Source organism: Zosterops lateralis (genome assembly GCF_965231275.1).
Source record: "Zosterops lateralis genome assembly, chromosome: 11".
In the NCBI taxonomy this organism is placed as follows: Eukaryota; Metazoa; Chordata; class Aves; order Passeriformes; family Zosteropidae; genus Zosterops; species Zosterops lateralis.
In genome coordinates, this window is record NC_139771.1 from 31,184 (window position 1) to 175,362 (window position 144,179).

The 144,179-nt window shown below is 38.0% G+C and overlaps 5 protein-coding genes across 8 annotated transcripts; 3 read left to right on the forward strand and 2 right to left on the reverse strand.

Moving 5' to 3' along the window:
• Positions 1-13,072: 13,072 nt before the first annotated feature.
• PDE12 (phosphodiesterase 12) lies at positions 13,073-17,344 on the reverse strand (the record flags this gene model as incomplete). The annotated part of the gene is made up of 3 exons (XM_083869671.1): positions 13,073-14,275; positions 14,979-15,057; positions 16,097-17,344. 3 exons carry the CDS (start codon positions 17,342-17,344, stop codon positions 13,833-13,835), a joined length of 1,770 nt encoding a protein of 589 aa, XP_083725797.1. The 3' UTR covers positions 13,073-13,832.
• Positions 17,345-18,251: 907 nt separating this feature from the next.
• DNAH12 (dynein axonemal heavy chain 12) lies at positions 18,252-77,788 on the forward strand. 2 transcript variants are annotated; one of them, XM_083869358.1, is made up of 74 exons: positions 18,344-18,587; positions 18,978-19,141; positions 19,361-19,448; positions 19,723-19,749; positions 20,664-20,853; positions 22,129-22,207; positions 23,062-23,220; positions 23,892-24,087; positions 24,496-24,684; positions 25,498-25,648; positions 25,758-25,849; positions 26,107-26,285; positions 27,584-27,719; positions 28,485-28,610; positions 30,277-30,411; positions 31,276-31,469; positions 32,465-32,678; positions 33,212-33,397; positions 33,758-33,958; positions 35,032-35,226; positions 35,422-35,543; positions 35,675-35,957; positions 36,582-36,701; positions 37,092-37,248; positions 37,489-37,661; positions 38,953-39,105; positions 39,516-39,755; positions 40,196-40,441; positions 40,754-40,873; positions 41,580-41,689; positions 42,364-42,547; positions 43,293-43,433; positions 44,343-44,426; positions 44,510-44,698; positions 45,293-45,412; positions 46,167-46,355; positions 47,014-47,165; positions 47,874-48,012; positions 48,113-48,279; positions 49,528-49,783; positions 49,972-50,271; positions 50,973-51,151; positions 52,724-52,916; positions 53,005-53,166; positions 54,491-54,685; positions 55,474-55,607; positions 55,833-55,995; positions 56,541-56,621; positions 57,690-57,866; positions 58,243-58,374; positions 58,797-58,886; positions 59,834-59,974; positions 60,110-60,351; positions 60,691-60,838; positions 61,694-61,839; positions 62,241-62,455; positions 63,394-63,586; positions 64,426-64,618; positions 65,048-65,220; positions 65,724-65,864; positions 67,009-67,167; positions 68,152-68,296; positions 69,097-69,247; positions 69,507-69,760; positions 70,306-70,446; positions 71,241-71,378; positions 72,239-72,472; positions 72,881-73,066; positions 73,573-73,676; positions 74,796-75,000; positions 75,182-75,319; positions 75,782-75,873; positions 76,105-76,172; positions 77,019-77,788. In XM_083869358.1, exons 2-74 carry the CDS (start codon positions 18,978-18,980, stop codon positions 77,207-77,209), a joined length of 11,850 nt encoding a protein of 3,949 aa, XP_083725484.1. In that variant the 5' UTR covers positions 18,344-18,587; the 3' UTR covers positions 77,210-77,788. The 2 variants fall into 2 exon arrangements, 1 of the variants encoding a protein (XP_083725484.1); XR_014590876.1 differs by lacking the exons at positions 69,507-69,760; positions 72,239-72,472; positions 72,881-73,066; ... (4 more) ...; positions 76,105-76,172; positions 77,019-77,788 and having other exon boundaries at positions 18,252-18,587; positions 71,241-71,353.
• A 164-nt stretch (positions 77,789-77,952) lies between these two features.
• ASB14 (ankyrin repeat and SOCS box containing 14) lies at positions 77,953-86,090 on the forward strand. The gene is made up of 12 exons (XM_083869361.1): positions 77,953-78,339; positions 78,527-78,561; positions 78,773-78,812; positions 79,028-79,182; positions 79,708-79,763; positions 80,131-80,262; positions 80,359-80,517; positions 82,245-82,490; positions 83,188-83,359; positions 84,263-84,806; positions 85,628-85,781; positions 85,876-86,090. The coding sequence occupies exons 4-12, from the start codon at positions 79,055-79,057 to the stop codon at positions 86,067-86,069; spliced, it is 1,785 nt and encodes a 594-aa protein (XP_083725487.1). The 5' UTR covers positions 77,953-78,339; positions 78,527-78,561; positions 78,773-78,812; positions 79,028-79,054; the 3' UTR covers positions 86,070-86,090.
• APPL1 (adaptor protein, phosphotyrosine interacting with PH domain and leucine zipper 1) lies at positions 84,769-112,708 on the reverse strand. 2 transcript variants are annotated; one of them, XM_083869360.1, is made up of 22 exons: positions 112,598-112,708; positions 108,315-108,413; positions 107,743-107,802; positions 106,936-107,007; positions 106,101-106,188; positions 104,488-104,529; positions 103,635-103,693; positions 103,020-103,166; positions 101,544-101,626; positions 101,303-101,461; positions 100,355-100,543; positions 99,823-99,865; positions 99,137-99,193; positions 98,516-98,607; positions 97,766-97,948; positions 95,311-95,360; positions 94,761-94,935; positions 94,621-94,657; positions 93,141-93,287; positions 92,886-92,936; positions 92,445-92,534; positions 84,769-84,882 (listed from the first exon to the last, which is right to left on the reverse strand). In XM_083869360.1, the coding sequence occupies exons 1-22, from the start codon at positions 112,649-112,651 to the stop codon at positions 84,865-84,867; spliced, it is 1,995 nt and encodes a 664-aa protein (XP_083725486.1). In that variant the 5' UTR covers positions 112,652-112,708; the 3' UTR covers positions 84,769-84,864. The 2 variants fall into 2 exon arrangements, with proteins under 2 accessions (XP_083725486.1, XP_083725485.1); XM_083869359.1 differs by lacking the exon at positions 84,769-84,882 and adding an exon at positions 92,095-92,252.
• A 177-nt stretch (positions 112,709-112,885) lies between these two features.
• HESX1 (HESX homeobox 1) lies at positions 112,886-117,761 on the forward strand. 2 transcript variants are annotated; one of them, XM_083869101.1, is made up of 5 exons: positions 112,886-113,103; positions 115,393-115,643; positions 115,752-115,957; positions 116,266-116,367; positions 117,312-117,761. In XM_083869101.1, coding segments are annotated over exons 1-5 (660 nt in total). In that variant the 5' UTR covers positions 112,886-113,101; the 3' UTR covers positions 117,411-117,761. The 2 variants fall into 2 exon arrangements, with proteins under 2 accessions (XP_083725227.1, XP_083725226.1); XM_083869100.1 differs by having other exon boundaries at positions 112,886-115,643.
• The last annotated feature ends 26,418 nt before the right edge of the window (positions 117,762-144,179 follow it).

The window sequence follows — 144,179 nt, forward strand, 5'->3', positions numbered from 1 at the left end:
AACCCAAATCCAAACCGTAACCCTAACCCTAAGCCTAACCCAAACCCCAACCCTAACCCTACCTCTAACCCTAACCCTAGTCCTGAACCTTGCCTTGAGATCTAATCCTAACCCTAATCCTAAACCTAACCCTAACCCACACACTAACCCCGAACCCTAACCCTAACCTTAACACTAATACTGAACCTAAACCTGACTCTAACCCCTAACACTAACCCCTAACCCTAACTCAAACCCTAACCCTAACACTAACCCAAACCCTAACCCTAACCCTAACTGTAAGCCTAAGCCTAACCCAAACCGTAGCCCTAACCCTACCCCTAACCTAAACCTAACGCTAACCCTACACCTAAGCTTAAGCCTAAACCTAAGCCTAAATCTAACCCTAAACCGAAGCCTAAACCTAATCCTAAGCCTAACAAAAAAACCTAACCCTAAGCCTAAGCCTAATACTGAACCTAACCCTGACCCTAATACTAACTCTTACCATAGCCCTAAACCTAACACAAAACCTAACCCTAAACCTAAGCCTAAGCCTAAATCTAACCCTAAACCTAAGCCTAAACCTAAGCCTAAGTCTTATCCTAACCCTAACCCAAACCCTAAACCTAAGCCAAAGCCTAAGCCTAAACCTAAGCCTAAAACTAACCCGAAACATAAACCTAGGCCTAAACCCAAGCTGAGGCTAAGCCTAAGCCTAAGCCTAAGACTAAGGCAAAGCCTAAGACTAAGCCTAACCCGAACCCTAACCCTAAACCTAAACCTAAGCCTAAGCCGAAGCCTAACCCTGAACCTTACCCTGACCCTAACCCTAAGCCTAACCCTAATTTTGAACTTAACCCTCAGCCTAACCCTAACCCTAATACTGCACATAACCCTGAGTCTAACCTAAACCCTAATCCTAACCCTAACCCAAACCCTAATCCTAACCCGATCCCTAACCCTAACCCTAACCCTTGCAGCAGCACCTTGGTGTGTTTTCTGTGTTCTCCAAGTGAAAATAAGCCTGTCCGGAGCCCGTGGTAGCTCCAGCTGCTTTGGAACACATTCTGCCACACTTGCTGTTTTTCCATTTCTCTAGCAGCCATGGGGTTCTGAAGCTACAGAACCCCCCCTGAGAGGCCCCAAGCTCTGTGTGCAGAGTTGCTTTTCTCGGCAAAAGAGAGCTTGCAGCTGCTGACAGCTCTGCCATGGAATATCTCCACTTACCCTGACCAGACTCCTGTGTGGCAAAAGGACGATTGCACTGGAAATCTACACCAAATAGGAGCTTGTGCGTGTGACAAAGCTACGCTCTTCTTCCCCTGGGAGTGCACCCAAAAGGTTGCTTCTACCAGGGGCATGAGACACACGAAAGTCTACAAATTCCATAGGAGGAAGGACTTCTTCGCAGAGCTTCTTGGAGGGGCTCTACATCGAGTGCCTTGCTGTAGCAACTTATGTCTGCTTCAGGCTGCCCCAGGCTGGCCATCACCCTACAGTGGTTTTCTCCCCGGTGTTGCTGGCTTGGGCAGCCCTGGCACCACCGCAACACAGGGGTCTTTGAGCCAGTGAAGTAGAGTCACTACTAAGGCGCAGATGAATTGAGAGACGGGACCCTCCTTTAAGACAGCAACTGAGGTTTATTCCACCTCAGGGCCGAGGCTCCAAGTAACAGAAAGATAGACGGAGAGACCTCGAACACCTGAACGTTACAGTTTTTTAAGGGGGGAAGGAACATGTGGGACGGCAGAGCATGGTGACCAATGATAGGGACTCAGGGTGCATAATATAACTTGTAGGAGGGGGAAACCCTGACTCTAATCAGTCACCCAGGATTCTTCCCAGAAGTTTCCAGACACTGGGAGAGGTCTCTGGTTGAATGGCAGGGCCAGGTGCCATGTAAACAACAAGACTGACAGGTAACTGCTTTATGGTCCTAAGAATAGGAAGAATAAGGGGTAACAGGGCATGAACTATGCAACATTAACACATAACATATCAGCAAAGGATAACCATTAGCAACTCATCAACCCACTGCCACAGTGTGCAAGTAGAGAGTACACAGCTTTTATCAACTCAGGCAGACTTGTTTTGCCAATGAAAAGACACCAGTAACTAGGGAAAAAAAACAAGCTGACAACAGTGACAGACAATTGATAAAGGGATTTTTATTAGGTGAAATAGGAAGATCTAGTGAATGGTTTCCAAATGCTTTCTGTTTCCTATGGACTAATGATGCAGGGCAAGAAGCTTTTTAAATGATTCAACCCACACCAACACATTCAGTGAAGGTGTGGATAAAATACACTTCTCCTCATCCTACAAAATAGGGCAAACTAGACAATTTCTAGAAAGAAAATTTCATGTAAATACACTTAAAAATTCAGGCTGTCTTTGTATGCAAGAGAGGAACAAAATAAAAGAATGTTATAAAGGTTTGCAAGCAGCTTGTGTTTCTTTGTGAAGACTTAGGCACAGATAACCAATGCACCACACTCTTCTGTATTGATTTATTAAAAAACTATGGACATTGATCTAATACCAATATCCAACTATGACGGACAAAGACTCTCTAACAGTTTAAAGTTAGAAAGTGTATGTTTATTACGACGCCGGGCAGCGTGCGGGATAGCTCCCAGAAACACACGCGCAATTTACAGATCATCACAGGGTCTTTTATGTACAGAAGTATTGAATACACAAACTACAAATGCATATTCATAGCTCTGATACCTCCCATTCCCCGCTTCGTATGGTAATTAGCCCAAAAAGCCACCAAGCATGCGTAGTTTGTTCTTTGAAATGGGTCGGTGGTCTTTTTAATGGGGTGGGGTCCCAAAATGATGAAGTAAGATTGTCTTCCTCAGCTCTGACTTTTTAACCTTTAGTGTTCGTGACAGCTAAATCCTGTTTTTCCCAGGACTGTTTGATTTATGATTGTATTGTATTCATGGGGTCTATTGATTATTCAGGATGCAGAAGCCCTAGTTTGACAGTTCCTCTGATTGATCGGTTCCTTCCAAGGATTACCAGTTCTTTCAGTCTGGCTTCTGTTAGCAAAAGGGAAGTTCTAGCTACATTATCTCAGCACTATCTATTTTGACTACAATCTTTAATTCTTCTAAATCTATGCCTCATTTTCCCCACTTCTCCTTTTAAAGTGAGTAAATTCTTTTACTCAAAAGTGTTTTCCTCATCAATCCAATCTGTACAGCTAGTGTCTCTTAAGACCAAGCCATACGCTTTTGATAATGAGGTTAAGGCTGCTATTCGTCGTAGCATCCTCCAATTCCAAACAAGCATAGCAACAGATAAAACTAGACTTATACTAACTAGAATAAGCAACACAACTATAGGGTGGAGTAAGGCATTTAGTATACCAGTTGCTGTTGGAGACCACCCAAAAAGCACATCCCACCAGTGATGAGACAAATGTTCCTCAAGCCTCTTAAATACTCCTTTGATGGTTTCTGTGTCATGGTGAATTGTAATTAATGTCTTTCTTCCCTCTTCCTTAATTTCTTTTAAGATTTCTTTCAATCTGGGATGTTTCATCAATTGAGCTACTAAAGTCAAATTCATTCCTATGGGTACAGGCAGTATATTCTGCATGGTAGTTAGGTTAGCTTTTATATATTGATGTGATATTACAGGTGCTTGATAGGAAAAATCACATCCCTTAATTCTGACAAAATTGCAAATACACAAATTGAATTTGGTCTCATTTATAATTTGGTTGTCTATTTTTATGATGCGGCATGCTGTCCTTAGACAGACACAACCTTGCCCTGTATACACCAGTGAAGTTTTCTGTTTGACTGGATGCATTTCAAAGTGACAGATATTCTGGTCTGTATCCAAGCAAGTGTCTTTGTCACCTTCTAATGTCCCTTCACATATGTATCCTAGCTGTCTTCTCGCAGTACAGGACTCTAGATTAACAGTTTGCCATTTTCCTTCAATTTCTCGTGCCCACACCCGGTGTTCAGAAGGGTATAATACAGTTCCCTCATGATTTAATCCTAAGGGGACTATTGGATGTATTAGGTCCACTGAGGCATCATGTATAGTTAAAACAAAGGCTGTCGCTACACTAGTCACAGGATTATAAGTGAAATTGACCATCACCCACCAAGACTGGAGTTCCCTCTCCATATCAGAGGCATTATCCCAAACAATTTTGCGAATCTCAGCCGGAAATGTTCCCTCTCCGCCTTCCCTGATAACTGTGGCAGCTACTGATTGCATCCACAATTGTGCCTGAGTACATCCTAGAGCCAGAGAAATGTTTTCACTAGCTGTACCTAGTGCATTAATTATTACCTCATGATCTTGCTCTTCTGTGTTTTCCCATTCTGGTAGTATTTGGGTCAATTTCCAATGATTGTTACCCAATGCAAGTAGAGAGGATTGCAAAGGTTGTTGTAGTTGGACTAGATCATTCCCTACTGAGGCTAATTTATTCATCAGTACCTCTGAATCTATTGTATTTAGTACTCCCAACCCTGTTCCTAACACCCCAGTGAGATCTCTCTTACTTCTAAAATTAGGAGGCATACTTTTTGGAGCCAAGTGGTCCAGTCCATAAAGGGGTTTTTGAGAAATGGAGCACATTCTGGACGAATGTGAGAAGCATTTACCTGTACTCCCATTTCTACTCGTTTTAAAGACCACTTTGGGTTAATTATCAGCCTCTGAACTCCTGTCTTTTTAATAGCATATGGCCCAATTTTGGTAATTACAGGAGTTATGTGTTCCTCTACTTTTCGGATAGATGGTACCTGGGGGATCACGACCTTTCTTGGCACTGGTGGAATCATCTTGGTCTGGTCCTTATGGAGCTCAGTACATACTTGAGTAATGTTAAAGTTGATGTCATACCCTCTTATTGCACACCCCTCTATTTTGAGTCTAAATTGAGGACATTTACTCAAGCATTTGTCACAGCATTCAGGACTAATCCGGATGGGTCTCATGGGCGGGTGGTAAGCCTCATGGAACCCATCCTGTACGAATGCATACTTACACCCCCAAACATTTCTTCCTTCCCATAAGCTTGCATTCGTAACTCTTAGCATCTTATTCAAAGCCTTACGAGAGTAAGCATCATAAGCTTTTCCTTGACATCTGTTTATCTCAGTTACATTGTACCTACGTGGTATTGCACTGACCCTTGCTATAGTTATTGCTGCAATAATTACAACTTTCCACATAATGTCCATAATAATTATTAGTCCTTCTATTTGTGGTTCCGAGTGAGCTTCAGTTTCAGTTCGTCATCACCTGGTGTGATCTTCCAGATTCCTTCTGGGGCTTTCTTCACTCGGGAGTGATGGATCCAGGCCTTTTGTTCTTTAATCTTGATTGCAGTGAAGGTGGTGAGAAGCACTTGGAATGGTCCTTCCCACTGTGGTTCCAAGGTCTTTTCTGCAAAAGACTTAACATATACATAATCCCCAGGTTGTATATCATGTACTGGCCCATCTAATTCCCTGTTTTGAGCTCCAGCCACATATTTCTCAATTTCTCTAAGTTGTCTATTTAGGGCCACCATATACTTGTGTAGGATTTCCTCCCCTACTTGCATGGGTGCTGTTCCATCTTGAACTGCATACGGCCTTCCATACAATATTTCAAAAGGACTTAGTTTTTCTTTTGCCCTTGGTTTTGTCCGAATTCGTAATAATGCCAATGGGAGAGCCTGGGGCCAGGGCAAATTAACTTCTTGTCCCAACCTCACAATTTGTAATTTAATCAAGTGGTTCATTTTTTCCACTTGGCCACTAGATTGTGGGTGGTATGGAGTATGCAATTCCCAATCTATTCCCAGGTGGGTACTTATTTGTTGTACAATTTTTGAAACAAAGTGTGGCCCTCTATCTGAGGATATGGTGGCTGGAACTCCAAACCTCGGTATTATTTCTTGCAACAGTGCTTTGGTCACTTCTCGGGCCTTAGCTGTCCTGGCAGGAAATGCTTCTGGCCATCCTGAAAAGGTATCAGTTAACACCAATAGGTAACGATATCCTCCCTTCCTGGGCAGCTCTGTAAAATCAATTTGCCATTGTTGCCCAGGCCCACAGCCTTTTCCAATTTGTCCCATTTTTGGCTTTGGGGTATTTTTGGGATTAGTTCGGAGGCAAAGACTACACTGACGGGTTACCTGTATTACTGTACCTCGTAATTTTCTAGCCATAATTCTTTCTTTCAAATAACTATACAAGGCATCTATTCCCCAGTGTGTTTTCTCATGTTCCCTTTGCACTAATGGCCATAACAAATAGGAGGGTACTACAAGTTTCCCTTCCTCTGTCACAGCCCACCCTTCCTGATTATAATTTGCTTTCTCTGCTTTAATAAGTTTCTTATCCTTCTTATTGTATACTGGTTTACCTTCAATTGAAATTTTTCCATCTGGGATAAGTGCTGCCTCAATTGTCTCATTGGGCACCTCACCTTTAGCTGCGTCTTTTGCCTCTCTGTCCGCCAGCATGTTCCCTTCCTCTAATTCAGAACTCACTTTTTGGTGCGATCTGATGTGCATGATTGCTACTCTCTCAGGTAGCTGCACAGCATCTAGCAGCTTTAGGATTTCTTGTGAGTGTTTAATGCTTTTCCCATGTGAATTTAATAGTCCTCTCTCCTTCCAAATGGCTCCGTGTGCATGGACTACTCCAAACGCATATCTTGAATCCGTATAGATGTTAATTTCTTTGCCTTTTGCTAGCTCCAAGGCTCGGATCAAGGCGATGATTTCAGCCTTCTGTGCAGAGGTGTTGGTGGGCAATGGTCCGGACTCTATTACCTCTCTGCTGGTAGTAACTGCATACCCCGCATGCCTCTTTCCACTGACAACGTAGCTACTTCCATCGGTAAACCAGGTCTCAGCATCCTCAATAGGAGTGTCCTTCAGGTCCGGTCGACTGGAGTAGGTGGCTTCAATGGTCTCCAGGCAATCGTGGATCACTGATTCTCCCATACTCCCGCTGAGGAAGGAAGCTGGGTTCACAATGTTAGTTACCACAATCTCAACATCATCTTGTTCTACCAGTATAGCTTGGTACTTTAGGAATCTTTGTGGGGAGAGCCAATGCCCCCCTTTTGCTTCAAGGACTGCAGACACCGTATGGGACACCAGCACAGTCATCTTCTGGCCTAGGGTGAACTTGCGTGCTTCCTGGATATTCACAGCCACTGCTGCAACAGCTCTGAGGCACCCTGGCCATCCTTTAGCAGCTGTGTCTAGTTGTTTGGAAAGATAGGCCACTGCCCTCCGATATGGGCCAAGGTTCTGTGCCAATATTCCCAAGGCGATTCCTTGCTTTTCGTGAGAGAACAAGAAGAATGGTTTGCTCACATCTGGAAGTCCTAAAGCTGGAGCTGACATGAGGGCTTGCTTTAGCTGGTCAAAGGCTCGAGTAGCTTCCTTTGTCCACTGAAGTTCTCTAATTCCATCCATGATCAAGGCATATAGAGGTTTAACAAGCAATCCATAATTATAAATCCACAGTCTACACCAACCCGTCATGCCCAAAAAGGTTCTAAGTTCTTTCACTGTTTGAGGCTTTGGAGTCTGGCATATCGCCTCTTTGCGGTCCTGCCCCAGAGTCCTTTGTCCAGCACTCACTTCATAACCCAGGTAAATGACTGTTTGCCTCACCAGCTGGGCTTTCTTTTGGGATACTCGATACCCCTGTAGGCCCAAGAAGTTTAGGAGGCTTACCGTCCAGTCCACACATGTTGCTTGGGTCTGTGTGGCTATCAGCAGGTCATCTACGTACTGGAGTAGCTGTCCTTCTCCTGGTGGGGGTTCCCAAGATTCCAAATCCTTTGCAAGCTGTTCCCCAAATATGGTGGGGGAGTTCTTGTAACCTTGGGGAAGAACGCACCATGTGAGCTGAGTCCTTCGTCCAGTTTTGGGGTTTTCCCACTCAAATGCGAAAATTTTCTGGCTGGCTTCTTGGAGAGGGAGGCAAAAGAAGGCATCCTTCAAATCTAAAACGGTAAACCAGGTTAACTCAGGTGTTAAGCGAGTCAGCAGTGTATAAGGATTGGCAACTACTGGGTACAGATCTTCAGTTATTTTGTTGACAGCTCTTAAGTCCTGTACTAGCCTGTATGACCCGTCAGGCTTCTTCACTGGCAAGATAGGAGTGTTGAAATCAGACTGACACTCCCTCAATAGTCCTATCTCCAAAAAATGTTCAATAATTGGACTAATCCCTTTCCTATCTTCTTTTTTTAGGGGATATTGTTTAACCCTTACTGGCTGTCCTCCTTCCTTAAGTTTGATCTGTACTGGTAGTGCATTCTTTGCCCGGCCTGGTATGTCAGAGGCCCACACTCCCGGAAACACCTGATCTATTATTTTACTGAAAGTTTCTTTATTTGCAACTTCGATTTCCTTGGTTATCATCATTAAACTTAATAGTTCTACATATTGTTGATCTTTTACCTCCAAAATAATTTCCCCATTCTTAAATATTATTTTTGCTTCCAGCTGCTCTAGCAGATCTCTGCCCAAAAGTGCAGATGGAGCATTAGGCATATATAAAAATCGATGGATTCCCCATTGTTTCCCCAATTTAAACTTCAATGGTTTGCAAAAGTAAGCCCTCTCAGGTTGGCCAGTCGCTCCTCTTACCATAACATAGTCATTGGTTACAGGTATTAGGGCCTTATTCAGCACTGAAAATGTTGCCCCTGTATCTATTAAGAATTTCACCTCCTTTTCTCTGTCCCCTAGTTTGACTATAACCAGAGGGTCCCCTAGGGTGGGGCCCTCCGGTCCTCCTCAGTCTTCTTTGACATGAGCAATCATCTTTTCCCCTTTTTGACCGCCTTTTCTGTGTTCATCACCCTTTCTTAATTCTGGGCACTGGTTCTTCCAGTGCCCAGTTTTCCTGCAGAAGGCACACTGGTTCTTTCCCAGTCGGGATGGTCCCTGTTTCGGTGGACCATGTCCATGTTTTCCTTTTTCCCTCTCTTTTGCTTCTGCTACTAATTTCTTCATCCCTTGTTTATATCCTTCTTCCCGATTACTAAAAACTCTCCAGGCCTCAGCCAGTAAAGCTTCTAGATTCCGGCTGTCTGGACCCCGGATCTTCTGGAGTTTCCGCCTGATGTCTCCTGTAGACTGTCCTAAAAATAAATTTATTAATTGCTGTGTTCCTTCGTTAGATTCAGGATCCAGGGTGGTGTGTCGGCGCATTGCGTCTCGCAGGTGATCTAGAAATTCAGAAGGTGTTTGGGAGGGGCCTTGTTTGACAGCATATAGGGCTGACCAATTTATGGTTTTGGGGATGGCTCTTTCTAGCCCTTTTACTATCAATTCCTGGTATCTCCTTAACCGTCCCAGCTCCTCATCCTCATTAGGATCCCAGCCTGGGTCCTGCAGGGGAAATACATCTTTGACATCTTCCTGTGTTGTTCTACAATCATCCTCGGCTAGATCCTTAGCTACTTTCAGAACTAATTGTTTTTCAGTTTCTGTTAAGGCATCAAGCAGCAATTGGAGATCTGCCCAATCTGGTAAATGCTGCTTGATTATAAACTTCATTTTCTTAGCAACCCCTATTGGATCACTTCGATAGCCCTTAGCACTCTTTTCCCAAATCTCTAAGTCAATTGAGGAAAAGGGGACCTTAATCAATTTTGTCTCTCCCTCAGAGGTCATTACTTGTCTTAGAGGTGCTTGTATGACTCCTCTGATTTGTTTTCGGGTTCTTGATGCTATAGGCCCTTGTGGGGAAAGTTTGGGAGCTGACGGGGAAGGTTCAGGTTCATCCCACTCACTGTCACTACTAGGTAATGGTGGATATAGTTTAGTTGCTGTGGAAGATGAAGTGGGGGAGGTTGGAGTCAATAGTGGTCCTGAATCTGCATTTTCCACCACCCTCCTCCTTTCCTGTGTTTTTGGGGGTGGTTTAAGTATGTCTGCTGTCTCTCGTTCCAAAGCCTCTACTTGGTATACCTTGTCGGGATGTGTGCACCTCTGATTTATCGAGCAGGTGCTGCAACAACGTTTTGGTTTCCCTTTAGTAGCTTTATTGTCCTTTTCAAGGGCCAATACTAAAGGATCAGATGGTGGTCTCATTCCACAATCCCTTTGCCACTCAGGGTGATTTCGGAGGCTGAAAAACATATCTGCATAAGTCACCTCTGACCACTTTTGTTCCCGCCGCAGGAAAAGCATTAACTGTAATAGTGTCTCATAGTCAAGTGTACCATTTGCTGGCCACTTCACTCCCTCATCAAGTTTATATAATGGCCACCACTGTGTACATAACTTAACCAGCTCTCTCTTGGTTTCTGCACCATCATAGCCTGCCAGCTCTTTCCAGTGTGTTAAAATGCACCCCAAAGGGCTCCCTTTAGGGACCTCTTTACTCTCATTTGCCCCCATGCTTAGAGATTTTTTTTTTTTTTTTTTTTTTTAACCAGAAAAAAGGAAAAAAAAAACAAACAAACAACAACAACAACAACAACAAAAAAATCTTAGCTTGTTCCTTAAAACAAGGCCCGAAGCACCAGCTGTTGAAGAAGAATTTATGTTTACCTAAAAAGGAAAAATTCTTTTTATTTAAAAGCAAAACCCCATACAATTGCTTAGACACTTAATCCAAGTTACTGGTTATTAATTTTTAGGGTTTCCGAAATTCCGTTTCTCGGCGGGGAACTCTTTGAACCAGCTCTTCAATTTTTGTTCCTTCTATTTTTAAAACAAAAAGTTAGCAATATGTATTCTTTAAAACAAGGCTCGAAGCACCAGCTGTTGAAGAAAGAATTTGTGTTTACATAAAAAAGGAAAAATTCTTTTTATTTAAAAGAAAAACCCACGCGATTACTCAGACATATAATTCAAATTACTGGTTATTAATTTTTAGGGTTTCTGAAATTCCATCCCTGGGCAGGGGAACTCTTTGAACCAGCTTTCCAATTCTTGTGCTTGAAACAAAAAGTTAACAATTGAAGAAAATTTGCAATCAACTTCTTATACACTGTCCCCCTTCACCAAAACCTGTTTATGGGATAGTAATTTTTTAGGCTCACAAAACAATGGGTTCAAAAACACTCCACAAATTTTTGCACTGAGGAAAAAGCGGGGGGTTTCTCGGTCAGGCAGTTTTGGCTCTTTTTACAATTAAAACTGTATTCCACAAACAAACAATAGTTAAAACAAACACATCAGGCTTTTCAGAATTTCAAAGATACAGCCGGAGGCGACAAATCCCGGCTCCCTGCCGGTTACCGGGACAACCCAGATTCCTGCCTGATCACTGTGATATGTCACAAAAAACCACCCAAAACTTTTTTTTTTTTTTTTTTTTTTTTCTTCTTATAAACAACAAACAGCCTATTCACCCACAGATGTTTTTCTATTGAACAGCACACTGATTAAAATCACACTATCAGTTATGCGGTCAGAAATTACAGCGCTCTCCGTGACACCCTCCAGTCACGGCCCAAGCACATCCCCCCTGAATTCCTCTGCTTTTCAGCAGAGATATCCTTCCGCAGATCGGCGGGGGTTTTAAAATCTCTTAAAAACAAAAACACTTACAACACAAACTTAAAAACAAAAACACTTACAACACAAACTTTCACAATTCACACACATACGGTCACTCAATCACAAAGAAAACCCAAACAGACACGAATACACACACATCCAGCGTTCGCGACCGCAACTCAAAACGGGACCCTGTTCACCTTAAAAATTCAGGCTAGCCTCTCAGATTATGAATCACCAAAGTGCACCTTTAAACTACAAGCCAAATTGGAACCAATACAATAGCTCTGTGCTGCCGCTGCTTTCCCCCTTGAATGCAGCCTACAGTGACCAGCGTTACCTGGACAAACCAAAGATGGAGCTACTACGCTCCCGACATCAATAGCTCTGTGCTGCCGCTGCTTTCCTCCTTGAATGCAGCCCACAGGTGACCAGCTTTACCTGGACAAACCAAAGATGGAGCCACTACGCTCCCAATACCAGCAGCTCTGTGCTGCCGCTGCTTTCCCTCCCTGGAATGCAGCCAACAGTGACCAGCTTTACCTGGACAAACCAAACATGGAGCCACTACGCCCCCAATACAGCATCTCTATGCTGCTGCTGCTTTCCTCCCCTGGAATGCAGCCAACAAGTGACCAGCTCTACCTGGAACACAACAACACAACAACAATACTCCTCGGAGATTCCAAAACCCAGGCCTCTGCTTTGCATAAGACGTCTCTTATGACTTATAAGCCGCCTCTATTCAAAGGTACCTTCATTCAATACATTTTTCTTTAAACATACCTTTTGTCCGAAGCTCCAGGAGGTTCAGGTCTTTCCCCGGGTGGACGGTAAGGTCTGAGGAGCCCTCACCCTGAAAACTCCGGGCAGGCGCCTTGAGGGGTCCTAGACCCCACCGGCCCCACGGCCAGAAAGAGCAGTTCTCCTGCCTGGCTCACCAAAATGATTTATTAAAAAACTATGGACATTGATCTAATACCAATATCCAACTATGACGGACAAAGACTCTCTAACAGTTTAAAGTTAGAAAGTGTATGTTTATTACGACGCCGGGCAGCGTGCGGGATAGCTCCCAGAAACACACGCGCAATTTACAGATCATCACAGGGTCTTTTATGTACAGAAGTATTGAATACACAAACTACAAATGCATATTCATAGCTCTGATACCTCCCATTCCCCGCTTCGTATGGTAATTAGCCCAAAAAGCCACCAAGCTGCGTAGTTTGTTCTTTGAAATGGGTCGGTGGTCTTTTTAATGGGGTGGGGTCCCAAAATGATGAAGTAAGATTGTCTTCCTCAGCTCTGACTTTTTAACCTTTAGTGTTCGTGACAGCTAAATCCTGTTTTTCCCAGGACTGTTTGATTTATGATTGTATTGTATTCATGGGGTCTATTGATTATTCAGGATGCAGAAGCCCTAGTTTGACAGTTCCTCTGATTGATCGGTTCCTTCCAAGGATTATCAGTTCCTTCAGTCTGGCTTCTGTTAGCAAAAGGGAAGTTCTAGCTACATTATCTCAGCACTATCTATTTTGACTACAATCTTTAATTCTTCTAAATCTATGCCTCAGTATATCTCTCCCCACCTGAAAACAGATGATATTGATAAATATCAAAATCAAGGAGCATATGTTCAAAGTAGATGCTGTTTCTTCATGTAGTCCAATTTCACAAGGTGTTGACATTATCCTCATTAAACATGTTTTGTGGGCAGACAGATTGTTTCCAAACCAATTAGCCTTGAATTTAACATGGTTGATTATTGACAGAAAGTCTATTCACAGGTAATTACAAACATCTTTTCAGAAGTTGGTAGGTACAAATACAAATACAAATACAAATTATTCATGCAACTTACCAGAAGTTGTGCCATAGTAATGGTAAGTGAACAAGACAATTTATGGACTTAAAATATCATTACATTAATAAAGTGGAGTCAACTAAATCCGTTTGGGTTCTGTGTTTATTTCTGAATTAAGCAGGGTTCATTTTGTACACTGTCTTACAAATCAGAATAAATTCCTTTTTTTTAACAAAATAATTCTTAATCCTTTAAAAACATCACTAGAAAGGTATATGATAATCTAATTTTCAAAACCCTGTCTTCAATATATTTTTTCAATTAGTATATAAAAGGGGGGAAATTGTCATGCAAATATTCTGAACAGTGTGACAATATTCAGTACAGCCATTAAACACATGAACTCTTCATTAATCATTTTGGCTTTCCTTTTAGTAGCATACAAGTCAGGGTCTAACCTCAGTTCCCCAGCAGTACATTAAATTAAATTCCTTGTTTGAAAACCTCCAAAAGCACCATTCCAGAGCCACTCTATTTCCACTTCAAGTCACATATTAGTGCTATATGATCAGAAGGATGTGAAACACTTGGCAAAGCCTGATGGGTTGTTATTTCCTCATGACTTGGCAATGGAATAACTTGTTCAACCTCTAGAGCATTTCTGTCAATGAAAATGTAGTCCAGACATCCATGAAACCCACCAACATAGTTTGTATAAGCAGGTTCTCCACAAGCACTTAGCAGTTTGAAAGGATGGCTTAGAGACATACTGCACCTTTCTTCCTCCCCATTTGAGATCCAGTCTTCATGATCTTCAGCAATACCACCACTGCTGATAAAATTGTAAGCTCCTGATGAGGGTGTGCTATTAAAATCCCCACAGAATATGACTGGGATACTGGGATACAAGTCACATGCTACGTGCTTGATGTGAGACATGGCCACGGCAATTTGGATCAGACGGATGTTCCCACCTGAGGACATAAAAAGGAGTTATTTCAAAAAATGCACAACAGCACTGGAGGTGCTCACTGGGTTGCTCATTTAACCATATATAGCTCTGAAACAGCAATTCTGCATTGTAGAATAGTTGTCGCAAATTAAGAAACTTTTAAAGTTTGTGACTATGACAGTTTTTCAGTGACAGACAATTTCAACCTAAACTTGCCCATGAAAGAACTCTAAAGCTTTAACACCCATATACAGCTGTTTTCCATTTCATGGCAACCACCCTAATAATATTCCCAAAAAGGCACAGAACCAAAAGACAACTAATTGAGAAGAGAAGAATATCTCCTAACAGCTTCTGGAACCCAATCTGGTTGCCCTCCTGGCAGAACCCTGGGGGAGCTCCATGTTCAACAGGCCTGGGAAACCATAAGCAAACACAAAGCTCTATTTTATGGTCTGCTTTTTGGGTGAATTGTGTGTAATGTGACTTGCCTTGGTCTCAGCTAGATTCTATTGACTCCCAGGAATGCTAGAAAAATAAATATATAAACAGACCTAGGAGTCTCACTTGATTTAATCTAGATAAGAAGTAAGGCAGGAAACCCTCAGTTCCAGAAGAAAAGGCTATAGATGCAAAAGAATGGTGGGAAATCTGTTCTCTCAAAGAAGAGAAAAAAAACTTTTCTAAACCCAGTTATCCTACATGCAGGAATGTACCAAAATTACCTTTGGGGTGCCAGTATAGGTGGGTATTTGCTACACAAAGCTTCCTGGAAGGATCAATTGTAGACTGGAGAACCGAAACCTTTAATAGAAAAAGCAGTCTTTGTTAAGTCTTTTATAGAGAAGTTATATATTTTAAAATGCACTAGTCAGCTTATGGCTTTGTGACAATCCAGTTCAAAGAATCTGATGCTTATAAGCAAAAACTCAATTTAGGAGCTGTACTTTTCATTAATCTTCTATATAAGGTCTGGGTATCAGCCAAGTTATTACCACTACATAATTTAACAAACATTCTTTTGACTGTTTGGTTTGGCCATATTTTTTCCTAAGATATAGTTCAGGCTGTACCATTCTCAAATACTTTAATTTTGCATTCACTCTCTGCAACAGAACTGGAGCTGAATATCTGTTTTTAGCAAGCAAATGTAGCATTCCATAATTGTTAAATTGAACAAAAATTTGGTGGCGATTTCAGTTATCAAGGAAATTCTGTTAGTCTTACTCAGTTCATGAGCAGGAAACTTCTACCAGTGTTTCTGCAGCTCCTGACACAGCCTTCTATCTTACACACTTGTACTTGCACAGCAGCTCCGTGGGCAGAGCCTCTGGCATCAGGAAGCTCAGACACCTGCCCAGCCTTATTTGTGTCCCTCCCATCACTTGCTAAAGAGGCATTATAAAGCATACTCAACTAACTTTCTTAAAATTGATTTATAAGATCTAAGTTTTATAAAATATATGCTGACATATAAAAAGTATGTAGTGAAAAACTGGCTGCCAATGCCACCAGCCAGGAATCACTACCTGGCCCAGAATCTTAACAGCTGTCTTCATTTTAAAACAAAATACCATTGCCTTTTTTTACCAAACTTTGGTAAATCCATACAATGCAGCACAGCAAGATCTCAATGTTTTGTTTTTGTTCCTAAGCTGATCTCCTGCTCTATCCATCACCACAGAGCCAGAAACAGTCCCATGTTTCAAACTCTCAACCCCTTCACCTCCCTTCTGCTGCTTAAGGTCCAACACCACCGGCCCGGCTGCGCCTGGAGACAGCGGGAGGGGAAAAAAGGGGAAAAAAAAGAGAGGAAAGAGAAGAAGGCATTCAGAGCCGGTACCTGCAGCACAGACGACCTCTGCAGCACCTTCTCCTGCACCAGGGGGTACCTGGCCAGCTGCTGGCACAGCTCCCCGTGCAGCGGCTCCGAGAGCAGCGCCTGGCTGAAGGCGATGTCGTGCTGGCTCAGGAGCCTGAACTTGTTCCTGCGATAGAAAGTGGCCAAGCCCTCGTGCTGCTTCTCCTTAATCCTGAACAGCCCCTCCAGCCCAAAAGCGTCCAGCGCCGGGGTCAGGCTGTCTGCGAAGACAGATTTGTCCACTTCCTGCAGGCAGATGAGGTCGGCGCTGTATCCCGCCAGCTCCTTCTTGAGCAGGTTCTGGCGGTAGTCGATCTCCAGGGCGTAGGGAGCGCAGTAGGGGTAGAGCACGGTGCGGGAGAACTCCGTCTGCGCGTAGGCGTCGGCCAGGATGTTGTAGGACACGGCACGGACCGAGCCGGGCCCGCAGACCCTCTGGGTGTAGAGGTGCCGGCCGTCGAAGGTGCAGGAGCCGGGTCCGGCCTCCACGGGGCCGCTGCTCTCCACCTCTCGGGCTGGGCCGTAGCGCCGCTCCCCGTCCCCGGGCGTGCAGCGCAGCTTCAGCCGCAGCCCCACCAGCGCGTTCGGCGGCGTGAACACCCGCCCGGCCGCCGCCGTCTCCACCCAGCCCTCCCCGGCCTCCTCCCCGGCCGCCTCCGAGGGGCGCTGCTGGCGGAACCAGCGGAACAGGCAGTGCTGCGGCGCGGCGAACTCGGCGCTCACCTTGGGGCACACGGGGAAGCCGGCGAGCAGCGAGCGCGGCAGGCTGAGCTCGGTGAGCGCGGGCGGGTTGCGCTCCACGCGGTACCGCGCGTCCCCGATGTACAGCACGGCGCCGTCCTGCCAGGCGGCCGCGTTCGGCACCTCGGCCGCCACCACCGCGCCGTCCCGGGACAGCAGCTGCACGGCCGGCAGCGCCTCCGCCTCCTCGCTCTCCGCGCCGCCCTCCGCCCGCGCCTTCTTGCTCTTCTTTCCCGCCTTGCCGCGGCCCTTAGCGGCGTTGGTGGCGATGCGCGCCAGCGCCCGCCCCAGCGGCTCCGCCTGGTCGCGCTGCATGTGCCGAGCGCTGCCGTCCGGCAGCACCAACCGCAGGCTCAGCTTGGGCTCGGACGGGACGCAGCGCACCACCGCGCGCTCCATGGCGGCGGGCGGGGGCCCGCCACCGCCGTGCGGGGCTGCGGCGGGAAAGCCGCGGAGGCTCCGGAGGGCGGAGCGGAGCCGACGCCACATGGACCCGGCGGCGCTGCGGCTTCCGCGGGGCGCGGCCGGAACCGCCGGGCGGGGCTGTGCCGTCATCGCCCGCCACGGGGGCGGGGCAACGGGCGGCGGGGGCGGGGCAACGGGCGAGGTGGGGCTGCCGTGCCGTCGGCGCGAGCGCTAAGGGGCGGGGCCGGGCGGGAGGCGGGAAGGGGGCGGGCGCGCGCCGCCGGTCGTGAGGCAGCGCCCCCTGCCGGTGCCCGCTGCCGTCCTCTTGCTCCGGGGCCCGCTCCCCCCTCACCGCCGTTAACCCGCCGCCTCTCGGCCTGAGTCCGGCCCACCGGAGAACCAGCGGGTTCTGTCCCCTCAGCAGCGGAACCCCCTCTCCTCAGCGCAGCTTCCTGGCCAACAGGTGCTCGAGGCGTGAATGGGTCTCCCTCGTAAAGCCCCGATGCTAGAAGGCTGTGGATAAATCCTTTAACTTCAAGAGTTCGGGTTTGTGTTCTGTTCGTGAGAAAATATTTCATGTCTGGGTTCAGACTTCATGCTGAATAGTGCCGGGCAACGAGAGCCACGCTGGGAAGTTGCCCAGGCTTTTGGAAAACACACATAAAATTCCCTTCTGCTGCCCCCGCAGCCTTTGTGCGTGGGGCTCTGCCCACGCAGACACAAAATTAGGGGCTTAAAGCCTCTTTCGTCAAGTGTCGGCAGGTGGGCAGCAGATCTATGGAGTTCCTTAAAACTTCCATTTATAGTTGTAAAAAAAAAAGCAGAAGCTCACTCCGCAACAGCCTCTTGAGAGTATTACAATTTCTCAAGCATTTTCCCTGTGATCGCCTGGGTGCAGGCAGGGGCTGGAGCAGAGCGAGTTTCTGACTCGCCCGGGTTGTGCCAACCCTGTGGCACACCGGGGCGGTCAAGGTAAGGTTATTCCAAGTCTCTGCTGCTTTTTTCCTCTTCTTCATCCTCTTCCTTTCCCTTCTCCTCACGAGAGGCAGTGATCTCGGCCAGGGAGAGTCCCGGGCACCCCGCACGGGCCGGGCCCGCCCTCGGCTCCGGGGTAACCGCGCTGTTTTCCCGCGCGGGGGTTGGGGGAGCAGTGAGAGCGGCGGGGTCGAGGAGCGCCGGGAAAAGGCTGTGCTGTCCGGGCCGTCCGCAGCTGAGCTTTGCATCCTTGGGGCCTCCACCACCGCCCGGTTTGGTGCATTTGTAGGACATAACACTGATTGAGGAGGTAGCTTTCTGCTCCCCCGTGGGAAGCTGTTGAAATGCAGTGGTGAGTTTGTGCATCGTGTTTCCAGGGGAACCCGACCGTCAGTCTTTGGAATAGCCCTACTCAGGCGATTGAGCCGCCATAGAAGGGTGTTCTTTTATTCTTTTAGTTGAACCTTAGCCCAGTCGAGGAACTTTTTTTTTTCTTTCTTTCTTTTTTTTTTTTTTTTTTTTTTAGTGACAGGCTCTGTATGTACACGCTTTCCCTTGAACTTCGCCATTTTATCATCTAAACTATTATCTTTTTTGAAAGCTCAACTGTCATACCTAAACTGGCGATCCCTGAAGGTGACCTCGTTTTATGCCTTATGTACATTCAACTTACTAGATGCATGTGCTAAACTCCTTTCTGGGAAGACTGTATTCTAGAATTTTGGTTTTGTTATGGTTTTAGATGGAGCACTCAGATGAAGCAACTTCCAGTAAACGGACTTTGAGAACTTTGTTTCGTCCTGCTGGTTTAGCTCCACCAGTCATACCTGAAACATCACCATCACAGAGGAAACTATTGGCATACCACAGAGACAAGGAGCAGCAGGAGATGATTAATCAATTGCTGTGAGTTTAATAATTTAAGACATGTTGAAATTCAAGTGAGACATTACACATAAGACATTTGACAAATAACAGTGTTTGTTTAATATAATTATAGTGAGATTTAGTGATCAAGGAGTTGGTAATGATGAAAAAATAGGTTGTGTCAGTTTAAGTGTTAGCATTATGTTTAATATATTATTTGTAGTTTTTCTGCATTTTTGATCCTCTGGTTTACTTTAGAATTGATCGAGCTCTTGAAGCCTGTTACGTAATAGATGAAACAGACATGGATGAAACTCCACCTCCTGTCACAAAACTGCCTTCCACTGTGAGAAAGTATTTTTTTATTAAATCTTGCCTATTTAGTTCTTTGTTATTGGGACATTTATTTTCCTTCTTAGAATTTACTTCAAGATACTTGTTTTGCTCCTCAGTAATTCATAAATGTATTTATATACTCAGGTAATCAAATTGAAATGTATACCTGTATATCTACAGAATAAAGTCTTTGTTTAGGAATAATATTTGCTACATTTTTTATTTCCAGTATTTTTGGTTTTATGTTCTTTATATATAACAATTTTCCATTTCTTTTTATATAGATGGATGATAAAGAAAGGCAACAAAAAGTGAGTTAAATTCTTTAATTTGCTTTTTTTGGAGTAGAAGAGTGAATGCTCCCTGTTCAGAGAAGTTGAGTATGTTACAGAGAATTATAGTTCTTAAACAAAAAAAAGTAGTCTTGGTGGGGGAAAGTGGAATAGGAGCAAAATGGGAATCTTCTCTTGTGGTCCTGTAGAGGGAAAGTATTCTTCTGTTTTAGAAAGTACATTTATCAATAATTAATTTAGCCTTAGTTAAAGATCATTACTTAGGAAAAAACCTAACGGACTTCAGGATTTTTTCAGTTAAGGTCATAGATTGTACCTGAGGCTGTACAAAAAGTAGTTTTTTACATCGTTCCCTTAATTTGAAGAACATGCACTAAACTTCAAATTTATGTATAGGTTTTAAATTAAGACACTATCTCTGAGAGCCCGTTGAAACTCAAAGTAGTATTGAAATATTTATATTAAGTAGCCTAATGTAATACCAATTTTGCCTAGCTGTTATTAGGTAAACTCATTCTGTAGACTGTAGAGATTTTATAACAAAACTGCCAATCACAAGCAGGAATACCTAAATCTTTGATCGAGACCCACTCCCCTTATGGAGGATGTTTGTCCATACTTCTTGCCAGATAAATGTTTGTCCAAAGATTAATAACCTTAACCTTGAACTATTTTATTGTTAGCCATACACTTCAGCAGAGAACCAAGGAAAATGCCATACTGGCAAATACAATATTTTATATTAAAACAGAGACCATGTCACCAACCACAGAGAAGCTTTTAGGGTATTAGTGAATACTGAAAAGATTAGATTAAATACCCTGCCCTGAAGGAAATTAAGAAATTTTGAATAAAAAGATAATTTTGCCAAACCTAAAACAAAAATGCATACACAGGTAGTTATTAGACCTCTGAAAATCTTGTCCTTTCAGGAAGAATACTTCTTTTTGAAGAAATGTTTGCAGAATAATCCAATGGTTCCCCTCCAGCAGCAGTGGCTGAGGTCCGTGCTCACCATGGTGCCACAGTCGCTTATGAAGGGCAGAGACAGACAGCTGCTCACTGAAGACCTTCTAAAAGAGATAGTTAGGGACTATGAAAAGAGCATGCAAAGATGTGTTTGTAAGTACTACAAATTACTCAGCACTTGTATTAATGTTAGTGAAAATAAGCTCTGTATTCTTTTGCTGAAAATAATTTTTCTAGTTGTTTCAGCCAGGCGTAATTAACTTTGTAATTAACTCCTGATTTAACTTTTCCTGCCTCATCACATGTGTGTTGGCCATAATGTTTAAGGCAAAACTCGCTTATTTTATTTGAACCAGTAAAAAGTTAACCAACTGAAAGTACAGTTCAAACAAAGACAAAGACAACTGCAGATCTCATGTAAAAAACGGTTGATTGCTGATGGTGTAATTTCCTTACGTCTCTAACTTATTTAGTTAATTTGAAGCAAGAATGTGTTACTGTTTACTTTTAAAGAAAGGAGAAACTTTTTATGTGCTAGTCATTCTTTCTCCCTCTTCAGGAACAGCAGCTTTTTTAAGCTGTTTATTCATAAACACTCTTATGAGTTTTCTGATGGTGTTTTTGTTGCATGAGGAAGCTCACAATAAAAATTTGAAAAAATAATTACTGTTTTCAGATACCATTATACAACTCACTTTAATTTTAAAACCTTTTAAAAACAGTCATGAACTGGAATTTTGAAAGTGTTTTCCCTTGAAATCACGTATTAATTTATTTATTTTTACAGTAACTGGAATCTGAAATTGAGCCCAGTTTTGTTAATATTTTAATGAATGACTGATCTTTTTGAAAGTCTAGATTAAAAAAGAAACAATTTAACATTAACTGCTTTGTAATGTCATCAATGGCATATTATAGTATCTCACTGCAATTACATAATTATGTAACAAAGTTGCCATAAATTCTTGCAATAGTTGAATATATCAAGTTGGAAGGGGTCCATAAGGATTAGAGTCCAACTCCTTGCTCCTTGCAGCACTATCTAAAACTCAACCATACAACTGAAAGCACTGTCCAGATGCTCCTTGCACTCTTGGCAGGATCAGTGCTATGACCACTTCCCTGGGGAACCTGTTCCTGTGACTGATCATGTCCTCGGCAAAGAGACTGCATAAGTATTTAATTATTTAAACACAAACCCATCTGAAAACCTTCAGGAACATGAGCCAAAATTGGCATTAAGGCACCTGAATCTGTATAAAAATTTAGCAGAACCTGTTGATTTTGAACTACCTTTGGGAGGATATGTTTTGTAGACTAGGGTGACACAATTACTTTTTCATCCTACTATGTGCTTGGTTGAAAGAAGTACAGTGACTATTGAATATGGTATAATTTTCTTCTAATGTTCATGTGTTTTTTTCTTAGTGAGAAGCGCTCTTATTAGACCAGACATAGAAGAGCTTAATATGATGGAGGAGGAGGCACCTTTGCCTTTATTACCTCTGTGAGTGGATTAAGTTAGCAAATAACCCACTGGAAAACACACTGAGTTACATGAGGGACATTCTTATTGAGCTGCGTGGACCAAATTACGGCACAAGATTAATTCTGGAGTCCCTTACTGTGACATTTTTAAATCTCTGTAGAGGATCTTGCATTTGAACATCTCTTATTTGAATGCTCTACAAAGTTTTAGCACTGGCAGTGTTTTATTACTGTTGTTACAGTTACGTAGAGCAGTACTCCTGACTGCAAATTAAACCTGGCTCTGAGTGCCCAGACACTAAAGTCATAGTGCAGCTGCCTCTGGAATGAAGTGTGTGTGTATGGGGCAGTTTTCTGGCAGATAGCAGCACTGCACAGTACTTTGACATCCTAAAACTGCATATAATGCCAAGGTTTTAGGTGATTTTGGTTTTAGGAGATGAAGCCTTGAGACTGAAGTGAAATCTAATATGCCCTCCCATCGTGGAAAAGGAGTTCAGGTAGACACAATATAAATACCCAAATTGCACAATTTGCTGATGCATCAGAGTGTGTGCTATCAAATTCTGTTGATAAATGATTCCTGATAGTAATTGGTGAGGTTAGGAATTACATTGAATGGGCTTCTGTAAGAGGAGGTGATCTGAAAATATCATGGAAGATGAAACATGTTTTATTAGACAGAGTATCTTTATGACTTCACTGCATGGTGGTGAGGACACGTGTGTGGCGTTTAATTGACGATTCACGCCAGAGAATGATCTTTTGATCACTACATTTTATATATGAGTACTTTATTCAAATAGTGCTTGAGCTCTTAATTTTTGTTTGTTTATTTGTTTTGGTTGGCTTTTTATGTTTTTTCTTTTTTAGAGGCCTGGATTTTTCTAGTACATGGCGTAAGAGTTATATCAGAGCAAAAAGCCAAATAGTTTCTACCTTACACATTCTTCACCCTACAATGAAAGCTCTACTGGATTTTGGCTATACAGCATTCTTTAACTTTCTTGTAGTGGATTTCTCTGGCTCCAGGTAAAGTCTGTTCTGCTGAATTATTGACCCATACAGGTTTTCTGTCAAAGATGAGCTTATTCAGTTCAATTATTTGTCACAGAAAGTGTCTTTGATGCATAATTTTAATGTCCTGTGATTAAGTTATTCTGTGTTATGATATGTTACTTTTCTTCTCTTTGTTACGTATTTTATTGTTGCTCAAGTTGCTGGTAATATCAGACCTTTTGATTTGTTTTTTGCCTTTAATTCTGTAAAGTTCTCCCCATTATTCACTTATTCTTAATGCTTCATTCCCATAGAAATCTGCTTAAAATAGTATTTGAAAGATCAACTTTTAGTAGTATTATTATCTGTAGAGAATTCTATGCCAACCCTGAAGATCAGACTTGCTGGTTTTCATCAGTTGAATTTTCTGTTTAATCCTGGAACTTTAGATTTTCATGGTTTTCAAAAAGATATTTAAAAAAAAGATTTCCTCATTATTTTTTCTGGTAATTTTTCTGTAAATCCTGGAGTTTGAGGCAAACCTTTTCTTTCCTTTTGCCTACTGAGGCAATGCATAAGTTCCCACTGTGCTTTCTGCTAGAGAAAGGCTGGGTTTGTAATACATAAGTTTGTATTGTTGCCTTACTCCATGTTTGGTTTGTTTAAATGTTGTTTATAAAGTTGCCTGTAACTTTCTTTTCTAGATTGAAAGGACCAGTTGACTGTAAAGCTTTTAAAACTGATGCATCTCTAAGCTGTTCTAAAGCAGAAGATGAGATAATGAGTACGTGGCACCAAAAAGTTATTAATCTCTTTACTCAGTCAAAGGCCTTGGATGGTGTCAAGTTGGATCAGCTGGAGTCTTTTTATAACTGTGTGTCTGTGCTTATGTCTAATCAGGTAAGTATCTTTCCTCCCTTTGATAAACTTAATGGGATTAAAACATTGCTTGCTTTGTAGAAAAAGAATGGAACAGTAGTCTAATCAAATCATTGTCATTTGAAAAAAAAATAGAGGAAAATGCTTTCAAGATATTTCATTTCTACATACATGTATTAATAATAGGCTTACTCTTGTAGCAAAGATAAATGCATGAACTTTACTGAAATGTTTACTTGTTCCTTAGTTTTCATCGTTTAAGGGGTGGGACTAATACCCACTGGAGTTAGAAAAATTCACACTGCTTCAGTTATCCATGAATCAGGCCAGAAGTACTAAAATGAATGGAAATCCTGGCTTACTGGATGAATGGAAAATGGGTTGGGCCTTTTTTATGTCAACTAATAGGTGATCTATGCTATTACCTAGCTGAAAGAATTACTACAAAGAACAACTAAAGTTTTTGTGAAACTTTTTGATCCTGAAGACACAAGTCATCTGCCTTTATTTAAGATGGACTTGACTCTTGATGAAAATAGAATGGAGTTTTATCCAAGCTTACAAGAGTTAGAAGAAGCAATTCTGTTTGCAGTAGATTGTATAGGACAGACTCTTCAGGTATGCTTTTGTCTTTATTTAAATATGTAATTGTTAAGATGCTCAGTATGTGAAATACCGAGTGAATACTTGTGGTTTAGGAGCCTGACTACCCTGGCAGTGGTATCAGAATGCAACTTTTATTTATTTTCCACAGTGATTTTACAGGTAACATCATGAACCTTGATGCCCATTGGCACTCCAGGCTCTGAAGTAATTTTGTAATTCCATGTTTATAAAAAATGGGTGCACCTGCTGTTGATTGTTTTAGTCTGCTCTTTGCGTCTGCAATTATAATAACAACATCTTTAATTATATATGTGATGATTTACAATAAATTTGCATTCAAGTTAAGATCTCCAGAGAAGAACAAAATTGGAGTTGATATTCCTTTTCATTCTAAGAAAAAGAAAATACTCAAATCTCTAAAAACTAATACATACAACATCAAAAGATTGATGTCTTGGGAACCTTTCTAAGGTTCCACGGAAGAGAGCCCTTCTGGAGGCTTTAGATGTGAACTGAGTATTGGTCACTAGTCACATGTGATGGTACCTTCAGGGAAGTGTTTGGGCTTGGTTTTCTGTATTTGTATATAGGATATAATTTAATTTTATGCAAGGTTGGATTTTTTTTTTCCCCTTTACATATTTCCTGGTTTTTTGTTTCAGGAAAAGTCATTCTACGTGTGTACAAGGCATGTGAACTTGGTCATGGTTAGGGTCTCATACTTTTGTGATTGTGTCTTCTGCAGATTGCAACTTACTTTTAAAGTATATGTATCCTTGCACCACTTTTTGAAATTTAAATAATCAACCCTTGCACTACCCTTAGAACATCCAAACGATACATGCTTGGCTAATGGGAGGCACTGAAACTGTGGATGCTGAGCTTCCTGCTGACACTGTACAATGGGCCAAATCCACTCTGAAAAAATCTATCAGAGACAACTTAGAAGGCCCAAATGAACATTTTAAAGGCTATGGTAAGTGATAGAAGAGTGTGTAAATAGCTGTGTCACCTCTTTGTAATAAGTAACTTGCTGTATGGCATATGCGTTTAAGTAATATAAATATGTTGTAATTGAATTGTAGTTAAAAATTATGGCTGGCTTGTAGATGGAACTGCAGAGGAACGGATAAACAGATTTATAGCAGAACAACCCAGTTTTGACGAATACACTACTGTAAGTTTTAATTCTACACTTTACAAATAATTTTTACCGTACATACAGCAATAATGAAAAGGTAACAGAGGATAACAGGCGCTTAGCCTTCAGCTAAAAATATATGGATTATCTACAGTGTAACTGTTTTTTTTCCCTAAAAAATTATGATAAAGAGAAGAAAATATTACTTACTTTCTTCAATGTTTAATACTTACTCATATAGCCAAGTATTTAAACAGTAGCCATGAAATGTAAAGTCTAATGTTTTTCTGAAGTTCATAGGTGAATTTTTCACCATCAAGAAGGAAATCATGGGTTTGCCAGAGGTAATTTATTTCCCTATGATCTGTTTGAATTGCGAGGATTTAAAGCAAGGTTTGGCTAATTGTGCAAACAACTTTGCAAAAATCCTAATGGAGAAAATCTTTACAGCTTACAGAGAAGAAAATGAAAGGTAAGTAGAATTTTTCTGCTTGTGAATGCTCTATGTGTTAAATGCATAGTAGAAACATGTAGAAGAAATGTAAATATACCATACTTCTGTTTACTGAAAGTTCTTGGCTAACTAATGATCTAATGCAGTTTCACCAGCTGTTGTATTTTTTCTGCTGTTTTAGTCTCAAAAAAAGGTAGGAGGACATATTAGTATAGACTTGGATAATGGAGGAGCTAAAAGATCAAAGATCTAAGATAAAAGATCCAGGAACTTTATTACTGTTCTGGGTTTTTTAAGTGTGAGTTACAGTATTACTGCACTGTCAAAGGAAAGGCTGGTTAGACTCTCTTATTACCTAATAGATACCTCAGCAGGGCTGCTCTCAAGCCATTCCTCCCTGTTTGTATTTGTGCTGGGTGTTACTCCACCCTGGGTGCAGAATCTGCACTTCAACTCATTATGTTGAAATGAGTTTTATTTCAATTCATTATGTTCCATCCCCTTATTCATAGTCAAGTGTTTAATTCTGCAAGGTGTCCCATCGTTCAACGAAGACAGCAGCACCTCACAGTTGTGTGATGAGCAAACCTGCTGATGGTGCATTCAACTCTTGCATCCAAATCATTGATAAATTATTTGAATGGAACTGGCCCAGAAGTGAATCCTGAGGAACGCTGCTGCTAACAGTTGCCAGCCATTTGCTACAACCCTTGAGCTCTGTACCTCACCAGTTCTTCACCTAGCACACCATTAACACACTCATCCTGCACTTGAACAACTGGTCTGGAAGGATTCTGTGGACAGTATCAAAAGCCTTATTAGAACTGAGAAAAAAAAATATATCCACCACCTTCTCTTTATCCTCTAAATGGATGAACTTTTAGGATATCAATTTAGTTAAACAGGAGGTTAATTCTATGCATTAGGTCATGAGGAAATTCTTACTACATTTTTTAGTTAAAATGAACAAGTTTTATAGTGATTCCACATTACTGAAGTGAGGCAATATTTACTAGGAAAGTGTTTGTATGTACATTAATGATAGTTTGCTGAATTTCTTGTAGTAACAACAGGGTACTAAAGCATTTACTTCAGAAGAATACCCCAAAATCCAAACAAATCAATTATTGCAAGTCAGAAACCAGAATATGACCAAGATTGACTTGGTCATATTCCCCTTCTAGTTCCATAAATAATGGAATTTGTGAGGGGTGAATACTTAAAGAAGTAATTTGAATTTTAATTACATTAAAGCTGAGCTTGAAGCCAGTCAAACTAAAATCTTAACACGTATTTTATGTAAAATAAAACTGTAGGATATGCAGTGAATTTGCAGCCATTAAGGAATGTGCATTAAAAGTTCCCGAGTCAACACAAGAAATAGTAGATGTAACAGATTACATGAAGATAGTCAAAACCACAGTTATTCAGGATCTGGTGCGAAGGAGCAAGGTAAGAGACTATCCTTTAATTGTCAATCTTTTATTAGACATGCTGGCCTATACAAATAGAGAATTCATTCCAGAGTGCAGATTTTTTCCTGCCTGTGTGAATAAATTAAGTGTTACTTCAGACAGAAGTGGGAAGTCCAGCTTATTTTTGCCATATGCCTTTGCTTCTTGTTCCCATTCCTGTGTGTTCTGCATGTCCTTGAGGAAATGCAGCTTTTAATAAATCACTCAGTTTATTGTTTGCACTTGGAGACTTACTTCAGGACTGCTTAAAATCTATCTGTGAAAATGTAACAGACAAGTATAAAGAACATTTTATGTGTAAGACAGTCAACAGACTTTGAACACACAGGAAACAATTTACTCTTTGAACAGAATATAGTTAATATTACATTAGGAGTAGGTTGTGTGTAGGTGTGTGAATATGTATCAGATTTTCTGTTATGATAGTAGGTCTATAAATATAACATGTTTATATCTGCAGAAATTATATTTTGTATATTTTTAATAACATTAGGATTCCTGCATATAGATTTGCAGAACACAGAAGTCATATTTAGAGAAACTAGCTCATGATCAGGGCAGGGCTTTGAAAAATGTTACACATATATTTTGAATGTTAATATTCAATTGGCTGAAGGAGCTCTGAATTCTGAAAAGTTCATGAAATGTAGATTTTTATTTTATCTTTGTGGATGATATTGTCCTGCACTATATTTTAAACAGACCTATCATACCTAAAGTTTTGTGAAATCTCTCTTTGTAGGAGTGCTGTCGGCAAATGAGTTATTTGATAGATGTTTTTCCATTTTCTCCTGAAGACATTGAACTAAATTCAACAGCTGTATTATGGCCAAAGAAGATTAACCAAATTCTTAAAGAGCATGATATTGTAAGATCATTTTCTCAGTTTATGGTATATTTTGGGTTGTTAGACTTCTCAATTTACTTGAGCTATTTATTTCCTCAGCAGGCTAAATGTATATACATATATAACATGAACCATTCTAATTTAGACATTCATGAATAACATATTTCCAGATTTTTGTAACAAAAGTGGGCTTTTTGTGGCTAAATTTTAAAACTGTCACTGTAACTTAAAGCTTCAGCAAGTCTTATTATCCTAATGCGCTTGTGGTCAGTACTAGATAATACATAGGCAGATGAAAATTCACTATACTGTACTTGTCTAGTACAGAAAATATAACTGTCAGGCCCTTAATAAGACTGTCTGGTCAGGAAGTAATTTAGTTAAAATGGTATTTTTTTCTGTCAAAATAATAACAGTGGGAACAATGTTTTCTAGCAATCATTAATAAAAAATATACAACATCTAATTTTCTCTGTGTGACTGTAAATTACTTTTCTTCTACCATCTGTATCCATCTTGCTTAGCTTGCTTTGTCTCTGTCTATGACACAGTAAGTCAAGCCTTTTAGTGTTCTCTTGCCTCTCTGTAGTAATTTAGCATAGATTTAATAATTTCTTCTAAAATTTTTAAAGAATTCAGAATAAACATTTTAAAAAATCAGTATCTTTTAAATATTACAATTAAGGATTTCTCTTTTACTAAGTTTTGTTTCGATACTAAGGTGTATGTCCAAGAGTAGTAAATACGCCTCTGACTGAAAAGATACCCAGCTTGGGAGATTGATTACGTCCGTAAAATACTTTGTTTGCGTGTTATCCCCATGCAAGCAAAGTATTCTTTTAATCCCCAAAAATAAATCAGTAAAATTAATTTTCTACTTCTACACAGAGAGTCCATGATGCTTGTTCTAATTTCTTTTAATGAAAAGGGTAGTACAGAGTGAATCTCAGTACTTAGTGAGAATCCATCAGCAGTGAGATCCTGTAGCTGCCTGTCAAGTGACTTGCATTGTGCTAGAGGTTGAGGGCAAGAAAAGTTTCACATCAAATTTTCATGAGTCTGTATATTTGCATTCTGTACTCTTAGATATCAGTCTGTTCTTATTCTAACACAAAAGCAAAAGATTGGTTTCTCTTTTGGTGAAGTTTTGTCTGCTTCACAAATTTTTCATGGCAGTAAGTGTCCTTGTCTTAGAAGATCTCTCTCTTGATTGAGTTTTTGTTTGGTACCTAAAAACAAACCCCTGAGTGTGCAGACCCAGTGCTTTAAGGTGGTTTTATGTTCTAGAATTTCTGCCTTTTACAGCCACTGGTACATACATTTGGGAAAACATGGACTTTCAACAACTGTAGGTGTCCTTTTTGGCAGTAAAATACTGAATCCCCAAAATTAGAATATCTATTTACTTTCTGTTTTCTGATTCCTGAAGGAAGCCTTTAAGGCAATCCTAACTGCTATGATTATTGAGATGAGGGTTCCATGCTAGCATATAGGGGTTGCACACACAGAAGTGGGACATTGGAAAAAAAAAATTTAGTTGTTGCAAGGATAATAATTTATCTGTGTTGCTAGTTTTCTGTCTGTTTGCACTAAATGTTTGGATGGTAGTATGTATGTTAATCATTGAAAGGACTTAGAACCACCTTTGCATTTCTTTTTTGTAATGAAAAAATAAATTCTTTTGTAGCTGTTCGAACAGTCTAAAGCTAGAAGAGAACTAGAAATGAAACAGGAATGTAATAACCTGCATGTTGAATTAGACAAGCTTTATGATTCTGTGACAGAATTAGAAGAATACTCAGAACTGGATCGCATGCAACAGGTTTGATTAGTAGTATAAAGTTGGTAGAAATCTTTATGTGTTCCATACACAGGGATCATGGAAAAAATTGTAATTAAAAGTAATCAGTTTAATAAATGTGAACTAAAATATTTTATTATCCTCTTGCCACAACGGACAAGCTCAGTGCCCCTCTCATTTTTGTTTTTCATTGCCAATTAACATTTTATTTAGAGGAAAGTTAGCTATAAAGTTGTGCTTCAAATAGCTTGAAATAGGTAACAGTAATAGCAGTTCAGAAAGAGTGTGTGCACCCACGAAAATCCTTTCTTAATTTTCCCTCTTCACCACAAACCAATTAATGCAAAACCAGCACAGGTAGCAGTTTAATATTTTTTTTTCCTGTAGACCTCAAAACTTCATTTTTATGCTAGTGGAGAGCAGGCCACTAGCTCCAAAACTTTGTGAATTTCTAGCCGTATTTTTTAATTTTCAGAACATGTCTTGTGCTTTAATTTGGAGGACATTGCATAGTAAGAAATTTTGGGTTTTTTTAAAAACAAAACACTTCAAAGCACAAAACAAAAATCCTGAGCTAGTAAATCTCAGTTACCAAAATGATGTGCCATGTATGTAAAACAGTGCGTGCCTGCCTCCTGGAACAGTGAGTTTTAAAGCACAAACATTTTGAAAATACTCTAAAATTTAGTAATGAGAACCAATTTTATTTTTCATGATGTTCATCTGTGTTCTTCGCAGTTTATATACTCATCAATAAGTAGACAAGTTTTTAAACCTTGTTTTCTAAAGTTTTAATGTGAAAACTTATATTTTGATATCTTCTTTTGATAGCTGTTCAGAGCACAATTTGGTTATTTCTCAAGACATACTGTTATTTGATTTCAGTATGTGACTGACCTGAGGACATTGCAGAAAACAATACAGGACACTGATGAAACAATAGCTGCTCTTAATAAAGAAGAGATTCTGCTGGAATGGAAACCAAGCGAATTCCCACTCCTCAACAACATAAAAGTTGAGATAGAACCATACCAGAGACTCTTTAATCTTATACTAAAATGGCAGCGAACAGAAAAAAGGTAAATCAGCTCTAAATGCTATAAGAGGGAGAGTGAGAAAAATGCTTACCCTGGTCTCATTCATGTCAGATATTGAATACTGATTTATTTTCTTGTTAACTTGTGTTATTAGCAAGTAAACTAAAAGGGTAATATAGCATATGTATCAGGCTGGCTATTTTTAATTCAGCTAGAAAAAATGTTAATTCGTTTTTATTTTTAAAATGTAATCAATGAATCATAGCATCATCAGACTTCCTAAGCTGGAAGGGACCCACAAAGATCATAAACTCCAAGTCCTGGTGTTGCGCAGGACAGTCCCAAGAATCACAGCACGTGCCTGAGAGCAGAGGAGCGTATTTCAGACTGGGTTCTGATTGTATTGGTCATGCTGTATTGGTGTAAGCTGTAATAAGACAAATTCTGTGGAAGAAATGTATTAAGAAGAAAAATTGTTTTATGAGTAATTTTGTGTTCAGAAAAGGAAGAAGTTCCAACTACAGAGCTCATCATCTGTATGTAACCAAAACTGGTTTTAACTTAGCAGCTGTCCAAAATGGTGAGTTCAAATGATTGTGTTGCTGTCTGGTGGTTAGATCCTACCACAAAAACTGTACTCTGCATACAAATTAAGGGAGATTCTTTTAATTTCATGCATTCTTCAGAAATTATAATGTGCTATGGCTGAAAGTGTGTGGGGGTTTGAAAATACAAGACCTAGTGTATTTTTAAACGTCATGTGTTGATCTCTATCTAGAGTTTAACTTAGGTATTTGTCCATTTATGCAGTTACTCAGTTTCAGTATGTGACTGATATAAGAGAATTACACAAATACACGGAAGAATGCAGTTGACCCACTTTTACTTGGGCATTAGAATTCTGCAAAGAATAACAATAATATGGAAGAAGAGCTTTGGTTTAATTTAAATATCTACTCACATGTTGCAAAGCAAAGTGATAATTATTTGCAGGCTACATTGGTTATTCTGTTTTGTAACCTTATGTTTTTTCTCAGATGGATGGATGGGACCTTTTTGGAACTAAATGGGGAAACCATGGAGGCTGAGATTGATGAATTTTATAGAGAGATGTACAAACTGTTAAGACTCTTCCAACAAAAGCAGAAGAAAGGGCCAGGGGAGAAGAAAAAAATGCGACACAAAGCTGTAAAGGGTAATCCAACTCTTACAATGTGTTCTTCAGTTCTGGATCAGATTAAAGAATTTAAGGTAAGAAAATGTGAAGGATATTAATATCTGATACTGAGGGACAAATGCTAAATTCAGGGCTCAGTACATGTAGATGATAAAGTATCAGAGATAAGAGTGAGACAGTTCTGAATCCCCATTTCCAGATTGTACCATCCCATTCATTTTAATAAAATTGGATTTTTAATTTTCTGTAATAGTTTCTGGAATTGTAATGAGTGAGCACATACAGGAGAAAAGTCATTTTTGGATGCAGAAAAACATTTAAGGATGTAGTTGGGAATTTTGAAATGGGACTCTGTTACATAATTAGAAGCAAAATTTAGCATCACTGAAAAATTATGCTTAGTAGTTATTTATATTTTTTCTTAAGTAGTTGATAAAATATTTATAAATGGCATGGATAACTGAATGGAGGCATCTGCGGTCTTTGGAAAAGATTTTCATGTCTTCAGCTACTGTAGCAGAATTTTAAATGCACATGAAAATTATTTAAAAATTAAGAAATAATGTATATAACAATATTTACCTTATATTTACCTTTTCTGAATTAGGAAAATATTCCCACTGTGAGTGTCTTTTGTAACCCTGGCATGAGAGAACGTCACTGGCAGCAGATGTCAGATATAGTAGGATATGATATAACACCAGATGCTGGAACTACCCTGAGAAAAGTTTTAAAGCAGAATCTGTCCTCTTACTTGGAACAGTTTACAACAATAAGTGTAGCTGCAAGCAAGGTAAGCACAGAGATTTGATAGCGATAAATATGACATCAACTCTCATAGTGAATACTTTTATGACTTATTAGCATTATTTCTCTTTGCCATTATGCAACAGAAGAGATTTGGTGAGACTTTGGCCCACTATATGTTAATGATGAGTGTAAGCATTTGTATCTCATGTGACATCATCAGTATTTCCCAAGTGTGCTACTTTCTGTGTGCAAGTAAAGGATATACTGAGGAAAAATAACAAGTAGTTAATTTGTGCTGCTAGAGCAAAATAGATTATTCAACTAGATAAGCTTATATATTGAATTAGAGAGTTGGAAAAAAACTAATTCAGTGACTAGACAAAGCTATTTTCTTTTTAAACAGGAATTTTCCTTGGAGAAAGCAATGCATACCATGATGGAAACCTGGGATTCAATTTCCTTCATCACAAATGTGTATCGTGAGACTGGTGTTCACATTCTGTCTTCAGTGGATGATATTCAGGCTCTTCTTGATGATCAGATTATGAAAACTCAGACAATGAGAGGATCACCTTTCATTAAACCGTTTGAAAACGAAATAAGGGTACAATGAGAACTTTTTCAACCATTTAGTTGTAGGTTAACTGTAGTGCAATAGTATACCAATTGTATTACAACTTTATTGTTTGAGTTGTTAATGAAATGCTTTCATTGATTTTTCAGCAAGGATCTTTTGAATTTGTATGAGTCATACTTACCTTATTTCTGTTTTGGAATTCTCTCTTCCATTCAGATTCAAGTGCAACCAAGAGAACATTATTGGATTTTTCTCGTATTTTGCAAAATCACTATTTCCATTAACCTTGCTTCTTCATAACTGGAAATAATGTTTCTATTATTGCTAAATAAGAACATTTATTTATTTCATTAGTTAGTTCATTACTTAGTTTTGGAGTCAATTTCTGAATTGCAATGTTTTCCTCAGGGCAAAGAAACTTCTTGGTGGCTGGGAGAATGTTTTTAATCAGGCCTCAGAGCAGTGGTGGCAGTGCTTTATGCCTGCTTTTGAATTTCAGGGCCAGAGTAGTGTTTGTGGTGCTAACTCCATGGCTGTTGACAGGAGAGAAGCTGGTGGAATTGCTTTGCAGTTACCCTCCCTAGTTCATTGTTGGTTTATGTGGGAAATGTTCAGGCTCAAGCAGGCTCAGTGAACATACTTAAGCTTTACAGGCAGCCTGCTCCAGTGTTGTCCTTTAGAACAGGATGCTGGACTTGCTGGATCTCTCCTATGAGCTGAGGTGGCTTTTCTGGTATTGTGTCCCTGCTGCCATTCAGCTACAAGAGTCCTTGCTGTGGGGAGATGAAACAGAATTTATCACTGGTAGCCTCCTGGCTATTTCTTGACAATTAAGTTGTTGAAAGTTCATAGCACTAAAGTGATAAATTCATTTTGGAGAATTAATTTCCAAGTAAGTAAAAATTTCTGAGCTCCTATGGCCATCTGTATATGTGGAAGAACTTATAGTCCTAAATATTTTTATTTAATTTTGTTTATTGGTAGGCTTTTTTTGTTCTTTGGGAGCTGGAATACCACGATGTCTACCTTTCCTGAATTTGTTGTCTCTAACATTATTTGTTTAAAAATGTCGAGTTAATATTCTTTAAACATTTATTAAGGAATGGGAAAGCTGCTTGGTTCAAATTCAGGAGAATCTTGATGACTGGCTGAAAGTGCAGGCACAGTGGCTGTATTTGGAACCCATCTTTTCTTCTGAGGATATTATGCAACAGATGCCAGAAGAGGGGCGGCAGTTTCAGACTGTGGATAGACTGTGGAGAGAGATTATGCAGTTTTGTGCAGAAGATCCCAAGGTAAGGGAATTATCCATTACAAACAGGAAATAATAGCTTCTGTTGCTATTTTTTGGTGGGAGGGATGCTTAGTTTTCAGAATATATATATCGTGAACTATGATTTCAGTTCCCTAGGCTTTCTAGAAACAAAGTTATGTTGTTTCATATTTGATTAATTTCTACTGTTCAAAATACCACATGTTTCTTGTTACAGGTTCTAGCTGCTACTTCCTTGCCTGGATTAAGAGAGAAGCTTCAGACCTGTAATGAGTTTCTTGACAAAATCATGAAAGGGCTTAATGCTTACCTTGAAAAAAAACGTCTCTTTTTTCCCCGGTATGATGAGCTTTGGTTATTTAAAACCCACAGCTTCTGAATGTTTTTTTGTTGTTGTTGTTGTTGTGAATAAGATCTGTCTTAAAAATAGCTTGATAATGCAGTTGTATTTTTTTTTCTATTTTTTTTAGCTTCTTTTTCTTGTCCAATGATGAAATGTTGGAGATCCTGTCGGAGACTAAGGATCCTTTTAGAGTTCAGCCTCACTTGAAGAAGTGTTTTGAAGGCATTGCTAAGCTGGACTTCCTTCACAATTTGGATATTAAAGGAATGTGTAGTTCTGAGGGTGAGCGTGTGCCACTGATTTCAAACATTTCTACTTCTGAAGCTCGAGGTGCAGTGGAGAAGTGGTTAATTCAAGTAGAAGATATTATGCTGAAGACTATACGTGATGTAATTGCCAGATCAAGAACGGTATGGAGTTTGTAATAATTTAAGAACTGTAGCACCTATCTTTGTTTTATGGCTGTCTCTTGGCTTTCTAAAAATTTTTCACAAAGCAAGAGTTGATGAAGTTATGTGGCCAGGACCAAGTTAACATGGCTTGTGTTTATAGGCCAGTGATATACTAGAGTTAGTGATATATTAGAGTTTAGTTTGAATAAGACGCAAGTAGTTTGCCTGTAATACTGGGTATAGATTCTTCTAGAAGTTTCACAGCAGGACTATTTTACAGGATATATCACCTGATGTAGTAGTTCAGGTTTCTTATGAATTAGAAATAGAACACTTGTAATATGCTTGCTTCTTCCCAGAAGAAAATCATTAGACAGAATATGTTTCTTTGTATAAAGTTAACAAGTTGAGAATATTCCTGTAATATGGAAAGATAATTTTAAGAATATTTAAAATTATTAGGTAAAAAACGGTAAACCTAAGGGGAAGAGAGTATTTAAAGCTCCATTTGGACATTGCAAATAGGAAAATAGTATTCTTCAGCAAGGAATAGTAATAGGATTACATTATAAGCTTCCACATTACATTGTGATATATATATTCTCAGACATTCTGTTTGTATAATGTGTTTAACTCTTTCAGGCATATCTAGAGACTGAGAGAAAACGCTGGGTTCTGGAATGGCCTGGCCAAGTAGTATTGTGTGTGTCTCAAATGTACTGGACAAGTGAGGTACATGAAGTTCTTCATGATGGATCCAAGGTAATGCATAATTTTTAAAAAATCTTTCTTAGTGTTTCATTTCAGCTGATGTATTTTGCTTAATCAAACAGTTTTTCGCAATTAAAATTTGAAAAATTATGAACATGTGTGTTTAACATACATGAATTTATGTACAGTGATTTATACCTTTCATTCAAGTACTTGAATATTTTTATTTAGACCAATCATAGTTTAAAAGGTAGCTTTGCAACATAAATGCAATGTTTATAATGCAAAATGTGGATAAGAAAAAAGTTGATGCAAAACCATGACAATATAAAAGAATAATTTAATAAGCAACCTCTGTTAAGATATCTTGTCAGCATGACGTAGTCTGGAACACTTGAAACTGTGATTTAACCAGTTTCAAAATTACCTTTTGTCTCCTAGGGTTTGAAGGGTTATTATGATACACTTCAGCTTCAACTTAATGATATTGTAGAACTGGTAAGAGGAAAGCTGTCAAAGCAAACAAGGATTACACTGGGTGCCTTGGTTACTATTGATGTTCATGCTAGAGATGTCATCAAGGAAATGATAGGAAGTGGTAATTATATTTTAAGACTTTTTTCTTAACACACAGTTAATGAAAAATCATTAACCAATCAGATTTTACTACCTAAAACCGTACAGTACTAAGATGGGTTTGTGAGTATTTGGCTCCAAGCATCACCATTAATAATTTCAAAGCTGTTAAATTTAAAACATTTAAAAATGTTTTTTAAATTATTAGAAAATCCAGCTATCTACAGTGTCTTTTATGATTGTTGCCAACTCTGTTTGTCAGGTGTGCAGAGTGAGACAGACTTTCAGTGGCTCGCACAGCTGCGCTATTACTGGCAGAACGAGAATGTTCGTGTGTGCATCATTAACTGCAACGTGAAATACGCCTACGAGTACCTGGGAAACTGCCCACGCCTGGTGATTACTCCTCTCACAGACAGGTGTTACCGCACTCTGGTATGAGCCTCCTCTACTGCAAATTCCATTTACTGTGCTATAGGATTGCTTACACCGTTCAGTGCAGCTATCTTCTTAAGGCTTTTGGTTATTGCCAGACTCTGCTATTTCTTCTAGAATGAGGTTTGTAATTTTTACAGAATATTAAACATGAAAATCACTTAAAACAGCAAATCTGGACAGCCCACCAACCTAACTGAAATATTAGTGTGTTCTGTTGTAGCTGTGCTCTTTTAAAACACACAGGAAAATCAGACAATATTTGGTTACTGTATAGATTATGAGAACACAAAGTGCTTTTCTGATGTTCTGTGGCTGCCAAATTAAGTGGAGGAGGATTCACTTGTGATCCCACTGTTCCTAAGACTAGTAGAAGTTTGGAAACTTTTTAGTATTCCTGCTCTTGGCAGAGGTGTTTATTATTGTACTAGTTTATCCTCAGCTAACATGACAACTGAAAGTTACCAAAGTCATCTCAGCTTTTCTCATTATCAGTTATTGCAGTCTCTTTGCTGGAGTATGATTTCGAGTTTTACTAGACACCCCTGGTGTGGCTGTAGCTGGTGTTTGGTATCTGTCAAAACATCAAGTTACGTTGATGTGAGAGGGTGATGCAGGTGGTAGTCTGTTTCAATTTTAGGCTCACAAACCTTGAATCAGAGCACAGCAGGTGGAAGCCTGGAATTCTGGCAAATAGAAGTCTTATCCTTTGCCCATGAAGGTCTTAATAAAGTATTCTCAGAACTTGTCAATCAATACAGATGTGGCCCTGTAACTGTGGATTGGACTGTTTGTTTAAAGTCTGCAAAGTTTTTTGTTTTCTGTCAGATTTCTTCCTACTTCTATGGAGTATAGGAGAGAATATGGAATGGTCAGTGGAAGGCACATAGATCAAAGAGGGATGGTGTGGGAAAGAAAAATAAAAGAGGAGAAAGGTATATTAAAGGACAGAGAGAAAAAGGAGCAACAAGTAACTGCAACAAATTTAACCTGAAAGGTGTATCTAAACAAGCACTGAAAGATTGGGTATAATAAAGTTTAAGTAACCAATCATGGCTATGATGATAATAAAAGTAAACCCTCTCTTGGGGTCAAAATTAAATTCTCGTATATGTTTTTCCCGGCTGTAAGTACATTTCCAATTGTTTTAATTAGTAAAACCATACTTCTTATGTTAGTTAAAATAAGTGTATGAAACTATAAAGTGCAATTTAATTTTACCGTGTTCATTCAGAAGAATTTCATATGAATGAAGTACAAATAATTTCCATTAACTGTTTCTGTGCTTTAGATTGGAGCCTTTTATTTAAATCTCGGTGGTGCTCCAGAGGGTCCAGCAGGAACAGGTAAAACAGAGACCACCAAAGATTTGGCTAAAGCTCTTGCTGTTCAGTGTGTTGTCTTTAACTGCTCTGATGGCCTTGATTACCTGGCAATGGGAAAGGTAAATAGAAACTAAATATATGTTGTATTTTATTTTTAGCAGAAAAATTTTAGGGTCCCTATTTTGCAGACACAAATAAATGTGGCACCTGTGGTCTGCTACCCTTGGATGCTCTATGCTGTTCTCTACATGTTTCCTTTTCTGTGCTTTATGAAAGCCTATTAAGTTGCTAAGTAAAACATGAAAGAAACAAAAGTACATGGGATTGGGATCTTCTGATTTAGATTGCTTTAGAATCAAAAGCTTCGTTCTTCAGTATATCACTGATCTATGATCTAAACAGATTTAAGCATTATTATCGTGATTGTATTTTTTAAATCTAATTAATCTTCCAACATTATAGTCATAGTTTCTTTTGAATCTTCTAAGGCTCTGTTAGAAATATTTTTGTTTTCTTTCTTCATTTGCAGTTTTTCAAGGGTTTGGCTTCATCAGGTGCCTGGGCATGTTTTGATGAATTCAATCGCATTGAACTGGAAGTGCTTTCTGTAGTGGCCCAGCAGATCCTTTGCATCCAAAGAGCCATACAGATAAAGCTAGAAGTGTTTAATTTTGAAGGAACTGAGCTAAAGCTTAATCCCAACTGTTTTATAGCAATTACTATGAATCCAGGTTATGCAGGACGTTCTGAACTTCCAGATAATCTGAAGGTAAAATAATAAGATCAATGTGTCTGTGACTTTTGCGATGATTGTTTTGACCAGATGAGCTGTTTCCATGAGGAGGCTTTGCTAAATGAAAGCAGAGGCAGTACACCATGAGGAGCACACCAACTGCAGGTTGCTGAAAGAAAGAGAGTGCATTCTCTCACCACATTGTTCTTCTTTACTGCTGGATGTATCTGTGCAAGGGGCAAATTGCATTCTTGAGACAGTGCTGAGGGAGAAGAGCTGTGGGGAAACAGTGTCTTTTCTGCACTGCATTGTACATTAAGATGGATATTGGTAGCTCACTTAGGTTAACTTTCTAGGGAGTCATAAGCTGCAAATATAGATAACTTTGTTTTATGGTGGGATGAATACTGTAAAAGTTTGGAATTGCTTTCCATTCCTGAATTATTTAAAGATCTATCATTGGGTATGTGTTTCAGGTTCTTTTCCGAACGGTAGCCATGATGGTTCCAAACTATGCTCTGATAGCAGAAATTTCCCTGTATTCATATGGATTTTTGAATGCTAAGTCACTGTCAGTGAAAATAGTCATGACCTACAGGCTTTGTTCAGAACAGCTTTCCTCTCAGTATCACTATGACTATGGCATGCGAGCAGTCAAAGCTGTGCTGGTGGCTGCAGGAAATCTCAAGTTAAAATTTCCCACAGAAGATGAAGATATATTGGTGAGTTCCCAAGGGAATATTTGTTTAAGGAGTTTCACAGATATATTATATGTGGTTCTGAGTTCTGAAGGCAATTCCAGCACATCTTGTCACATCACTGATCCATGTTTTGTAGTTTGTGAAATGAAGACAATAAAATACATGCTGCATTTTCTGGGGCTGTGCTGATGATTGCACAGTTTGGCTTAACTTCTTATCAAAGGCCCCATTTAATGAATTCATCTTTGTTACATACTAGGGTATTTTAATTGCTGAACACCTTATGCTCTGTCTCTTAATAAGGACAGTAAAATGCTTGTTTGTTTTTTCCAGCTTCTTAGATCAATTAAAGATGTGAATGAGCCCAAATTTTTGTCCCATGATATACCTCTGTTCATGGGTATAACAAGTGATTTATTTCCTAGAATCAAGCTTCCTGAGGCAGACTACAGTGTAAGTATTCTTTTAATTTTTCCTTGGTCGTGATCATTGTTGATTGTTTTGTAGTGATTTGCTTTTTAATCAGGTGCAACTAATGCAGTGAGGTATTTCAAGATGAGCAAAATTGCTGAACATTCGCAATGAAACTTTGTAGCAAAGGGAATTCTTTTATGTGTGCTTAATATAATCCACAGCTGAGTTCCCTGACATTCAGAAGAGTAGTGTATTACAGATTGGGAGTTGACCTGCATATTTACCAAGTTTTAGGCTTTCTGATTTCTTTCCTAATTTTTGGACATAATTAAGTGAGATAAAGGGTGGTGCCTGTATTTTATTTTTAGCAACACTTGAAGCAATATTTGTAGGAGAATGGTTGGAAAGGATGGGTATGTTGGAAAAACCAAATTGGATTAACTTTTAAGTTTTCAGTAAATACTACGATCTTGAAAAAAATCTATGGTTCTGAAGCTCACTGGTGGTTTTCTGAGGGTGATATGCCTTCTCCTCGAGATAAAAAATTGTAGTTAAATCCTGTTCTAGCACATGAAGTACAAAAGTGGGAATTTTTTCCTCTGGAAGTTTACTATATTCTGACTAATACCATTTCAGTTATTAATTAGTTTGAAACTGTTTCTGATGAGCATAGACTCTTCTATTGTCACGCAGGACAGTAATTTAAATTGTAGCAGCATAAGATTATGATTTGTTTTGATTTTAGGATTTTCTGGAATGTGCCAATGAATGTTGCATTCAACATAATGTCCAACCTGTACAAACCTTTATGCAGAAAATTATACAGACATATGAAATGATGATTGTTAGACACGGGTAAGGTTCTCGTCACTGCACTACCTGTTGTAATTCTGACTTATACTGTAGCAGTTATTTATATGAAGTTATAGAAGGTTATGAGGGCAGCATAATAATATTCCTCTTTGTTCCAATCAGCTTTGGAACAGCTGATTAATGATATTGGTTTTGCATGTCCCAAAATTCTTGGGGATGTATGTCTCTGGAATTCTGCTCTTCCTGATATCAGAAGCACTTGCACATGTATTATGATTTTAGGTGCTGATATCAGTATGGTGAAAACTTAGGACTGTAAAATCTTATTTTATTATAATATTAGTTGTCAGATCTGTGCCATTTTATTCCTAGCTTTTATTACAGAGTAGCAACTATGTGGAGGAAAAAGATACAATATAACATTAACCGTATGATGGTTAATATTCAGCTCATTCATTAATCTTGTCCGTAAGATTGTGCAATCAGATTTGCATGTGCAAAAAAAAATGGGTCTGTGGAATTATTTTTTTTTACATTCAAAGAAAATTTATTTGCTTACTTTTTGAAAATCAGGTGCCTAATTTTGGAAATTAGGCTAATTTGAAAATTAGCTTTAAGCATATGTTTGATACTGTTGGCCTTCATGTGATCAGTAAAAGTCTAAATTGCAAGACAAATTTATTAATGGCATGATTCTTTTTTTTTTCATCTAACAGCTTCATGCTGGTAGGGGAGTCATTTTCTGGGAAGACCAAAGTTCTACATGTGTTGGCAGATACGCTGTCTCTTATGAAAAAGCGTGGTTATGGCGAAGAAGAAAAAGTCATTTATAGAACTGTGAATCCAAAATCAATCACTATGGGCCAGCTCTTTGGACAGTTTGATCTGATATCCCATGAGGTAATGTATGTTTAAAAAATAATGTTTCCTGTATATTATGTTTCCATTATTATTGATAGTGAACTCTTGAATTCATAATTTTATTATTTTAAACATGGATGAGAACACAATTGTAAATTTTACTTTAACTAATACTTTTGTGGCCTGGTTTAATTAGGATATTAAAAAATGCAGTACCATATGTGTATGCACTTATATAGATTTAAATATGCAAAAAACCCCAAAAGCAATACCCTTTTGAAGGCCATTTTCCTCGTATAGATGCATCTATGCTAGGAAATCATATTAAACATAATTGCATTCATTCTTCTGTCTGTTCTTATCTGTATAATCAAAGTAATGCAAAAACTCTAGAAAAATCTATGAACTCATGGGTTCCCAAGTGTGAAACTTAGGTTTGGAGAAGGGATGATATGCAGTAGTAAATGTGAAATAGTGAAACTTCACGTGACTCCGGAGAGAAACAGATGCAAGACAGGGCAGAAGCACTTCTAAGTTTCAGTAAGTCAAATTACTGGTCATTTTTGTCACAGTGTTTTTTCAAGTGAAAAGAATTGGCTTTTAAATTTGCTGTTAAGACCCTTGGTGAATCTCCGAAGTTACGTACTCTCTCTGCAGCACAAGAGGAGAACAGTTAAGAGTGAGGGATAATGAAAAGCAAAGGGAAGGGTTCCTGTGGCTGGCAGCTCAGGCTGAACTCTGTGTTCTTTGTCTCACTCCCCATTGCCACGCCCACCCCTGTCAGTGGACAGACGGGGTTGTAGCTACAACCTTCAGGAAATTTGCGTTGTCCGAGACCCCGGATCGCAAATGGGTCATCTTCGATGGCCCCATCGACACTCTGTGGATAGAAAGCATGAACACGGTTCTGGATGACAACAAAAAGGTATCAGTCAGTGAAAAAAATGCCTGAATAAATTATGTGATATTTTGAAAGTATACTTCTACATATAAAACCACAAATACAAACCGCAGTGCCTGACTTTTGAAAAGATGGCATTGGTGACAAGTAGTGAGCTTTTTTTTTTAGTGTTTTTTTATGTTTTTTCTTTGTTTGGTTTGTTTGTTTGTATTGGTATCCTAAGCACAATATCAACTCATTGCTGGAAGATGTGAATTATGTTGTATTTCCTTAATGCCATAATATGATTTTCTAACATAAACAATTGAAATTTAAATGTCAGAAATTACAATTAAATACATATTATAAACCCCATTGTTTCTAAGACTGCACAAACTTAGACACTTAAATTTCAACACAATCCCAAGACACAAAGGGTTGCATTTTCAAAATAATGACTTCTGAAGTCAAAATTGCAGCACCACTTTTTTAAATGGGCCCTAGGAATCTCAAAGCAAATACAAAAATTAGAGACAAGGCTTGGACTTTTAAATTCTGGATGATAATGTGTCAAAATACTCAAACTGGATTCTTACTTTAGCATGAAAGCATAGTGTGTCTCCAGCTGGAATGATTCAGTATTAGCAGCAATAGCTGGAGATATCTTTTGTCCTTTTTCTTGCTGTCTTTTCTTCATTCTGTCAAGACTGATTGTAATGAACCTACTGGTAGATTACTATGGAGTACTACGGTTTAAGTGGAGAATTTAGGTAAAACTTGATAAGAATCTATTGCTACAAGTGGTTAAACTTTTAATGTAGTTGACCTTACCTTTGATTTTACTTGGTTTTGGCAATTTTCATATAGGACTTCTCTGTGATAGGAAGTGTAATTTTGTAATTTAATACTTTTTTTTTTTTTTCTAATCTTGCATGTTATTTTTAATTTTTCAAGCTTTGTTTGATGAGTGGAGAAGTCATCCAAATGTCCCCTCAGATGACTCTTATTTTTGAAACGATGGATCTTTCCCAGGCATCAGTAAGTTTGGTATTTTATGAAAATATAAAACAAAATTCAGTCTATTAAATGCACAATAAAATGAGTTTATAATTTTTCCTTAGCCTGCTACAGTCAGTCGTTGTGGCATGATTTATTTGGAACCTTCTCAGCTGGGCTGGAGGCCAGTTGTTACCTCTTGGCTGACTAAACTGCCTGAACCTCTGAACTCAGAGGAACATCAAAATCTCCTGCTGGGACTTTTTGAATGGTTGGTACCACCAGCATTAAGAGTCCGTCAGAAACAGTGCAAGGTATTTTTTGCCTTTTTTTCCTGCAGTAGTTAGTGGCCATTTCCCTTCTGTTACCCTTGGTAGGAGGTGACTGTTCTCTTATGACAAGTACAGCTAGAATGAATATTCGGCTCTTGGGATCAGTTTGGAAGAGTTAAAAATGACAATATCAGCTAAGGCTTGAAACTTGATCGTAGTTTTCATCTTCTTTTGTACATTTTGTTAATTTTGTACTTTTTTTTTTCTTTAAAGATGTCATGCTGTAAAAGGAAGTACTTTTTAAGGTTTTAGGGGAAATGCAAGCTCAATGTGACAGTGCTTAGAATTTTGCTCAAGTTTTGCTGTAGTTACTTCTGTGAGTTTTGTTTGCTTTAGGATGTTTCATTGTAGTGTTCACATGGTAGCCATGAACATAGTTAACAAGCTAAAGGTCTTGGCATTTCGATGATTGAGGAGGGCAAATGATCTTTTGAATAAAGGTCAGTGTAAACCTTGCCTTCTAGTAGAGGTTCAGAATTAGCTAGTGGAGTGATCTAATGGTGTTAGTATTTTATCTCCGAAAGATAAATAAACTGAACAAGTAAAGTATGACATCCAACCTTTTGAATCTCTTAGGAACTGCTGCCTACAAATGATATCAATGTTGTAGTAGCTCTCACACGGATTTTTGAAATGTTGATTTGTCCAGCTGTGCAGGAAGATCCCACCAACAAAAGCATTCATGCCTGGATTATGGTTGGTTTTTTAACATGGAGCAAAATATATATGTATATTTGTTTCTCTGTATGTTTCACAACTAATCCAAATAACTTTAATTTGTGAATAAGAGACATGAAACAATTTTACTACCTCCTTGTTCTCCCTCCCCATACTCCAGAGGTAGCCAGATGAGATGGAAGTCTTACAAGTGACAAATATGATTAACATTTTTACCCTTTTTCCATTCAAATGTGCTTTTTAAATAACCAAGAAGTTAGCTAAAGCAAAGTGTCTTCTTTCTTTTAAAGGAAATAAATATTCATGCAACCCTGATTGGCTTGTTTGAACAAAATTTCTGTGTTAGAGGGTTTTCTGACAGTTATATTAGTTGGATCCTCTGTCTGACCTTATATATGATTATTGTTATGAAAAATTGAAGAAAATACAATGCAAAAGTAGTTATTTAAAATTAAATTAGAAAATTCCTAGATCCAGGTTTGTCATTAGAGCTCCTCGCAGGCTTTGTCATGTGACATACTGCTGTAGTCAGTGGCCTTTATTTTTTGTTCTCTCTCTCTCTCTCTCTTTCTCTCTGTCCTTAAGTAAGATTATTTGTGTGCTCTGTCTACAGTCAGATTTCTAAGTCTGTTTAGGCTGGGATATCCAAGGGCAGTTGCTAACATGTCTCTGCTTAACAGTACTTTTTAGAATTATGTTTGTTAACCAGACTGTACAAGGTTCATGTAGTGTGTCAATTTGTGAGACAGTTATTAATTTTTTGCCTTTGCAGGGTTGTTTTGTTTTTGCCACAATCTGGTCCATTGGTGGAACTTGTGATGGTGACAGCAGGACAATTTTTGATAATTTCTTGAGAGAAACTTTGTCTGGGAAATCTGAAGCAAATCCTATACCGGAGAATTTGGGAACGTGGGAGTGTCACTTAGGAGAGAAAGGCTTGGTCTATGACTACGTGTATGAGGTAGGAGTCGCTTCTGCATCCATTAAACAGATTCTTAGAGTCCTAATAGAAGGAAAATGCAGCCGGGTGGGTATTTTAACTTTATGAAGCCTGTTGGACGTTGTAGAGTGTTGGTTGGCTTAAATCCCACAATACATTGTCATTTATTTTTCAAATACCAGCATACTGACCAATTTTTAAATAAAATACTAAGATGTACATTTCAGTTACATTCGTAATACTGCAACTGTATATTTTTTCTGTAACCCAGGCTCAACTGACTGATTCAAATCTGCTTTTCTATAGAAAGAATAATGTGGACTGTTGAGAAGGAGAGCTGAATATTAAGCCCATAGGTAGTTTGTGTTACATTTTTTGTTTACAGTGCCCGTTAGACTCCTTTCTTCTCTTTTTTTTTTTTGTTGTTGGGGTTTTCTGTCTGCATGGGTTTTTTGTTTGTTTTCACTGAACAAAATTTTTAAGAAAATAAAGGAGTCTAAGTTAAGATATGTACTTTAATTCTTTATTAGTGAGGTAAAACAAACTAAATGTGTGAACTTTTGAAGCATCAAATATTCATTAATTTATTAAAATACTTTAATTTATCAAAAGTGAAGTAGTAGAGAAACCCCTTCATATGTAAAACACCAGTCTGTTCTACATCTGTGTTTCTTCCTAGCTCAAAGGCAACGCACGTTGGGCTCACTGGAATGAATTTATTGAACAAATTAGTTTCAGTGATAAAAATGTGAAGATTCAAGATCTTATAGTCCCAACTATGGATACAGTTCGCTATACCTATTTGCTAGACCTGTTCATTACCCATGGGAAGTAAGTTGCTTCACCACGAATTTCTGAAGTGAAATTTAATCACAGGTAGAAATGTCTCTTAGTCTTTCCTTTGAGTTCATTGTTTTTATCAAACACTCAGTTCATTTGGCCTTTTAAAACCAACATTTACTACAAACAAAAAAATTGCCCAAAAGTCTGGTTTTAGTTTTTTTTGTGAAACCTTATTACAGTGTAACTTTAGTATTTGCAGTCTGATGGTGCTCATAGAACAGTGCAAAAATTGTTGCACTCTCTTTCTACTTTGGCAATTACATATGTATTTTAGGATTTTTTTCTTTGATTAATCCTATCAAAATCAGTTATATTAGCCATGGTCAGATCATATAAGAAAATGAAGTGAAAACTAGCCTCAGGTTCCAAGGCTGAAAGCTTTATGAAGTTTGAATTATTGGAAGACCTATCAGGGGAAATTTAAATCCCCTGTGTGTTCATATACTCCAACACCAATAGAATGAGGGAATAAAAAATGTTTATTTCTCCTTCCATTTTCTTGATGATGGAAGTAAACTAAAATTATGAGAGAGTTTAACAAATGCCTTAGAACACTTTAGTTTCTTCTTTAGGCAAGTAATGTTTTTAGAGGTAGAAGAGGAAGGGCAAGTTAATAAAAGCTTTGACTTCTAGCTGCTTTTAGTTGACAATGTTAGGTTTCTGCAGTCTGTGTACTTTATTTCTGTCTTTGTGAAGACCACTGCTTCTAGTGGGACCAACAGGAACTGGGAAATCTGTGTATGTCAAGGACAAGTTAATGAACAACTTGGAAAAAGAGCTCTACTTCCCCTTCTTCATTAATTTTTCAGCTCGAACCAGTGCCAATCAGACTCAGGTTAGTAGAACAGATAATTTTCTTAAGGAGAACAGGTCTCAAGGAGGTTATGGACATGAATATGTAATCTGTGTTCTGAATGCTCCTGTTTGCATTGCAGAACATTATTATGGCCAGGCTGGACAAGAGGCGCAAAGGAGTTTTTGGCCCCCCAATGGGAAAAAAGTGCATTATTTTTGTAGATGATATGAATATGCCTGCTTTGGAGAAGTATGGGGCACAGCCTCCTATAGAACTATTAAGACAGTTCTTTGACCATGGATTTTGGTAATTATTTGAAATGCAACTGAGTTTATTTTTTTTTCTGTGTTTGCTGTTACACTTATTTATTAACTTGAATTTTATTTCCAAAATGTTTTTGAAGTGCTTTGTAAATGCTAAGGTAGATTTAGTTTAAATAAAAATACATTATTCAAAATTGAAGCAACTTGCATATTACTCTCTAAGGACTTCTCAGTTTAAGAAATTCATGATCAAAATAATTTTGAGTGTTTTATAATGTTCTATTGCTGAACTTCAGCAGAGTTAGTATACGTTAAATAAAATGATTAATTTACACCTTGAATATTTTAATTTTTTTTTTCAGTGCAGTTTCTTGGTTTTTTTATTTCTCTTCCTCCTTAGAGTGAGTTGGAAGTATTCTGTACATATCTATATATGCTCTTACATAAAACTTCTGATTTTATTTCTTCTGTTGGTTTCCCCTAATAGAAACATGTTTATCCATGTTTCTATTAGTAACTATTTTTTTTAGCCATATCTCAATTTTTTTTTTTAAATCCACAGTGAAATTAGATCTGATAATAGGCATGAAATAAACTAAGTTGAAAGTCTGCCCCGCTTTTGAGGTTTTTGGCTTTGCTTATATTGGAAAATTGAAATAGGTGTTTTCCTGAGTCTGGATCATTCTACGATTCCAGGCACTTCTCAAATACAACTACTCTTAGGATTCCAGGCACTGCTCAAATATCTGTTGCTCTAGAATAGAGATAATATATCTTGACACGTTACAGTTTTAATACTCAGAATTTCGTATCAGGTTTTATGGAACACAATTTAAACAAATAATCTTTCAGGCCAGAAAAAATATGTTGAGATTAACGGGTACACAATTAAAGGACTAGAGGTTTGTTTTGTTTTTTTTAGAGAGAGGGGGTTGTTTGTTAACAACTCCTTTGTTGTTGGTTGTTAAAAAGATTAAAAATATATATTTTATATATATATATATATTTTATATATATATATAATATATATAATATATATTTTTATATATCTTATATATATTTATATATAACATTATATATATGTGTTATATATAATATAATATAATGTATATGTTATATTTATAATATATATAAAAATATATATTGTATTACAGAATGCCTACTATGTTTTTATGGTTTTTTAAATACTTTTGTTATGCATGCAGAAAGTGGTCTGTCATATAGATGCATCTAAGATGTAACAAATGTGTTCTATCTGTGTTTAAGTGTCACATGGCATTTTATTTTGAAGGTATGATTTGAAGGACACCTCTAAAATCACCCTTGTGGACATCCAGTTACTGGCTGCCATGGGGCCGCCAGGGGGCGGGAGGAATCCAGTCACCCCTCGGTTCCTGCGACACTTTAACATCTGCACCATCAACTCCTTCAGTGATGAAACAATGATCCGCATCTTCTCTACCGTAGTAACTCTTTACCTAAGGATTAATGAGTTTCCTCCTGACTTCTCCACAATTGGAAATCAAATTGTCACTGCCACTTTAGAGGTAAGAGGCAAATATGTTACTGGAAGTTTCTTTCAATTTTTTCATTGAAGTTCCTTTGGCCCTACAGTAATGTCATGCGAAAAGTTATTTTTGGAGGAATAACATTTAAAAGGCATTTAGGAATTACGATAATAATACAGTCAGTGTTACTTTTTTGATTTTATCTTCTTTGTTGTTGTTACGTGAAGGTGTATAAGAAAGCCATCAAAAATCTTTTGCCCACACCAGCCAAGTCTCATTATACCTTCAACCTGCGTGACTTTTCCCGGGTTATCAATGGCTGTTTGCTCATTAAGAAAAGTGCAGTTGAAAACAAACATGTGATGATTCGGCTGTTTGTACATGAGGTGTTCCGTGTCTTCTATGACCGTCTGGTGGAAGATGATGACAGAGCCTGGTTGTTCAATTTAGTGAAAGATATTGTGAAAGAACATTTCAAAGAAGCATTTGATAGAGTTTTTGCACACCTTAAGGAAGGAAAATCATCTGTGAGTATCATGTTTAACTTGTTGCAAAATAATTGCTTTTTTTGCAAATTTAGGACGTGAAAGTTGATCATAGGTGAAATTTTGATTCAAGTGTGCATAAAAGTTTGAATTGAATTTGGCAAAATGTCTTCATGAGAAAAAAAAGTAGAAATGAAAATTGTTTGGGAGAGTTTACCTGTTGTACATAAGCATTCTTCTCAAAAAAGATTACATTTAAAATCTGAGTAAACTTACTACTTTTCCTTAAAAGAAATTTGTACATCTGCATCCTGTGATTGTTACTAAATTTTAGAATCCAAAATTCTGTATAGTTGTGTTATATTTTATGCCTTTTTTATTGTTTGTTTTTTATGTCCTTTGTAATTTCTTTCGTGTATAGAAGAAATAACTTGTGGTCTTAGTTGTCCGTTTCATAATATACATGTATGAATTTGGTGTAATCTGATGGTCATGATTATGACACTGTTAGTGGCTATTGGAGCCAACTGTTTTCCAAGAACAAATCAAATATAAGTGTATAGTTCAGTGCAGGAAATGTAATTTTGAGGGGGGCATTGTTAGTGAGTTAAAATTTTTTGGAGTGATTATTCTTGTGTCTGGGGTATTTGTCTAAATTCTCTTTTCTTTTCTAAAATTCCAATGAGGAATGCATTCATTAAATATTAAACTAGACTTCATAATTTGTTGAATATTTGCCACAGGTAACAGAAGAAAACATGAGAAGTTTGTGTTTTGGTGACTACATGGTTCCAGAACTTGAGGGAGATGAAAGGCTTTATGTTGAGGTTCCAAGTATTGAGGAGTTCAGTGATGTTGTGGAGCAGTGTCTGGATGAATATAATCAAACCCAAAAAACAGGAATGAACCTTGTTGTTTTCAGGTGATTATGATCTGTTTTATTAAGAGCTTTAAGCAGTAGTTGATAATTCAGTATATTTAATTTTGTGGACTTCGGTTTTTGGTATGTCTCCTCCCCTTTATGCATCCTTAAAGGTGTTTGTGGTGTTACACCTTTTTGAATGGAAGTAAACTGATTTTTCTCTTATGCTTCTCCTTTTTCTATCTGAAAGCAACTAATGAGACGCTTTTCTCCTAAGGGGCTTTGAATATTTTCCTTAGTTGTTACAGAAACATTGTGCACTGAATCAGATACTACTGTACTTCTGTACTAGGGCTTTGTACTTTTCCCAGTCCTCTATCACGAGTGAATATGGATGTCACCAGACTTTTCATTCCCCAAGGACAGGCATTCCAACAGGGAGATGTTCACAATCATAGCTCTCTGTCTGCTCTGTTGTTATGGAGCACAGCCATGCACTCAGCTGGTGCTACAGCTAATCCTGTGAAATTTTAGACTCTGCAGGCCCTTATTGTTACCTTAACTTGTGATCATGCAGAGCGACAACTGAGGGCAATTAGGAGGTCAAACTCCTTCCTCCTCCCTGTTGCTAGAGATTGCCATCTCTTCATATTTGCCAGGGTAACTTGGCACATAGATACTTGGTAAAGGTGGTTAGGGTTACTTTAGTTGGTGAAGGTGATTAAGGTTACTTTAAGCAGTTTTAATAGCAGCTTATTTTAGTGTGGGTCATTTTGCCAAGCTGGATTTCTTAGTGCCTGTATATACAGCTAGGCTCACAGGTGGAAGAGCTGGCAGCCTCTGATCAGAAGCCACTTCCCAGGTGTAGAAGCAATATTCCAGTGACCTCACTGAACAGCAGCCAGGAGAGCATGTTTGACTGTAGCCTTCGAGTTTAATCTCATGGATAACATCTGAATTTGTTTATTTTATTTTTCAAACCAAAAAACTTTAGAAAGTTTTTTTGAGACTACTTTTTAATAGCTACTCAGCTTCCTTTAATTACCTCATGCCATGTGCTTAAGCAGGGGATCTACAGGCCTTGCTTCGTATTCTGAGATAAATCATGCCCAAGTTTTGACAAGGACTTTCAGTGATGTGCAGATACTGCTTCCTGAGGATGTTCCAATGCCAATTCCACATATAAGTTATAAAACATGGTCAGAGGTGGAGGAAAGGGAGATGTTTGTTGATATAAACAATGTTCCCCCAGTGGTTACTTTAAAAAGATATTTAAATTGCTGTTCTTCAAGAAAGTTAAAATTGGTAATTCTGCTGTTATTTTGAAGTAGAGAATTAATGTTTTTCTTTATAATGCTATCCTTATAGTGCTCCTCTTCTTACCTCTGCATGTGCTTTCTAGCAATTTTTGGTAATTTAGCTAAATACCGATATTTCTGTAATAGAGGAATTGTAAGTTTTACTCTATTTTGTGGTTCATGCCCACTCTCTTTCTTCCTCTCTACCCCACCCCACCCTGCATTCAGAAATTTGTTTTGGAGCTGCTACTCCTGGATTTGTTTCACAGATTTATAGGTGCATAGATGTACATGTATTTCTGCTCTGATGGTAATCAGTACACTTCCAATGCAGGTACATGCTGGAACACTTGTCTCGATTAAGCCGCATTCTGAAGCAGCCAGGGGGGAATGCTCTGCTGGTCGGAATGGGAGGAAGCGGGCGGCAGTCTCTGACTCGCCTGGCAGCATTCATGGCAAGAATGTGTATTTTTCAACCAGAGATTTCTAAGACCTATGGTACAAATGAGTGGAGAGAAGATGTGAAAGTGAGTATTAATAACCTGTCTACATTTCGACTTAATTTTGAGGAAGGGTGTTTTAGAACGTACAATTTTAACTGTTTTGCATTTTCAGAGACTTCTGAAGAGTGCGGGTGTTAAAGGCTTGAAAACTGTCTTTCTAATCACAGACACACAAATTAAAGAAGAAAGCTTTTTGGAAGATATTGACAGTGTCCTCAACACAGGGGAGGTTCCCAATATTTTTGCAGCAGATGAAAAACAAGAAATTTCAGAGGTATCTTTAGAAAGTCTCTTTAATTTCACCTCCCTTTTAGCCTACTTGGTCAGTTCAGTGTGAAATGTGGCTTCTGGACATTTGCACTTAATTCTGTGACTGCTTTTTGAGACCTTAGATTAATCAACTTAGTAAACTTACAGAATAGTTTATGCAAACTACAAGCTTTAATTCTGACCTAGCACTGTTCAGAAACACGTCAAGTTGTGCATGTAGAGAATTTGTGTTGTTCACGAATACCATGTAGCCATAGTTCTTTTTGTAGTGTATTGTTTAGGACAAGATTGTGCATCATAATGTTTTCATTGATCAGCTAAGTGCAAAGATGCGACATTTCTATTGGAACACCTGGCCTGGCTTTCTCAGTAGAATCCTACTCTCTGGGGCACTAGGGCATTATTAGATAGAATTTCATAGTCCTGACACTTCTATTCAGAGACAAGGTGGGCAACAGTGCTCCATGAATTTAGGCTCAGAAGTAAAGATGCAATGTACTCAGGCAAATTAAAACTAAAATTAACTAAAATCAGACGTGGATTTTCACAGTAGCAGTCACAATTTGGGAGGAAGGGGCATCAATCTTTGTACACATCAAGTTGGAAACTTAATGTTAGCAAATATTTGGAATTATATGCTGTGATGTCTTCCTATCTCTGTGATGTTTTTACTGAATTGACTAGGTATGCTTCTAGCTGACTTTCAAAGTGATTCTTAGTACACCACAAATGTTCATTATTACAATATCTATTATCACTTGATAGATGTCACAACTGGTTTTTCTTGCAATTAAGTTATAGAGCATGTTGATACCTGGATTCATGTGCCTTTCAAAGAAGTTAGATTATAATTCTTGTGATCTTTTTCTATTACTGTTTCATTCTTACCAGGTATATAGTGACAATATTAAAATAACATGGCCCTTTTTCAATTTTACAGTTTGTGTGAACATATTCAGTGTGTATATGCTGGAAGTTGGTAGCTATCCACAATGTGCCAGCTGGAGCAAAGTTGGGTTTTACTCATTTAAATCTGCTCCATCAAAAGAATTCTTCCTTTACTCTATTGTTATGATCTACTCTCAGATTCTCAGAGCAGCAGATGATAATTTCTGGAATGAGTTGCCAGGGTTACAGATAAATACTGCAGTGCTGCTCTCAGGCAGTATTTAGTACTTGTTCTGGTTTTCTACTTTATTTTGCCTGTTTCATTTCCACTAAAAATTTAATTTCCTCGTGATGCTACCATTAATAGGATTGCTATAGGACTTCAGATGTGCTTAATGAGAATTTATACAGCTTTTTTTATGCTATGCATTATTCCTTAGGGTGTTCGTGCAGCCATTCGGGCTGGTGATAAAAGTGAAGAACTCAGTCCCTTGGCCTTGTATGCACTTTTTGTGAACTTCTGCAAAGAAAATCTCCATATTGTGGTGGCATTTAGCCCGATTGGAGATGCTTTCCGCAATCGTCTGAGGCAGTTTCCATCACTCATCAACTGCTGTACTATTGATTGGTTCCAGGTATGGGAAAATATTTATATTATTTCCTCAAAAGTCTGATTCAGTTCTCTAATAGTGTATTTCTAAGTGCCATTAGATTTTCTTTTGTCTTCCTTGTAGAAGTATTCCTTGATTTTCAAATTTTAGAATTGCATAGGCCTTTTCTGTAATATTTTGGGAGCTATTTGATGTGTCATCTCAACTTTTCTATATCTAAATAAAGTTAAATTTTGTTGCTACACATTACTGAAGTATGATTAGTCTTAATGGCAATTTGTATGCCATACATATGTGTATGTTTTAAAGGACTAGAGAAACCATTTCATTGTGACTGTAAAATGATCTTAATTGTAGCTGCCTGTTAAGCAGATCATCCATTATAGAAATGACTAGCAAATACAAATCCTGTTTTTTATCAGTAGATCTTTTATAGCAGAATAAAACTTGGAGAAGCAGTATTGATCTAAGCAGTATTGCTGTCAGTAAAGCACAGTTAGCTCTATAGCTTGGCCCAGAGATGATGTCAATTAATTTTTCTTCCAGAGGATGAATAGACGCAGAAGTGTTTAGATGGAATATTAATGTGTAGCTTTGAGCTCCATCAAACAGGAGTTGCTAGAAAAGATTGCATGGGTGGTGACCTTGCTGCCTGAGCTAACCAAGCCTATTATCAGTTTGTTGTTCTTAAGACACAGTTGGGAGTAGTTTGTGTCATTTCTGGTGGTTTGAATGGTAAAAACTTATTTTAACATTTGAAGATTGGTAGAAGTTGTATTTTTCAAATTCTTTTCTCCTCATTTGTCCCTCAGCCATGGCCTGAAGATGCCCTTGAACGTGTGGCCAGCAAGTTCTTAGAAACACTTCAGCTCACAGACACTGAGCGTCAGGGAGTTGTGCCCATCTGTAAATACTTTCATACTTCAGTTTTGTCACTCTCTCAAAGGTCAGTCTATGTTTTTTGTAAACAATCATAAAGTATTAGGTGACTAAGTGTCAATGCTATTCATTTATACATTAAAAATTAATACAACTATTTGCCTTCATAAATATTATAAAAAATCATTGAAATTGTTAATTCATATCAAACAGTTACATAACTTTGCTAATGATAAACTAAAAAAAAAAAAATCAAAATTTAAAACTCTTTCTTTTTTTACTTTTTTAATAGGTTCTTACAAAGTCTGGGACGCCATAATTATGTTACTCCTACTTCTTATCTTGAGCTTATTGCTGCATTTCAGAGACTTCTTACTGAGAAACGAGACAGTGTAATGAAAGCCAAGAAGAAATATGTCAATGGGCTAGATAAACTAGCTTTTGCTGAGTCACAGGTGTGTTACGACAAATATGGAACTGAAAATGGAAAATATTTGTCAAATGCAGGTCTTTTTCTGAAGAAGTCAGTCAAAAGTGGTGCTTCAGATTTTGTTTAGCTCAATCTTCAACAGTAAAACTAACAAATGTATTTTCCCTTTTCTTTCCTACAGTCACAGAACTAGTGCTAGAGCCATACAGCTCTAAGCATGTATTGTTAAGTAGCATATGAACAGAGCTGTCATTTTCTTGGTGGTTAACAGGTGACTATAATTGAGAATAGTTCTTAAAATTAGACATTGTACATAGGAGATAAAAATAAGTCTTGGAAATGTTTTGATTTGGAGGTGGTTAACGGGTGACTATAATTGAGAATCGTTCTTAAAATTAGACATTGTACATAGGAGATAAAAATAAGTCTTGGAAATGTTTTGATTTGAAACTGAATGTTACACCCTTCTATCAATAAATTAATCCTTAGGTAAAATCTAGGTCTTAAAGAAATTGTTAGAAATTGTGCTTGACCTGTCTGGATCCCAGCTGATTCTTTGTATATGCATAGGTTGGTAGGATGAAAGTGGAATTAATTGAGCTTCAGCCCAGACTGGAAGAGGCTAAAGTGGAAAATGCAAGCATGATGGAGGTAGAGTTGTACAAATACAGTTTTGTGGGTTTTAATGTAAGCATGTGTCTAATTCATGTGGCTTTCAGAAAGTAAGAGTTGAATTGAGGTTTTTGAGCTCACTTCTTGTTTACAGAGGTTTCCAGTATTCTGAAACTGGCTATTTATATTTATATCCTTAGAACAGAAAAAGACTTCATTCTTTATATAAAATACATTCTCTGGATATACAGTCATTGCCTAAGCTCCATGCCTGAAGGATGTTAGAGGAACTTTCATGCTAATGGTGGTTAAATCAGGTTTCCCAAGCATTCACAAGCATTGTGAAAACCTCAAATAGTTTTTCCGTATGACCAGATATGACAAAACAAACAAGAACGGTTTTGCACAGTCTGCCTTTGCATGCACAGGGATTATATGCTTGATTTATAAAAGGATCCTAAATTAATTTCACAGGAATTTAGTGGGATTTAAGATCAAAATATTGTGTGTTTTGAAAATTCCAGTATATAAAAACATACACATACTTATCTAGTATGTGACTGTTGCATCACCAAAAGAGCATGATTTAATTGACATGTTATGCACTAGTTTCTGATTCCTAAGTATTTTTAGAGATACAGTGATATCTCTTTTACCTCTAAGAAAACTGAATGTCTCTTCCCTAGAACTGCAAAGAGAGTTGGATAAAGATTTGACTTATCCCTAAAAAGAAAATAAATTTCAATAGTCAAAGTTACAGGCTGTGACGCTAAAAACTCCCTGTAAAAGCTCATCCATTTTAGTTACGGCCTAATGCACAAACATGAAGAGCTTCTTGTGTCCTGAACTTCAAACATATTTTAAATAGCTTTTATTGAGAGTAATCTGGTATCATGCAGTTTATCTACTGTTAAAACTCCATGATGATGTTGCAATATGCTAAGAAATTATTCCCTTAACATAAATTGAAATTATGTTAACTATTAAAAAACTTCCATGTTCTCTTCATATATTACAATATTTCATAAGTCCTACAGTAGGTAATTTCAGGTTATTTGATCATTTAGGGTACAATATAAATAAATTCCACTCATGGTTTTTCTTTAGATTATAGAAGTAGAATCTGCAGAAGTAGAAGAAAAAAGAAAAATTGTAAAAGTGGATGAAGAAATTGCTACAGAGAAAGCTAATGAAGCTCAGGCACTGAAAAATGAATGTGAGAGTGACCTGGCAGAGGCAATACCTGTCATGGAGGCTGCAATTGCTGCTCTTGACACTTTGAAGGCAAGCTGATCTAAATTGCAGAATTTGAAAGTCTTATTTAATTCTCTAAAAGGAAGAAGGAATTTAGAAAAATACGAGATATCTTAGATGACACAAAAGTCGATAAAAATATTCTGACCTGGAATGTTTAAAACATAATGTTATTTAATCATTAGTTTACAGTTTATTAGCATTTATTTAATTTTAATTTCCTTTGCATAGCGGATATTGATGGATATTGTTAATTGTGATGGTAACATTGTATCATTCCTTCTAGAAGTCCTCTACTACACTTATGTTCATTGGTAATGGTGTTATAATTCCTCTTTTTTTTTTCTATCAGGTTATTTATTGAGTGCTGAGAAAGACATTATAGTAAATGTATTTTTTATTTTAGCCTTCTGATATAGCAGTTGTCAAAACAATGAAAAATCCTCCATCTAGTGTCAAACTTGTCATGGCTGCTGTCTGTGTCATGAGAGAAAAAAAACCTGAAAGAATTGCGGATCCTTCAGGATCTGGAGGCAAGGTAAAATGGCAGACAATAACCTGAAATAAAAATATAATTCATATTCTTCTCAACACTTATCTAATAAACCAGATAACGCAAGGTCCATCAAAGTAGGCAAGTACTTATAGCCTCTGCTCAGGATTTTACTCAAAACTTTTAGAATTCCTTCTTTTCCAAATTTTGTTATGTGCCAGATTTAATTTACTTTACTAATTTCTTGAGAATAGACAATACCTAACTTCCCTGGGACACTGTTTACTTTTTGACTTAAAGTATAATTGGAAGGAAATGTTTGATTTATGATGATTTTCTGCTTTATTGGCATCTCAAGGATACCAGGTTATCAGTATTAAATATTCATGAGTTTTAATTGAGGTTTGTATTTTTTTATGTGTATTTGTTTTAAAGCCTGAAAAGGTATTTCCTACTATGTTTTGTAGATTTTGGATTACTGGACTGCAAGCCAGAAAATGCTTGGCAACATAAATTTCTTAAAGGAATTGAAAGCCTGTTCCGAGAAACCCATTCCAGTAAGAATTTTCAGTAATTTTTACCATGTAGACACTTTCTTGCAGGAAAAAAAAAAACAAAACCAACAAAACTGTTAGAGACATCATTTGTCCAAATCAATCAGTCTTTTCTGAGCCTGTGTCCTTCTAGCCTCATTTCACATATTCTGTTTTGGGAGTTGTTTGGGTTTTTTTGGTGGAACCAATGGACGTTTGATCCACTATCAGCCTTCTTGTGCCTTTTTGTTTTGCTAGCTTTACTACCACTCAGCATTATAAACTTCTTTTTATAATTGACTGGCGATTGCTGCCTTTCTTTCTTCTTTTTCCAATTGTATTATTTTGATTGAATGAATGAATGAATGAATGGTGACAAAATGGGTAGTATTTTTTAAATTTTACACAATAAATGCAGAAATGTACTAGCTATATAACCTTTCAAATATGATGATTTCTCCCAATTCTCTTGCTATCCAAGAGTATGATTCTTGCCCTTTGCTGAATTAATTGGAAATGCTTTGTTCTTTATAGAATATGCTTTGCCCTTTATAAAACTGATCCCCAAGAATAGGCATAAACAATTACATTTTGTATTACATAAGGAGAAATGCATTTTTATAGTGATCCCCAAAGTTGTACATTGAGAAAAAGATAGCAAATAATGGAATTGGTGTATTTACACAAAGGGCAGTGTAAATGAAGGCTTCTGTGTGACTGTAATGCTCTTAGCACTTAGGGAGCTGCCACATGGAAGATACAGCAAATAGAGATGGGATTAGAATGAAGACAGGAAAAGACTATGAAATATGATAAGAAGGTCAAAACAATCTAATAAGCAGTGATTTCTGCAACAATCAATACTGTATAGTTCTTTCTTATTTCATTGTGTAGAGAAATGGCAATGAATCTGTTCAATTTTGAAGTGTCAGCCATGAGATCTGATGGGCTATAATGCTCTTGTTACCCAGGAATCTGTCATGCAGAAGATTCGGACTGAGTACCTGACTAATCCAGAATTTGATCCACAAGTGGTGGCTAAAGCTTCTTCAGCAGCAGAGGGTTTATGCAAATGGATTAAGGGAATGGAAGTCTTTCACAGAGTATCAAAGGTGTGGTTTTGATCCTTGCCCCTCAGTGCTAAGGAATCTTCCTTTGCTCCGTGCATTCACTCTAAAAATTGTACTTAATAATGAAGTTACAAAAAACGTACTAAAAGCATTTGTGTATTGGTTGTAATTGAATAGGAGATTGAACCCAAAAAAGAACGTTTAAAAGAGGCAGAGGAGTCATTGGCAACGACAATGGAACTGTTGAATCAGAAGAGAGAAGTACTTGCAGCAGTTGAAGGCCGTTTGGCTGCTTTGGAACAAACTTTCGCTGAAAAGACGGAAGAAAAGGCTCGTTTAGAATTCCAGGTTGAGATGTGTGCTAAAAAACTGGAACGAGCAGAGAAGCTGATTGGAGGCCTTGGTGGAGAGAAAACAAGGTCAGGTTCAAGTTCAAATCTCAGATAAGCAACCACTGTAGAAATAGAACTTGAAATTCCATTCTCTAAGCCTCTAATGCTGTATGTCTATGTTGGGACTGTAACACTAAAGAATATCTGGCACCTTGAAATATTCCTGATTGCTTCTAGTGTAAAAATATGGGCAGCAACCTTGGGAGAATACTAGAGGAAGTCTCTTCAAAATGAGAATAGAATACATGAATTAGGTTTTCATACTCTTCACCTGTTCTTACCTAAGATGAACAAAAACAACTTGATTTTTAACATCAATATCATTAGTGCGGAGGTTTCAGCATGACTTTTCTCTGCTTGTCATAGATGGAATCAAGCTGCACACAATCTTCAAGAGGAATATGATAATCTGACAGGAGATATTCTGATATCAGCTGGTGTAATAGCATATCTGGGAGCTTTTACTGCTGGATTTCGACAAGAATGTACCAAAGATTGGAGCAAACTGTGTGAGGTTAGAACGTTATCTTAGAATTAAATAAATGTTTTTGTTTTTTGAGACTGCTGCAGAAGGCTTCAAAAATCCCTTGTAATTTATTTTATATTACCCTAGTAAAACTCATGGGCAAACCAATGGGATCAATTGTGCTGGTCCAATATTTTGTAGATTTGAATTTATTTAAATCAGTGAATTTACTCCACACTTACACTTTACTCCAAAATAGTATATCAGAAACTAGAGACCATCATTGATTTTGTATGGCTTGATTGTTACTGAAGTAAAATCTCATTGTTATCTGTCTTTTGCCTTTAAATGAAAGAATTAAATTTAAAATGCAGTTATGTGTAATGTAAAACATTCTATAACTTACACCATCAAATATTTGTACGGTAATTAGATGGTCGATTGTGTTGTTTGCAAAGGGACACTTCCCACATACTTATATGAATGCCATAATTCATAAATCAAGAGATTTGGAATCACTTGAAATTCATTAAGCAGTAACAAATTATCACTAGGTTGCTGTACTGGGTTAATGGAAGATATAATTATGATATTTTCAACTGTGTATGAATTTCTTAACTCACAACTTCATGTCACAATTATGAATGTACCAGAAACTGGACAAATCTTACAAAATTTGCAGAGAGTAAATACTTAGTGGGGAAATGTAGTTAATTGAAACTAGGAGTTACTGAAATCAGGGGTTTGTTTTACCCAGAATTTTTACTTATACATGACCTATTTCAGTTTCTTAAAACAAAATGCACATTGTCATTTTTGGATTGAAGTGACGTTTAAAGATATAAAGAAACACAGAATAAAGAAAAATGTTTATTTTGTTTGGGTTTTTCCTCTCTTTTTCAGGAGAAAGAAATCCCTTGTTCTGAGAATTTCTCTTTGAGCAAGAATCTTGGTGATCCAATAAAAATAAGAGCCTGGAATATTGCTGGTTTGCCAACTGATGTATTTTCTGTAGACAATGGGGTCATTGTTGACAATTCAAGACGTTGGTAGGTGACAAAAAGGTTTAATATTCAAATCCAAACAAGTTCCCACTTTTAATAAAAGAATATATCTGGAAACAATGTAGCTTCTGTACAACAATATAATTGAGAAAGGAGTGGAATCTTTATGTTCCAGGGGGGAGGTAGAACAATATTTTACAAGAAGTCTGCATTCTGGTTATTTTATGAAAAATGTTAAACATTTTTTGCAACTTTTAAAGCTATTTCTGCTATTACTTTTCAAATTATCATAAAACACCTATGCATCCATTATTCACTGATACCTTAAAATAATATAATTAAATTGTATCACTTCTTCTTGACAGTCTGATACAGAAACATCTGAAACAGTTTAAAATTTTGAAAAATGCCTGCAAGCACTGAGAAAACTGTCCTGTATTTTCTAGGCCATTAATGATTGATCCTCAAGGTCAAGCAAATAAATGGATCAAGAATTTTGAGAAGGACAACCGTCTGAATGTTATCAAGATCAGTGACACAGATTATATGAGAACTGTAGAGAACTGCATTCAGTTTGGGACTCCACTGCTGCTAGAAAATGTTGGAGAAGAACTAGACCCATCTCTTGAACCTTTGCTCCTTAAACAGACATTTAAACAAGGTACAGCAGAATTAATTTAGAACCCTGAAGGAGAGCCCATTAATGTTCAGTTTCTTGTCTCTGGAACCACCAGAGACAAGTTTTTTGTCTTGCTCTCTTCTTGCCTTAATTCTGACTGTGGTAAGAGAAGGGTAATCGCACAACAGCCTGAAGTTTTACTTTTTAATAAATGTCATTCATGCCTATCATGATAATGTTTCATGTGAAAACCTTCACCAGATCGCTATAGGAGACTAAAGAGGTTGTGAAGGAGACATTGTCAGTGAAATTGTTTTGTGTGTTCGTTTTCATATGTTTTAGTCTAATAATAATATTTGCTAAATTTTGTACAAATCAAGAAAAGCTGTCAAGGCATGTTGCTTAAGGCATAGTTTTCACTGTACTTAGCAAGTACCTGTAAATTTGGTACTCAGCTTTTTCTCCTGTTATGTGCGCAGAAAAGTGCACTTAAAGAAAAATATGTTTTCCCTTCCTTCTTACTTAGTTTGTCTTTATTCGTGGTTTCATGTTTTCATGGTCAGAATTAAAAAACAAAAGGGAAGTAAAGCCCAAACACTTTTTTTTTTTTTTTTTTTTTTTTTTTTTTTAAATTTGTGGTTTTCTCTTTCAGACAAATAATTCAAGGAAAGAGTAGTCTGTAAGAATATAATATTTGGGAATGATTCCACAGCTCTCTGTTGCCATCTCTAGTTTTTGTATATGCAAATTGGAAGTACAGTATTAATTGGATTGACTTGATTTCATCTGCTGACAGTGATAAGTGGCCCCACTAAAGTCTGTGAGAATTTTTTAGAGTATCAGATATATTTACTCATTTTTACTTTTCAGCAAATTTATCATTGATGAAAAGTTTGCTTTTATTTAATGACAGAAGTATTTTTTTTCTATGAATAATTGGAGTAGATAAGTTTTCTTAATGTTTCTCTTCTTAACTTTAGGAGGTATGGAGTGTATCAGGCTTGGTGAGAGTGTTATTGAGTATTCCAGCGATTTCAAGTTTTTTATTACCACAAAACTAAGAAATCCACACTATATGCCTGAACTTGCTACAAAAGTTTTATTACTCAATTTTATGATAACACCAGAGGGACTTGAAGACCAGCTGCTGGGTATTGTTGTAGCAGAAGAGAGGTAGGTCTCTCTTTATGGTAAACAGCCATTAAAGGTTTTTATGGCATAATTCCAAGGAAATGAGAAATTAATTTATTGTATAGAAAAATGGATGTTACGTTGTGTAAATGTTGCTCAGTAACAGCTTTAAATTAAAATTTTTTTCTTTAAAAAGTTTGTTAGGGTAGTGTTAGGGGTAAGTGTCCACAAGATAATTAAAATAACAGATGTGAAATCATTGTTTTTTCATGGCAGTTTTTCACCTGAAATATTCCTTGGATGTTAGAAAACTATGTAAATATTATTTGAAGTTTAAATCATTACTGTTATTTTTTCAGTGTTACTGAATTGCCAGACAAAGGTGCAGAATTATAAGGATTTAATTTTAATTTTGTATGAAATAAATGCAAAGCACCTCTGAAACTCATTATGGATCCTATCTCAGCCCTCACATAGGGGACAGAGAAGTAGTATCTTGGTTGGACAGACCTGTCAGTGCAATTGGGGTAAAGGATTTGCTAACAGAAGTGTTTCCAGCAGTAAACTGGCTCTGCATATCACATGGTGGTTTTTTTCAGGCGGCAGGGATACAATAAAGGAAAAGTAGGATGGACTGCCATTTGCAAAATGCTAAGATGTTAAAGATCAGACCATCGTTTCCAAATACTGAGTAGAAATCATGCAAAGAAATCTCTACTCACCAGTATAGATAGATGTTAAACAACAAAACCTGCTTAAACTGAAAAGAATGTTCACAAATAGCTTCCTGTAGGAAGAAGGAGTAATTTTCATGGGCTTCTTTTGCAGCCAGTGCAACATGAGCACTGAGTGATTTTGGGTTTTGTGTTTTTCTTCATTAGGCCAGATTTAGAAGAGGAAAGAAATGCTCTCATTGTTCAGTCTGCAGCCAATAAAAAGAATCTACAAGAAATTGAGGAGAAAATTTTAGAAACTTTAGAGTCATCTGAAGGTGATATTCTGGAAGATGAGACTGCCATCCAGGTCTTGGATTCTGCTAAAATCATGGCTAATGAGATCACAAGAAAACAGCAGGTAAAGCAGTGTGTATGTCTGCTTCCCTCAATAATACAGAGAAATTAAATGTTAAAATTTGCAGCCAGCGGAAGGTCTCTGATTTGGATACATAGCACAAGGAGTAAATTCTATACCTGTGAAATGGGAAGAGAGCTAAAATTGGATCTGTTAGAGAATCTTCACTGGTACATTATTCAGTCTTTAAAGCATTTTAAAGTTAGTGTATCTGTAGTGCAGGTAAATAGATCAGGCAGTACTGGGGTAGGGCCAAGTGCTCGTTTTACCTACTGGAGTGGTGCCTTCTGGAGCAAAGAAGTTGCATTACTCTGGTGTTACAGTGCTGTATGGAACTATTTCATTGACATTATTAAGCAGTAACATTTTTATAGACTTAAGATTAGTAAGACTATTACAAGCTGTTGTTTCCCCCCTGCTGTGGGTGTGCAGATTGCAGAGAAGACAGAGCTGAAGATCGCAGAGTCGCGGGAGGCCTATCGGCCCGTGGCATGGCATTCGGCCGTGCTCTTCTTCAGCATCGCAGACCTGGCCAACATTGATCCCATGTACCAGTACTCCCTCAGCTGGTTTGTCAGCCTCTTCATCAGCTCCATTCATGACAGGTAAAGACAGTCTGTTGGCAGAAAATAAGAGGGGTTCTGTTCTCTTCCTGTGAATAGTTATCACTGTTTGGAAACAATATGCCTCCTTAAATGAAGGCTTTTGAAGGAAAATAGGATTTATTAATGAATTAATTGCTCTTTTTAGTTACTGATAAAACAAATGATGAACTGTAAGCATGTGCTATATTGAAATATTTTTAAGAATGTGACTTAGTGTGAAGTCAGGTTCTGAAATAGGTTCCATTTTGAGGACTGAGTGTCACCACTTAACTGTGGCAAATTGATTTCAGCTTATTATTTTGCTTGAGACTTCTAAAAGTGCTACAGTCTTTTAAAAAGAGAGGGCATATAGTTGAAATTTTGGGGAAACTGTCACCTGAGTCCCTTGTGGAGCCTGTGGATCTAAGATAAATCCCCCACAACCCTAAATAGATGAGATTTCTTAAGGGATTGTATATGTTATTACATTTGAAGTCTCAGTTTATCACTTTTTTTCTTTTTAGTAATAAGTCTAAAGTTTTGAAGAAGCGACTTCAGTATCTAAATGACCACTTCATCTACAATCTGTACTGCCAAGTCTGTCGTTCACTGTTTGAAGCAGACAAGCTGCTCTTCTCGTTTTTGTTGTGTTGTAATCTGCTCATGTAAGCTCATTTTTGTGAAGTCTCTTACTAACAGAAACTAATGATTTTATCATGGAAGCAGGTACTGGTGACATGGAATGTTCTTGTGCACATTGATAATAATGCCTTTGGAATAAGGTCATGAATATTTTGGGCTAAGATGTGTAACATTAACAAATGGAAGAGTATGTGAGTGCATGTATCACTTATACGGAACACAATGAAAACAACTGTGAAAACAAAATGTGTGCCCATTTGTCAATGGTTTTGTCAATGATAAATCAATCTTTAAAGGATCTGGGTAGTGTTAACACAGCATCTGTATTCAAAAACAATTGCTGTTATTTAAGAAAACATTTTAGAACTAAAACTTAGGCAGTAATGTGTAATGCCAACAACTTCTAGAGTTTTGTCTTTGTTTTTCATTTTTTCTCTTCTTTGTCTGATACCCTTTTGCATGACACCATGAGATCTCAGATGCAGTCTTCCCCTTTCCACCAGCTTTTTAGTTTTTTTCTTCCTAATTTTGTGTGAATACATTATGAAAGAATGATATGGTCAAAATTACACAACCATAATGTGCGTACTTAATTAATTGCAGCGTGTACTCATCTGTACATGGATGTTCTTACTGGGCCATTTTGTGAGGCTACTGTAGTTGCAGAATGCATTATTTTCTGCAAAGCCTTTAAAAATCAGGAATAATTGTACATTAAAAAAAAAAAAAAAAAAAAAAAAGGCAGGTATTAGGAGTAAATTCTTCACCAAAGGTGTTGTCAAGCACTGGATCAAGCTGCTCAGGGCAGTGGTGGAATCACCATCCCTGGAGGGATTTAAAAGCTGTGCAGATGTGGAACTGAGGCACATGGGTTAGCGGTAGCTTGGCAGTGCTGGGTTAATGGTTGGACTTGATCTTAAAAGACTTTTCCAACTTAAACAATTCATTGATTGTAAGACTTACCTCTTGAAACCCTTACTTTAGTGTTAATCAGACATTTTTACCAGGCAGTTTTTTAATAATATATCATATTGAGATCTGATGTCAGCTCTTACTGAAGTAGAAGCATTCCTAAAGGGCAGTGAAGTGTAATGAATTTAAAACAACTGTTTATATTATGTAAAATTGTATCTCAATTACTGATTAATTTTTTTTTTCTTAATATAGGGCTAATAAGGAAATGGAACATCAAGAGTTTATGTTCTTACTAACTGGAGGTGTAGGTCTCAAGAATGAGCACAAGAATCCAGATCCATCTTGGCTATCAGATAAGAGCTGGGATGAATTATGTCGCGCAAGTGAATTCCCAGCTATGGAAGGACTGAGGTATAGTAAAGTACTGATGTGAATTGGCCTGAATTGGTTTTGACCAATACATATGTAACATGCTGAAAGAAATGTTTACTGTGTTTTCCAAATCAGTGCCAGAATGCAAATGGGATGAAAACAGCCCCCTTTTTTCATAATCATGTTTGCTTCACTTACTTTGATCAGTCAGATCACTATTATAATATTATTTAATAAAATCGTTTTTTCTAAATTATTTGAGGCATTGCCCAAAAAACTTTTCTTTTGAAATGTCTTAATGGTAGAGAAATAGTGTTTTAAGGTTTCAGTGAAAGCCAGAGACAGTACATATAACAGAATTCCACTGTAGTTGGAAGGAGTTTTTCTAGTAAACTCTATTCTCCTGAACTCATTACAATTTCACCCTAAAAAAATGTAATTTCACCTTGGGTTTAAATAGAATTTAACAGTAAATTCCGGAGACAGCATGGCTGTACAAGACTTCCATAAATTAGCTGGGGCATTTGGATCTGAGTGTAGTAACACTGCTGTCTTAGAAGTTCTTTGAGGTTGTTTTGTGTTTCAGCTCCTTTGGAGTTTTATTAGCAATATGGATGATAATCCTGCAGGTTGTCCCATTGCAAAGGACATACTCTGCATATTGTGTGAAGGAAAATGATTTTTTTCCTAGTTGAATTTCCTGGTAATTTTCTTTAGTTAAAGTGTGGTGTTTTCCTGAAATAGTGGAGGCAGAAAATTCACCCGGACCTATGAATGTCCAAGCAGTGCTGGCTGGAGAAACAGACAGAACTTGTTGTCAACTTGGAACTTTTCAGGTGGAGTCTCTCCTGAGCAGCATGGTGGAAAGAGATTTTTCTCCGTTCAGCATGGAGAAGCTCAATTGTGGCATTATTTTCTGATGTAGATATGAAGTGTCTTAAATGACAGTACAATGTAATTTGCCTTTGATAAACCTTAAAAATATACTCCAGGTATTTATAGTACTTACGTTTTTTTCTCTAGGAGTCATGTCTCTGAAAATATAGGTGAATGGCAAAAAATGTACGATAGCAAAGAGCCTCAAAACTTTCCATTACCAGAAGAGTTTAATGATACCTTAACTGAATTACAGAAAATAATAATTCTTCGGTGCTTAAGACCTGACAAGGTAAATTTGTCTGTTATGTCTCCATAACAGTTTGTAGACTGTGCCGTGCCTTGTAGCATATTTTGCCCTGCCTCTTCCATTAATTAATCTGTTTTTCATTGTGTTCATTCAGAAAGTAAATGCTGTTCTTATTTTTCAAATGGCCAATACAAACACCACAAGCATCTGCTGAAATCTTTATTTCTGATGTGATTTAACAAACCTTTTGAAGGATTCTCATTGTTCTAGTCCCATTGAAGTATTTTTTCATGGCTAGGCTATTTCCTGGTGCACCCAATATACTGGAGAACAAGACATATTGGCCTGAAAAAAATACACAGGGTATCTAATACTATGTGCTTTCATACCAATTATTTTTAAAGCAAAAAGAGATAAAATATGTTAATTCTAATGACCAAGAAGAACTTTCAACAAATTCTGCCTTTGGTGCACTAAACAAATTGTATTGCATTTTCCTTAGGAACTATCAATGTTATAATTCAAGGCATATTGCAATTGCTCCCTTGTATTAATTTAAAATAATTACATTGATATTTCCTAAGGGTGAATGTGCTTGTCTTCCACATCAGGAAAAGCCTGAATCAAAGTCTTAATGTTATTTAATATTATTTATATGAGGTATGTTATTCTTTATTTTCTAAAAACATTATTATTCCTCTTGTAAGAAAGTTCTGCAAGACTGGTCTCAAATTTCTGCAAATCAGAGAAGTGCCTGCAGGCTTGGGAATTTGGCATAAAAACAGTGTCAGATCTGCAGTTATATCTATGTTAATGGTTTGTATTTTCTTTTTTTTTACCAGATTGGTCCAGCTATAACAACATTTGTTACTGAGAAACTGGGGAAGAAATTTGTAGAGCCACCACCTTTTGATCTAGCAAAAAGTTACTTAGATTCAACTGCTACAGTCCCTTTAATATTTGTGCTGTCTCCCGGAGCAGATCCCATGTCTAGTAAGTATACACAGAAGGAGAAAATAGGGACCTCAAATTCCCCTTCAATACACAGTGAGGATTGTTTTGCACTATCTGCAAGTAAATATGAGTGCATTACAAGTGCATTATGTCAGACTAGTAGAATTCTATGCCCCTTCAAAATGGGAATTAGTATGTACATATAAACAAAATAGTAATAGAAGTTTTTTAGTATCTTTTTTCTGACATAACTTATTTTTAATGTGTGAGTGCTAAAGTCTTACGCTTTCTGTTCAAGGCCTCCTGAAACTGGCAAATGACAGGGACATGGTAGGAGATAAATTTCAGTCCATCTCATTAGGACAAGGACAAGGACCAATTGCTACAAAAATGATTCAAACAGGAATGGAAGAAGGAACATGGGTTTGTTTACAAAATTGTCATTTAGCTGTCTCCTGGATGCCAATGCTGGAGAGAATATGTGAGGGGCTTAACAGTGAAAAATGTCACCCAGAATTCAGACTTTGGCTTACAAGTTACCCTTCACCAAAGGTATATGCATTGCTCCATAATCTCTGTTTAGGGAAAGGGAAAATTGATGGCATTTTTAGGGAATTTTTGTATACTAGAATGAGCTGATAATACAAAACTTCTCTGAAATTCAATTAGGCTTTGAAGAGGTAATTTAACCAAGAAAGGACACTTGACAATTACTATAAACATGATAATATCAAGCTTCCTTCATAATAATTTGATACTGTGACATGCAATATTTTGTGTACTACTGAACGGAACTGCAATTTGTCAGCATATATGACTAAGAGGGGTTTTTTGCTTTCACATAAAGAAATTTTTTTAACCTTGCATTTTATTTGTGAAGTGTTGAATACCAAGAAAACATTTTAAAATACAGGTTTGTTATTTACAGCAGAGTCTTACTTTCTTGGTGCTTTGGATAATTTTTATAAGCTGTTGACATTCAAAATGTAATTTCTTGCCAATAGTTGTTTATGTAAAAAACACAGAATAATTGTATATTGTCAGTATAGAATCTATTCCATGCTTTCTGAATGCAGTGTTTCTATTTTTATTTCTAGTTTCCAGTAACCATTCTGCAAAATGGAGTGAAGATGACAAATGAGCCTCCTACTGGTCTCCGGTTAAACCTACTTCAGTCATTCCTTTCTGACCCTATTTCTGATCCTGAATTCTTTGCTGGATGCCCTGGAAAGGAGCTGGTAATGTGCCTCTCTCTTGAGAAGTTTTTTTTGTGCTTTGGAGTTTTTTTACCCACACATATATTAATTTCTGTCCAGTGAATAATTACAAGCTAAAATTTTTACTGTGGTTGTGAATTTAGGTTTTGCAGTGATAATTAGTTAAGAATTACATCTGCCAGGTAATTTCACGTAGCAATATTTTAAATGGTTTCTTAGGCTTTATTAAATCACCTATATGCTATACACCCATAGTATACAATGTGCATGGACTCTTAACATTGATTAAAAGGGCATGTCTGTCATTATTGAGATGATAAGCCCTGAGGAGACCTTTTGCTAGCAGGGAGCAAGTACTGCAGTGCCAGTATATCTTATTGATACCTGGTGAACAACTTTGTTAATCATTACCTGAGAAGGAAGTGAAAAACAGTGGAATCAGAGATAAGAGTTATCAATATACAGAGGTGTGACTGCACCTAAGGACTTGCTTTAAAAATACATTTGTATTTTTTTGTTTATCTAATGAACCTTAAAAATAAATATCTGGCACTATTGGAATTCTTATGAAGTCAGTTGCCCTATACATTAAAGAATGTCATGGTACTTGAGGAACTGGCTAAATGTGCTTGCATATGTGGCACTGTGTGTGCACTTGTTCCCAAAGCAAAAAACAGAAGGTACTTAGTGGTGGCCTGGATTTATATATAACTGGGTGGAGACAGGTAATGCAAGGGTGCTCACTACACAGGTTGCACACTACCATGAGTTTACAGACTAGTTAATAATACATTTTTCTTTTCCTTTTCTTAAAGATATGGGAGAAACTACTCTTTGGAGTTTGTTTCTTCCATGCTCTTGTTCAGGAGAGAAGGAAGTTTGGGCCCCTTGGTTGGAATATACCCTATGGATTTAATGAATCCGACTTGCGAATCAGTATCAGACAGCTGCAGGTAAAACCACTGATTACCTCCTAAACTCTGATCTTGCAAAGCACAGCTGGGAGTCACAAGGAGCAATACACTGAAGTTACTTCAAATATTCATAGATATTCAGGACTTCAGCTGTAAAGGCAAGGAATGTCAATCATATTACGAATATTTTCAAAATTACAAATGACATAAAAAGTTTAGATTTCTACAGACATGTGGAATATAATTAATATATGTAAGTATTATGAAAGTTAAATTTGTCATGTAGAAGAGCTCACTGTTTTTTAAGTAGCACATGTCGATGACAGTCACATATTAGGGTGGTTAGTAGGAGGAAATTTTTTTTACATATATACTGGTAGTTAACAGAACCTCAGACTCTTCTTCCTCAAGATGAGATGGTGGACACTACTTGACATTGAACCTTTTATAGGCATTCTGAAAAAGTCAGGAGAGTTAAAACTGAATTACAGAAGTTGAGGCTGAAGATTTGAAAAAGTTACCAAGAAGTTAATGAATGAGATTGGAGGAAGATTAAAAGATAAATTAAGTGAAATGTGCGCTTATTTCTGGTGCAGAAAAGTGTCCATCTATAAAGTTTGAACTGGAAAAACCATCCACTTGTAAATAATTCAAGAATGACTTGGATGACTGAATAATTTTGATATTCATAAGAAGCTTTTACTCTTAACTCATCTCGATTTTAAACAATAATTTTTACCTGAAAGTAAGATCTCAGAATTTGGATTTCCAGCACCTAGGAAAAAAACTCCATAAACTGCAGCCTACACATGCTGTAGCTTCCAGCCTTTTAGTCTGTTAGCAGATCATTGTTTAGCAGATGCTGCAAGCCTCTAGAGTTGCTGTTATTTCTGTTTCAGTTATTCATCAATGAGTATAGCCACGTTCCCTTTGAAGCTGTCTCTTACCTGACTGGGGAATGTAACTATGGAGGTCGAGTGACAGATGACTGGGACAGACGTTTGCTGCTCACAATGCTGGATGACTTCTTTAACCCAGATATAATTGAAAATCCTCGTTACACTTTTTCTCCCAGTGGCAACTACTATGCTCCACCCAAAGGCACATATGAGGAATACATTGAGTTTATTAAGGTAAGAAATAGCAACAAGATTTTGCACTGTTACAAAGATGTGTAAGAAAGCAATTCTTAAAGGCTTAAAGAGGTAGTTTTGCAGCACAATTAATTGTGTGCTCTAGTTCTTGGCTAGCATGTTTGCATAATCCTTGCCAGGATCTCAGATGTTTTGGAGAGGGAATCAGTAAGTGGATAGGAGGATGTGTAGCATAGATAATTGAGAATTCCTTGGAAATTGCTTTCTGTATGAGAGGTGGTGGCTTTATCACCAGTAATTTTGTCTGTGAATAGCTGCCTCTAAGGTCCTCACTCACCTGCAGCTGAAGTCAGTGGTAGCTTTTCACTCGACTTCTTGAAGAAAGCTTGGATCACATTCTTCCTGCTTTATGTCACCCAGAGTTGTTGTTTTTTTTTTCTGTCCTAGAATCTTCCATTTACTCAGCACCCAGAGGTATTTGGCTTGCATGAAAATGTGGATATTGCAAAAGATCTTCAGCAAACTAAGACCATCTTTGAATCTCTGCTTTTAACACAAGGAGGAGGCACTCAGGGAACTTCTGGCGGTGGTGACAGCACTCTTTATGCAATTGCAGATGATATTCTCAGCAAGGTATTGGGATATACAAATGACTTCAATTTATCTTCTTACAAAGCACAAATTCCTTAACTAGAATCTTCAGTGTAAAATAGCTTTTCTGTTGAAAGAAAAGCATTCTGAAGTGAATTTCATGCAATATGAAAGTAAGAACTTTTGTGGCTATAACAGACCACGGCTATATTTCAGTTGAAAGAAATCTATTAAATAGGCAGAAGACAGGAGAAAGGGAGAAAGCAGAGCAAAGAGAACTTGAAAGAACAGTTGATTTATTCACATGGACAAATTTAAAATTAATAAATAGAAACGTATTAAATTTTTTTCATTTTATTAAAAATTCCAGGTGTTTTTTAAAAAACCCTGAATTTTTATTTAGATTGAATTACTGAATCCTGTATTACTAAGATACTAATCGAAAGTTTAGTGGGTTATATTGCTCTACTGATTTTCCTATTTGCATACCTTTATTGTAAAATCATAATGATACATGGAATGATTTCCAAATGTGTTCTCATTTACAGCTTCCAAAGGATTTTGACATTGAAAGTTGCCTAATTAAATATCCTGTGAGATATGAAGAAAGTATGAACACTGTGCTGGTGCAAGAAATGGAAAGATTTAACCAGTAAGAATGTTCTATTTTATTAAATTTACCGGAAATCATTCCATTTGCAGAAAAATATTTCTTGCAAATCATATTGTGTAAGCCCCATGGTGTGTGAAATATGATTTTGATCCCTTCTAATGGCCTGGAGTGATATCTGCAGTCCAGACACCCTTGCTCCTTGTGGAGAGTTAGAGTGTAGGATAGATGTCAGGAAAAATGAAGTGGCAAAATTAACTAAAAGAGAAAAGAAGGGAGTATGAAGAAGTACTGGGAAAGGAGAATACAAACAATATCTATTTGTTTTAACTTCTGTTTCCATTTCACCATCTTTTACCTTCATGTTATTTTCCTCATATTTCTGACCTATAGGGTAAAGGATTTAGAAACTCTACGTGCACAGTTATATCTTATAACATGTTTTCTGTAATGAAAATATTTCTCTTTGTTTCTTAATTTTCTCATGTCCTTCTGTTTGAATTATTTTTTCCCTCTTCTTTTGATGCTTTTTTCCCTATGCCTAATTTTCACAATTATTCTTCTAAACTACAAACGTAGAATTGCATTTATTTTTCTCCTTGGGTCCTCAGTCTCTTTTTTGACTTTGTTTCCTAGTTTTCATTTTTAACTTCATCTGCCTCTCTGTTCCTTCTTTCTGTTTTTTTTCTCTGTCTTCTTTCTTCTCTATTTGTCTCTTTATGTCTCCTTAATTTTCTCCCAGATGCTCCCTGGCCTTAAGTCTCCAAGTTATCCTTATTGCACACCCTACCCACCTCTTCTTTTGCAATCTAAACTTTTTTCCTTCATCTAGTATATAGTGGACCCATTTGGAGTTCCAAATTTATCCTCTTACAAAACAATTCAGAATATCAGAGATAACAAAAGAATTTATTTGTATTCCTAGTCTTAAATAAATCTGCACTAAAGCATAAATTCATGACTTTACAGACATGGCTTATTGTGCAGATATCTATATAGATATATAGATAAAAAAGCTATAAAAGTTCTGTAGATGCCTCCATAATCCACTTCTTTTATTTTTTTTCCAATGACATAGTCGTGTTTAACAAATCATGCAGAATGTGTGAAAATTGTTGCGGTTTGGTTTTTTTTGGTTTTGTTTTTTTTTTTTAATTCTAGTTTAATCCAAACCATTCGTATTACACTAATTAACCTGAAGAAAGCCATTAAAGGACTGGTTGTTATGGATGCTGAGCTGGAGGCTCTGTCTGGCAATCTCCTTGTTGGAAAAGTTCCTGAGAAGTGGGCACAGCATTCATACCCAAGTCTAAAACCATTAGGGAGCTATGTTGTGGATTTGCTAGCAAGGCTGAAGTTTTTACAGGTAATGTAAAAGTACCAGTGCTGCTAATTGTTCAATCTGTTTTTCCATATAATTTGTTTTTATTGGGAAAGGAGTGATAGGCTTTGTTTAGATTCTCTGAGTACAATTATGTAGAAAATAGTCAAAGCATATGGGATTTCTCTCTTTCTGATTGTTCAATGTATTGCTTTCCTCTCTCCAGGACTGGTATGAATTAGGGAAGCCTGCTGTTTTTTGGCTGTCAGGATTCTATTTTACTCAAGCTTTCCTAACTGGAGCCATGCAAAACTATGCTAGGAAGCACAGGATCCCTATTGACCTTCTAGGGTATGAATTTGAGGTATGGATAAACTATAAATTAGTATTTTATTAATCTGAGTCCTGATGTTGTGGTGAGATGTAGTAAATAAATCCTAACTGGAAAGTTCATTTTGCAACTGACTGCAGTCTGAAGACATATATTTGGTAAGACTGGCTGGCTAAATAACCTCTGTAGAAGAGATATTCTCAAAGTCATTAAAAGTAATTCTATCACTGGACCCAGAATTCCACTCAAGAAAAGAGCCTAACGAGTGTATATTTTTCTGTGTGATTGGGCCTCATGTTATAAACTATAAGAAAGGTAATTAAGAAACCCAGAGAAGTCTGCTGTCTCTATAGATATGTATAAAAGTAGCATTGAAAGGAAGGGTTACTATATTATTCTCAGTTTGATTTGGTCTGAAAATTGGAAATTGGCGTAATAGCTCAAAAAGCAAAGAGCTGTGGGAGTTTCATGACTTGAAACACTTATTTCCTGCAGGTTATTCCTCAGGATACTGCTGATACTGCACCGGAGGACGGCGTTTACATCCACGGATTATTTTTGGATGGAGCTCGCTGGGACAGGACCAAGTCAGTAGCCAAGTGTTTTAGTGTGGTTCTGGAAAGCTTTTTGCAGTGCTCAAACAGGACTGGTTTAAATAATTTAAGTGATACTTTTCATATTATTGGAATAACACACCAAATTAAGTACCCTTTCATGCATGGAAAATGAGGAAGAAAAAAACAAACAAGCAACAACCAAAAAACACCTGCTGAACTCCTCAAGCCACAAACAATTACTTTGTTGCTTTCTCTTTCCAGGGGAATGTTAAGTGAGCAGTATCCCAAAGTCCTCTTTGATGCCATGCCAATCATTTGGATAAAGCCAAGTGAGTACCATTTCTCTGATGTGTGAGCAATTCAACAAGAAACTGCAACAGTGGTTTCCTTTTTTTACTGAAGATCACTGAGGAGAACTTTTGACTGACTTACAGAAACTCAGTATTTTACTTTATGTGATTTAGCAGGTTTGCTCAGGTTATTTTAAGCTCTGTGATTGCTGTTTTTCTTACTAGTAAGATAATTTTCACAAATCTTGTTTTCTTTGATTGAGAGGAGTAAATCCCTGGTTTTATTTATGCACAAAATCAGGACTTACTACTGCAACTGCTGCAACTTAAGTGTTAGCAAATAGTCAGTATTAAATTTTTCCACTTTTTCTGCTGGTGCCTTCTCTTGAAGTTGGATAAATTTGTTCAGACCTGCATGCTTTTATGCTTTGCACAAGTTCATGCAAGCAGTCTGATCAACAAAGAGTTCCCGCAGAGTTCTATCCTTGGATATCAGACGACTTGAATTGCAGTTAGGTTCTCTGGCAACTGGATCAGAATTCTTGCAGAGCTGTGAAAAACTCATGTATAAGCTATGTATTAACTTAGTAACTATTCAGCTTTTAATGTGTTTTTCAGTATTACAAAGCTGGTAGAATCACAGGAAGGCATCCAGTCCTGAAAATAAATTTTAGCCAATTAGTGGGGTTTAAGAACAAAACAAACCACATAAGAAGACACAAGGAGAAAAAGCCGGATAATTTTACTCTGTTGCTCACAAAACAATTTTGCATTTTAATTGACCTTTAAAGATGTTACTGTAAATACTTAACATTTGCATGTAGATTACATTTCTACCAACAGAATGCTGAATTTAATGCATTATTTTGGGGTTTTTTTTTGAAGCTGTAACATCAGACATAAAGGAGTTTAATGCCTATGTTTGCCCACTGTACAAGACAAGCGAGCGCAAAGGGGTTCTGTCCACTACTGGGCATTCCACAAACTTCGTCATTGCTTTGAAGCTCAACACAGACCAGCCCGTCCAGCACTGGATCAAGAGAGGTGTAGCCTTGCTGTGCCAGCTGGATGACTGACTGTGGACACATACGGACTTGACAATACCTTGTTCTCTTTGCTGGCTGACAGAGGAAGTGGAACTTAAAGTGTAAAAGAAACATCTGGAGGTTTTTGTACTGTAAGAGGGCATACAAATACTCACTGACCCTCAAGCTTTTGTATTAAGTATGTATTATTATTATGACTGTCTTTAAAATCTGTAAGCAGTACAACTAGGAGTTTAGCCCTTGGTGATATTATTAAAATGTGAACATTTTCTCATGATTAGTTGAATATCATAAAACATATTTTCATGGGACATGAAAGTAGTCTGCACTTTCCGAGAAAAATATTACAGGTAATAAACTTGATTCTGCACTTTTGTTTTCTTTAAAAATAATTAAAAATGATTACTTAAGCGATCTTTCTACATGTCCTCTAGCAAAAAACTGTTTCCACCTTGCATTCAGATACAGCCATCATCTGTTCTGTGTATGGATCCCTCCATAAAATACAGTAGGAGAAACTAAAGCACACAAAGGTCTCACTCCATCCTACCATCACTATTAAAACTGGGCATCTGTGTCTCTCATTTCCCTACTTATTGGGTGTAAGTCTGTCTTCCTGAAACTGCTTTTCCCTTTAAAAATTCTATTTTTCAATTGCTTTTCTCTTTATATTAATGTGAATTATGATTAAGCAATCAGGAACATGTAATAATTTTACTTAAATTTTTGCTTGATTATTTGCTTGGTTTTGTTTACTTTTGTTGTTTCAGTTTTGGTTTTTTTGCTGTCTTACTTAAGCAAGCTCCTAAGACCACCTTCAGTTTGATCTCCTAGGACAGCACTAGAGAATTTTCTTTTTACTGTGTAATACTTACTACTATAGTTCTGCAGTTCTTATTCCAAAAAACAAAAGTCTTTTTACAAGGAAACTGGAGTTTTAATTCCTTCTTTTGTTGGCACCACTTATCAGGTCATATTATTAAACATAACTGACGTGTGTGAAAGAAACATGGAGAAAGTCCCAGAGTATCTTATGATCGGGTATTTATAGTGAGCTATTCATGGACATGGGCTCTGCAGAGATTGATTACAATCCTGAAAATGTCACTTTCAACTTATTATCACTTGTTCAAAGGCTGAGATTTTCCCTCTTTCAGAAGGTAAGGAAACCCAGTGTATTTTCTGATTTTTAGGAAAGTTAGTACAATTTCAGGGGAAAAAAGTAGTCTAGACTTAATATATTTATGTACTCATTGAGCCATAGTAAAATAAATTACTAACAATTTCTTGCTGTATATGTTGCTAATGTGTCTCTTTTTTTTTTTTTTGCAACATACGCAATTACAGAGCAAGGCCTTGCAATCACACAGTAGGTGGATCAGGTAACAAATTAAATTATACAGATTTGCCGTGAATTACTGCTGCCCAGCTTGAAGATGTTTCTAGAATTTTTCCAAGCTTTGTAGTTGGCGTGTTGACAACTTCCTTAAATTTCCTGTGCTCATTCATTTTGCCAAGTTATTTATTAGCATTCAGTTTTATTTATTAATTTTATTTTACCTTTCCCTGTGGTTTTGGTTTTTTTTTTTTCAGGCCAGCTCTCTTGAAAGCCAGAAGTGGAAGTTTTGATAAGGTAAAACAGATGAAAGGTTTGAACCTAACAAAACATCTGAGATCTTGAATATGCCAAGAGCAGCAAGACTGCTTAAGCATAACAGTGTAGTCATTTATTTTTAACGATATTTCATTTGTCTTGATACTGACACAGTGATTGCTATTTCTGTTACTCCAGATCTAACCTAAACATTTAAGCTCTGCTTCTAATTAAAAAGCAGTGTTTCCCTACAGAAGTGATCCATGTTGTGCTGATTTGCCATGAATAATTCAGTGTATATGGTTGATGGTGATTCTGATGAGGAAATCTCTACCCAGCGAGCTATTCAGGAAAGCTTACAAGATAGGCATAAATTTGAAACAAGTGGCAGTGCAACAGAGGTTGAAAGGTAATAATTATTATTTCTATTTTGGTTGTTTCCTTGGCATTATTGTAAGCATTTAGTAGGTCTTATTTTCCTTTGTAACTCCATATGTTGTATTGTGTTGACCTTGTCTCATGGATACTAAAAAGCAGTGGTAGCTTACTTGTTCCAAGTTCTCCCTGAAAAAGTGTACCTGTTTCCTGGAAAATATGGAATGTATGAAACTTTCAGGTGGTTTTACATCAATATGTAATTGAGTATAAGGGTTTGTGAAGAAGATACGTAGGTGATGTAAGAGTATGGGATATGGGAGCTTCCTCTCATTTTAGCATTTAATTTTTGCCCTTTGTGTGAAAAATTCAGTATTTACAGTGTCAGGGAAAGACCAATAAAAAAAGTGTTTCAATGTGTTAAACCCTCCCAAAACCAATGTAACTTAGGGAAATGTAACATGTTGTCTAAGTAAGAGTATTTAAAGTAAGGTATAATTACATCCTTAGCTTCACATGAAATTTTACTTCTCATTTTATTCTCATTCTGTTTATGCAGTTTCCAGTATACTGGAAGTAGAGAACATGGGCAGATCATTGCAGCAATTCGGACAGTTAAGTACAAATACACCACACTAAGCCTACACCCCTGGGAATGGCTGAGCAATGCCTACATTTTTGGGGTTTGAACACCTGATTTATGTGTAGCTTTTCTTTATATATGGTCTTGGGAAAAGTAAGGAAACTAAAAACAAGACATCCAAAAGCTAACATATTAGACTGCATCATTGGAATGGGTTCAAGTGTCACCCCTTTTAGAAATTTCAGTGCTTTCGTCTCCTAAAATTAGGGGAAAACTCCAGGCCTTTCTTTTAAAATGAGCAAGATACACTGGTGGGATAAATGGCACTCAATGTATTAGTTGCCTGAATTTTGTCTTAGGATGAGTAATGGGATATGTGTCTGTGTTAAAATATTACAGCCCAAGAAGAGGCCTTGAAGAAGTTGGTGAGGCACAATTCTGCTTTTGAAGAAGCAGATCAAGAAGGCTGGCTTCCTGTGCATGAAGCTGCAGCACAGCTAAATAAGAACATTCTTGAAATAACTTTAAAAGGTACAAAGTCCTTTTAGTTTTTCACCAAAAAGTTTTACAGAGTAAAGTTTGATGAATCATCCAACTTCACATGTGTTCTGCTTTTCTGTATTTCAGCCTCCCGTGACGTTACATGGGAGCGGTCCACTCTAAAAGGAGAAACACCTCTCTTGGTGGCAGTAAGGAATTGCTTTGTGGACAATGTCCACTTTCTCCTGCTCAATGGCTGCAATCCCAATGTTAAAAATGAAGAGGGAGATTCTCCTTTAGTTATAGGTGAATACTGTTTTTAGGGGTGGAGAGGTGAGGGAAGGAGGTGAGGATATAGTTATACATTTTAGGTTTCAATGTGACATATTTGACTTCAATGCCTAAAATATTTTGTTATAAGGAGAAAAAAAATATATTACTCTCAGCACTGCATGTGTCTGTCCCTGTCTATTTTTCTCAAATGATAACTAGCTTTCTCCATGAAGTGCAGAGTGTCATCCTTGGCATCATTTCTGCAGTGGTGCCAGGTAGCGAGTCCTTCTGCTTCTTCATGCTATTACTTGCCCTTCATGTCTGCAGGCATTAAACATTCATATTCTATGCCCACGTGGCATCTCCTTCTTTGCATCAGCCTTTCTTTGTCCAAAACCCATGGTAACTGGTTTTAATTATCCAAAATTATAGCCAAGCAGCCTGATTTATCTGCAGTATGTAGAGTGGCAAAGCAGTGTTTGTCCCTATTTAGGCATTACCAGCATTAGTCCAAGAGTGACAAGTGAAGAAGATGAGCTGAAATTCTCAGTTCAGTTCTCTTTAATATTTTGTAATTTAGGAATAAGGTCCCATACCTACTATAATCCTAGTATAGTCTCATACCCACATTCTTTGTGTGAATGCCACTTTAATTTGATTATGCACAAGAACTGTAATTCATTATTTCTAAAGAACTATATTTTGCCAAAATGTTTTTCAAAAGTGTTATGTGTTCTTCCTTTGCTTCCCTCAGTCTGGGCTATGATGCCTTTGTTCTTACTGAATCCTACCCAAAAAAAGGAAAGTGTCTTCTCATGATCTAAATTCTAAAGGAGCACTCTTAAGTTTCTTGGACCATCCCGTACATTTTTCTGCATTGGAAAGGTGGATTCTGTTTCAAAACTATTGTTAAAGGAGGAGGAAAAGACCTAACAATCATGTATAGGACCCTCAGTCCATTCTTGTAAAATGACTGCAGCTTCAAGTCAGGGGCATCTGCTTAAAAAAAAATGTACCGAACTCCTAGATACTTTTGAAGTGCACGATATTAAAATGCACCATCCCCCAAGAAGGGGATGCACGGGATTTATCTAAAGCAGTTGTGTAGGTTACAGATAATGGGACATGACAGTTTCTATCACAGAATGCTGTCACTTATGTTCAAGCAGTTGTGGCACATAAAGCTGCTCAGCCTAATTTGTCCAGCTGAAGGATATTGGCTATCCTGCACAGCCTGGAAGATCAAAGAGAGAAGGAGGGAAAGGTATTGCCTAATAATTCCATCCACGGGAGCTAATGCAAACTTCTCTTTTAAGATCCTCGCTGACTTCAGGCTTATTAAGCTAAGATAGCATATTAAAGAGTCATTATAAACTTTGTTTTACATTATGATAACTGCTCATGGAGATTAAATAGAGCTCTAGTGGCAGCTCCTGAGCACCAAGACCCTGGGCGTGATCTCCATCTAGTGGCAAGGAAAGCTGTGTTCTGTTCCATTGCCAAATGCAACAAAGAGAAAAACATCTACAGAGAGAAAAAGAGATCACCATGAAATGATTCCTTTGCATACTTAGTACTGTCTTGGAAGCAAAGAACAGACTTGTTGATGAGTTAAACCTTTCAGTGTAGGGTGGCATTTCTCATTGCATAAATAGCACTGCCAGGAACAGTTTTCCTGGGCTGCCATGTAACAGCAGCCATAGTGCACAGAATAGCATTCAATGACAATCCTGTCTGATGCTTTGCTTGTTGTCCTACAGCAATTAAACTTGATTCCTATGACGTTGCCTCCTTGCTGCTACGATCTGGTGCCAGAGTGAATTTGCGCTGTGTCCATGAGAGAACTGCTCTGCATGAGGCAGCCAGACTGGGCAGGAAAGATCTGGTACAGCTGCTCCTTGATTCTGGAGCAGATCCTGATCCCCGCAGTGGATATGGGCTCACACCTCTAGCACTGGCTGCTCAGATGGGACATACAGAAATTATGGAGCTCTTACTGCAAAAAGGTGAGATTTTACTATATAGGACCTTATAGGAAGAAAAGGCTTCAGATATGCCTTCAAAAACAGCAGCAGAAGTAGCTCACCTTACTAGAGAAAATTAAATGCCATCTGCACTGAGGGTTGTTGTGATGTAGTGAAGGCCTGATAAATATAAATTTGTGTAATATTAAAATAATACATTAATAATAAATTAACATTTTAGTGAGTACTTGTAATTGTTTTTTAAATGCTCTATTATTTTCTCATGTAGACAGGTCACCCTAGGGCACATTTGACGAGATATTTTTAGTGGGGAATTTTACATGATAATTCAGCAGCACTGGATCTGGACTGCATGAACTGTTCGCACACTGGGTGCTCTTATGTTTACAGTTACACCTGCCTGGTTTTTTTTAAGTAAAATAATTGAAATGCATTTTTTGTAAACCAAAAGCAATTGTTGTTTTGATGAATAAGAACCAAACCTTTTGCTGGCACAGTTCTAAGAACAATTCTTACTGCGTTCAAAGCAATTTGGACTTTCTTGTTCTCAGGATTATATAAACATATCTAAAATCAAGGATCCAACATGAAGATTTATGCCCACAGTAGTTCTGTTTGGTGGAAAATAGAATTCAAAATACCATATCACTGGGGGGTTGGGGATATTAATTACAGCTGCATAGTGACTAGTTTGAAAATCCTTACTGCTTCTTCCCAGGTGCAGATGTTCTTTCACAGGCAATGGACTGTGCTTCTATATTGTTTGAAGCAGCTGGAGGAGGAAATCCAGATTCTGTGAGTCTTTTACTAGAATATGGGGCTGATGCCAATGTACCAAAGCACTCGGGTCATTTGCCAATCCACAGAGCTGCATATAGAGGACACTTTCTGTGAGTTAATATACTTAAAAATCAAATAATAGTGACACCAGAAATATTAATTTTACCTTATTCAAAGCAGGCAGAAAATCTGTAGTTTTGTACAAGGAATTATTTTTGGCTGTGTAAATATGTCTGTTCTGTGTCTGAATGTACGAGATGAGTCAGGATAAAATCTTCATGGCTTTAGGATGTACATTTTAATCCCTGTGGTATTTCCGCATTTGTCACAAGTAGTAACACTGTCCAGACAGATGCTGAGGTTCTTGGGGCACTGTCACTCTCTTTGGGTCAATGTCTAATCTCCACCCTATCACAGAATGTGAATGGTGACTATACTGAATAGACAAATAGACTTAGAGAGTAAGTGTTATCTCTATTTTAAACAGTAAGACTACTGGAAGATATTTATGCTGAAATCACAACTGAAAAATGAGAAACAAGCACCTGAGGATTCTTAATTTCTGTATTAATATTTTTTGTATATTAATAGTTATATTTAAACATAGATGTATATATTACATTATATATTATATGTATTCATGTTATAATACATATTCTGTTAATTCCCTAATCCCTGTAGGTTTAGCAATAACACTGTGCTTTCAACATTCTGGAAAAAAATTTATTGAGAAGGAATCATTAATTTCTATAGCAAGGAATGGGTTGTTCATGAATAATTGTGTAATATAATGGTATTTTATGTGTAGTAGGTGTAGAGTCAGTATCTTATTGCTGGGTTACAATTTCATTGTTAGCAATTCAAGTCAATGCATGCCATGGTATTGATTTGGTATATTAAGATTATTCTAACATTCATGATGAATTCTGATGCACAACAACACAGAGAAATTCAAAGATAAGATGAACCAAAATGTTTAAGATGCTGATATGCTTCTATTTTTAATTTTTCAGAGCTCTAAAATACTTAGTTCCAGTGACTGATTTTGCTGCCATTAAAGAAAGTGGGATAAGTCCAGTTCACTCAGCAGCAGCAGGAGGACATCCTCAGTGCCTCGAGTTTCTCCTCCAGTCGGGTTTTGATGCCAATTTTATGCTGGCTCAGAGAATTCGCAAAGGCTACGACGACCACCGGAAATCAGCCCTGTACTTCGCTGTTTCCAACGGGGATATCTGCTCAACGCAGCTGCTGCTGAATGCTGGAGCCCTGACAAACCAAGATCCCATCAACTGCCTCCAAATAGCCTTGAGAATGGGCAACTACGAGTTAATGAACCTGCTACTCCGCCACGGGGCCAATGTCAACTACTTCTGCCGTGTGAACACCACGCATTTCCCCTCAGCTCTCCAGTATGCCCTCAAAGATGAGGTCATGCTGAGGATGCTGCTGAACTATGGCTACGACGTGCAGCGCTGCTTCGACTGCCCGCGGGGCAACGGGGCCCACTCCCAGTACGTGGCCGACGGCTGGACCTCCACTGTGATCAAAGACACCATGGTAAGTGTGTCACACACACAGCTTCAGGTGCTGGCTTACTGTGTCACACAGCTTCGGCTTACTGCCATTGGCCTTCCTAAAAATAAATGGAAGGGAGCTTAATGCACTGTCAGAAAAAGAAGTTTTTAAGACAGTTTATCCATAAAGAGAGGAATAGACACAGCTTTCAAATAAACAGATGTTTTTATGAAGCCTAGTGCATGATGGTAAATGAATGTAAACAGTGATTTTGAATTGTGAAAACACAGCTTGTGATATATTAATGATTGGTATGGAACTGGCTCTCCAGGACAGTCTTGTCATGCTGTGAAAGCAGAGATTTGCAGGCTGGCTTTCTGCATTGTCCCTTACCAGAACACCAAGATCGGAAGGCTGTTGAAAGGACCCCTGGAGCTGGTGGGATAAGCACTGAGCAGAAATTAACAAGTCTAAAGAGCTTCCTGGAGACACTCGTCAGCCATTGTTTCAGTTTGTGAAGTCCATTTGAACTTATAAATCCTCCTTTAACCTAAAGGGGATGATGATGCATGCACTGATCTGGTGGATCCCCCTATTAAGCAGCTGGAACACAAGTCTAAATTTCACTTAGAGTGGTAGCACTTCTTTTCAAGCACCAAGTCCCCAAAGATACAGCTGCTTAAGTTTATTTTTGAATCTAATACAAAATAACCACCTCTCAGATTTTTAGATTCTACTAGTGAGGCTTAGACAAGCTGTGGCAACCTCTAAAACCCTGCTCAAGCAAGGTAATTGTCCTAAGAGACAGAAGTAATTTAATGCAGTATTGAATATTACTCTACTAAACATTTTGTTTCTATCAGTTCTGTGAAGTGATAACCTTGTCCTGGCTGAAGCACGTGTCTGGGAAAGTGGTGCGAGTCATGTTAGATTACGTTGATCACGTTAAGATTTGCTGGAAGCTCGAAGCAGTTCTCAAAGAACAGGAACTCTGGCCAGACATCCATTTCATTTTAAGTAAGTATCTCTTTACGTTTTCAATGAAAACAAGCTGGTTTGGAATTGGGGCCTTTTTGGTTGGTAGCATTTTAATTTTGCTTCTCCTCTCTAGCAAATCCCCGCTCTCTGAAGCACCTTTGCCGTCTGAAGATCCGGGCATGCATGGGCCGGCTGCGTCTCCGCTGTCCTGTCTTCATGACCTTCCTTCCACTGCCAAACTCCTTAAAAGACTACATCCTGTACAAAGAATATGATCTTTATGGGCAGGAAAACTTCACAGGGATCTACAACCTCAACTGTACATAAGTATTAGTCCTGTACTTTGAAGGGAATTTCATGTGGATAAGACTGTTGTGCTTTTTTTCTTTTGGGCTTTTCTCTCCTCTGTATATCAAGGAATGCCAGCGCTCTCCTCTCACCCCCTGAAGAAAATGGCGAGACCCCCAAAATGTAAGTATTGGTGATCCCATTCTAAAGATCTCCTGGACTAAAACCTATTTGGAAGTTATGGTATTTTAAATGCCTAGTGTGACAAATTAAGGAAGTGCAAAATACAGGGCTCCTTGTGTTATGGCTAAGTTAAAGCTTGTCATATCAGAGACCACCATTCCAGGGTTAAACTTAGGGTTTAGTTAAAGGTCAGGGATTTGACTGAAACCAGGAAGGGAAGTAGTTTTCTCTTGTACTTCTTCCCTTCTCTTGACAAGAAGTAGCTTTTATTTGTGAAGTCCTACAGTGAAGTTCTGAAGAGCAACTTCAGTAATTCTTCTTAACCCAATAAAGCAATCCCCCATTCTTGGCAATGAAATGGGATTATGCTTGAGAAACATCTGCTAATCCCAGCAGGTCATGTGACATACCAGTATTTCAACAAGAGGGCACTGCTGAAAAGCTGTGTTAGTTCTACAGCTCCTTCTCAAGTACTGTATGTCTCATCCACCATGAACTGGAACTATTCTCTCTAGAACTGAGTTTTCCTTACACAGTGCTGTCCAAAGCCCTGCTTGGAATTTTTGGAGCTTCTCTCTATAGAGATGGAGCCTAAACTTGTTATTTTAGGAAGTCGTAGAGAAGTCTTAGAAAGACCTACAGCATGGCTATTCCATCTAAAAATACTGCAAATGTCAGTTCCTATTTTAGAAAAAACAGTTCATCAACACATTTGGCATTAGTAGTATTTATTACTTCATAATCAAGTAAGCATAGATTTTTTTTTTCTAGCTATACATGCATCTTTATCACAGAAGTTACAGAATTCAAAAGTCTGCTTTTCCCCAGAAAAATCTACAAACCTTATAAAATTCAAATTTAACCATAATGTAGTTATGGCCCATGTTTTTTTACATGGTCTTTATCCCATAATAAACTACCTCAGCCTGTGAAGATATGTCCAGTGCCCATGGTAGTGGTTGTGCTGGTAGAGCCTCTACATTTGGCTTGCTCTGTAGAGCTGTCACTGCCCCACCATAGGCCCTGCCCAGCCAGCTGCACAGCTCCTGCTCACCTTCAGTCTCTGATTGTAGCAAAAATAAGTGAAGAGCATTCCCAAGTGTAACAACTTCCTCTGAGGTTATCTGGCTAATACTATAAAAATTAAGAGAACACCTGACAACAGAGGGCTCTACCTGCATGTCAGAACTTTGTTTAATGGAAGAGAACACATCCTGTCACCAATAATGGTATTTCCTGAAAGTCAGTAGGATGAAGAATGCAGGAGGCTTTTGCATCAGTACAAGTCCCACCCAGAAAGTTACTATACTTAAGCTTTTATTTAAAATATAAAAGGTTGGCTGGAGCCCTGGCACAATAGGTTACTATCCATGTTTCCAAGATTAAGACACAACAATCAGAGTTGACATAAATATGTCATTGGTTGTTCTTAATACAGCTGTTGAGGGAAAATGTGCAAGCCAGTCTCAAACACTGCAAAAATCACTTACAATTCACCAGAAAAGGACCAATCCAGAACACCATCATAAGAATTTGACCACTCCACTCTATTATAAAAATGACCAGAAAGATTGTACAAAGTCCTCAGCTTGCAATATAAACTTCATTAGGAATACAAGTGCATTCACAAAGATACACTGACTTACTCTTGTCATGACAACTTAGATACCACTGTGGCACGAAAAAAAGTGTCACCTTAGTGCTTAATTAAAACAAAAAGCCTTGGGGACTAATTAAATTGCAAGAATTTTTGTAATATAGAGCAAGAGAAAGAATATAAAGTATCAGCTTTTGCTGTTACACTAGATACTATCTCAACTAAGTTCACTAAGCAGTGGTAGTTTTCTTTCTATAGGCGAACTATTTCCAAAATAATAAGAGACAGTATTCTAGCATAGTTTTCACCATTGGCTTGTCTCAAATGCTGTGCAACTAATTAATCAGAACTTACCTTAAGCATAGACAGAATTTACCTTAAACAGACAAATTTATTTCTTTATATCCATGTACATCAATTACAGCTTCATAAATATCTTCAGCTGTTTTACAGTTTTCACCTTTGGGTCTATATCCATATACAGAGGAAACCTGACAGCCCCCTAGAAGGGGAATGTTTCTTAACTCTGAGACATTACTTTACTGTAAGACAGTAAATTGTCTTGATACAATTTCAAACTCAAACAGATTAAGGAAGTAAGATTATGATATGCAACTGATTTTTCACTACCTGATCATATCCAGTTATATATGTTTAAGTAGTACATGACTTTGACCTTGTCCTCTGGTTCAGACTTGGCCAAATCTAGCAGTGGCCACAGAGGAGTGCCAGTTATCATCTGTAATGCAATAAAATGCATACCCATAAGCACACCTGATATATTTGTATATTCATGCCATTACATTCATAAAGAATGTATGTAGCTTAAAACAGCTGACAGCAAGACTGGCTTGGTCTGCAGTGTGTAAATCTACACAGTGTAACAAGCTTCATATCCTCTTACTTAAGGGATAAAAGTTTGGCAGTAATTATGAGGCTGCAATTTGCAACATAACAAGTTAGTCCTGAACAACACTGCCAGTTCAGTACCTACATGAAGTCACTTCAAAATGATGGACTTGAAAGAATATTTTCAGGAGTGACTGAAGTAATAGCAGATGCACATGAAGCAAACTACAGCTTCAGCTTGAAAGATCAGTTTGTGAATAAAAGGTAATAGGACATAATAAACAGGAAAGTTTATTTCATCTCCTGTAAATTAGGAAAGGAAATAATCTAGTAGTTTAGTTACAATAATTAAATACTCTGGTGGTGAAATCCTACCACAGCAATTTCTAGCAAATGACTAAAAGTTATATACTCTCAAGGAAAATACAAAGCATCATTCTGATTTTTTTTCAACAAAGTTGTTTTCTAATGAAGTAGTTCTAAACCTTATAGGAAAAAAGATACCAAAGCTTTTCCTTTTGGGAAGAAGGACATGGATAAAACCTCAGCAGCTGTTTTTGCCTTGAGATAGTTCTAATTACAACCTGTGTGATCCTCCTCAGGCAAAGCTCAGTAATTCTCACCTCCCTGCTAACTCTATCACCATTCCTGTCTGACTTCCCCAGCTCTGCTGACATGCCTTTTGCTCTTGCAACTTTCATCTTTATCCCAGATGCTTTTATACCTTCTTAATCATTTTACACCAGTGAAACTCCTCTAAATAAGCAAACAAACAACCCCTACATTTCATTCATGCATATCAATCTTTTATAGTGGTTAAGATGAGAATCATCCAATGCAGATGAAATATACTTCATTCCTAACTCTGTTTTAGAAAGCTGCATTTCCATATATGGAAAGCCTTAAAAGCAAATGGAATAATTCCAATATTTATTGCTAAATCCCATTTGACAGTAAAATCACCTGCCAACTCTATTAGCCTTTCTTCCTCATCTTTGCAGATTTATATCTATATGAGTAATGGTAATTTTTGAGAAAAATACAGTAATTCCATTTTCTGACATTTCTTCAATAAGGCTAATGCAAAACTGGCTGCACATCAGAAATGCTTTTTCATGAGAGTGATTGTCTATTATGTGTCCTCCGTCTGGAGCCTGCAGCTCCAGTGCATAACTCAATCAATCCTTCTCTGACAAGCTGAAGAATGGATTCTAGACACTGGAGATCACTGATTTCATAGGCTCCCTGGGCTGTTTCCAAACTGCTTCATCCTCAGTAAATACTTGAGAAACATACAAGTAAGACACAGTAACTTTGAGCTACCCTGTGATATTATTTGACAGAAAACAAATATCAATAAATAAAAACAAACACAAACAAGCAAACATTAATTTGAATAATTTGCAGAGACAAACTACCTTGCTTACCCTTACTCTGTAAGCCTTGATTTAAGCACAAAAAGGGAAAAATTTGATTTGGTGCCTCCCTGTACATTTTTGTTGGCAAGAATAAAAACAGTCTCTTAAAAATGGGAGCTAAGAATGGAAGCCTAGATATGAAATAAAAATCCCACTGTCTTTTAAATGAACCCTCAGGCTGGTGTGGTCTATGTGGCACTGTGCCAGCCCAATCCAGCCACAGGGCAATACTGTGTGACGTAACTGGGCAATAGCAAAAGCAGGTATTTCTACAAGGGACTGGCTACTCTGGGGATGAAAAATGCATTGGAACAGGACCTGGTAACTAACTCAGGAAGAGAACCTGGAACAGAACTTCTCTGTTCCTCAGCCTCCCCTGCTCCTTTTTCAAGGCAGAGCCCTTTGGTGGCTGCTCAAGCTCCTGCCCAGCACTTGTACAGCTCCAGCTGCCTCTGCTCCTGCCCAGGGCTGCGAGGGCAGGCACTGCTGCCCTGCCCTCCTGTCACAGGAGCTGAGGCCACCAACTCCAGCACCAAGGGCAGGAGGAAGCTGCCAGCTTTGGCCGATACAGGGCACTCAAGTGTTAGAAGAGCCCTCTGTGCACCTACAGCCATCCAGCAGACACGACCTGAGATTCCTCACTTTATCAGCACTGAGCAACTCCAGCTAGGAAGGGCTGGGCCACCACCAGCTGCTGAGGAGATACTCTGAAAATTGCTTCCATTCCTGAACACCAGAAATGCCCTGCAATGAACTGTAAATCACTCATAACTGTTATATTATAACTTGGAATATAAGTATATTCTTTTCTCTCTACATATCCTGTTATTTTCATGCCACTATTAGAGAGCTATCTTCTGTTCCTCTGGATTTTAATATTTATAGTAATTAGTGCAAAAATAAATATTTCTCTTCAAAAGGTGAATGCACATCTAATACTATACAAAATAAATATTACACAGGGTATGGAATATGGAGCGCAGCTTACAAGCTGTAAACAGACACCACTTCGAAAAATGCTTTCCAGAACTGATTCTAGGATGTAGGATTAGTGTCATCTCTTACTTCAGAGCTGGTAAATTCTGTTTGCAAAACCATAAAAAGACTGAAGAGCCTCAACTCATTTTCAATAGATGTAGTATGCTAGCAGCAAGGCATTTTACATGTGCAGAAGATTTTTCATATATGATGGAATTCATGATGTTCCTGCAACTCTAAGCATGTTTAAGAAAAATGAACTCAAAGGTTTACAGCTTTCTATTCCAGGTACTGGGGAAAAACCAAGAACATGGCACTTATGCTACAAGACTATATACATTACTCTTATAATTTGATGAGGAATGCTTTTCCTCATACAGCAAAGTTCAACTGCATCTCATCAGCTCTTTTCTAGGTCTGACAGTATCATTTACTCCTATTGAAAGAAGTTTTTTGGCATATTCACAAAAAAAAAATCTAGACAGTATCATACCATGCAAAATGAAACAAAAAGATCCTTCTGTTTAGAACTAATCCCCATCTCACTGATGTTAACGAGGATCCTTCTTTCTAAATCTAAGAACAGGTATGTGCAACAACCTGGGTAAAGCTTAGCACTGTCTTATTTGGATATCCACTTTTGTTTCCAGCAAGGTGTTCCCTATACTGCAGTATAAAGAACAAATTTCAGTGTTACTGCTGAAGGCCAATGAGTTTTCAGTTTTGCTTCTAAAGTAGTCAATTGCATAGAGGTAAGTGGGGAAAACCCCCACATTTTTTTCCCATACTGCAGAGAAGCCTTGAGAAAACATGTTTGTAATAAACATGGCAGCATCACTGTGCTTCATCTGGCATACAAGAGAAATTACACTGACAGGAAATGGAAATCATTTAACTGAGAAAGAAAAATCAAGGCATAATAGGGTCTAGATATTGTAAGTCTTTTCTATAACATGACAGACCCTCCACCTACATTGCACCTCTTGCAGAACTTGTGCCATTTCACCAGATATATTCATGATTCCAGTTTTAATGAAGCAGGCAACCTTAGGCTTCAGATTCTCTCTTCTTCTTTCCATCTTCTCCTAAATCACTGTCTTCTGACTGGCTGCTACTAACAACTACAAACTGTCCTTCTGTGCTGCTCTGGTTGGATCTGCTGGAAGCTGCTATCAACCGGCTCTGCTCCTCCAAGTCCTACGTTGGGAAGGGGGGGTTGGGAAATCAGAAAAAGAGTATTACCCTTTAGGCCATCTGCAATGGACACAGGATACTATTATTACGATTTTTAAATGATCCATCAATACCATCAGTGGACAGCTTTTGACAAAATTCCAAAAGAAAGTAAGTAGAAAAAACCTAATATTAAGAAATAATGACAAAAGGTACCTTCTCAATTTGCTTTTGTTTATTCAGTTCTTTTTGCTGTTTCTCTTTGACTCTATCTATTTCTTTCTGCTTTTCTGAGGCTTTTCGATCCTAAAGGGCAAAAAGGTAAAGTCAGTAACAACTGCCTGAGATGTTTGAGACACTACAGATTAATATGAGCTTGCTCAAGACTGTGACATCACTGTTACAATTATTCTGCTTTTAAAAGAGGAGTATATGGTTGTTAAAAGTAGCAAAATGAATCCTATATTGAGTATTGTTCTACAGTAGATATTGGTCAGTCTTTTCATTTGAATTTAAGTTCTAGGGAAAAAAAACCTTAAAATACACAACGGTATTGCTACATCTAGAAGTGTCTTGAAGAATACAATCTATTACACAAATTAAGTATACCTCCTTCCTTCCATTCCCAAGCATCCTGTGCCCCAAAAAGATTCTTACCAGTTCTGCATGAAAAGCTATCTGTTTGGCCAGTCCAACAGAATCACAAATCTAAACACAAAACAGATAGGAAACAATTAAAAATGCCTTTAAATTTAAGCCAGCATCCTAAATTAGATACAACAGCACATTAAAGCATTTGCAGGCACTTAAAATGACAGGTTTAACTTTTTCAGTATATAAGAAATGCTTTAGACAGCTTGAATGGATCTAGCGTATTCACAACTGATAGAAATCACAACCATCCACCAATACCTTTTCCCCTTCATTATTTGATTCAAATATATAGCAGATGGAAGTCTGGCGGCTCTCCACTCTCCCTCCTGAGGTTCTAAGCACGAATCCAAACAGGCGCTTGTTCTCCTGGTGTGTGGCATACAGCACTACATTGGGCAAAGGAAACTGCCAAAGGATCAGATACAGAGAGATTAAAACTGATTCCAAATACTTGCCACACAAGGTTTCAATACACTGCACATCAATTAACACACAACCACAGCACAAGAAGTTACCTGACCAGATGTAATTATGAAACACAAACAGATTAGACAGCAAGGACTAAATTATTGCAAAGACAAGCAAATGTCAAAAAACACAATCCATATAAGAAAAAGGACCACATTTGCAGTGTGAGTCAGTCATCTTCCTAAAAGTAGATGCACTCCTGTTTTATTTTGTTTTAATCGTTCATTATAGTTACATTTGTGACTAAACTTTCAATATTTAGTTCCATGTAAAAGCACTACTTCTCAGAAACCTTTACTGCAATTAGCTCAGCTCTCCTAATTATATAATCAAGAAAAAAAAACACCAACCAATACAAATCACATACCCTCATTAGTTTGTTACAAGAAAACTGTTTTGCATTCTTATTCCTACAAGAGGCTGGACTTCAAATTATCTTTTTAAGATTCATCAAACAATAAACTTAAAAATTCTGAGAGTCCCTACCACAGCTGCTATAAACTGACAGGATTAGATGTTTGCATTTAGCATATGGGACGTACCCTCAGTTTATGTACCTCACCTGTAAAAGGTGACAGCTTTGGAGCATTTTTGCACTTAATGTTAAACTTTTAATATCAAGATATTTTTCCATGCTCAAGATCTCCTTTTATGAAAAGGAAAGCAATTCAGAGCCTCCAAAAACCAGAATGTCTTTTAAAAAAAACCAAAAGAAAAAGACAAACCATAAATTAGATGTAGAAAGGGTAAAAGGGGCATAGTTTTGAAATATGAAGAAAAAATATGGCTATTACTAAAGAATTAAGCTGGCATTATTTGATATCCTAAGAAGAATTTCTCTTACTCCTTAGAAGTGCATTTTTTATAAAGAAGTAGCAAAACAAGAAATCAAACCAGAAACCACTCAACACCCTCAAGGCAATTACGCATTAAAAACAAAACACCAAAACAAAACAGAGAAAAAACAAAACAGTAAACAAACACTCTTAGACTTCAGAACTAATGTGACTCCACCATTAATGTTCCCTCTTTACTATTTCACCCTCTTAGATCACAGGAGGAAGGCAGTATCAAAAGCCAATCTGACCTATTGAAATCACACCTCTAAAACTGTTTTCCAAGTGTTTCTAAATGTCTGCACTGGTCTCCTAATAGCACTGGAAATTTGGCTGGAAATTTCATGCTATCAGTGATTATCATCTAATAATAATATTTTAAAGTTAAAAAATTACATTGCTGGATACTTATCTTAAAATGGAAAGTTACTTACTTGTAGTCTTGTAACTTGTGTCTGTGGATCAATTAACCTAAAAATTTGTTTTTAAAGACAAACCAGAAAGTAGATTTTACCAAAGTGAAAGAAGATCCTTCTGTAAATAAACATCAGTAGAAGTAAGGAACCAAACTTACTTTAAACAGTCACAAGTGACTAACAAGTGTGATTCGGTCATCCTGAAAACATTATGGATGGCGCGAGCTGCGAGTATTTGACGCATTGTTTCATAAACAACATCTGGGCTTTCATCAGACTTCACTTCCATAGAGCCAAGAAATCTTACAATAAATAACTGATGAAGAATTGAATCTAAGAAAAAAAAAAAGTATTGAAAAGAACCCCACCATTTTGGGTTTCCCATTCAAAACCAAAGGTGGACTGCAGTCAGGAAAGCTCCGAACTCCTCCTAATTTGGAAAGATACTGCTCCTACTTAGCAATTAGAGGTGCAGTTACTACACAGCACATCACACATCTTTTCATTTGGCCAATGAACACAAAAGATGCAATGAATCATTTTTACATAAGATTTTCAGACAGTAGTTTAACTTATCAAATACCTTGCAATGTAATTAAGCATTTTAAAACTGGTGTTAAATTAGAAGAGAGAAGCTAGAGATGAAAACAGAACTATAATTGTCAAAATTTATTTTTATTTTGCATTGCAATGAAATTTTTGTTTTACCTTCTGTTTCAGGTTTTGAGCCTCCAGATTCACCAAAGGGATTTGTGCGTCTATTAAAAGATAAAAACATTAAAGCAGGAGTCAGATTACAGGAACTATTCATGGGCAGTGCAGTAGTCTCATGCTGTATCAAATACCAAAATGTAACAAGTTCACAAACTTGTAATCTGGAGGAATAATGTATCATGAATCACAAGGAGAAGCAATTTCATCAGGAGTGAGACATAACTTGCTGTATGTGAGGACACACATTATGGGGAAAACACCAGTTATTATTGTCCTATTGCTGCCATAGAAAGTTTTGCTCACATTTTATTTTTTTTTATATTTGAATTAAGCCCAAACCAAAACCTTGGTAATGTCTGAAAAGGTGTAGTTTTAGGGGATGAAATTTCACAAAACAGCTTCAGGAAGCATGGCCAAAAACCAGGCCTTTTCAGCACTCCATAGGAGCACCCACTTTTCATCACTGTCAAGGTGTTGAATTACTTACTCAAGAGAAGCCCCTGGGTTTGTTTCAAATGCAGCTTTCTCAAAACATCACTGGGGTTTTACTCCTAGAGGGTCAAGAGAAATGTGGCTCTTTCTGGCTCTCAGAGACAGAATTACTATCAGTTACAGAGAAAAGTGAAAATACTCTAGGCTTCCAAGTCTGCATTTTTCAGAAACAGTAATGAGCACAGGAAATGGGGACATTTTATTTAAAATTTGTAGAGGAAATTATCCATTCTCTTTGGCTGACTGGTAGCTGAAAAGCTATTGGCAAGGGTTCAATACAGTTCAAATTAGGTTTTTTATGGGATTAATTAAAGTGTCACCTCAACAGTTAGTGAATTAACAAATTTCAGAACTATGAGAAAAAAAAAATGTTCAGTTACATACACTCACTGCCAGTTTATCAATTATCAGACATGTTTTAACTAAGATATACTTGTTTTAAAGTATCAAAATTTTTCTAGATTGAAGCCAAGATGGCATTACTACAATGTTTAGATAACATGGACTCAATCAAGAACCATCCCATTAAATGCTGCCCTGTGTAATTACAGTAAAAGCAAATTCTTTCTACTAGCATGTTCTATTGCGCAGACTTTTCTTGTCATTTAATATTAAACTGCAACAGTAAATGCAAAATCTCAAAGGATCTCTCAAAAGGTAAAAATAAAATTTAAATATATGTCATCAGTATCAGAAACCAAGGAAAGTACTTCTTTTTAATAACAAACATGTTACCTATCTGTACAAACACTGCAATTCTTTATTAAAGTGATGGTTAATTGAGAATACTGAGCTCAACTCTATTGTTTATGGTATGAAAAATATTATTTTCTAGACTAGAATTGTAACTGATGACATCACAAAATATTCTGAGTTGGAAGGGACCCGCAAGGATTGAATTCGAGTCTCTAGTGAATGGCCCATACAGGGATTGAGTCCAGAGCCTTGGTGTTATTGGCATCCTGGTAAGACCAACTGAGCCAGACCAGGCTACCACAGGAACTCAGCTGAGTCTTAAACTTTCAACTTCCTGCAATATAGTTCAAGTCTATTTTAAATCAGTGTATTCTGAAAGACCTAATTGGCCACTTGCTTATGCTGCTATACCAAACAACAACAAAAAGAAAACTGTTGAAAAAAGGAAAAAATAGTTGTGTATGTATAATTTCAACTCTTACATCTGTGAGATGCAATTCAAAATTCAAATATTTTCCTAGAGGCAGGGGGCTATAAAACATTTTTGTGACAAGAGTGACATAAATTAGTTTTCATCTCTTTGGCTCTTCTGGTTGGTATTAAGAGCAGCTGGATCTGCAAATACATTTTCTTAATATGAATTCTGTAGATACAGTTCTAGAAATGCAGTGATCATTTACAGGTCTTTGGTTTTTAGTATATCTCCCACTCAAATATAATAACAAGTAGGAGAAAATGTTTTTATGTTTTGGATGAACTCTCAGATGATTTTAACTTGTCTGTATGTGAAATTACTCTAGAAGCCTAGACCATTTTCACTCACCTTTCAGCTTAAGAGGAGTGTCATCGTATGCCATCATCACCTGGAGGCAGGGCTACCAAATTTCTCTTGAGTTTCCAAGAGGAAATAACCCAAGCTGCTGGGTGAGCAAGCAATAGGAAAGGAAAATACTTTGTGAAACCAAAAGTTTAAAATAAATCAATAAATAAAAGCATAGGCTTTTAAAGCAAGAAAAGCTGCTGCAAAATAGAAAATGACACCTTGACTCTAGTGATGTAATTAAGCTGTTTTTTACAAGTCCATTTAACAGTTTAACAAATTATTTTGCTTCACTGGCCACTGCAAGATTTTTGACATCAGTCAGGGAAAAGGCAATGTGTGTACTGGAGCTGCATATTAAATGTGGTTTTCTCGTTTGTTTGTTTCTGAATTAGTAACATTAACTTCAGGGATTTTTTTCCTTCTGTCTACTTTTCCTACCTGCCCGATTGCCCTGATGATTTTGCTTGGCCAGGCAGATCTTCACTCACTGGAGATATTATGTCAAATTGGATGGGAGTGTCAGGGGCAACAAGGGAATCCAAGGAAAGTGCTGAGAGAGATGCTGAGTCAGCTCCCAGTGACCCTGCGCTGCTGGTACGAGCTGCAGGAGGACGAGATTGCCTACAACAAAAACAAAAAGGCAAAGTTAGGGTATTTGAGTTCAGGTAGGTTGATAATAAATTAAACCATAGGGGACGCCACTACAATATTCCAGAACTTAGATGTAAAATAAAACAAAAAATAAAACCCTGAAGATTGGGATATAACAAACAAATCTATGTACCTAGTCAAATTTAAGTTAAAGTACTACTTCCATTAATAATTGCATCAGATTGTTTTAACATCAATATATAATCACGTATTAAGTATAATACAATCTGAGGTCTGCTTCCAGGAGCTGGACACATGAAGAAAAATCTCATCATGAAATCACACAACAGAACAGATATGATGAAATCAACCAAAGTGTCCAGCAGCTGGCATTGGGACTGCTTTTAACAACGGATGCTCAACAGTGCTTCAGCAGTGAAAGGTGTGTTGAGGGAATTTTCCTCTGGCCTATCAAAGATTTAGTTCCGATCACACAAAGCTTTGTAGGTTTGTTAGGCTCTTTTTTCCCCCTGGAACTTTATCCAGGACACTCTTTTTATACGTGCATCTCAAATGCCCTCTGGTGACTTCACTTACACAGCTGGCCTCATGCTCTCATGCCTCTGCTGAAAAGAAGGAGAAGGAGTGACAGCCTCCAGAGCTGACTGGTTCACACGGGCAGCAATTTCCTGCAGCAGAGATGGGAAAAAATAACTGAAAACATTTTTCTCAAAATAAACTTTCAGATTTTATTTATATGCCACTGGGAGAAATTATGAACTCAACTCTTCATGAGTATCATGTATTCTTAAATTTTTGCCAACACACCTGCAGCACTTTCTTTTATTTTTTCTTCAAACACATATCCTAATGTTAACTTCCTCAATTTAAAAGAACAGATTGGCCTTACAATACTGCCAGTGTTAACAAAAAGCAGCAATAGAAAAAAGTTCCAATGACAACTCTGGCAAAATAAGCAAATGTAGCCAGGAAATAATAAAAAAAATTCATTTGAGAAATGCAGTCCTCAACTGTAAACTAAAACCCATGAAGATACACTTCATATATAGATACATGCTCTGTTATAAAACAGTTTTTACTGGGCCAATTCCCCTAATTTAGTAAGCAAAAATTGTTATGTAAGTTTGTAGCAATATGAATTTACTCTATAAATATAAATGTTTAAATACTGATAACTATAAATTTTACTGAAGTTACCTCAGGGTTTTCACTTAGATATATCTGCTTAGATATGTTGTTTATGGTGCATATCCACTGAAAAAGAGAAAGAAAAAAAGATATTAATTTGTCATGTTTTCTAAACAAACTTGATTGAATAACTGAGTTGCTCGTTTTAGGACTTTTTTTACTTTCTTTGTAAATTCAGAGAGCCAAATATTCTGCACACTCAGCTTTCATTAAATTCACTGCCACCTGCATACTGCACTTTGCACTTTCAGATTTTACTCACAAAAATTATTTTAGTCAAACTAAAACTAAACTAAAGAAAGCTTAACTCACAACTCTAAGGAATTTTTAAAAAACCTTCATTAGGACTCTCTATTCTTCTTTATTCTGTGCTGCAGATTACATTGTTTCCTCAAGAGATTATAAAAATTCAATTTGGCTTTTGTGGAATTTGCTCATTTCTTACATCTGCAAGCTAGACTCTTGCTTTCTCTCTCTGCTCTGGAAAACCATTTGCTCCTGTTCCTGGCTTTTCAACTTTTATCTGAAGGCGGAAACTAACAGGAACACTAAGATATCAAGGTGTTACTAACAAAGATAATTTATTAATAAGTAGAAACAGAAAAAAATATGCAGTATCCACTTGTGGTTAGGAATACATTCTTTCTGTGCAGCAGAAAATCACAGGGCTCCATGCATACCTCCTATAACCTTACCTCTTCATAATCTTTTTTACTTTCTGCCTGTAAGATTGAAGACCTGAAAGAGGAGAATGAAAAACACAAATTTGTGTATTTAAAATGCCTCACAAATACAGTCAGCCAGGAAATTACATATTCATATTTACACACTGAACAATAAGTTATGAAGGGCTGAAGATTGTGTTTGTGCTGAGTGCAGTCAATATTATATAATTAGGCTGGGGAGGAACCTATGCTTTCCTTTCAACACGAAACAGAAAAGCAACACAATTCCAATGTAATGTAATACTTAAGTATTCACAAAATGCAGTAATATGTGATTGTCAACTGATTATCATAAACTTATTCTGAAATACTACTCAGCTAGATTATAGAGTTTATAAACGAAAGTCTAGACATTACACAATTAAAAGGATATCCCAGATTTTGCTTCTAAATATCCACAAAATACATCAAGCTAACATCTAGCCAAAGGCAGACCATCTTTCTTTTCCTAATTAGTCTGTCCAGTATTTCTTACACAGAACAACAATGTAAGACCACTCACTTTTTGCCATCAAAAGATGTTATCTGGAAACAGTACCGTCTGTCCTCACAGTCCACAGCCATCACAGAGCAATTGTCTATGTCCATGACAAGTCCCCCAGCCACATCACCTCTTGCCTGGCTCATCAGATTTCCACCTTGAGTAAAGTAAAACTGTCTCTCCCAACTGGAAGACACCAGCCCTGTCTTACTAAAAGATAAAAGAAGCCTTCAGTTAGCCTCCCTTTTTGCTCAGACATTCTATAATGTAGTTGCTGCAATTGTGTTCCAATACAGAAATTCATGCCTCACTCAGTAAGTATTTTACTCTTTAACAGTTCTTGTAAAAGTAATCAACTATTTTTTTAATTCCTTGGAGCTTATTATATAAATTACAATATAAAAATTGAAATGTTACAACTTATTTTTAATAGCTCTGAAAACCAGCTGTTAGATTTCCTTAGAGGCACAGCTCCCTCCTGTGGACAACGAGCCACTGCAGCATGGAATCCAGAAGCCCCTTCCAAGGGTATTTTGGTTAATAGAGTGTTTTGCCTTGTTTAGATCAAAATGATGATGTTTCATTAGTAACTTGAATCCTAAAGCTTTAACAGACACTTCCAGAACAATCCTGATAGATGGAATCTTGTTACTTCCAAGTTAGGATGCAAAGAAATTACACTCTCAAACCCTTTTTTTTTTTTAAACTGTGAAAATTCAGGCAAAATTAAACTAAAATCAGGATAATTATACTTTGCATCTGAATGACATTATGTCAGTGTGACAAGGAATTTAATACTAATTAGGTGAAGAAGTCCAAAGAAAGAAACAGAATAGCTCTTATGTGACTTATTCAACGAAATTTGTAACATCAGCATAGTTTAAAAAAAAAAAAAAAAAATCAGCTTCTTTAGCTTTTCTTTCCCAAAATTAAATACTCTAGAATTTTTACATAACAAGTTACCCTTACTTTCTTGTATTGAGATAGCCAGCTTTCCGTGTTAGATTCCTATGAGCAGGAAATTTTATAGGATCAGGATCAGGCAAATACAGTGGATCACTGGCTACTTCCAAGTCCTCTATAGTCTGTTGCATGTTCTCTACTTCACAATCCATTTCCCTGCGAACACTAAAATTAAAATGTATTAGTAAGTAGAAACAAACAAAAAAAAATCTTGATAAAAGTTCAAAATTCAATGAAGCCAACTTACTTCTGTACACTTGTGCCAATATTGGTCAAAAATTCTTCCAGTTGCTCTGTAAGATTTTCTGAACCCATTTTAAAAAAGCTTATCTTTTTAAAAAAAAAGGAGGAAAACAGATAATTTAGTCATTAATAAAACTACACTAACAATTAACAGATGAAGTCATAGGAGGTTAATTTCTCAGAGAAATCTGTTTTCATCCATCATTCCCACCAAAGCCTCTTACTAAAAGCAGCAGAATGTGTTTTTTGCCTGCAGGTGAAGGCTGCTGCTGGCACTGCAATGGGATCTGTATCACAAGGATGTGAACAGAGCTGCCTGGAGGAAATACAGAGGCACACAGAACTGTCCTGGAAAAACTCCCAAGGTCTCTGTCATTTTTCACCATTCTGCTAACTGTTGTTATGGGGGTGTTATTTGGGGCAGAGAGAACAAACCTGTGAGGATTTGTCCAGGGCCATCCATAGGAAACTAACAATATGTATTTTTAGCACAGGGTAGTCCATAAGGGGACAGAAAATATTCCACAGTTCAATTGAGGTTAACCATGAAAAATCTCAGACCAGGATGGCCTGGGACATGGCCCTGCCCTTCAGTTTCTTAGATTCAGCAAAAAGCTTCACCTGAGCGACAGGTTACACTACTTTATTGCACAAAACATGCAGAACTTGGCTCTTAAATACAAGCTGCAAAGTTTCAAAAGAAAGCAAGAGTTCCTGCCTTTGGAAAGCTTTCAACATTGTGCAGAAGGTAATTTCTACTCACAGGTCACTGTAGTAGTGCCAGATGCTGGAAAGCTTGACTTGCAAAAAAACCCAAAGCTCATGCTTAATGACATACTTCAAAAATACAAATTAAGTCTGTCCAAATAACTTTATCATGGCTGTATTTTCTCTTGCACCCATCCTCAAATAAACCAATCATGAACTAATTAAGCAAAACCAAACCAGAATGTTTTTTAGCATTCTGGTACTTCCACAGCCCTGACTGAAAACAGTTATGTGGCTTTTGATGATTATCTCATTTCAGAACAGCTGCCACAGGAATGAATTTAACTGTCTCCATGTTAGTTACTGAGAAGGTTCACTTCTATGTGGACTTGCATGAAATCTAATCAGCTCTTCCATTTAGTGGAATCAAATGCCCAGCAGTGAAAATCTAGGCATTACATCAAATCAGCCATCGGGGTTTTGGGGGAAAATAAACCATTGTATTTGTCTCCCAGACTTTGCTAAAAGACTCTCTGATGGCAGTGAGGGCATCTCATAAAGAGATTCCTGTAGTGAGTGGCAATGACCAGTGCTAACTAATGGCACAGTCAGGGCAGCAGCTGGAGCAGCTCAGAGAAGTGGATGGGTGGGTCTTTTTCTCCATTTCCTTCCTTGGACTGCAGAAGAGGGCTTGCAATGGATTTCAGTACATCAATCTTCATGAAGTACTTTTACATCTTTCAGACCTACAGCTTTCAGAATCTGAAATTACCTGAGCTTGCATGTATCCTAGCAAGGGTTCTAGCAGAGAAATTTTCTTTTTGTACTGGAGACTATTTAATGCACAGAAATAATGCATCATAGTCTGATGCTGTTTTTTCCTTGAAGTATATACATCTTCTGTAACTTCAGCCTTGATCTGAAGAAACACAGACAAAGGAAGGGAAAAAAATGAATGTTTGAGACTTGACACTGATCACATGCCTTCTGGACAGTTTTACAGCCAACATGGAAAAACCCATCATCATGTTCTACCCTCTATCACCAGCTGCTGCATATTTTACTTGGCAATTCTGCTTCTCTAATTTAAACATGAGATGTGAAAAACAAAGCCAGCATTCTTTTCTAGCTGGGAAGTGTGGTTATTTCTCCACAAAACCAAACTGAATATGACATCGCATTATTATTCCTAAAGCATTGTCAGTGTTACAGGACAGGCATGTATTGGAGAAATCTGCTTTTCTGTCTAGACTGCTAAAGCATAAACTATCAAATGTCAGAATCTGCCATACACTGTGTTCCATCATAAATCATCATAAACATATAAGGTAAAAATTACTTCTTATCTTCTCTAAAAATCTTTATATTAAGATTTTGTTTTACAAACCTTTTCATTTTCCTTTCTTTTTGACAACCGGCTGTATCTGGTAATGGCAGCATCATGGTCTAAGCAAGCAAGAGAGAATTTATGATCATTTTCATAAATCAATGACTGACGAAACAGAGCAGAAAATCTTTTGTATTGAAGTGTTACACAGACAGCTGAATGTGATGTTCTGTCACATTAACACCTTAAGGAATTGTTCCTGTCTGTTTATTAATCACTGCAACAAATACTTGGGCTGAAGAAAAATTCTAACCAGATGCAAAAGTTGCCAAATTGTTACAAAGTTCCTGAAACATCCACTATTTTTCAGAGAAGAACTGTCCATTAAGTAGAGAAAATTTACATTATGAAAACCTGTACCTAATCTTTTTTGCTTCTAAAGCATTGAAACAATTTTCACTGAGAGAAGTAAAATCTTATTTAAATAATAAGTTCTCTACATGGATATATTAGAAGCAGCTAAAAAAAAAAAACTTCTGAAAATAGGGAAGAAAACAATGAAATTCATTTTAGGAAGGTAGTTTTTTTTTATTGATCTGTTTTTTTCACTTTAGAAAGTGAGCTAGCACCTTACTCTTTTTGTAATTTTGGTGGCATAATCCTACATTGTTTAATAATCATACATACACTTAAGGTGTTGTAAAAAACCCTTTCAATCTGCCTTAACACTTCAGTACACAAAGCAGGGATTTACAAGTGAACCAGGAAAAGCTGAGTGCCTAAGTATCACTCAGAAAAATTACACTTTAATTAGTTACTTTTAACAGGTTTAACTCCACTAGTTAAGTACAAATAATTCTACAATAATACCGTTGTCTTGTAACATTGATAAGATTAAGTACTTTACACTTACCATTGCTTGCAATTTGGAAAACTTCTTTTAGAGTTAGTATCTCTAAAAAACAACATATCACAATTTAAATAAGTTATTCATGTAACAGTTATGTATTACAGTTTCTCATGTGATGTTTCACTACTGAGCAGTTGAAGGTAACACCTTGTACCACAATGAGCTGCCAGCACAGGCACTGCATGGCCAGGCAAATCTCTCTACTCCTACCTGGGGCCTGAGGATCATTTCTGTGCTTACAAAAAAACCAAACCAAACTATACTGTAAAACTGTAAGGAGGAATTTCTATTCAAAAGTCTTTGAAAGTCATCATCAATACAAGTATGTCACCTGTAGTTCCAATTTGGGTTCTGGTTTGAGCTGGGGAGATGGAAGCACAGGAGATGGGAAATATCAATGCCCAAAACACACTGGGACTCCACCTAGCTAAAATCAGCTGAGTTCCAGCTGGTTATTGTCTCACTGTGTCAAGAACTGGAACCAGCACAATACATAAAACCTGTTCTGATCCTGGTTGTGGTTTGTGCCGTATTTCAGTACAAACCAGCAGAGAGCCATGGTAAACCTTATCGTAAAGCAAATACAAAAAAGCTGTTCAGGAAGTGCCTATGAAGTCCATAAAGTGTAGAGTCATTACAAACTACACCAGCTGGTGGCTAAATCTTCCAGTAGGAAAATTTAACTTGTGATTGTTGTGTCAGGGATGTCTCTTCAGTGATTACTAACAGGAGATTTTCAGGTCCTGAGAAGTAATATCAGCCTTGGGATAGTCATGATTCCTTGCCCCAAAAAAATAAAACAAACCATAATCTTTTCAATCCATAATTTTGCTGTGAACTATTGCCAAAGAAGTATTTTCCAAGATTCATGAAGAGCTGCAAGTCTTATGAAAGACTTGTAATTTTTATTTCCATTTAGACTTCAGATACTCATATCTTAGGTATACCCACTATAGAATGTTCACAATAGGGCTATTTGAGTTACTTGGAGTTTAATTCATAATTTCTACTTGGAAGCCCATTTGCCACAGCAGCCTGTTCAGTCCAGTATCTTGAGTAAAATCTATCATCATCACACACATTAGATGTTATTTTAAACCAGGCACAAGATACTATTATTACAAAAATAAGAAGCTGGAAGCACCTTATGTCTGCACATAAGAAGTCACCTGTACTACTAGCAGGGTTGAATTAACCACATTCCTAAATCTCAATATACTAAGTACTACAACTTTGGCACTTTGCCTTTTGAGCTTAGTCCACAATTATATTGATGTCATGATGTGATATACAAATCCTTCCTGAAAATGCAAATTATCTGAAAATTATTCTTTCCTAACATTTTTGAGTAGCTGCTAATTGTTCATCTTGAATAGAAGTGCTTCCCTAATGTAAGTAAAAATTTTGTTGAAACAATAATAATGTTAAGTTCAACTGTAATACTCTCATGAGTAGAAATAACTTACTTGTCTTTTAAAATGGGAGATGCATACTTTTGAGAGCTGAAAAATAAGTGTTGTATTCTATTTAGTGAAACAAGAGCTATGAAGGTTATATGCTATGTTTTTGTTGTTGCTGCTGTTGATTAAAAAACAGTATTTGCTCAAGTCCTCTACCTTTTAGATCCCTTTCTTTAAACTGGGTAATAGGAAACATCATTGCATCTGCAAGCTGAGTTGAAAGTACTGCATGGCAAGAGCTGAGCTGAAAAAGACAAAAGAAGACAATCTTAGGAAAGCAGTGCTGAGACCAAATCAAATCACAACAGGTGGGCATCAAAGATGTCATGTACAACTCAAACACATTTTTGCAGCTACTTTTTTTAGGTTCTAGATCTCATCATCATCTTTTTACAGGAAACCTATAGAACTGTTTTTGTCTGAACTTTTCCAAGTTACTGGATCATGCCAAAACCATCCTCATTTGTCCTGACTAGTCAGTTTATTTTTCCGGTTTCCCTCCAGCTACATCGCAGCCCATCTTTCACAGCTCAAAGAGGTAGAAGAAAATATGATCCTCCTAAAATGTTGTTTAAGTGAGGAGAGGGGTCACAGCAAAAATCCTGATTCAGGTCTTAATGGTGCTCAGTTGTGTGTCCTATGAGTCAGTGTCTAAGAGAGACAGCAGGGGGGTCCTCTGTCACTCAGGTACCTGAAATCAGGCAGTACAGGTACCCTCATGTACATAATTGCTAACTAATACTGGGTAATGGTTTTGGCTCTATCTCTAGTAGTTAAGCCACGTTTATTTTCAGCAATGTATCCTCATTTTGCCGAATTCGTTCTTTATCTTAAAGTTACACAGCTTTAAATACATGCTGCAATATACAATCAATTGTTACCTTGTTGACAAATGAATGCCATTTCTGTAACCCCTGGCTTAAAAAAAGGAATAATTAGGCAGTTGAAGTCTATACCTGACAGGATTAGCAAAGCACATACAAGCACTTACCTCATCAATCACTTTTGCAAATTGCTGCAGAGTGGAAGTCATGACTTCATCATCTCCCCCGAGCGGAAAACGCTGAAAAGGCAAAGAGAGTTATGTTGTTTGCAGTGTTTTCTACCATTCACAAAACTGGATTAGTCATCTCCATGAGTTAAGATACACTGAAGCAGTTCACCTCATTAGGTGGAAAAGGAGGATAGGTAGCAGCATGGTAGGTAGGTATAGGTAGATAGGTAGGTAGGTATAGGTAGGCATAGGTAGGAGCATAGGTAGCAGCTTCTTAAAATAAGCCAATTTTGTTTTTAACATTTTTAACCTCAGAAAAGGGGACTCAGCAGCAAAGCTACAAACAGAGAAACCTTCATAGTACAGGTTACAAGGGAAGAAAATTATGGATTCCACAGTCTGTGTTTTCAGAGATGGAATTATGTTCATGGAGTAAATTATGGTTGTAATTCAGAGATTGCAATGCAAGCTCTTCTCTTTGTGACTACTGATATTTAAGCACTTAAGGGTAAACAGATTTATAAAGTCAAAACAAAACAGAACTACCCTAAGCAATTCTCAAAAAAAGTAAAATATTTCAGAAGTTATTAATATTCTTCATGGTAAGAGGAACTTCATTTTGGTTTAGTTGGTAGAACTAAAATAAAGCCAATAGATTCTTCTGGCAATGGTTTGAACCGCCAACCACAGCGGTTCATTTTATCTTACCAAACCTAAATACATTCTACACTGTGCTCTGGGAGATAAAATACTTCAAAAACCCACAGTCCTGACTACACACAGAAAACATGATTTATGCAGTACCTGTTTCTCATATTCCTTCAGAAGCTTTGAAGTCACATGAGTTGCTGCACTTAATTCATTCTGATAAAAAAAAGGGAAACATGAAAATTAATAAAAAGTGAAACAGTTGAAGTATATATAACTTAAAAATACAGCCATAAACTCTAATTTTTAGAAAAACATACAAAATAGATTCTGTTTTTGGCATAAAAGTGGACTTAGTTCTAGATGAGTGAAACATGAATTTATTGTGGGTTAGATATAACCTCCCACTTGATAAATACTATTATACACACCTAGATCATTTTAGTACGTGCAACATTTTAGAAACACTTGGGAAATACATTAGAGCTACTTGAAGAATAGAAAACATCATTTCACCTGTCATAAGACATTCTATTGCAAAAAGAATCACAAGAATTTAGCCTTTACTACTCCCTAACATACAGAAAAACAGTAATTAATTCTTACTTTATTTCATTTCTACATTTAAAGCATATGGAAGTTAAAGAAAAGCATATTGCTCATCAAAAAAAGCAAGAAATGTGGTTCCAAAGCCTTAAACGTGAATTCAAGAATTGCATTAACACTACCTGAGCATCATATATTCTGTGCATGGCTTGAAACAACTGATTGATGTAATTGGATATTGCATCAGCATCTTCTTCAAATACTCCCAGCAAAGAGCGGGTCTGTAACAATCAAACAGCCAAAACACAAACATGACAAGTCAAAAGAGAAGAATTTAAATATAATGGAATTTCAGATTTAGATAGCATTTTTTCAGGTTTACTGAAAATTTTATAAACCTTCCAATAATGTTTAAAGGTATGATACCTGTTGCATGCCAAATATTCTTACAGATATTCAATATAGGTTAATATATTTTCAGGAAGGAAAGGGCCAAGGGAAATGGAGAACTGTTAAATGTTGAAACCGTGGGCAAGTACTGGGCTCGCTATGGCACATCCCTAGGGAGAAGGGTAAAGATTACTGGTATTAAACAGCTTGCCAGGTATATACATTTCTTCTGCGGTGAGATCCAAATAAAGACTGACTGTCTCATACAGTCCAACCTGAACACAGACAGTTGCTGGTTGTGCTTGGACCTATAATTACCTGTGGAATAACCGTCAATTCTGTGATCAAAAGGTTAGGAACTACACCAAACCAAACGATACAACCTGCATTTGACTGCCCCCAACATACATGTTTCTCACCACTGAAAGGAGTGAAAAGATCTGTCCTTCTGTCCTTACCCCAGCTTGTCAGTCTGTCTGTTTCTTAGCTGGTGTCACCCACAAGCCTGATGACTCCTGTGTCCAACTGCACTGCCTGCATCACTGCTGGTGCTTAACATTAACAGCACACACCTCAAAAACCAAGCTCTGTTGTCACTGACCACCTATTAGACTATAATACTGATCTTCATCTGTCAGCCCAACTATCCAGCCGGTTTTTCCACTCAGGTCACAGTCCATACCTCTCCCTTTTGGCCAGAAAAATGCTGCCAGACTGTGTCAGAGTCCTTGTAAAACCCAGGGTGACTGACATCCCCTGCTCTCCCTTCTGCTCAAATGACTGACTCGATAAAAAGGCAATCAGGTTGCTCAGGTGTAATTTGTCTGAAAGCTTAAATGAGATGCTGACTGCATGTTCTTGCATCCTTTTTGCACTTGGAAGCAAGGTTATTCCTCACCATGAGGATTTTGAATGGCTTCCTTCCACCAAGACAAAAGTCCCAAAGGAGGAAAAGCAGAGGATATACTACACTGGGTTTTCTAAAAACATTGGTTGAGATGCTTGGCTGTAGAAGCAGGAGCAGAGGTTGCTAAAGTATTTCCTTTGTGGCTCTTGCAATGTTTTAGCAAAAGGACCATGCTTTGTTTCTATACTTACACTAAAATTAATGTCCAGACAGAAAATGGAAAGAATCATAAGCACATAATTGGTTTCTTTCCCCTAAACTATGATTGTTAAACACTTGAAATTGGAAATTCTTTTTTTAGTCTTCCCTAGGCTCTTGAAATTATTGAAGTCTTTAGTCTCTCTCTCCTTGAAGGTCTTTTTCAGCTATTTCTGATTTTTGCTTTTAATGATACTGTAAGAGTACATTTTAAACCCATATAAATTACATCATTTAGCAATTCTTTTGACATGAAATTCTTTTATCTAAGTTGCATTTGATGCCTGGCTGTATCATAACTACTGTCATGCTATAGAATGTCTAAAAGATATTTAAATATTAAAAAGCATAATCAAACAGCATAATCAACACCATAAATAGCTTTAATGATGGTTCTAGTTTATAAAGCAAGTAGAAAGAGGTGAACTCAAATCTTTGCCAGGTGTGGCAACATGTGTCATCTTAACAGCCTTGACTCTCCCATTAGACATACACGAAAGAATGCAAAAGAAAAAATTACATGGTACTATAACCAATGAATTATATACTCCTAACCTTTAAACCTGAACATAAATAAACCTGAGCTTGTAATTTTAAAGGAATATTATGTAAAGTTTCTGTATTATACTTATGCTTTAAAACTGAACATCAAAATTTTTTTTCTCTATATTTTATTTTTAAAATGCCAGTTATTGATGTTCAGCCACCAAAATAATACCATATGATACTGATGGAAAGAAATTAACCTGAAACTGTAAACAAGTTGTGGCAGACTTTTGCTTGGTAGAAAATTAGAGGAATTGTTTACTTATATTTCTACTAAAACTCTGCATCATTTTGCATGTTCTTTAGGATTCTTTCAACTCATTTTTGTGAGCAGGCAAATAGGAGAGAACCAGGGAGAAGCTGCACAAAGAAACCCCTTGTTAGAAGTCAGTGTTAAGCCTTCTGTGCCATCAGATGAAGGGCACTGCAAGTGATAGGAGACAGAGCCTGTGCTACCAGAGTGTCTAGGGCTTTTTTTCTTGTGCAATGCTTTGGGAATGCAAATCACCATGAGCAGAAACTCTCCCTAAGTACACACTGAGTATGTATGTAATATACCTCCTAATTAATACATAAGTTGCTCTGTTTTGCATAGGAAAAGACTATGTAAACTTGGTATCTGGTTTAGGCCAGACAAACACAGTGGTTGGATTTTATCCTGTGACAACAAGAAATGAAAGGGTTTGGACATTTTTGAAAAGCCTTTTCTTCCCTCAGACACAGAATAAGGTTTGATTTGACACTTATATATCTACAGTCAGTGTCTGAAACAAGAACTCCAGGCCATAGTGCAGCACTAAACAATGATCCAAGGCTGATGAGCTTTTCAATATTCCAGCATGAATGTATTAAAGTCATGGCAATTCCTCCAGAGAGAAGGTCCTGCTTTCTTCAAGCAACATTTGATGCCATTTCCTCTGCACTAATTTCACAGTAACAGAAATTAACCAATGTAACAAACGGACTATCCTAACAGAAAACCACTGAGTCCTTACTAGAGGACCTGACACCCAGAATTCACCTGAAACATTAAATTGACTGAGAGATGTAAATTTTCTACCTAAAACAGAAGACAATATTGGCAAATCCAATTACTTAAGCATCTTAAATACATTGGGCTGAATTAGGCTTTGCTTGTCTGTATCGCAAATAACCTCATATGGAAGATTCTAGAATTACAACTAAATAAGTAACATTTTTTCATGTGCTTCACAAATATCCTCAGATGATCCTAAGTTGATGTTTTCACATTTGACATTTCCTATAAAGATGAATAGTTCTGACTTCCTTATACTAAAAACAGATCTTCAAGAGATAATTTTTTAAAATCAGTACTATTATAGACTTTCAATTTTTTTTTCCTCGTCATGAGAGGTTTTGCACCTGGACCACAACCCACATTAGAGGCCAGATCTCATCTCACATCCAGCATTTGAGCCTATTTGGGGCACTATCCTTATGAAAGCAGTTATTCCTTTTCTGCACGGAAATGCTTCTCTAGCCTTTTTAGAGTTGTCCTTTCACTTGATACAGAATTGTTAAAATTACTGCCATTTTAGGGGCTAAATTTTCCTTTTTAACAAGTGAAAGTTTCTCTTCCTATAACCAAGGAATTAAAGCTACCAACGCACATGTATTGCGATATAGGACATCCTATTCACTACACGTAAACCATGCATCAGAACAAGGATCTTAATTCAAAAGGCTGCCATTAAAAGAAAATATATTGCAAACTTTTTTCTCAAATCTAAGAAGCACAGTACAAGGACTTGCTGTTGCTGCTGCCAGCAACAGAAACCAGAGCAATTGAATAAAGCATTTCCTAGGTCAGAAAGAGACTCCAAAACACTACAGGGCATCGCTGACACAGATCAGGCAGCAGCAACGCAAGGGAAGAATCGGAGTAAGGAGAGGCCTCCGGGCACCATGTGCTTCCCACCTACTCTCCGCACTAACCACCGCCGCGACCTCACCCGGCACCTGCTTTTCGTACGAGTCCATTAAACCTTAATGCACCTTAGTGAAAAACAAACAGGAAAAATCGTTTTGAGAATGCAACACGCACGGTTTTTACGGTCACAAGGCGTCCAAAATCGAGCCTTGGTGCGAAGGCGGGGGTGGGATCAGGGAATTGCCGGAATTGCCCTGACGGAGGTGCCGCAGCCCCAGGGCGCGGAGCACTCCCGGCAGCGGCGGTGGGGCCGGCGCCGAGGAACTCCAGGAGGGCGTTCGCAGGGCACGGCCAGGGCGGAAAGCCCGATCCGAGACTGTTGGAGCCCCGCGGGGCCATGCAGGCAGCGTCCCCGCCGCGCTCCCTCACGGCCACCGCCGCGGCTCTCCCGAGGCCGGCAGCGACAGGGAAGCAGCGCTGGGCCCGGCGAGCAGGAGCTCGGCCCGATGCGGCCTCCGGCGGGCCTGTCTCACCTGCGGGCTGTCCTCCAGCGTCTCCTCGATAGGCAGTTTGTCGATGCCGGGCATGGCGGCAGCCGCGCTAAGCCCCCGCAGCTCCGCTCCCCCAGCCCCGGCCCGGCCGGACTCGACCCGCCCCGACCCCCGCCCGCCGCGCGCCGGATGTCCCGCCCCCCCCCGAGCGCCCGGCTCGCCCATTGGTCTGCCCGGCCCCTTCCCGGCTGCCCATTGGCTGGCGGACCCGCCTATTGGCGCGCAGGCGCGGGGACTGAGGGCAGGGTCGCTGGCGCGCGGTCCCTCAGGGCGGGGGCTCCGGCGGCGGCACCGGTAGCTGCTCTGGCCCTGGCTCCGGCTCCGGCTTCGGCTTCGGCCCCGGCCCCGGCCCCGGCCCTCGCCCTCGCCCTCGCCCTCTGTGCGGAGCGGAGCGGAGTGGAGTGGTCGGGGCCGTGTCCCCGCTGAGGGGACTGACCCGCAGTCAACAGGGAGAAGAGCAGCCAGCCGATCTTTAGAGGATTCACGATGTATGTCCTTATGGAGACAACATTCTGCCTCTGCTGGAGGGTGAAAGCAGCTGTGTGGATAAGGAAGGCTTTATTTGCAGTGTTTGTCACTTTTTAACACGCTCTTTTTTCATACTTTTGCTAGCGGCAGCCTTGGATTAACCTTGAATGTACCTTCAGTCTCCCTGTGCCAACATAGCTTTTACTTCAGCCAAGAAATAGCTTAACTGCTTTCGTTTTGTGAAAATTCATGTTACCGTTTTGAGGTATTCTTTGCTTTAAAAAAATTTGGTAATTTTAAACTTGGCTTTGAATATACTTGCTATCCATATTAAAAACATATTTGAAAGAGAGCTTTACGTAGCATGACATCTGAGGTGATGAAATACTGCTGGGTAAAGATGTTGTGGGAAAAGTGAGGAGAAAGGCAAATTTGTGTGTGTGATAAGTAATCAAGAAAGATAATATACACCATTTGTACCATTTTTAAAAACTGAAAATATTGCCCAGGCTCTAGTGAAAGGCGGCTCAGCAGTGGAGCAGCAGAGGGTGAGAAGAGCAAAAAGCGAGAGTAAGAGCTGGGCCTTCAGAGCAAAGCCCCCGGGAGGGCTCAGGGTGGTCTCCTCAGCTGCTGTAAACAGCCCTTGGAATTTCCCATCTCTGAGGAGCTCCTCTGCTAAAGGGATGAACTCCGCTGTCCCTGGGCAAAAAAACAGTGCTGCAAAGTCTGAAAGGGAGATTAGTTTGCTGCTTCATCAAGTATGTGATGCTGTAAGAGGAGTGGATTTGCATATGCAAGGAGCAGTGGGTTTTCCTATTATTGATTACTTAGGATTCCTAACTTAAGGTTTGCTGTGTTGCTTTAATTGCCTCTACCAAGGTATTTACTTAAGAGTCTATAGGTAATTTCAAATGGGTTGCAGGGTAATATTGGTCAATACTAACGGGCCAAAACAATTAGATACAGTTTTTAAGAGAAATCTTAAGGTCTATAAATGGTGACTGGAGCTCCTCTTGCAAATGAACATTGCCGGTGGATGCATTGATATGTGTGAGAAGTGTCCTTGGTAAGACCACTTCTGGAATTGTCACTCTTTTCATAGTTTGGTTTGATAACAGTCTTACTGCACAACACGAAGTCAGGCCAGTAGGAGGGGTAACTTTTCCTTCAGAAATAAAAATACCATTTTCATTTTTGCCTATTATTTTTGGACAGATCTTGATTTTACACTGTCTCTACAGAAATTCCTCCTCTTCTTGTCCTGAACCAAAAGCTGTTTTTGAGCATGTAATGTAAACTGCTGTGTGACTGACAGATGAGTTTGAATATAAAATATTATGGTCGGTATTTTCATTATGATGGATGAAATCAGAATTCTGTTGGACTTTGAGCCCCATTACAAAGCTTTTATCTCCTTTCTTCCCATTACTCAATTTTTTTTTTTTTTTGTGATTTTAAGAGTTGACTCTGTAGGATTTAAATATACTTCTGTTTTCTGTAAACCTACAAGGAGGTAGACACATCTGTGAGAAAAAGGATGCTTTTAAACCTGTAAATTTGAGTGTACTGCTTCTATTACTTCCAAGTTTTGCTTTTATGTAGTGAAGAATTATCAGAAAAATTCACATCTGGAATGTTTCAAAAAGGCTGCAACAAAGTTATTTTAATAAAAAAAATAAATGCATGAATTATTTAAAATAGTTGGTGCAACTGCTCCTATTAACTAATCCAGGCACTTGGAAGGCAATTACACTGAGCTTTGACAACACTGCCAACCCACTGCACAGTACCTTATGCCAAAAGCTATTGTTGTTTTATTGACCACGTTCACCATTACATATGCATATGAAAAAACAGAGGCATTTTCATCGGGATTACCCTAATAGCATTAAGAGATTATTTTTTAAATTTCCTTGGAAGGAAATTCACTTAAATGAGATTACTTATTACTTGACTGGTTTCCTATCATGCTTCTATGTTTAGGTAAGTGGAGTCCATTAGAGTATAAAATTTAAAAAAAACTGATTTTATACATTAATGATTTCAAATAAAAGAGAACTACTATATTTGTGCACAACTTCTTTTGAGAAAGTTAAGTCGATGCTCTGGTTAGGAGAGATAACACTTTTTGTCCCCCTTGGTGGCCCCCCTAGTGTCACCATTAGTTGCTAATTACTTGCAAACAAATAAACAATTAACTCCTCGTGCCTCTTGGTGGGAGAGTTTTCATTGACATGCTAAAACTTTCTAATAAAAGATTTTAATTAATGACGTTGCAAATCCAACCCCCTTGCCGGAATGGCTATAAGGAGGATTGTGGAGAAATGCAAGTACAGTTCCCCTGCTATGCTGGCGGAGGGCGAAGGCATGGCCGGCCCCTCGCTGTGTACTGCCACCACAGCGGCCTCTCCGGGGCTGCAGAAGGTGCCCGCCTTTGGGGAGAGTAAAACCACACAGTGCTCCTTTTCTATTGAGAGTATACTGGGACTGGAGCAGAAAAAAGATGGCATTCCTGCTGGGAAACCTCACAGGCCCTGGATGGATGCATGCACCAGCTTGGGTAAGTCAGTCTGTTTTGTAACCTCTTAAGCTTTTACCCTGTAAAAATACCGGCGTGTTTCTACTGCAAACCAGTAAGTTTAAGCTCTCCTTTTCTTGCTCTTTCTAGTTTTAGGTGATGACAGTAATCCCCATCTGCAGATCCCTGTTGTTTGCTATGAAAATCCATTATTTCATGCTAGAAGTGGTCCAGTGCAAGAGGAAAACGTTTTGAAATGTGAAAAATATTTTTCAGTCACTGAAAGGCTGTCTTTCCAACGAGAATTGAGCTGGTACAGAGGTAGAAGACCAAGAACTGCATTCACTAGGAACCAGGTAGGGCTTTCCTTAGCATCTAAGACATGAATAACAATGTAGTTTAGTAATATGTTGGAAGAAACCTGTAACAGCTGCTAAGTTCAGTGTGATGTACCTCTGCAGAGAGAAATGTAATCAGGAACTAGTGTAAATTAACTGGAATGTTGCTAATTTCAGCAGATCAGTGTTTATGCATGAAATCAGAATTGTGCAAACACTGACCAGAAGTCTCCTGTCGAACAAACTAAGCGGTTATTTATTTTATTATTAATTACTGCTATGAACATAGTGTTAACTATTCAACAAGTGTATTTTAATCTCCTCAGATTGAAGTCTTGGAAAATGTTTTTAAAATGAACTCCTACCCTGGCATTGATACAAGGGAAGAGTTAGCTCGCAAATTAGATTTAGATGAAGACAGGATCCAGGTAATCAAAATTTTATTTGAACTTTTCTGTAATTCCAGCTATATGTACTCTCTGGTTATATACATAAGTAGTTTGACAACAGTAATGAGAATGTTAACACTCAAGTACATACAACATACATACATACATAACAACACTCATGTATATACATGAAACATGCCTTCAATGATTTGTGAAATGCAAACCATTGAATTCCTTCTGAATTCCTTCCATAGCATTGATGGAGTATTCATCACTATAATACTTCCACAATATCTGCTCTGTTAATCTCTAGTTATTGTGTGCAGAACTTGATCATTTCCATAAAATAATTTTTGTATTTTATTTGTCACTATATTTGAAAAATAAATCTGAAACAGGTATGGACATAATTTGTGTGACTGCCTGCATATTTTGTGAGACTGCCAGCAGAGCATAGATATTTTAAACCAGTGTTTGAACCTACGTCTTTATCTGGCCAAGAGTGAAATCTATTCAGGGATGTTAATTATTGATTTCCAGGTAGTTCAATGTGATAAGAATCATACTGTAAACATGAGAATTTGGGCTTCCCTTAATTGTTTATCAGGCTTTTGTTGCAAGTATTATATTGGGCTTGATGGGAAACTTGATGCTGCAAATAGTTAAGTAATTCCAGATGTTCAGGATCTTCCAGGATCTGATTCTGTCACTGAATTTATTAACAGTTTTTGTGTTAATTACAGTGAAGCTGACCTCACTTTCCAGTTAACCTGGGGATATTATTTTCTTTGTCTGTGGTATTAAAATTACAGATAGCAGGTAGCTACATGCTGACATCTGCAAATTTTAAATTTATATTGAACTTTCAAACTGCTGTCATCACACAGAATATTGTCATGTTGTGTGAATTCTTTTAAGTTTCAAATATTATTCTGCTTCCACTGCTGTAATTCTGAAAAGCATCCCTTCTCTTTCCATTTTAGATCTGGTTCCAGAACCGTCGTGCAAAGCTGAAAAGATCACACAGAGAATCTCAGTTCCTAATGGTGAAAAACACTTTCACCTCCAGCCTGCTAGAGTAGAAGGAAGGATGGCTTGCTGTTACAGTACTACTACAGAAAACAAAGAATTATTCATAACCTGTATTAAGTATAGATATATTAATTATGATTTTATGCCCAGATTTGAAAGTTTATTATAATTTTCATTAAAATAAACTGTAAATACTTGAATTATTATTATAATCTACTTTTTGTGGAAAAAGTGAACTTTTCCTATATATTTGAGTATTTGTAGAGATTTTGAGATACTTCTACAGTTTAAAACAATGCAAACCCTAGGTTGCACAAGAATTTCAGCTAGTATAAATTACTGCAGGTGACTTGACAAAGCCTTATGGTTGTAGAAGTCCATTTCAAGTCTGAAATAAATGATATACAAAACAGATTTTCCTACTGGAAACAGTTTGTCACACTTGATTTTAAATAGCTTATTTATAAAGAATATGATAGTTTTCATAGAGAACATAATTTTTAAAAACAGATATCTCCAATGGAAGGACTAATATTCAACTGACTCTTCAGTTTTAACAATTGCTCACTTAAAAGAAGCTGACAATTATAAGCTTTTAAAATAATTTTAATTATTTTAGGTTATTTGCCTATTTAATTCTTTAACTTGGTTATCTTCTCTCTTGTCAGTATAAGTGTTCCAATTGAGGAAGTTGCCCTTTGTCTTTTAATGACAGAATGTGGCATTTCAAGGGATCAGACCAGATATCCAGATCATTGCCATTGATTTTAGGGTGTTGTATTCATTTTTATCAAACAGTACATGGAAGTTAATTATCCTCATATTTGATACTGAGCCTGAAGTCAAGGAGAGCCATTTGCAAAAGAACCCATCCAACTCTTCATGGTCACAATGCAGGGAAACACTTTAAGTGCAGGTTTATGCTGCTCTTTGTTCAGCAGAGCTCTAAGCACTTGCCTCAAGTGCTGGTGAGGTTCAGTGAGACTCCAGCCTGTGTTTCTTGCTAGACATAAATTTTACATTATCTGCTAACACATTATTGCTCTTCCTTTCTTCATGCTTGTATGCATATCTGTTGTCAATAGGGTGAAAGGTAAGTTGAGAAAATAGGGTGATAGAAAAAACCATTTTATGTAGTCTCATATTAGAAAAAGTCTCATCCCTCAAAAGAGAGGGATGATCTGACAGTCCTTACTTAGTATTTTGAATTATAGTTTGAGCTATAAGAGTTTAAATAAAAAACATTTCTATTTTTTCTGAAAAGTATCACTGAAAAACTTTACTTTAGAACTGGGTGACCGTTCCATGTTTTTAACTTCATTGGCTCATTGCCTTCACTTTTATGCAGAATCCTAAAAATCTTGAATTGTTTGGCTTTGCTCCTGGAAATCTTATTTTAATATGGAAATAACAAACTGATATTGAAAATTGAAATATTGAAAACAAACTGATATTGAAACATTATTTTTTGTGCTTTATTGGATTTGGGAAATAACATTCCCAACTGAATTTTGTTGTATCCTGCATTCGAAAATACTTGAGAGAACCACAAGTAGTAAATCAGTTTAAATTGAGCAAGATCAATTAGGAATAGTTTTTAGAGAAACTGAAATCTCATTTCAGATACCTGCCTGATCTGGTAAAAGCAAAGACAATATTGGGAATTCTTTCTTTTCTTTCTTTTCTTTCTTTTCTTTCTTTCTTTCTTTCTTTCTTTCTTTCTTTCTTTCTTTCTTTCTTTCTTTCTTTCTTTCTTTCTTTCTTTCTTTCTTTCTTTCTTTCTTTCTTTCTTTCTTTCTTTCTTTTTCTTCACACCTCAAAACATATATTGCCTATAGTTTAACCTTACTGCAGGTAATCTGAAACTATTGTCTACTTTGTTTCTGGAAACAAAGTTTCCAGCAGCAACAGATTAGACTAATCTGTACGGATTGATTGCTTAAGAACCTCACTCTATTATCTGGCAAATACCTAAATACACCTAATGTCTGCTAGAATGGAACTTGTCTCAAGTGACGGAAGTCTGACAAAGCAATTCAAAGGAAGCAGTAGAATAGTAGCAGAATAATAATAGCACCAGCCCTGGTATCCTGCTCTCCATTAGCAAATGTTACCAGCAGGATCTTTCGTTGGACATACTAGGAGCATGCCACACAGTGCTAAGGGGAAAAGAGTTTAAAAGCAGAGTTGTACTATTTGCTTCATTTGGCTTAGGTTGTTCTTCCCAGCGTAAAGGAATCAGGAAGTCAAAAAGGAGCCTCTCACTTCATTATACCTTCACTTATACCCTCTTAATTTATACCTTCTTTGACCAGCTTGGGTTTAAGTTATGCCCATCACTTCCTCAAATACAGCTGGATTTTTTTCCACCTTGAAAAGTGTTATATGTGTGTATTATAAAATTGGCTTTTCGCAAGATGTATGCTATATAATTAATAACATAGTAAGGATATAAAGATATAAGTTTATTTCTGCTATTGGTAAGACTAGATATAAAGGGAGTAGTTGATGTAGCAGCTGCTTAAACTGTCTGTTTGGTTGGGATAACATCCAGTGAACATGTAAAGAAGACCCTGCTACTGATAACACCAACTATCAGCATCTACCACCCGCAGAAAGCACAGACCAAGGCCCAAGCTGGACGCGATAAGAAGGACACAGCCATGAAACACGCATGCTCTAAAAAGGCGGATCCAAGGAGGGACCATGCAGAGCAGTTCCTGGAATATGGAAACTAGTTTATGGAATTTTATGAATATTCATATATCGATATAACGAAAAGGGTATTTAACGAGTATCCCTGAGAAGGCAAGGTGTGGACTTGGCTGAATGCCAAGTCACCCGGCCAGCCGTTTTTGGTTTTATCTCCTAATTGTCTTAATTATTTTATTAAATATATTCCTTAAAATTTACTAAAAAGTGAACCTCGTTTTTCACAAAAAGTATTAGTCTGGATTTCACAGAGTCTCTGTCTTGTCGTTGCTGGCAATATGCAGGTATCCCTTGGCAATGTGTGTAACAGTTCTGTTTCCTGTGCAGGCACTGCCAGGCTAGGAGCAGCAGTGGGGGAGGCTGTCAGCAGAGGCCGCCCTGGATGCTGGAATCCAGCCCTGCTCCAGTTTCACATGTTTTGCCTTGCAGTGTTTCTGTTTGTCTCTCTGCCCTTCAGAAGACAGAAAAATCTCAGTCTTTTTTTTTTTTTTTTTTTTTTTTTTTTTTTTTTTTTGTCTAAGTTCTGGCCTAAGCTCATGAAGCCACAGCCTTTGCTTCCAGCCCTGCTGCCTTGCTTTGGCTCCAGTGATCATTTGACCCTTGTGACAAGCTGATACATTGACTAAGATGGTGAAAAACTGTTCTAGCAAAGAACCCTCTCACTCTTAATATGGTCAAGCTGTCGTGTCAACAGCCATCAATAGGTGCAAATTAGGCTCTGTCAGGTTGACGCTGGGCCTCTGTCTCTGACTGTAATGGGACCTAAATATTGTAGTAGTGTTTTCCAGATATAAGTTCAGTACCTGTGACCGTAACTGGGATGCTGGGCTGCAAAATAATTTGTTTTAAATTGATGTTCTCTTAATTACTGTCTCTATATTAATTTTTTTCTAACTACAATTTCAGCAATTGTCAGTGTTGTCCAAAAAAGCTGAGCTATGCCTATGGTCTAAAAGCAGATTCACAGTAATTTATACAAAAGAGCCAATGCTCCCAAAGTTCTGTTGTGATGTTACTTGAAGCATACATAAAAGCATAGTTTAGAGCTTCAATGTTAGCATCAAAAGCCCAGATTGGAACAGCATTCATTAAATTGTCATTTAATACTTTGAATTTGCAATTATTTAGTTTGTCAAACCTGTGCTTATGAATAGCAAGCCAGCACACCAGCAAACTACGTTATGATTTTTCTTGTGCATGTGGATACATCTACATTTTTCTACTTGTTCAAAGTTTTGTATTGCAAATACTTCTGAAGAGATGAAACCTGTAAGTTTTGTAATTCTATGTAAGAGGATAAACACTGTGCTCAAAGTCTTATTAGAAGGAAATGTGACTGTAAAAATAATCCAGAATTTTAATGTGACTGAATTTTAAAAGAAACCTTGTCTAAAAGCAGTGTAAAATAATTTGCAAACACCTTCTCTTTATCTAACATGAAAATAACCTAATCTTATGATTGAGATCAACTCTCAGGTTTAGCTAACAATCATAAAAACAAAGCTTCCTAGAAATTGGTTGTAAAACAACTTTTTTATTCTTTGGATTGATTTTGTTTCCCTATTAATTGTTAGATTGATGATCTTTGTCCCTTTATTTTAAAGGACTTAATATTATGTAATTGGATGGGAAATATAAGGTATTTTAGTTTCAAATTACTTTGGAGCTATAGTGATTGACCTGAATCATTACTTCCTGCCCTGTTATTTGTGTAATGGATTCATCTTGAATCAAAACCACATTCTGTTATTTTATATGAGCTATTTAGACTATCTTATGTATATATGTGATAATGAAAGAGTAAAAAGACAAAGTAATAATATTCATTATATGAGGTGGAGCCGGGGCTGTTCAGCCTCTTGGGGAGGGGCATAAGGATCCCACCTCATCGCTTTAAAAAGGAAGTTCTTGTGGTCACAATGGGCAAACAGGATTGTTGGTGAAGGAGAGGAACTGCTGAAGAGCCTTCATTTCTAGATTCCTTTGTGGGGAAATAGGGCCTGAACTTGTGTGACATGAGGGGAAAGGGCTACACAGAAGTATGGAAACCAGTCTGTCTATTTTGGGCATCCAAAGTTGATATTGATGGGGCCAGCAGTATTTTCAGGACAATCCCAGGAAGAGTGAAGTGTTGCTTTGCATCACACAGTGTTACTACTGAAGTTTTGCTTTCTTAGATTGACTAGCAAATTGGAAAATTAATCATGTACTTGTTGAGTTTAGAAACAGTAACAAAATGGATTTCTTCTAATACCTGTTTTTTTGCAGGTCACTTGTTTATTAAGCAAGGAGGTAAGAACATAATCAAAAATGTTTAGGGATATATAGGCTTTGGTGTAGCTGAGTGGGATTGCCAATGACTTTCATATCCCTGGGTATGTTTTATATTTTATCACATCGATGTGCTGTGGGGCTGCTATTAGAGTGACAGAATAAGTACTTCACTGATTGTGCCTTAAAAAAATAAAGGGATAAAAAGAGAACAAAAAAACAGTGAAAGGATAGATTTTGCAAGTGTTTTGATCTATGTTGTGAATCAGTGGGTGTAAAGTCCAGCATCTTGAGCAAATAGAATATGTTATAGAATCACACAGGTGCAAGTACTGCTTTTGATATTAAATTTCAAGCATGGTCATCTGGCTTGGGATGTTGTAAGGATGTGTATGTGTGACCAGTAAAACCGATACAACACTTAGAGTGAAAGAGAAATAAGTATTCCTCCTTTCTGCATTTATGTTCCAGGATTTTTTCTCCTAGCTCCTAAATCAGGTTTTCCTCTGCCACTATGGCTTGAGAACACCATGAGTATAGTCTGTCACTCTTTTCCTTAATCTTGTGCAATTTGGAACTAAAAGGACAGAAGTAGACAGGTGGTATAAGATAGTCCCCTTCATTAAAAATTATTTATGTCATTAGTCCTGTTAATAATTACTATAAAATTTTGGGACTTTGCAATTTTTCAATTGTTTCAATGTTTCAAACTTGTTATCTCATTGTGACCTTCAAAAAAAAAAAAATCCATAACCTTGCATCAACTGAATTATTATACCTTCATTTTCTCTGATCCTTTCTTGCTCTCTTAGAACCGAGTTTTTTTTATTTTACCAGTCCACAATATTTCACTACTTCTATGGTTTTAGGTGCCTGACCACAATTTCTATATTCTGGGACATTCTCTTGTCTGTATAACCAAATTGTGTTTTATGTATTAAATGAAAAAATACTTTTAATTATATATTTCATAATTTTAATCTTTAGAATTTTATTGTGTGGATCATAATAATACTCCAAAATATCTTGGGATTCATTTTCTATGAATGATGCCATATTAATGAAACTAAAAAGATAGCAGATGAAGTATTCTGCACTAAAAATTGCTGGATATTTATTTGGCTTTTCCATAAAAAAACAGGCTTTAAAGTTATAAATTTTGGAAGTTTCAGTCTGTATTTGAACTGCCTAGAAAAGTGCTGGGCTGTTTCTGCTCTCTAGTGTCTGGGTTTGGTAATGCCAGCCCCATTGCTCGGGGGATTTCACTCGGCTCTGCGGCGGGGCCGTGGGCACGGGGTGCCCGCAGGGCTCCCACTGATCCTTCCAGTCACACTATATTGGTGACCGGATTTATGTTCTGCACGCATACAAATGCTCCATGTCAGGCCTGATTTTCCAAAGCTCTGGGTGCTCAATATTGAACAGAACTTAGCGATTGGGTGGGGGCTTAATATTTTTGATACTTTCAGCCAACGTTTTAAAATCTTGCCTCTAAATGAATTTAGGCTGCTGTCGTGACCATAAGATTGTAAGATGTGTCTGTAAGACTGCCCAGCATTGTCAGTTCGTGGTAGGAGAATATTTTTGCATTCCAGAAAGGAATTCTCAGGAAGAATTTCTGCACAGAAGGGGCTGTTAAACGTTGAAACAGGCTGCCCAGGGAGATGGTGGAATTGGCACCCCTGGACATGCTCAAGAAACCACTGGACGTGGCATTTAGTGCAATGGTCTGCTTCATAGTGTGATGATTGGTCAAAGATGGGACTCAGAGGTCTTTTCTAAGCTGAATGATTCTGTGAAAACTTCTGACAAATTATCCTGCAGTTCTAAAATAACCCCACTTATTATGGTGTAAAACTTAGAACTACTTCTAGTACAATATTTACTAATATAATTTTTCTGTGATAATAAATAGTGTTGTTAATGCAAATATTTGCCAGGCAGAAACACTTATTGCCACCAAATTTTCATTTTTCATTGTTTTGTCACATTAGAAGGAAAAGAAATTACTTTATGCTATTTAAATACTGGGCACTTCTTAACCATTATTACTGCTTTTCAAAGCATTCAGTCAGAGCAAAATATTTTTTAAAAATTTAAAAATATGATAGTATCCATCTGTCATGATTCAAATATTTGTAGGATTCTCTAACTTCAGAGTTGCATCTCACTGTGTGCTATGTGATGCGGCTATCTGACAATATTTCTGCAATTTGCTCTAATTCATTTTAGCAGAGTAAGGAAGTTAGAGGGAAGCATTCTCAGGAGGCATCAGCACTGCCCTTAGAATGCTGAGACTTTTGTAAAACTTAAGTTGGTTACACAGAAAAATTTCTTGGGGATGTTTTTGTTTAAATTAAAAAGAAAGAAACCTCCAACGATCCAACTTTTCCTTCTTTCCTGTGTAAACATATGATCCCAGGCAGTTCATTTTATCACAGTTTATGGTTTAAGAGGACTGGTATTTTCAGTGGTTGTTAGTATTATCATCTAATTAGAAAGAAATAATCTATTGTAACTTATCATATTATCAAGTTTTAATTTTCCATGGAATCTTAACAAATCTTGTTCACTGCATTTCAGTCTGTTATTATCTGCATATTTATCTTACTCTTTCCAAAAATAAGAAGTTAAATCAATCCTGATATCCAGCTGCTTCAAATTTGTGTTTTAAAATAATAAGCCAGATTGTAGAGAAGAAGAACCATGAGTTTGTTTCTTGGAGAGGTAGAGCTGCCAGCAACAACTGTCATTCCTAAAAGCGCCCTTCCTCTGCTTCTTTTAGCCCAGACATGTAGAATTGCTGTGCATTCTTTCATAAATCTGTTATAAAATGCTTTAAAATTACACTGGAATATTTTGGGGAATATCTATCATATAAACAAACAAAAAAAACAAAAAAGCAATTTCCATATGCCTCTGGCCTTTGTATTTTATTTTGTTTGTGTATTTCCCTTTGTGGGAGTGGAATGAGGTGCTATTGACAAAGAGCTTTCCAATCTTCTTCCACACTGGTTGCACAATAGGCAAACTTTTTTTAATTCTTCCAGTCATGTTTCTATTGTTCTGCACTGGTATCTGTTGCAAGTGTCTCTACGCATTTTAATTGCAAAAAATTTCAGAACATTTTCTTTAGCCTTAATTACCCTTAGCTTTTGGCCTCAAATAACAAATGATGTCATCCCAAAGTGCTTGTGCAAATAGCTCTCCCTCAGTTAAATGCGATAGGGTTTAAGGCAGGTTATGCTCAGTGAAGGGTCCCTTAGTGTGCTAGGACTATTTTGCAGACGTTGCCACAGGATGCTGTTGAATTGCACAATAGACTGTTAAATCAGGTTAGGATTGTTCTCCCGTCCCACCTCCCTCCCCCGTATTTCCCTGCAGAAGGAAAATGACAGGCTGTCTGCATGGGAAGCATTATGCTGCAATAAGAAAGTGTTGAGAGTAGAGTTAAAACTGGAAACTTTTGAAAAGACATTACTTCATTTTCATTTATGGCATTTATTCAAACTGCATTGTGAGGATCTTGGTTTGTGTTTTTAATGGATGTTTGAGATAAAATTTCTGTATTGCAGAAATACATTATTTTAAAATTGAACCTTACAAATTATTCACTTGTTGTTAAACAATAAAACATAGGTAACTCCAGGGATACAGTTGTTGTTTCAGAATAATTTTAGTTCAACAGAATTTTTATTGAAAAACGACTCATTCATGCAATTTTAATTTTTTTTTTTGCATCATAAATCTACTCTTCTTTAAAAGTGCAGTTTCATATTACACCTAATCCAGTGTAACAGAAGACTGCTGCTGAAAGATGCAGTCCTGCCCTGCTCCCTCAAAAACATATGGCCACAGGGTGAGTCACTTTGGTGTGCTTTTGGAGCAGGGAGAAGTGTGCTTGGTGGCACATCACTAAGTTGAATAATCGTAGAGAGCTTCCTCTATTATATTCATATTAATAAACAGATACAAAACTAAACATTAATACAGAAAGTTGACATTTGACTGCAAACAGGCCTCTGCATAATATAGGGAACTGTGAGGTCTGGGAGGGGCAACGTTATATGAAGATTTCCATCAATGGATCAGTAACAGATTGTTAATTTGATGGTGATCAGAAGTAATTTTCATATAATAGCTGTTTGGTTTAGTTCAGTCATTTCCTTTTCATCATAACATACTCCTAAATCTGATGCTGACTTGAGCCTCTAGTAATATAAGACTTAAACTTCTCTGGTCATTAAGTGTAATTTCCTGTGGAAGAGATTAAGTCATCCAGAAAGGTGAGAAGATCATTCACTCCTTTCTCTCTGAACTCTACAAGCCTCAGAACATCCCGAAATATCTGGACATAGACTTGAGATTTTTGAGAAAAATCTCAACCATGAATGACACTGTGACCAAAAAAGTGAGCAGGAGAGAAACATTCCTGCTGGTACACTCCATGGGATTCTGGAAGGTCTGACTTAGTCAGCAGGCAGGACTGGATGCTCAGTTTCAGGATCTGTTGCAAAACATCTGGATATAGAAATGGTGGCTGCCAGTGTCCAAGTAGAATTCATGCATCTAGTTCTACTTTCCCATCTGGACACAACAGTAGCTACTCCAGAAGTGCCAATAAATGTGTGGCCACAGTGGGAGGCAGCAGGCTGCCAGGACAGGGTGTTCTTTGCCACTCCTGAGAGACAAGCAGCCACTGGAGTGGAATTGTTCTAGAGGTTTGCACCCACTGGTACCATCTGGATGACCTTAGCAAGTAGAGTGTGTCTCTACAGAGAGCAGCAAATTAAAACCAAAGAATGCTACGCACAGGGGTCTTTTCCTGTCTTACTGAGCTGCAGAGTCTTTCCTGACTTCAAATCTAATTATTGGTTTAGCCCTGAGCATGTGTGCAAGATGTAAAAGCAGGCATCTTTATGACTTGGTGCTTAAGTTTCCCCTTCTATAAAATGAGACTGGTAATACAGATTTTTCTTTAAGAACTCCGTGTTTCATGAATTTTTGTCACGTTTGTCAAGGCACAATGATTTAACAGTTGCCTTGAACAAGATGGGTATTCATAACAATTGATAGATTTGATTGAAATTTCAATTCAATTTTATGGCTTGAGGTTGCTTTCTTTTCAGTTGATAACCTTTCACTTGAGCCTGGCCAGACCATTTGAAACTATGGCATGTTATAATACAGAAGATTCCATGGTGTCTTAGTTTGAAAAGACAGGAGTCTGTAAAGGAAGGCAAAAGCCTCCTGTGAAGTGGGAAAGGTAAACCCCCTCCCTCCCTCCGAATTACCACAATTTCAAAATAAAAAAAAACAGCTCTCAGGCAAAGGTATGGGAATGGGAATAATAGTTATTTACTAGAAAAAAAAACTAAAATAGAAAAAAAGAACAACAAATGTAATTAGTACAAACAAAACTACTGATACAGTCAGAAAACCTGACACCCTGAGGAGTCAGGGTGTTGGTAAAAGTCCAGTTGGATGGTGGCTGTGCCTCCTGCAGTGGCAGACGAAATGCTGCTGAAGCAGAGATCCTGTAGAAGGGTATAGTTCTCTGTGAAGGTCTGGTGATAGAGTAGATGGGCCTGGTCCTCCTCTGGGAATCCAGCAGGGAAGAAGCTGCTTCTCTGGGAATCCAGCGAAGATGGCTGCTCCTCTGGGAACCCAGTGAAGAAAAAACTGGGCCGATGGCTTAGACTAAGCTTATTTTATGCAGGTAGGAATGCTTGGTTCCTCCTTCTGGGTGGAGCATCTCACAATGGGATGATGTACCTTATCAGTCATGCAGTGAGTCACTTAATGGCTCATTAGCAGGAGACATCTCCCCGGAGGGAGACATTGTTCTTGGAAGAGATAAGATAACTGCCCCCCACCTCCAACAGATGGCAAATAGAATACATTCTTATCTCACAAATCCAGGACACATGGAAACAGAATTTTTGTGACCCCTGACACAGGTGGGAATTTTCACGCCCTTGCTGGGAGTGCCCACATCCATTTCACACTTGTCGGTTTTGTTCTTAAAGTTTGATCCTGGAAGATGGTTCTTCCTCTATTTTATGCTCCGTGCTCATACCATAGCTAAAACATCCCATGGAAGTTGGTCAATTTCATGTAAATGTGTACTTTCAAAAGATATGATTTTCTGTCTTCAGGTATCTGCCAGATGAAGTTCCAGAAGACCCTCACATTGAGGGATTTCTGTTTGGGGATCTCTTTTAGCACACTGTCTGCTTGGTTCACTGCATCTCATCCTCATTTCCTAACAGTGGGCAGTGTCTGTCTATAACAGGAGTTATTGACTTATTGTAATATTGTCATATTGCAATATTGTCATATTGCAATAGTCCTGATTGTCTGACTTAGCTGAAGCCTGATGCATTCTTTCTGCCCCAAACCAAGCTGTTTGAATGATTTCTTTTGCAGTTAAGGTCAGTCTCTCTTGGGAGAGAATTCAGTGCTAGAAATATGAACTATGGATGGAGCATACAGCTTCCAAGTCCAAGAATGAATTTTTGCTGAGCAATAGAAAGATTTTGTTGGAAATTTTTAACCATATTATCAGAAATTTTTGGTACATGAGTTTTCATGTTTTTATAGGAACTGCTGAGTTCTCACTGTCTCCTCCATCTGGGAACAGCTGCTAGGAAAGGGGAAGGGAAAAAAAATAGTTTTTAGCTTTAAGCAAGAAGGGAGAGTGGCAACCAAAACCAGCTGTATAATGCAGAATATTGATACCCATGACTTTTGCATATTATGTATTCTGTACTACTCAGAAACAAGAGACTGTTGTAAAAAGGACAAAAGATCCTACAGACAAGCAGAGTCCCCACAGCCACTTTTGCCTTTTCCATGAGGTCACAGCAGTTTAGAGATTCCAGTTAGAAACATTAACGGCAGTCATTTGATTCCTGCCTCTCCACTACTGTTTTCCACCAAAGATTTCGGTGGAAATTATTTTAAATGGATCCGAAGCAATGCAATGTTCAGCCAGTGCACTCACAGGATAAGTTGGACATGGTGGCACTATGGGGGAATTTTTTGCAGATGGGTAATTTTGTTATTAGTTTAGGCTGAACTATTGGGAAGGAAGTATCAATGCTGGTATTGTCAGATGGCATCTTTGCTTTGTGCTGCTAGGTTTGAGGTCTCAGTAAATATGAACAATCATTTTCCTGCTTTCTGGATACTACCAGTGTAACCAGTGGCACCTGTGAGTTCTTCAGTTATTCTGCTACCAAGGCATTGGTGCTATTTGTTCTGTGTCTATTTTTGTTTAAAACATCATAGGCTAATGCATCAACAGCTCAGATAATGCTAGTTTTGTCCTCAATTAAAGATTACAGCTTCTCCAGCAGTCTTGATCCCAGTTAACAGAGAAAGCCAAACAGTTTTCCTCATGGTTTAGAAGATTTAATTGCAGATCAATGGCATGATGTTCAACAGGGAATCTTTGCTTGTCATAGGTGGTTATGGGAAGCATTGGTATTTACTGACCTGTAAATGAACAGTATATATGCTTTCCTTTCTTTAGCCATGATGCTGTGGTATTTTATGTCCTTTGTAATTCATTCAAACATTAAAGGATTAGTTATTTACAGGTTTTATGCAGCCTGACTTGATTAAAAATAAAAATGCTCATATAGTTTTAAAGCCTGTTAGATAATTTCTGAGTAATGCAAGGAGAAAGTAAAGCAGGAGTACTCAGACAGAAGTGTGTGGTGTACAGTGAGAAAATGTGCTAAACTTCCATGCTGACCTGGATGTACTTGACCATCAGAAACATCTCATCATAAAATCAGTAGAATTCCACCTAGAGACTTAATATTACCTTTTTCAGAATTCCAGCCTGCAGGGGCAATGGAGATCAAAAGTAAGAACCTTTTGATCCTAGAGCTGCAAAGAACTATAGCCTAATCTCCAATTTTTGCTAAAAAAAAAAAAAAAAAAAAGTTTAATGTCAAAAATGTAATTTCTCTTCATGTCACAATGAAGGGCTATAGCCATCCTATCAAGAAGTCATAAACTTGTTTTCAAAGGCAACTGTGAGTGTGAGAGCTGTGATCCATCAACTTAAGCAGTTTCAGAAAGCTTTATTGTATTACTTTTACCAGTAGTCACAAAGGATGGAAAACCTATGAAAGGTGTAAAACCAGTAGTAGTTAAAAATTACCAGCTGGTCATGTTTCCTGTCAACTGATTGCCTTAGTGGTGGTTTTACATACTACTTTAACCCAAACTGAAATGTCTTTTATAAAATACTGATGAGTTTGTCTGTTCCATTGGGATGATGTTTTTGTCCAAGATCAATCATAGCAAACAGAATGTACTAAAATAAAGGTTCTCAAAATAACTGGAGTTAAATGATACATAAAAGTGATGTATGACAATGCCCTGGGCTATCTCATCTAAAACTGAATTTAGGGCTACTTTGAGCAGAGGGTTACCCTTGGTGACCCCTGGGGTCTCTTCCAAGCTGAATCATTCTGTGCCTCAGAGGAGCCTTGGGCTGCTTTGTCTCTTATATGACTTTGAGGCAAAGGGGTGGAAACTGATGTAATTTACTTATATATTAGACCACCTTGCATTTGATATTTATCAGAAATCTGATTTATTTTAAAGAAAAGTATTTTCATCAAAGCATGTACTGTCAGAATTAAGTCCAGTTGAAAAAGTTGAAATATTTATTTCCACGTATGACTTCCTTTGCATTTTCTGCAATTGAAAATTTTATTATAGCATATTCTTCCAGCTTTTCTTTAAGGAGTAACTGTGGGAGCTGCTGTTGTTTAGCCTGGAGAAGATGAGGCTTAGAGGTGACCCTATCTCCCTCTACAGCTACCTGAAAGGACCTGTGGGGTCTCTTCTCCCAGGCAGTAAGAGGACAAGGAGACAGTCTTAGACTGTGCCAGGCGAGGTTGGGCATTGGGAGGAATTTCTTCACAGTAAAGGTGATTAGACTTTGGAATGGGCTGCCCAGGGAGATGGAGGAGTCACTGTCTCTTTAAAGTGTTTAAAGGGAAGATTGGACACGGCACCTGATGATCTCAGAGGTGTTTTCCAACCTAATTGATTCTGTAATGCATGAAATCATGTCAAAGACCTATGATTGATCTTCCTTGACACCTCTCTTCCTTGCAATGTAGTGAGCGGATGAGGAATACAGTATGGCACCAGGGAACAAAGACGGGAATTCGGCCAGGTACTGGCTTATTGACCCCCTTATTTGCAGAAAGGCAGCAGCAGCCGCTGTCCCGGGGAGGCCCCGCATACCGAGAGCTGGAAGGGAAGGGAAGGGAAGGCTGTAAGCAAAGCAGCCGGAGGGGATCCTGCTCCCTCCCATTGTTGGCGTTTGGCAGGACGGGAGCGGGGCGGGGGCGCGGGGCAAACCCCCCGCCCCCGGGCCGGCCGCGCATGCACACACAGCTCAGGAGTCATACAGTGAGCCCGGACAGACGGACACGCCGACACACCGGCACCGGTCGGCGGCAGCGGTGCCGCTCCCGCCCCGCCGCCGAGCATGGCCCCGGGGCTGCGGCTCGTCTCCGTCCTCCTGGCCCTGGCCGCCTGTGTCGGGGGCGCCCGGTTCGCTGCGGCCGGCGGCAGGAGGGCCCCGCTGGCCGAGGCGTGCGCGGGGAGGGTGAGTGGAGCCGAGCGGGGCAGCCGAGCCGGGCGGGCCGGGCGCTTTGCGGGGCGCGGGGGGATCCGCGGAGTTCCGCGGGCTTTGCACCGCTCCGGGGTGCAGGACGCGGGGAGGGAGCGGCCGCCCTGGGGACGCTTCGGCAACAAATACCGCTGCCCCGGGGCTCCGCATCTGGAAGTTAATTGCGGCCAGGAGAGAGGGTGGCATTTCCCGTTGAGGGATGTTTATTGGTTTCTGGCCGAGCGCGGGGCCAGCTCGGGGCCGGCGGGTGTGAAGAAGTCACTCCACAGGTCCTTTGCCACCGGCGCTCTGCACTTCCCCGGGCCGACTTGGATAAAAGCCATCGCTGGGGCTTTGTTATTTTAATGATTCGAGGCCGGCTTGGGGTCTTAGCTCCGGGCCTGATCATTATACAGAGGATGTAGGAAATTTACGGGAGGGGGAAGAGGGGAGGAAGGTGATAAACGTTTTGTTACTGGCCTTTGCCTTTTGTTCCCGTTTCTGGCGTGTTTTGCTGTCAGGCTTGTCTCGATTGCTTTTCATATATATGTATATTATTTTTTTAAAAATATACTATTAATAAGTTTTGAGTTGTGTGTTTTGGTTTGTTCCTTTCCTTTCTCCTGCTGTCTGGTTAGGGGTTTAGTTGAACGTGGTGCTCCGGGAACACTGGAGGGAGCACAACTGACTTTCATTGCTTTTCCTTTTTGTTACACTGTCACTAGGGATTTTCGTGGTCGCAGATCAGATCCTTTGAGAACTTTGCTGCAACACAGAGTTCAGAAGTTTGTGGGGCATAGTTTAGAAAGGCGAAAGCATCGGGAAATATTTAAAAGAAGAGTGTGAAAAAACAAGCTTCAAACCCTGATAAAGCTTAAGGTCTAAGCCTCTGTGTTGGATGGAGCAGTTATAGGTTTAGACTCCCCTTTTTAAGGGAATTAGCAAGAAAATGTTTTGGCTCAGCACATCTGTGGTGTGTTTCACCAGACGTGGGCAGGGCACTCCACAGGCTCATAACACCGCTGGATATTTGTGCCAAGTTTGCGTCTTCTGTTAAGTAAATTATCACTATTACAAGTGATATATCGATGTATATTGGCTTTTATAGAAATATGCAGATGCAGTTTGTTCTGGATTTATTTTTTTTCGCTTACATAATTAATGTAATTGTGTGTGTTAAACAGGAACCCAACACAAGATAATCATTTTGATGCAATGATTTTGACGGACTTTTAGATCAGCGAAACTTACACTCTTTCCAATTAGCATAATCCCCCCTTTGTCTTTATTGCCCACAACTAATACACCATTTCGGCTTATAAAATATTTGTACTAGTCTCTGGTTTTATTGTATTTTCAGCTTCAAGTTCAGACTTCCCTAGCTAATTTATTGGATAGCTTGTCTGATCGTGTTATAATTTTGTGGTCTGGTTTTGTAATGGCACCCTTGCACACGATTGCCTCCGTAATGCAGGCAGGGCAGCGTTTATTAGAGTAATGACTGCAGGATGGTACTCATTGTCTCACTTATGTGATATTTATCTTGGGCTGCATGTAAGTTTTGAGTAGACTTGACATACTATTAAATGGCTGATGGCCCCTCTAACACATTGTCTGCTCTGGAGCAGGGCTGCCTTTGAAGTCCTACCCTGTAGGAAGTAAAGAGACTATTTGCTCTATTAAAATTCCTTGGTATTTCCTCTGTTTAACCACAGGCCACTTCCCCTCTGCCACTCTAAACACTGCAGGGACACTGACTGATTGAAAAGACACAAGCCCTAAGTAATTGTATCCTATTCAAATAGTTATTCTTATTGCAGGTTATTTATAAGTAGTGTCTAATTAATGTATGTTAAGAGCATGAATAAATCTTAACGTTTTATATAGAGAAAGTAAAAATGTCTAGTTTGCATTAAATGAAGTGGTTAAATTGAGGTAATTCTCAAGGGCATAAATAATCTACAGATATATAATTTGACTTTTAACGGTTGTTCAAGGAGAAGTAAAATGCAGCTGGCTGGGTTTGTATGTGCATTTAGCTACATGCACATTGGGTATTTTCCTTTGCTAAAATTGTAAATGTGGGTTGCAGTTTCCTGTGGTGAATCTTCTTTTCATCATTTGAGTGTTGTTTTTGAGACTCTGTGTTCCATTTTTCTCCATGAAACAGAGGCAATATACATACATGCACAGGTGATGCATAAGTTTCTTTCACTGTACAAAATACAGTTTTAAGTATCCTCAATATTTTGTAGCAGTAAAAAACTGACCTAATGAGAGCATATTACTGGACTATCATTAAAATAATTTGATGAGGAATTATTTGTTTGCCTTATTCATAGCTCCTGAAATTATTAATACCTAACGTTTTCAAAACTAAAAACTAAATCACATTCTGGATGTGATTTTTTGTTTGTTTTACAACTTCCATCACAGAATATATTTATAACCTGAATTATTCATCTTCTATGGTAATACACTGACATTTGTCCTGCAAACTCTACATTGTGTCTAGCAGGAAAGCAATTAATACCAGGACAAGTAACTTACCATTACTGTGGCCTAAGAATTGCCACATTTCAGTGTGTTCAGGATTGTAGAATTTGGATTGATTTCCTTGGTGTAGGATTCTTTTCATTGATGTTTAATAGAAATTTTGATGTATTCCAACACTTAATATTATTTCACATTAGAGTAGACATTTGCTGAAAGTAGAATAGTACTGCAAAGTAGTTTTCCATATGGATGATCTTAGGACCTCGTGCATATCTTTATCCAGAAAAAAAGTAGTTCAGAGAAGGGCCTGTTTTAATCTAGAGTAAGTGTGTCCATATGGGGAGCTATTCTGGAAAAGTAGTCCCTGAATTTTTCTCATGCTATAAACAAGCCACGAGGTGCAGAGAGATGATAGATGTGTGATCTGAGGATGGTTTGAATATATCTCAGATTAATTTATTTGGTGTTAAACACATGAGCAACTTTACTCTCAAGTTGTTTTGTAGATTCTAATGGGACTACACACATGAATAATTTTTTTCATATGTTTAATTCCTCTGAATTTCCTGGCACTGAACCATGTTCAGTGTAAAACTTAAATTTAATGTGACTGTATGATGAGGAAGAATAAATAATCCAGATTTTACCAACCCTCCCCTCCTCGTTAGCAGAGAATTGTACCTTCCTTTGCTCTGCTAAGCAAAGCTGCTCAGACAGGCTGGAGGGCTCTGTTCCTGTGCATTCTTCCGAAACTCCCTGTGTCCCCTTCCATGCACTTTATGTAAGGAACTTTCTATTTCCTTTTCATTTCAGAGCAGAGACACTGAAGATTTCCTACTGTTCCACTGTTAGGAGCTCTGCCTGCCTCATTATTCTTTAGGCTCATGCTGCTGTGTCCCTAGATTTATCTCCTCAGGCATACCAAAGTAGACCTGTACTTCTCCTCAGTTAGCCAGTCTACCAGGCACAGAGCTAGGTCACATGGAAATACTTTTCCCAGCTAAGGACATGTTTTGGGAACTTCATTTTGGAGGAAAAACACCCTGTAAAATGGTAAGAAACTACCAAAGTTTATATTTCTCCCTTCTATTTCATATTATTTCCCAACAGTTAAAAACCCTAGCTTTTCTCTTGTAGAGTATTTAAAAATTTTAAAAGGTATTAGGCAGAAGACAGAGCTAAGATGGAGCATGGTGGAAGGTGTTAAATGTTTGCCATCAGGGAGTTCTTTAGTCTATAGACAGTTGCAGATCTGCTGTAAAGCTCTGCAGGCCAGATGCCAGCAGCTCCCTATCTGCTATTTTTGGAGAATTTATAGCATCAATAGACTTCTCTCCCTGGCATCCAGAGCAATGTCTGATAGTGTTTGAGAATTGATGAGATGTGTCACTTAAAGCTTCCTGTGTTCTGTGACTGGATACAATGCAACATGTTGAGTACAAGGCTTTGCAGGCATGGTCAGTCATGCAGGTGGGCATCTGTATCACTTTTGTTTAGCTTAGAGTTTGGCTTCAGGGTCCCTCCAGGGTTTGTTTTGCAGTTTTCTTTTGAATTTCATTTATTGACTAATGTACCAGAGAATGAGACCTCGTTCCTATTCTAGTGTCAAAAAGTGTTGATGACAGTCTGCCTATTTAAATGAATTTAAAAATGACTGAAGTATGTTCATGTTTAGAGTAGCAGATGACTGTTTCCTCAGGAGCTGTGAAGCTGCACAGTTTGATGCTGTGTTTTCAGAATGAGCATTCAAATACATGACCTAGAGGAAAAAATATGGAAACATATGTTTATGTAATTGAAACTAACTCTCAGTATTAACAACGAAACTGTGCATTTTCTTATGTGTTTGCATGAAACCGGGCAGTCTGAATATGATGATGATTCATCAGCTGTTGACTTAACAGAGTTTCTGCAGTTGAAGTTGCTTGGGACTGTTACAGATTTGATTGATTTCCTCTCTAGAAAGTGTCCCTTACTTTAGATGCTGAGCTCCACTCCCTGCCTTACCTCCCCTCAAAATCTGCATTTGACTAAGTACAAGTGTAGAAACTGCTGTATCAGACCTGTTTCTTGATAAATCTTGAGACATTTATTTGAGAAAAAGTTCTGCTTTTACAAATTAATACTTTATAGTCCACTGGTGAAAGGATGTTAAGCTGCCATGGTTAGATGGTACCAGCTTTTCTTCAGTTAATTATCTGTTAATGTTAATTTAACATGGATGCTACTTACTTAAAACTGCAACATTTAAAGGGTGTTTAATAGGGACCAACTGTATTTTCCAACAGATCAGTCTAAAGATGATGAAATAAAGCTTTGATGTGAACTTGCCTGCTTAATTATGCTCAAAGGCTGAAATTTAGCATTAGTTTTTTTAGAAGCAAACAAGAGTAGTGTTAAGTATTGCTGCAGGACTGTTAAGCTTGAATGCTGTTTTTAGTTCTTAAAAGTAAAACTTTTTTCAAGTATATTGCTTTGATTGTATATATACTGCTACCAGTATAATGAAGTATATTTGAAATAAATTTCTTTTTTTTCTAAAAGTGTAGGTTAGTGCTGATGTTCCTATAGCAGTTTTTACATTGTTGTTTTTATATTTAAAAATTAATATTACGCATTAATACATCATACCTAGGAAAAAAGCACATAAAAGGAATATGAGTTATGTGAATGCTTTTTTTTTTTTAATATCCTTATCTCTACAAGAATTATAAAAAAGGATTCAATGAAAGCATAAGTTACAGTAACCTAAAATAATGTTAGGTCACTACATCTGAAGTACTTAATTTTAGGTTATGGTAACGTGAGACTTTATTTAAGGGTCAAAATTTAGGTGCAGAATTGAAAAAGGAGTTTGTCCTTTCATGCATATACTATTTTATAATTGTTTCTATTAATTGTCCTATTTGTCCTTCCCAGCTCTCCTCGAAAGGAGTGGCACATTCTAACACCCAATATTTCTATGTGATTTTATTATAAAAACTTTGACCAGATATATACTTTGTAAAGTAGTGAATACAAGCATACACCAGTAATGGACAGGCTCATTGCAATTCACACAACAGGACACAGGTATTATCACTCTGGTTAGCCAAAATTCTGCCAGCCAAACTAGCCAGCCAAGGGTATAACCAAACCAACCAAAATTCTGCCAGCCAAGGTTAGGTATATAAAATGTGTGTTTTAACATGCTTCAGCGTGTTTCTCTTAGTAAATTGTACTTTCAATGTCATGTCTAAGACACCATTTATGGATTTTAAAGGTACATTATTCTCTTCCTGGCACCTCTCATCTCTGTATGGTAGATTCCAAGAGTGTGAGGGAAATCAAGTGTGCAGGTTGGGATTTGTTCTCCCAAAGTTTGGTTTGATTATTAAAAATAACTAAAGCTTGGATTAGAGTTTTATCAGGCATCAGCGCATGTGCCAGGACATAATGTATTCTCTGAAATTCTCCTACTTGAAGGCTGTTAAAATATTATGTCACTATTGGCTTTGAAGAATTGTTCCAGACATTCCATTTTTATTATTTTTCCTTGGGCTGTTATTCAGCAAGACAGTAATTCACTGGGGTACATCAGTTATATTCCAGTAAGCTCAAATAGATGTGAGGTAGCTTTGTCCTTGGAAATTTCATGCTACATCAGGTGTCACACCTGAAAGCATAAACTCTGAGATGTGGGTTCTGGTTGGTTCAGGAGAACCAGAGTTGTGTGTCTGTGACTCATATGAGTTGAATTTGTACCTCTTGGTGATGTGTCAGCACAGGGCAGGGGTGCCTGTAACGTGCTGCTCTCTGTCTGACTGCTGCAACAAAAGGTGCATGAGTGAACGAGCTGGCAGCCCTTGGATGTCTCCCAGACCTTCTCCTTTCTCTGGGCTGTGCCCTTTGCAGAGCTGCAGCAAGTGCCCAGGTCAGGCTCTTGGGGAATGCTGGACTCTGTTTTGCTGTTTTCTCCAGCCTCTGTATTCAGAGGATCTCACACTGGAGCAGGAGCTGCTCCTGTGCTGAGCCCTGGGTGCACAGGGACAATAAGGGGCTGTTAAGGAGTGTGTGGAGTTCAAAGGGCTCCAACTAAACGTGTATCACCATGTGGGTATTACAACAACTGGACATCAATCAGACCTTGAGACTGCTGTCTGAAGGACACGATGGGCCTGCAGATCTGCTTGGAGCTGCACATTCTGGGCTTTAGGTTTCCAAATGTTGATTTGTAATGATCTATCCATGTGATCCTTTATCTCACAAAATTGCGTGTAATAACCATTTCTATACCCCCTTTTTATTTGGCCCTGCTGGATTTTCCTCGTGGTTGGTGGGCAGACCTGGATTTTAATTTCTGACCTTGCCTATGTTCTTCACTCTTATATCAGTGGGAGTGACTAGGTATTTCTAATCTTACTTCTGACTACATTCAAATCCAACCAAGCAATCAGTGACTTTCCTGACTTTTTTTGTATATGGCTGTGGGAAAATTCCTGGTTGGCTGGCTATGAATTAATGAAAATCCTTAGAATGCCTCACTAATGATAGCTCCTGTGGCTTTAAAAATGCTATTCCCTTTTTTAATTTGAGAGAGGTCACAGAGGTTTACAGAAACTAAGAAAAGAAAACTTAACATCTGGTTGTGCTCTGTAGATGACTGCTTTTGTGTGAAGAAAAGTTGTGGGGTTGCCTCAGCATCAAACACATTCAAGGTGATCCTTCCTAAGAACTCTTTGCAAGAGCCTTTTTTGCTCAAACTGTGTTTTCTAATTAACTTTAACTTTAACCCTAAGTTCACTCTACCTTTATAAAATTTATTTTCCTGAATTTTGTAATTATAGCATAACAAAATATCCATGTGTTTTCTAATATTTTCCTTTAAAAGTTATGCATCTCCAAGAGGAGCAAGCTTCTGGGTTGGAGTCTGATATTCATGAAAGGAAATTTATTCTGTGTTTGCTTATCTATACTGAAGTTTCAGCTATTTGTATGTAAAATACTGAAGAGTAATCTGATTCGTGAAAATCTCATTTTTAAAACCTTAATTTACAAGCTAAAAGAATTTTTTTTTCCAAATAATGCTGGTTAAAATTATATGTAAAGTTAGTGTAGCTCATAGAAAAGCATAATATGAGAATGTTTAGGTCCAAGTAAATCTTCTAAATTGTTAAAATTATAAGTTATCAGCTGCTCTGGTAAACATATGTAACTCCAGGTGTGACTGGCCTGGAATCAGAAAGCATTAAAAAATACAACTTTAGAAATTTACAATAGTCACATAATCTTTTAATATTACAGAGTGATTTAAGCAAACTCCAGGCCAGGCCTCTGTCTTCTGCTTGTAGAAACAACACCCCGATCTGTTTTCCTTTCAAACACAGAAAACTGGGGAATTTCTTTCTGGTTTTATTGGGCTGTTTTGTTTAATGAGCTAAAACCCTACCTATTAAAATCAATGGCAACACTGTGACTTCCGTTTTGATGGGATTTTCCTTCATACATCCAATGTCTTGATGCTGTGTGATTGCCCAGCCCTGGGCTGCTGGTACTGACTCCATGCAAGGGCTGGCACTGCAAGCCTCTCCTCTTTGTGTCTGTGGGGTGCTGCTGTTGGAGGGCACAGCTCACATCACTTCCCCAGGATGGGGAGGCTTTGGGTGATGTTCTCAGCAGGGGCAGTGCTGCACAGAGCTGCCCTAGTGGAGCTGAACAGCAGGAGCAGGACTGGGGCACAGCTGGCCCACAGCTGGGCAGTGGCTGCCAGGGCGGAATCTGCTGCTGAGGCTTTGTTGATAATTGCTGTCTTCAGTCTCACTGTTCATTGGAACCAACCCGTGGAGTGTGTTCTTGTGAAGTTGTATCTTTGTTTATCCCACAGGAATGACCTCCTTGATTCCAATTGTAATGATTCTGTGATTTCCCCCCCCCACCCTCCCTCCCCCATCAAATGTACCAGAGTAACTTGGCTACAGCTGTCCAGCCAATGAAGAGTTCCATTCTTTTCCTCTGTCTGAGCTATTAAGGTGCCAGTCTGTATTTTGTGTTACAGCCCTTGTAAATCTTGCCTGCACTGCTTCCTATTCTTCAGTTTCTATGGGAATCAGTTTTATCTTCCTGTCTGGGCTTGCCCCCAGTTGTAACAAAATGAGGATGGAAGTTGAAACTGGCAAATTGTGCAATTTTTACTGAGCATAAAGGGTGCTCTGTTTGGATGAACTTTAAATACAGTTTGGGAAGGAGGAGGCGTTGCTGAATCACAAACCTTTTTGGCAAAGTTTTCAGGCTTGTGCTGGGCTTGGCCTTGAAGTTTGAGAGATACGGGGTGTAAATGGGTGATTTAAGTGTCTTCCTTTAAGTGTGAGCAGATCCTTAAAAGCTTGGAGTGGGGATTCTGAAAAAGAATGGAGTGCCCTAACTCCTATTAACTTTCAATGGGATTTGTTCTCTTTTGTGGCTCAGGGGTGTAGATATGTCTTATATTGACTCAGAAGTGAAGTTGGTTAGTGAAATTCTCACTCCCATCTGTTTCCTCCCACTTTGATATTGGAGTTTACCTTTCCCTCCTCACCTGCTTTAATGAACCTTTTTGTGAGCTGCAATGTAAATCACATTTTTAAAGCAGTTTGAATGGAATGTATCCCTACTTTATTTGTTTTTTCCCCTTTTCACAACAGGATTAATTTCAATGACATGGATAAAATGTGGTCCCAATGCATTTATGTTGTGTATATGTTCAGAATTGATGAACTGGAGGCAGAGGAACTGGACAGGGGAGTCAGGAAATCCCCAGGCTAATTTTGTGATTAGGCCCAGTGTTCCATGTTAGCTATTCAGATGCTTTTGACATTCCCACCCTTAAGTTGTGTCAATTTAGATACTCTTTTAAAGGCATTGTTATAAACGCAACGGCAAAAATCGGATTAACAAAGAAACAATTTATTAATATAACGATCCTAATCACCGATAAAAAGAGAAAACCACAAAAGGATTCACAGCGCAGTGCCGGGTGGAAGAGAAGACCGCACTCAAAAGCGCGGTTTTCCCAAATCCACACGGAGCAGGTCGCAGCTCGGGGTTTTATAGGGGTTTTCATGTCCCGAGGCAGAACAGGTGCCCAGGATAGTCCAAATAATCCAAATAATTTTCGGATGGACTTCCCGGATTTGTCGGACTCTGCAGACCGTATTCTGGGAAGATCCTTTCACATGCGGATGGAGCTCACCGGCCCATGTTTATTTCAATGTGTATTCCTCGGCGGAGAATTCTCTTTTTCATTTGGAGAGGAATTTCACTGTCTGGGTGCGATGTCGATTCTTATCTGGGTTGGCTAGTGTCTTTGTTTCTCGTAATGGTCCTTGTCCTGTTCTCTTTGTCTCAGGACTGAGGACGGTGGAAACCTGGCGGGGGAATAGTTTCTACAGACCATACCTTTTTCATATTTTATATTAACACCAATCTAACATATCTTGCTATATTCTTTTATCACGAATTTTTACCCAATGTCACATTTATCACAGTCCCCCACCTAATAATTTTATTAAATTAAAAATTCATGCTTTGTCGTCCTTGCATTTCTTGGTTTCAAGTGTTTGAGTCTTTGCAGCAGCTTCTCACGCTGCTTCATGTAAACAATATTGTATTCTTAGAATTTATCTGTATGTTTTGCATTCTTGTTCTCTGAGAGAGAACTTGACTGATGGTCATAGTGACCAATGGAGTCAGGAGGTTGTAACCTCTTTGGGCCAATCTTGGCCCTCTGTACAAAATGTATATAAGCTTTTGGAGTCAGATAATAAAAGAGCCTTCCGTGTTTCACCAAGCTGCTGCCTGCCATCCTCTGTGAAGGTCCGCTCCCACATTGCAACGTGTTGCCCCTCTAAGGGCAGGAGTAACACTGCTTCTTTATTATATTTGTTTCTTGTGAAGGAGACTATTAATACCAATTGGGATTATAGTCTTTTTGAGAAATCTCACCACATCTTGGGAGTGTTTCACCTTCTTCAAATATTTTCAAGGTCTTGGCTGCTCTTTTGCTCCCTCCTCCCTCCTTCTAGTTTCTAATAAAGCAAGGGATTAAGCCAAGAAGAATAATAATACTTGCAATAGAACAGGCTATGAAGAGTACCAAAAAAGGGTTTACCAAGGAGGTTGGTTGTCTTTTTTTCTTTCACCCATACCGTTTTATTGCTTCGTGCACAAACTGGGAATGGGGGAAGCATCCTGACTCTTCATTTACATATGACATGTGGAGCTTTTTCCCCTCCCACAACACGAATTCTTGACTGACCGTCCTTAAAACTTACCTCTTGAGTGTCGGCACCGGACTTCCCCCTCCAATTCACAGAGACTGAATCGAGTGCCATTAGACTAAGAATAACCTCTTTGTTGCCCTGGAGGGCAGTCGATTATCTGTCTGGTTAATGTGGCAGTCAGGCACTGCTCACACTTCCCTGGGGAACTCACCCCCAGAGGCACCTCGGGGATGGCCCCCTTGGTCAAGCACACGCTAGACTCAGGACAGTCAGGATTCCCCACAGATGTATCCCTCTGCCTCGCCCTTCGCCCATATGTGAACATATGGCAGGGGAGACCATCTTCTCGACAGCAGGGATAAGCTTCAGGGGCCCTTGTTGTCTTGATACCGAATCTCCTTTTATAGATTGCCCACCAAGACAGCTTAATAGTATCACTTCTGCACGGTACTTTGATAGTCCTTTGGCACTCAATTGCCAAAATCTTTACTTTGGCATCCAATTTCCCTTTTATCCCCTTTTTGTAAATTTGATACCACTCAGGAGAGTTTAGTTCCAGAAGTCCGGCCCGTGTGGCAAGTATTAAGAGATGGCTAGTATTTTCCTGTTCTTCAGTTAGACAGTTGGTACACAGTCCCTTTGGTCTGTTCCCTCCCCAACAATGAGTTACCCAAACCTGTTTACAATAGACATATTTGAAATGAATAAAAGGAAAGCAATCACAGTTAGGAGTGGTACAACTTCTCTGATTTGTCATTTATGGTGACGCTGAAGCCTAATTTTCAGCTCTCCTGGAGGGGTGGTGATCCTCCAATCTGAGGTATTTGAGTCCTCAACCTTTTTTACCCTTGATGGATGAGTCTAACCTTTTTCCACAGTTCAGACTGCAGTATCAGTGGTGAGGAGAACAAGGAAGGGTCCTTCCCAGTGTGGGGTGAGGGGAAGTTCTTTCCAGGCTTTGATTAACACTTTATCTCCTGGCTGTATCTGATGGATTGTGAATCCCAGGGGAGCACTTTGGAGAATAAGTCCACGCCTTCGAAGATCCTGTAAATTTTTGTTTACAGCAATGAGATAAGGTTGTAATTGTGCATCTTCGACTTGAGGGTGTCTCACCGGCATTCCATGTTTGTAGGGCATTCCATACAACATTTCAAAGGGGGACAACCCGGTCTCAGAGTGCGGCATAGTTCTTATGTTAAGCAAAGCTAGAGGGAGGCATTTGATCCAAGACATTTTTGTTTCTAACATAAGTTTAGACAATTGAGACTTTAGGGTCTGATTCATCCTTTCCACCTGTCTCGAGCTTTGAGGATGCCAAGGGCTGTGATACTGCCATCTGATGCCCAAGGCTTCTGAGGTTTGTTTGATAACTTTTGAAGTAAAATGTGTCCCTTGATCTGAATCAATATAGTCAATTATTCCATACCAAGGGATAAGTTCCTCTAGTAAAATTT

Excerpts from the sequence above, each read along its gene's own strand:
- DNAH12 (XM_083869358.1), top strand. The coding sequence starts at position 18,978 with ATGGAGCACTCAGATGAAGCAACTTCCAGTAAACGGACTTTGAGAACT. Across the intron at positions 39,756-40,195 it reads AACTTCCAGATAATCTGAAG|GTTCTTTTCCGAACGGTAGC; the intron begins GTAAAATAATAA and ends TATGTGTTTCAG. Across the intron at positions 68,297-69,096 it reads GGTGCTTAAGACCTGACAAG|ATTGGTCCAGCTATAACAAC; the intron begins GTAAATTTGTCT and ends TTTTTTTACCAG.
- ASB14 (XM_083869361.1), top strand. The coding sequence starts at position 79,055 with ATGAATAATTCAGTGTATATGGTTGATGGTGATTCTGATGAGGAAATC. Across the intron at positions 82,491-83,187 it reads GGAGCTCTTACTGCAAAAAG|GTGCAGATGTTCTTTCACAG; the intron begins GTGAGATTTTAC and ends GCTTCTTCCCAG. Across the intron at positions 84,807-85,627 it reads CTGTGATCAAAGACACCATG|TTCTGTGAAGTGATAACCTT; the intron begins GTAAGTGTGTCA and ends TGTTTCTATCAG.
- HESX1 (XM_083869100.1), top strand. The coding sequence starts at position 115,382 with ATGGCTATAAGGAGGATTGTGGAGAAATGCAAGTACAGTTCCCCTGCT. Across the intron at positions 115,644-115,751 it reads GGATGCATGCACCAGCTTGG|TTTTAGGTGATGACAGTAAT; the intron begins GTAAGTCAGTCT and ends TGCTCTTTCTAG. Across the intron at positions 115,958-116,265 it reads CTGCATTCACTAGGAACCAG|ATTGAAGTCTTGGAAAATGT; the intron begins GTAGGGCTTTCC and ends TAATCTCCTCAG.
- APPL1 (XM_083869359.1), bottom strand. The coding sequence starts at position 112,651 with ATGCCCGGCATCGACAAACTGCCTATCGAGGAGACGCTGGAGGACAGC. Across the intron at positions 103,167-103,634 it reads AAAGAAAGGAAAATGAAAAG|ATCAAGGCTGAAGTTACAGA; the intron begins GTTTGTAAAACA and ends GTGTTTCTTCAG. Across the intron at positions 97,949-98,515 it reads GAGAGCATGAGGCCAGCTGT|GCAATCTCGTCCTCCTGCAG; the intron begins GTAAGTGAAGTC and ends TTTTTGTTGTAG.